The sequence below is a fragment of the Ranitomeya imitator genome, chromosome 2 (assembly GCF_032444005.1).
Source record: "Ranitomeya imitator isolate aRanImi1 chromosome 2, aRanImi1.pri, whole genome shotgun sequence".
Taxonomy (NCBI): Eukaryota; Metazoa; Chordata; class Amphibia; order Anura; family Dendrobatidae; genus Ranitomeya; species Ranitomeya imitator.
This window is the reverse complement of record NC_091283.1, coordinates 442,607,752-442,751,930: the sequence shown is the minus strand read 5'-3', so window position 1 is coordinate 442,751,930 and position 144,179 is coordinate 442,607,752. Positions and strand designations below refer to the sequence as shown.

General features: G+C 44.4%; 1 long non-coding RNA gene across 1 annotated transcript; it reads left to right on the top strand.

Annotated features, from left to right (window-relative positions):
- Positions 1–55,511: 55,511 nt before the first annotated feature.
- LOC138667470 (uncharacterized) lies at positions 55,512–122,227 on the top strand. The gene is made up of 3 exons (XR_011318774.1): positions 55,512–55,616; positions 111,236–111,343; positions 122,169–122,227. It is a non-coding gene; the product is annotated as an uncharacterized lncRNA (long non-coding RNA).
- Positions 122,228–144,179: the final 21,952 nt, after the last annotated feature.

Here is a 144,179-nt window from a genome sequence, read left to right as displayed (position 1 = left end):
CTCCTATAACAGTGGCAGCCACACAACTTCCATGACAGTGACAGCCAAAATACTCTCATAACAGTGATAGCCACAGTACTCTAATAACATTGACAACCGCAGTACTCCCATGGCAATGACAGCCACAATACCCCCATAGCAGTGACAGCAACAGAACATCCATAACAGTGACAGCCACAGTACTCTCATAACAGTGACAGTCACAGTATTCCGATAACAGGGACAGTCACAGTACTCTCATAACAGTGACAGTCAGAGTAATCCCATAACAGTGTAAGCCACAGAACTCCCATAACAGTGACAGCCACAGTACTCCCATAACAGTGTCAGCCACAGTACTCCCATAACAGTGACAGCCACAATTCCCCTATAACAGTGAGAGTCACAGTACTTCCATAACAGCGGCAGCCTCAGAACTCCCATAACAGTGTCAGCCAAAATACCCCCATGACAGTGACAGCCACAGTACTTCTATAACAGTGGCAGCCACAGCACCCCCATAACAGTGACAGGCACAGTAGTCCCATAGCAGTGACAGCCACTGTACTTCCATAGCAGTGGACACCATAGCAGCCCCATAACAGTGTCAGCCACACAACTCCCATAACAGTGTCAGCCACAGTACTTCCATAACAGTGCCAGCCACAGTACTTCCATAACAGTGTCAGCCACAGTACTTCCATAACAGTGACAGCCACAGTACTTCCATAACAGTGTCAGCCACAGTACTTCCATAACAGTGGCAGTTACAATACTTCCATAACAGTGGCAGCCAAAGCACCCCATAACACTGATAGCTACAGTACTTCCATAACAGTGAAACCTACAGTACATCCATAACAGTGACAGCCACAGTACCCCATAACAGTGACAGCCAGAGTACTTCCATAACAGTGAAAGCTACAGTACTTCCATAACAGTGACAGTCACCGTATTCCCATATTCCCATAGTAGTGACAGCCAGAGAACTTCCATAACAGTGACAGCCACAGCACCCCCTAACAGTGACAGCCAAAGTACTTCCATAAAAGTGATAGCCACAGCACACCCATAACAGTGATAGCCAAAGTACTTCCATAACCATGACAGCCACAGGATCCCTATAACAATGTCAGCCACAGCACCTCCATAACAATGACAGCCACAATGCTCTCTCCCATAACAGTGACAGCCACAGTACTTCCATAACCGTGAAAGCTACAGTACTTCTATAACAGTGACAGCCACAGCACCCCCATAGCAGTGACAACCAAAGTCCTTCCATAACCATGACAGCCACAGCCTGCCCATAACAATGACAGTCACAGTACTCCCATAACAGTGACAGCCACAGTACAGTCATGGACAAAAATTTTGAGAATGAGACAAATATTAATTTTTCCAAAGTCTACTGCTTCATTTTTTCTAATGGCAATTTGCATATACTCCTGAATGTCAGAGTGATCAGCTTAACAGCAATTACTGTACTTGCAAAGTCCATATTTGCCCAGAAAATGAACTTTAACCCCCAAAACACATTTCAACATCATTGCAGTCCTGCCTTAAAAGGAGCAGCTAACATCGTTTTAGTGATTGATCCATTAACACAGGTGTGGGTGTTGATGAGGACAGGGCTGGCAATCAATCAGTCATGATTAAGTAAGAATGGCATCACTGGACACTTTAAAAGGAGGCTGGTGCTTGGTATCATTGTTTCTCTTCAGTTAACCATGGTTATCTCTAAAGAAACACGTGCAGCCATCATTGCACTGCACAAAAATGGCCTAACAGGAAAGAGTATCGCAGCTACAAAGATTGCACCTCAGTCAACAATCTATCGCATCATCAAGAACTTCAATGAGAGAGCTTCCATTGTTGTCAAAAAGGCTCCAGGGCGCCCAAGAAAGACCAGCAAGCGCCAGGACCGTATCTTAAAACTGTTTCATCTGCGGGATTGGACTACCAGCAGTGCCGAGCTTGCTCAGGAATGGCAGCAGGCTGGTGTGATTGCTTCTGCACGCACTGTGAGGCGGAGACTCTTTGAGCAAGGCCTGGTTTCAAGGAGGGCAGCAAAGAAGCCACTTCTCTCCAGAAAAAACATCAGGGACCGACTGATATTCTGCAAAAGGTACAGGGAGTGGACTGCTGAGGACTGGGGCAAAGTCATTTTCTCTGATGAATCCCCTTTTCGATTGTTTGGGACATCTGGAAAACAGCTTATTCGGAGAAGAAGAGGTGAGCGCTCCCACCAGTCTTGTCTCATGCCAACTGTAAAGCATCCTGAAACCATTCATGTGTGGGGTTGCTTCTCAGCCAAGGGAATCGGCTCACTCACAGTCTTGCCTAAAAACACAGCCATGAATAAAGAATGGTACCAGAATGTCCTCCAAGAGCAACTTCTCCCAACCGTCCAAGAGCAGTTTGGCACCCAACAATGCCTTTTCCAGCATGATGGAGCACCTTGCCATAAAGCTAAGGTGATAACTAAATGGCTCATGGAACAAAACATAAGAGATTTTGGGTCCATGGCCTGGAAACTCCCCAGATCTTAATCCCATTGAGAACTTGTGGTCAATCTTCAAGAGACGGGTGGACAAACAAAAACCAACAAATTCTGGCAAAATGCAAGCATTGATTATACAAGAATGGACTGCTATCAGTCAGGATTTGGTCCAGAAGTTGATTGAGAGCATGCCAGGGAGAATTGCAGAGGTCTTGAAGAAGAAGGGTCAACACTGCAAATATTGACTTGCTGCATTAACTCATTCTAACTGTCAATATAACCTATTGGTACTCATAATATGATTGCAATTATATTTCTGTATGTGATATAAACATCAGACAAACACTAATAAAAACCAGAGGGCAGCAGATCATGTGAAAATATAATTTTGGTGTCATTCTCAAAACTTTTGGCCATGACTGTACTTCCATAACAGTAACAGCCACAATACTCCCATAACAGTGACAGCCAGAGCACCCCATAACAGTGACAGCCACAGTACGTTCATAACAGTGAAAGCAACAGTACTTCCATAACAGTGACAGCCACAGCACCCCATAACAGTGACAGCCAAAGTACTTGCATAACAGTGAAAGTTGCAGTACTTCCATAACACTGACAGCCAAAGCACCCCATAACAGTGACAGCCAGAGTACTTCCATAACAGTGAAAGCTACAGTACTTCCATAACAGTGACAGTCACCGTATTCCCATATTCCCATAGTTGTGACAGCCAGAAAACTTCCATAACAGTGACAGCCACAGCACCCCATAACAGTGACAGCCAAAGTACTTCCATAACAGTGATAGCCACAGTACATCCATAACAGTGACAGCCACAATACTTCCAAAACAGTGACAGCCACAGTACTCTCATAACAGTGTCAGCCACAGTACTCCCACAACAGTGACAGCCACAGTACTCCTATAACAGTGGCAGCCACACAACTTACATAACAGTGACAGCCACAGTACTCCAATAACATTGACAACCACAGTACTCCCATAACAGTGTCAGCCACAGTACTTCCATAACAGTGGCAGCCACAATACTCCCATAACAGTGACAGCCACAGTACTTCCATAACAGTGAAAGCTACAGTACTTCCATAACACAGACAGCCACAGCACCCCTTAACAGTGACAGCCAAACTACTTCCATAACAGTGATAGACACAGTTCTTCCATAACAGTGACAGCCACAGCACCCCCATAACAATGACAGCCACAGTACTCCCATAACAGTGACAGCGACAGCACCTCCATAACAATGACAGCCATAGTACTTCCATAACAGTGACAGCCACAATACTCCCATAACAGTGACAGCCACAGCACCCCATAACAGTGACAGCCACAGTACTTCCATAACAGTGATAGCCACAGTACTTCTATTGACAGCCACAGCACCCCCATAACAGTGAGAGCCAAAGTACTTCCATAACTGTGACAGCCACAGCACCCCATAACAATGACAGCCACAGTACTCCCATAACAGTGACAGCCACAGTATTTCCATAAAAATGACAGCCACAATACTCCCATAACAGAAACAGCCACAGCACCCCCATAACAGTGACAGCCAAAGTACTTCCATAACCGTGACAGTCACAGCACCCCCTAACAATGACAGCCACAGTATTCCTATAATAGTGACAGCCACAGCACCCCCATAACAGTGACAGCTACAGTACTTCAATAACAGTGGCAACAGTAGTAGTCCCATAACAGTGACAGCCACAGTACTCCCGTATTAACAGTGACAGCCACCATACTCCCATAACAGTGACAACCACAGCACTCTCATAGCAATGACAGCCACAATACCCCCATAGCAGTGACAGCAACAGCACTCCCATAACAGTGACAGCCACAGCACCTCCATAACAGTGACAGCCACAGTACTTCTATAACAGTGACAGCCACAATACTTCCAAAACAGTGACCGCCACAGTACTCTCATAACAGTGTCAGCCACAGTACTCCCATTACAGTGACAGCCACAGTACTCTCATAACAGTGCAAGCAGCAGCACCCCACAACAGTGACAGCCACAGTACTCCTATAATAGTGGCAGCCACACAACTTCCATAACATTGACAACCGCAGTACTCCCATAACAGTGACAGCCACTGTACTTCCATAGCAGTGGCCATCACAGCACCCCTGTAACAGTGTAAACCACACTACTCCCATAACAGTGTCAGCCACAGTACTTCCAAAACAGTGAAAGCTACAGTACTTCCATAACACTGACAGCCACAGCACCCCTTAACAGTGACAGCCAAAGCACTTCCATAACTGTGACAACCACAGCACCCCCATAACAATGACAGCCACAGTACTCCCATAACAGTGACAGCGACAGCACCTCCATAACAATGACAGCCATAGTACTTCCATAACAGTGACAGCCACAATACTCCCATAAAAGTGACAGCCACAGCACCCCATAACAGTGACAGCCACAGTACTTCCATAACAGTGATAGCCACAGTACTTCCATAACAGTGACAGCCAACCACACCCCATAACAGTAACAGCCAAAGTACTTCCATAACAGTGATAGCCACAGTACTTCTATAACAGTGACAGCCGAAGCACCCCCATAACAGTGAGAGCCAAAGTACTCCCATAACAGTGACAGCCACAGCACCTCCATAAAAGTGACAGCCACAGTACTTCCATAACAGTGACAGCCACAATACTCCCATAACAGAAACAGCCACAGCACCCCCATAACAGTGACAGCCAAAGTACTTCAATAACCGTGACAGTCACAGCACCCCCTAACAATGACAGCCACAATATTCCTATAATAGTGACAGCCACAGCACCCCCATAACAGTGACAGCTACAGTACTTCAATAACAGTGACAACAGCAGTAGTCCCATAAGAGTGACAGCCACAGTACTCCCATATTAACAGTGACAGCCACAGCACCCCCATAACAGTGAGAGCCACAGTACTCTCATAGCAGTGGCAGCAACAGTACTCCCATAACAATGACAGCCACAATACTCACATAACAGTGACAGCCACAATACTCCCATAACAGTGACAACCACAGCACTCTCATAGCAATGACAGCCACAATACCCCCATAGCAGTGACAGCAACAGCACTCCCATAACAGTGACAGCCACAGCACCTCGATAACAGTGACAGCCACAGTACTTCTATAACAGTGACAGCCACAATACTTCCAAAACAGTGACAGCCACAGTACTCTCATAACAGTGACAGCCACAGTACTCTCATAACAGTTCAAGCAGCAGCACCCCACAACAGTGACAGCCACAGTAATCCTATAACAGTGGCAGCCACACAACTTCCATAACAGTGATAGCCACAATACTCCCATAACAGTGACAGCCACACTACTCCAATAACATTGACAACCGCAGTACTCCCATAACAGTGACAGCCACTGTACTTCCATAGCAGTGTCTGTCACAGCACCCCTGTAACAGTGTAAACCACACTACTCCCATAACAGTGTCAGCCACAGTACTTCCAAAACAGTGAAAGCTACAGTACTTCCATAACGCTGACAGCCACAGCACCCCTTAACAGTGACAGCCAAAGTACTTCCATAACAGTGATAGACACAGTTCTTCCCTAACAGTGACAGCCACAGCACCCCCATAACAGTGACAGCCAAAGCACTTCCATAACTGTGACAACCACAGCACCCCATAACAATGACAGCCACAGTACTCCCATAACAGTGACAGCACCTCCATAACAATGACAGCCATAGTACTTCCATAACAGTGACGGCCACAATACTCCCATAAAAGTGACAGCCACAGCACCCCATAACAGTGATAGCCACAGTACTTCCATAACAGTGATAGCCACAGTACTTCCATAACAGTGATAGCCACAGTACTTCTATAACAGTGACAGCCATAGCACCCCCATAACAGTGAGAGCCAAAGTACTTACATAACTGTGACAGCCACAGCACCCCATAACAATGACAGCCACAGTACTCCCATAACAGTGACAGCCACAGCACCTCCATAAAAGTGACAGCCACAGTACTTCCATAACAGTGACAGCCACACTACTCCCATAAAAGAAACAGCCACAGCACCCCCATAACAGTGACAACCAAAGTACTTCCGTAACGTGACAGTCACAGCACCCCCTAACAATGACAGCCACAGTATTCCTATAATAGTGACAGCCACAGCACCCCCATAACAGTGACAGCTACAGTACTTCAATAACAGTAACAACAGCAGTAGTCCCATGAGTGACAGCCACAGTACTCCCATATTAACAGTGACAGCCACAGCACCCCCATAACAGTGAGAGCCACAGTACTCTCATAGCAGTGGCAGCAACAGTACTCCCATAACAATGACAGCCACAATACTCACATAACAGTGACAGCCACAATACTTCCATAACAGTGACAACCACAGCACTCTCATAGCAATGACAGCCACAACACCCCCATAGCAGTGACAGCAACAGCACTCCCATAACAGTGACAGCCACAGCACCTCGATAACAGTGACAGCCACAGTACTTCCATAACAGTGACAGCCACAATACTTCCAAAACAGTGACAGCCACAGTACTCCCATTACAGTGACAGCCACAGTACTCTCATAACTGTGCAAGCAGCAGCACCCCACAACAGTGACAGCCACAGTACTCCTATAACAGTGGCAGCCACACAACTTCCATAACAGTGACAGCCACAATACTCCCATAAGTGACAGCCACAGTACTCCAATAACATTGACAACCGCAGTACTCCCATAACAGTGACAGCCACTGTACTTCCATAGCAGTGGCCGCCACAGCACCCCCGTAACAGTGTAAACCACACTACTCCCATAACAGTGACAGTCACAAAACTCTCATAACAGTGACATTCGGAGTAAATAGAACAAGATTGATTAGGCACCATTAACAAACCTTGTTCTTTGGTAACTGGGACACACCCTGTGACTGATGGGATCTCGTGGTGCTCAACTCTAAAAATGCAAATATAATTGTCTTCATTGAGATGAGAAAAAAGTGGCATTCAGCATCCCAGAAAATTAGATCTTTTATTTCTGAAACATTAAAAAACTGGTTGTAAAAGGGCGCAGGTAGAGCTATGGACAATGGCCGTTTCGCGTTATACTAATTTTTCAGTGGGTTCTAATCAATGATTAACTGGAGTCTGTACATCTGAAAGCTAAAATGATTCTGTGCCCCCCCATAATCATAAATTACAAACTCTACAGGGGAGGGTGTAATCTCTTTGCACTGCGGGGTCTGGTGCTAGTTATTAAGATGTAGGTGAGAATATTCCCGTTTCTCATCAGTTCCATGATTCAAACGTTTCCTCCATTCTCAGTAATGATATATACAATAAACAACCCAAAATTACACAAAAAGTCTCCCAGGAAGGTATTCTTCTCAGATAGGAGGGCGAGTATACAAAATACATTATATGGTGTAATTGAAAATCTGTCATGGGTAATCTATCAGCAGGCAGATGATCTAATATACATTTCTTTCAGGAATTCAATGCTCTGAACACCTTCAAAAATAGTCCTGTATGAGCAGGAAATCACCTGATGCAATATAATAATATAATAATATACCATGAAGAGTTATGATGGAATTCTGTCTGCCTGCTGCCACCACTAGGGGGAGCTCACCTAGTAGATTATACTGCTGTCACTGAGTTCAGTTAAAAAAGATCTTTAAGGAGAGAGCTCCTCCTAGTTGTGGATGAAGGAAGACTATATATACTGTGAATATTGGGGATTTGATGATTTTGTTAATCAGGGTGTACAGAGCATTATTGGATGTGGTTATATCATTGTCTGTATCACTTGTCTCATGACACTGATGGTAACATTTTTGTTTGTTAGTAAATGATCTGTATTGTGTAGCAGTTCACAAGCAATACTGTGACTTTTTTTCAAGAGCTGGTCTGTTTTCTCTGAAAATGATGAGTAAGAAAATAAAACACTCTAAATATAGGTATGTCTCGGTCTCCTTGACCTAATTAGTATGATGTTTTAACTTTTTCCTTTACAGATTGCTCAAATCAGAGGAAACACTATTGGAGACCACTGTCCTAAGTTTTGGAAAGGAAAGCATGTTGCCATCACTTTACTGTATCTCACAACACATGAGTTAACATAGGAAAATGGCATTTTTTTGTAATTATTAACATTCACCACTAGATGTCGCCAGAGACTTTCTACTTTCACCTTAGGCAGGACTGTATTGTGGTTTTATATGTTTATTACTGTGTTATTGCAACAGTTATTTCTGATTATGAGTTTATTACGTGTTATTATATTTTATTATGATGCTTATATAATATATTGCATTTTGCTGTTGTATACCATATATTATAACACAGAAGTGAGCGACTATCTACCTTTTGGGAACAAATGTTACCTTTAATTACCCTTGATGCTGTATAAAATCCACTTTTATGTATGCTATTAGTGGTTTTACATAATGGACAAAAGTTTGGGACAATTCTAGCAACACTACACGTATGTACAAGTGTACGGCTTGCGTAGTAATGGTCTCATGGGAACCGCATTTGTTAAATGTTCTGTCTTCTTAAAGGGAATGTGTCATCATCAGAAAATGACCTATTATTTAAAGAGAACCCTTAAAGGAGATGCAGGGTACCCATGCTTGGGGCAGCAGGAGTCTGTCAGGTTCACTTTAAGGGGCCGAGACATCTCCTATCTTCAGTAACGCACCTCTCCTCGGCCTCTTCTATTTGCTGGTGGGCAGCGCACTCTTGATGACTGATATTTTGGGGTGTTGGTATAAATTGTGCTCTGTACCATATTGCAAGAACTGTAGAAACAGCCGTATCTCTGCAGCACACGGGCACTAAAGCGAACCGGGCCAGAATCAGAGCAGTGACTTCAAGTTCAATATCAAAAGAGCTTGTAAGCGCTGTACTCCTAGCCACCACTGATTAGTAGCCTATGCAATAAACAATGCAATTAAAAGTCCTCTGTCCTAGGGAAAGGAGAGGATTTTGTTTAATAAAATGTAAATTACAAAATTGCTACGTCTCCCAAGCACTATGTAATTTTATCCATTTAATAAGACGAGAAACCGCCCCTTTTATGGAGCAATAGGTAACGTAGTTTAGTAAGTAGATAAATACTGACACCTGGAGGCAGAAAGGAGGTATTGCAATTGATTAATATAATTTGCTGGCTCTTGTGATTATTGTACACCTTTAGGGTAAGGTCAAAGACGTATTTCTCCACATCCGTCCGATTATTCTGATCAGAGTATGATCAGAGTGGCATCAGAGGAGAGAAAAAAAAAGTTTCTCCATCTTCTTCATCCTGTCAGTCCGTGAATATCGGACCACATGTGGATGTCATACGAGTGCGGTCTGATTTTTTTTTCAACAAAAAAACGTACTTTTTTTTAACTGTTGACGTATAAAAACTGATGTAAGACGGATGTCAAATGGGTGAAATAAACGGACATACTGATGATACAGAGATGGATATGGATGAAAATTGTCCTTTTTGTGTTGGATGGAAGTCAGATGATTTTTGAAACACTGGTCTGAACGTGGTCTTGCGCCACATTCACACATCCATGAGCGAGTGCTGTCCGATTATTTCTCAGACCCATGAAATGGATGTGCTCATAAAGACATCAAATTCATGGATCCAATGGGGATTTCCGTGAGACGCAGAACAGGTCCTAGTGTGAGCCGGATGTGGATCAGACGTTGCCATTCGGGTTTATGGTGACCTGTGAGACCCTGATGCAGGGAGGCTGATAATTTGCTTCTGTGTCTCACTGATCTTTTGCTTAGCAATAAACTTGAATAAAAACGTCTGACTTTCTAAAGGATTTTTTTTCAATTTTCGGAAGCAAGTATCTCTACAGTAAGAAAAAAAAAAGGTTCCTAACTGAATCTCTCTAAAAATGGGGAACTTGGATTGTGTCATGAGGTTTTCTTATGAATTCCATTTTAGGGGAACTTGGGTGGAAACCTTTGAACACACGGCAGAAGCGCAGTGTGAACAGAGCTTAGCGCTTTTATCTGCTTTTTACTAACTTCTCTCAGCTGATTTGTGATCATAGTGAAGTTCATCTCTTATTTAGGGCTCAACCACACAACCGTATTTTCGGTCCAAGTGCTGCCTTGGTAAAAAAAACGGACAGCAATCAGACCAATATTATCCAATGGTGCAGTGCAGATGAGCGATTTTATTTTGCAACCAGCAATGTAATGGCTGTGTCTGACCGTGCAGGGACATGGTCTGTACATACCACAGCTCCTGGGCAAGGGAGGGAGCAAAAGAGAGGATACAGAGAGGGGTGCAGGGGATCACAGCTGATTCTTTGTGTGAGATAAAGTATTTAACTGCCAGTTTTTAAAAAACGTTTTACCTCAGGCCGGAGTCACACTACCGTAGAATAAGGACGAGTACTATGAGAGAAAAAAAATCGCATAGCACTCAGACCAATGTTAAGCTTCCATCATCCGTTTTTTTCTCGGCCATATTATACATAGTAACATAGAAACATAGTTCGTAAGGCCGAAAAAAGACATTTGTCCATCCAGTTCAGCCTATATTCCATCATAATAAATCCCCAGATCTACGTCCTTCTACAGAACCTAATAATTGTATGATACAATATTGTTCTGCTCCAGGAAGACATCCAGGCCTCTCTTGAACCCCTCGACTGAGTTCGCCATCACCACCTCCTCAGGCAAGCAATTCCAGATTCTCACTACCCTAACAGTAAAGAATCCTCTTCTATGTTGGTGGAAAAACCTTTTCTCCTCCAGACGCAAAGAATGCCCCCTTGTGCCCGTCACCTTCCTTGGTATAAACAAATCCTCAGCGAGATATTTGTATTGCCCCCTTATATACTTATACATGGTTATTAGATCGCCCCTCAGTCGTCTTTTTTCTAGACTAAATAATCCTAATTTCGCTAATCTATCTAGGTATTGTAGTTCTCTCATCCCCTTTATTAATTTTGTTGCCCTCCTTTGTACTCTCTCTAGTTCCATTATATCCTTCCTGAGCACCGGTGCCCAAAACTGGACACAGTACTCCATGAGCGGTCTAACTAGGGATTTGTACAGAGGCAGTATAATGCTCTCATCATGTGTATCCAGACCTCTTTTAATGCACCCCATGATCCTGTTTGCCTTGGCAGCTGCTGCCTGGCACTGGCTGCTCCAGGTAAGTTTATCATTAACTAGGATCCCCAAGTCCTTCTCCCTGTCAGATTTACCCAGTGGTTTCCCGTTCAGTGTGTAATGGTGATATTGATTCCTTCTTCCCATGTGTATAACCTTACATTTATCATTGTTAAACCTCATCTGCCACCTTTCAGCCCAAGTTTCCAACTTATCCAGATCCATCTGTAGCAGAATACTATCTTCTCTTGTATTAACTGCTTTACATAGTTTTGTATCATCTGCAAATATCGATATTTTACTGTGTAAACCTTCTACCAGATCATTAATGAATATGTTGAAGAGAACAGGTCCCAATACTGACCCCTGCGGTACCCCACTGGTCACAGCGACCCAGTTAGAGACTATACCATTTATAACCACCCTCTGCTTTCTATCACTAAGCCAGTTACTAACCCATTTACACACATTTTCCCCCAGGCCAAGCATTCCCATTTTGTGTACCAACCTCTTGTGCGGCACGGTATCAAACGCTTTGGAAAAATCGAGATATACCACGTCCAATGACTCACCGTGGTCCAGCCTATAGCTTACCTCTTCATAAAAACTGATTAGATTGGTTTGACAGGAGCGATTTCTCATAAACCCATGCTGATATGGAGTTAAACAGTTATTCTCATTGAGATAATCCAGAATAACATCCCTCAGAAACCCTTCAAATATTTTACCAACAATAGAGGTTAGACTTACTGGCCTATAATTTCCAGGTTCACTTTTAGAGCCCTTTTTGAATATTGGCACCACATTTGCTATGCGCCAGTCCTGCGGAACAGACCCCGTCGCTATAGAGTCCCTAAAAATAAGAAATAATGGTTTATCTATTACATTACTTAGTTCTCTCAGTACTCGTGGGTGCATGCCATCCGGACCCGGAGATTTATCTATTTTAATCTTATTTAGCCGGTTTCGCACCTCTTCTTGGGTTAGATTGGTGACCCTTAATATAGGGTTTTCATTGTTTCTTGGGATTTCACCTAGCATTTCATTTTCCACCGTGAATACCGTGGAGAAGAAGGTGTTTAATATGTTAGCTTTTTCCTCGTCATCTACAACCATTCTTTCCTCACTATTTTTTAAGGGGCCTACATTTTCAGTTTTTATTCTTTTACTATTGATATAGTTGAAGAACAGTTTGGGATTAGTTTTACTCTCCTTAGCAATGTGCTTCTCTGTTTCCTTTTTGGCAGCTTTAATTAGTTTTTCAGATAAAGTATTTTTCTCCCTATAGTTTTTTAGAGCTTCAATGGTGCCATCCTGCTTTAGTAGTGCAAATGCTTTCTTTTTACTGTTAATTGCCTGTCTTACTTCTTTGTTTAGCCACATTGGGTTTTTCCTATTTCTAGTCCTTTTATTCCCACAAGGTATAAACCGCTTACACTGCCTATTTAGGATGTTCTTAAACATTTCCCATTTATTATCTGTATTCTTATTTCTGAGGGTATTGTCCCAGTCTACCAGATTAAGGGTATCTCTAAGCTGGTCAAACTTTGCCTTCCTAAAGTTCAGTGTTTTTGTGACTCCCTGACAAGTCCCCCTAGTGAAAGACAGGTGAAACTGTACAATATTGTGGTCGCTATTTCCTAGATGCCCGACCACCTGCAGATTTGTTATTCTGTCAGGTCTATTAGATAGTATTAGGTCTAGTGAAATCATGGAAATGCTGCAATTTGCACCATATATCGGCCGAGACTCGCCAATAAAAGTCTATGGGGGCGAGAAAAACTCGCACACCACACGGACCATGCGTGAGACTTGCGGGAAATACGCACCGGTGTCCTATAGAAAAGGAACGGTAATTCAGTGCAGTGTACAGTAAAATCACACTGACAGGTAAAAATAGAATAGCTATAATAAATGTCTACAAATAGTATATATATACATATTTATATATATATATATATACACACATATATATATATATATATATATATATATATATATATATATATACACATATATATATATACTAGATGATGGCCCGATTCTAATGCATCGGGTATTCTAGAATATGTATGTAGTTTATATATGAAGATTTAAGAATAATGCAATGAATACACAGGATTTTCCAGGTAAAATATATACATTATCAGTGTAGCGGTGTTTAAATCCCGTGCCAATTCACGGCCGGACTGCGACAATAGCGCTGATTGGCCGCGGCTGGCCGGGCGCGACCAATAAGCAAAGCGTGGTTCAAATCCCGTACCAATTCGTGGCCGGACTACGCCTGTCGCTGATTGGTCGCGGCCAGCAGGCGAGACCAATCAGCGACGTGGGATACCCGATGCATTAGAATCGGGCCACCATCTAGTATTCATATAAACATTGGTGCTTACATTTATGTTTTAACCCATTGGACACACTGCCATTGTTTTCCTCCTGTCTTTATTTTAAGAGTCAAAACTTTAGTAGTCATCTATCGCTGTATGACATCTTTTTTCTACAGGATGACTTTTTTTTTGTTTTCAAAGACATCATTTATTTTACCATATGATAAACTTAAAAACGGGGAAAATTTTGATTCTCTCCCTCACAGACTGTCCTCCTTGTTATTCTCTCCCTCACAGACTGTCCTCCATGTTGTTCTCTCCCTCACAAACTGTCCTCCATGTTTTTCTCTCCCTCACAGACTGTCCTCCATGTTATTCTCTCCCTCACAGACTGTCCTCCATGTTATTCTTTCCCTCACAGACTGTCCTCCATGTTTTTCTCTCCCTCACAGACTGTCCTCCATGTTATTCTCTCCCTCACAGACAGTCCTCCATGTTATTCTCTCCCTCACAGACTGTCCTTCATGTTGTTCTCTCCCTCACAAACTGTCCTCCACGTTATTTTCTCCCTCACAGACTGTCCTCCATGTTATTCTCTCCCTCGCAGACTGTCCCATGTTATTCTTTCCCTCACAGACTGTCCTCTATGTTTTTCTCTCCCTCACAGACTGTCCTCCATGTTATTCTCTCCCTCACAGACTGTCCTCCATGTTATTCTTTCCCTCACAGACTGTCCTCCATGTTTTTCTCTCCCTCACAGACTGTCCTCCATGCTATTCTCTCCCTCACAGACTGTCCTCCATGTTATTCTCTCCCTCACAGACTGTCCTTCATGTTATTCTCTCCCTCACAGACTGTCCTCCATGTTATTCTCACCCTCACAGACTGACCTCCATGTTATTCTCTAACTCACAGACTGTCCTCCATGTTATTCTCTCCCTCACAGACTGTTCTCCATGTTATTCTCTCCATCACAGATTGTCCTCCAAGTTATTCTCTCCCTCACAGACTGTTCTCCATGTTATGCTCTCCCTTACAGACTGTCCTCCATGTTATTCTCTCCCTCACAAACTGTCCTTCATGTTATTCTCATTCTAGTATATGTATGTAGTTTATGAACGCTGAATGGTTGAGGCCTGCCTGGTGCGACCAATCAGCGACGCAGGATTTCGGTTACAAACAGACCCTTATATATATATATACACTGGTAAAAAAAATAAAGGGAAAACTTAAACAACAGAATATAACTCCAAGTAAGGCTACTTTCACCCTAGCGTCGTGTGGCGGACGTCGCAAGGCGTCGTTTTGGAGAAAAAAACGCATCCTGCAAAGTTGCCCGCAGGATGCGTTTTTTTTCCATAGATTTGTATTAGCCGACGCATTGCGACGTATGGCCACATGTTGCATCCGTCGTGCGACGGATGCGTCGTGTTTTGGCGGACCGTCGGCACAAAAAAAGTTGCATGTAACTTTTTTTGTGCATTGTGTCTGCCATTTCCGACCGCGCATGCGCGGCCAGAACTCCGCCCTTCTCCTCCCCGGACCTTACAATGGGGCAGCGGATGCGATGTAAAACTGCATCAACTGCCCCCGTTGTTCATTTTTTTCGCAGTTTGCGTTGGTAAGTCAGGCCAACGCTAGTGTGAAAGTAGCCTAAATCAAACTTCTGTGAAATCAAATTGTCCACTTCGGAAGCAACACCTATTAGAATACCCAGTAAAGGCTAAATATATAGCTGCGGGCTGATATTCATAGCCTGGGAAGATCTATGGGTATTAACCTCTTCCCAGGCTACAAATATCAGCCCCGGCCATTGGTTTTCCCACTCTGGTGAAGAAAATTGCGCTGGAGACCGCACAATTTTTTTCACTTCTAGGATGGAATTTGTGGATCCAATAAATAGGCTTCCATATTATTTATTCATGATTTTCTGGGCCGGGATCCATTATATGTCCATTTTGCAAGCTGGCCAGAAAATCTTGCCATACGGATGCCATACGGATGTCACAAGGATGTCACACGGATACTTAGATGTGAGAAAATCGCATCCTCGCATTGCAAACGGATTACATACGGATCACCATACGGAGAACGGCCTCAAAGAAAGAATAAGCTGTGCTCCCCCTCTGTAATGTCTGTATAATCTTTTGCTCCCTTCCCCTGCCCAGGAGATGTGATATGATCAGAGCATGTCCCTGTACAGTCAGACACGGCCATTACACAGTACTCAGCAGGGGCACATTTATAAGATTATCTCAGCACAGGAACATTTTATTTAAAAACATCCAATTGTGGAAATAATTATTATTCCAAGATCTATTGAATAAAATTAGCTTTGTACTTGGGAAAACTTCTTTAACCCCTTAACGACCGCCGATACGCCTTTTAATGGCGGCAGTTGAGGGTACTAAAACCACAGCGCCGTTAATTAACGGCGCTGTGGAAAAATTGAATAGCGCCCCCCCAGAGTCGGATTTTCTCTGGGGTCTCGGTTGCCGGGGGTAGCGGAGACCCCAGAGAACATGATTCGGGGTTTTTTTTACTGACCCCCGGGTTGCGATCGCCAGTAATTAACCGTTTACCGGCGGTCGCTAAAAAATAAAAAAACGTGATTTCCCATTTAATTTCTCTGTCCTCCGATGTGATCACACATCAGAGGACAGAGAAATGGGGTCCCCGATAGCCCCCCGATACTCACCTGTCTCCCCCGGTGCTCCTCGTGGCTCCCGATGGGCGCCGCCATCTTTTTTCCGGCAAAAAAATGGCGAGCGCACGCGCAGTGCACCCGCCGGCCAGTACCGGGAAGATCTTTGGGGTAGCCGAGACCCCAAAGAACATGATCAGGGTTGGTTTTTACCAACCCCTGTTTTGCGATCACCGGTAATTAACTGTTTACCGGCGGTCGCAAAAAAAAGAAAAAAAAAAGCGATCTGTCATTCTCTGTCCTCTGATGTGATCGCACATCAGAGGACAGAGAAATAGGGGGATTCGGGGACCCTGTTATACTTACCGGTGTCCCTGGATCCTCCTGCGTCCCCTCCTGCCCACCGGCTTCTTCATCGGGAAAGAAAATGGCGGGCGCATGCGCAGTGCGCCCGCCATGATCTGCTGGCAGGCAGCTAGAGGAGTTGGGGCTAAAATTAGGGTTAGGGTTGGGGGTAAATTTAGGGTTAGGGTTAGGGTTGGGGCTAAATTTAGGGTTAGGGCTAGGGTTAGGCTTCTTTCACACTTGCGTCAGTACGGGGCCGTCGCAATGCGTCGGCCCGACGTACCGACGCACGCTGTGAAAATTGTGCACAACGTGGGCAGCGGATGCAGTTTTTCAATGCATCCGCTGCCCAGTCTATGTCCTGGGGAGGAGGGGCAGAGTTACGGCCACGTATGCGCGGTCAGAAATGGCGGACGCGACGTACAAAAAAAAGGTTACATTGAACTTTTTTTGGTGACGACGGTCCGCTAAAACACAACGGATCCAGTGCACGACGGACGCGACGTATGGCCATCCGTCGGCAATACAAGTCTATGGGCAAAAAAGGCATCCTGCGGGCACATTTGCAGGATCCGTTTTTTGTCCAAAACGATAGATTGCGACGGATGCCACACGACGCAAGTGTGAAAGTAGCCTTAGGGCTAGGGTTAGGGTTGGGGCTAAAGTTAGGGCTAGGGTTAGGGTTGAGGCTAAATTTAGGGTTAGGGTTAGGGTTGGGGCTAAATTTAGGGTTAGGGCTAAAGTTAGGGTTAGGGCTAGGGTTAGGGTTGGGGCTAAAGTTAGGGTTAGGGTTAGGGTTGGGGCTAAAGTTAGAGTTAGGATTGGGGATAAAGTTAGGGTTAGGGTTGGGGCTAAAGTTTGGGCTAGTGTTGCAGCTAAAGTTAGGGTTAGAGTTGGGATTAGGGTTAAGGTTTTTGATTAGGGTTGATATTAGGGTTAGGGTTGGCATTAGGGTTACGTTTGGGATTAGGGTTAGGTTTGGGATTAAGGTTAGGGGTTTATTGGGATTAGGGTTAGGTTTGAGGTTAGGGTTGAGATTAGGATTAGGGGTGTGTTGGATTAAGGGTTTTTGATTAGGGTTATGGTTAGGGTTGAGATTAGGGTTGTTTTGGGGTTAGGGTTGTGATTATCGTTAGGGTTGTGATTAAGATTATGGATCGGGTTGGGATTAGGGTTAGGGGTGTGTTGGGGTTAGGGTTGGAGTTAGAATTGGGGGGTTTCCACTGTTATCCTTGTGAAAATAAAAACTTGGGGGCTAAAAAATCTTTTTTGTGGAAAAAAAATATTTTTTATTTTCACGACTCTGCATTATAAACTTCTGTGAAGCACTTGGGCATTCAAAGTTCTCACCACACATCTAGATAAGTTTCTTGGGGGGTCTAGTTTTCAAAATGGGGTCACTTGTGGGGGGTTTCTACTGTTTAGGTACATCAGGGGGCTCTGCAAATGCAACATAACCCCCGAAGACCATTCTTTCAAAGTCTGCATTCCAAAACGGTGCTCCTTCCCTTCCGAGCTCTGCCGTACGCCCAAACAGTGGTTTACCCCCACATATGGGGTACCAGCATACTCAGGACAAATTGGACAACAACTTTTGGGGTCCAAATTCTCTTGTTACCCTTGTGAAAATAAAAACTTGGAGGCTAAAAAATCTTTTTTGTGGGAAAAAAAAATATTTTTTATTTTCACGACTCTGCAATATAAACTTCTGTGAAGCACTTTGGCATTCAAAGTTCTCACCACACATCTAGGTAAGTTCCATGGGGGGTCTAGTTTCCAAAATGGTGTCACTTGTGGGGGGTTTCTACTGTTTAGGCACATCAGGGGCTCTCCAAACGCGACATGGCGTCCGATCTCAATTCCAGCCACTTCTACATTGAAAAAGTAAAACGGCACTCCTTCTCTTCCAAGCTCTGCGGTGCGCCCAAACAGAGGTTTACCCCAACATAAGAGGTATCGACGTACTCAGGAGAAATTGCACAACCAAATTTTTTGGTTAAATTTCTGTTTTTACACTTGTGAAAATAAAAAAAATAGTTCTGAATTAAAATGTTTGCAAAAAAAAGTTAAATGTTCATTCTTTCCTTCCACATTGTTTCAGTTCCTGTGAAGCACATAAAGGGTTAATAAACTTATTGAATGTGGTTTTGAGCACCTTGAGGGGTGCAGTTTTTAGAATGTTGTCACACTTTGTTATTTTCTATCATATAGACCCCTCAAAATGACTTCAAATGTGATGTGGTCCCTAAAAAAAAAATGGTGCTGTAAAAATGAGAAATTGCTGGTCAACTTTTAACCCCTATAACTCCCTAATAAAAAAAGTTTGTTTCCAAAATTGTGCTGATGTAAAGTAGACATGTGGGAAATGTTATTCATTAACTATTTTGTGTGACATATCTCTGACTTAAGGGCATAAAAATACAAAGTTTGAAAATTGCAAAATTTTAAATTTTTTTGCCATATTTCCGTTTTTTTCATAAGTAATATCGAAGAAATGTTACCACTAACATGAAGTACAATATGTCACGAAAATACAGTCTCTGAATCAGCGGGATCTGTTAAAGAGTTCCAGAGTTATAACCTCATAAAGTGACAGTGGTCTAAATTGTAAAAATTGGCTCGGTCATTAAGTACCAAATTGGCTCTGTCACTAAGGGGTTAAGTAAAAAAAACAGAATTACCCCCGAAAGTGTCCATATCCTTTAATGTTGCAGTGTAATTGCATGTCTACTCCAAACAGACAAGTTGCAGAAGGTAAACTTCGCAGATGACTACAAGCTCTGTAGCATGAGGAAAACTAACGAAAGTATCAGAGGTGTCTGTAATTTAATATATGACATGTTAAAAACAACCATGAGAGGTAAAGAAGATTCAACAATTATATTCTGTTACATGGAAATCTTGATAAAGAAATAAAAAGCCCTAAGGGATGGAGGATCTGTCATCACTGAGAAATAATGGAGCACGAGAAGCAACCAGCTGTAATCACACATACAAATAATGGACAGGAAATAAGATTTATTGAAAAGGAAAGTCATTATTAAAAATGTCCTGAAAAAAAGATACAAATCCAGGATCAAAATTAACAAAGAAAAAATAATCTATCTATCTATCTATCTATCTATCTATCTATCTATCTCATATCTAACTCTGCACTCTGTGTGCAAGAATATACGGTAATTAATATAATGCTGCACCTATGTACAAGAATATAACTACTATAATACTGCCTCTATGTGCAAGAATATAACTACTATAATACTACCCCTATGTACAAGAATATAACTACTTTAATACTGCTCCTATGTACAAGAATATAACTACTATAATACTGCCCAGATGTACAAGAATATAACTAATATAATACTGCCCCTATGAACAAGAATATAACTACTATATTACTGCTTCTATGTACAAGAATATAACTACTATAATACTGCTCCCTATGTACAAGAATATAACTACTATAATACTGCTTCTATGTACAAGAATATAACTACTATAATACTGCTCCCTATGTACAAGAATATAACTACTATAGTACTGCTTCTATGTACCAGAATATAACTACTATAATACTACCCCTATGTACAAGAATATAACTACTATAATACTGCCCCCTATGTACAAGAATATAACTACTATAATACTGTCCCTATGTACAAGAATATAACTAATATAATACTGCCCCTATGTACAAGAATATAACTACTATAATACTGCCCCTATGTACAAGAATATAACTACTATAATACTGCTCCTACAGTATGTACAAGAATATAACTACTATAATACTGCCCCTATGTACAAGAATACAACTACTATAATACTGCTCCTATGTACAAGAATATAACTACTATAATACTGCTCCTACAGTATGCACAAGAATATAACTACTATAATACTGCCCCTATGTACAAGAATACAACTACTATAATACTGCTCCTATGTACAAGAATATAACTACTATAATACTGCTCCTACAGTATATACAAGAATATAACTACTATAATACTGCCCCTATGTACAAGAATATAACTACTATAATACTGCCCGTATGTACAAGAATATAACTACTATAATACTGCTCCTACAGTATGTACAAGAATATAACTACTATAATACTGCCCCTATGTACAAGAATACAACTACTATAATACTGCTCCTATGTACATGCCAGCGCCAATACTCACCTCTCCTGGTTCCTGCGGCTGCGCGGTAGCTGCAGTGTCTTCAGCGCTCTCTGACTCTGCGACGTCTCAGGGCAGAGGGCGCGATGACGTCATCACTGCGCGCTCAGCCTCTGTCCTGAGCGTTGCAGAGCCGGAGAGACGTTGAGTGCACCGGACCTGCGCTGGGAACGGGAGAGGTGAGCATTTTACTTTTTTTTTTTTCTTTGTCTGACTCTGTCTGTCTGGGGGCAATGCTGGAGACCCTGGGGCAGATTTCTGGACAGACTGGGGCAGATTTCTGGACAGACTGGGGCAGATTTCTGGACAGACTGGGGCAGATTTCTGGACAGACTGGGGTAGATTTCTGGACAGACTGGGGCAATGCTGGACACTGGGGTAGATCGCTGGACACACTGGGGGCAATGCTGGACGCACTGGGGCAATGCTGGAGACCCTGGGGCAGATTTCTGGACACACTGGGGGCAATGCTGGACACACTGGGGGCAATGCAGGACACACTGGGGCAGATTGCTGGACATACTGGGGCAGATTGCTGGACACACTGGGGGTAATATGCTGGACACACTGGGGCAATGCTGGACACACTGGGGGTAATATGCTGGACACACTGGGGCAGATTGCTGGACACACTGGGGGCAATATGCTGGACACACTGGGGCAATGCTGGAGACCCTGGGGCAGATTTCTGGACACACTGGGGGCAATGCTGGACACACTGGGGGCAATGCTGGACACACTGGGGGCAATGCAGGACACACTGGGGCAATGCTGGACACACTGGGGCAGATTGCTGGACATACTGGGGCAGATTGCTGGACACACTGGGGATAATATGCTGGACACACTGGGGCAGATTGCTGGACAACCTAGGGGTAATATGCTGGACACACTGGGGGTAATATGCTGGACACACTGGGGCAGATTGCTGGACAACCTGGGGGTAATATGCTGGACACACTGGGGGTAATATGCTGGACACACTGGGGCAGATTGCTGGACACACTGGGGGCAATATGCTGGAAAACACTGGGGCAATGCTGGAGAACCTGGGGCAGATTTCTGGACACACTGGGGGCAATGCTGGACACACTGGGGGCAATGCAGGACACACTGGGGCAATGCTGGACACACTGGGGAAAATTGCTGGACATACTGGGGCAGATTGCTGGACACACTGGGGGTAATATGCTGGACACACTGGGGCAGATTTCTGGACAACCTGGGGGTAATATGCTGGACACACTGGGGGTAATATGCTGGACACACTGGGGCAGATTGCTGGAATACCTGGGGGTAATATGCTGGACACACTGGGAGTAATATGCTGGACACACTGGGGCAGATTGCTGGACAACCTGGGGGCAATATGCTGGACACACTGGGGCAGATTGCTGGACACACTGGGGGCAGGACTTGAGGCATGGGCAGAATGTAGATACGGGGCATGATTGGAGACACGGGGCAGAATGAAAGACATGGGGCAGGATTGGATCATGGGGCAGGATGGATACGATGGAGACTGATGGGGCAGGATGGGGAGATCATATGGTGTAGAATGGATACTCATGAGGGCAGGATGGGAGAACATATGGCTGGAGCCAGGAATGAGATAAACGGGGCCAGGGTGGGGAATAGTATTACCATAGGGGCTAATTAAGGGATGTTATTACTGCAGTGATGTATTTAATTTATTTTTTGAGTATACTGTTTTAAATGGGGGGGGGGCGGTCCTGTTACTGTGCAGAGTGACACTATATCACCTTTTTTTCTTCATGTGGTGTAATGTAGAAGTTGTTAAAAATTAAGTAATGTGTTCTGCAAGCGGAGCTCGAGATAACTGTTTTATTTCCTGCAGAAACGAGTGCTGGCTGGGAGAAATGATGGCGGTCTGTGCTGGATGAAAGATGAATGAAGGACTTCATCTAGAGACGTCACTGTTGAGTCAGTGTTACCTATACACTATATACTATATACAGCGGTCCTGTGTACAATGTCACCAGTGATCACTGTATTACCTATACATTATATACAGAGCTCCTGTGTATAATACCACCAGTGATATTACCTCTACACAGACACTGCATACTAAGTACAGATCTCCTGTGAATACTGGCACTTATGGTGATAGTATTGTGTGTTTTTTTTCTTTATTACTGATCAGTATTGTAGTATTCAGTCACTATGTGGTGGTAATATGTGGTCTGGAAATGGTGTTGTGGTATTTGTCGCTTGTATGTGCTATTTGGTCACCAAGTGGTGGTAATATGTGATCTGGTCATGGTGAGGCGGTATTTGTCCCTTGTATATAGTATTATTCGGTCACTATGTGGTCTGGTCATGGTGTGGTGGTGTTTCTTCCTGTATGTGGTATTATTGGTCTTGGTATAGTGGATTCTGTTGTGTATGGCGGTCATTTGTTCTCTCTGATATTAATTAATTAAAAGTCACAGGTTTGGCATGTGGGGGTGACACCATTAGGCCCAGTTTAAGTTCTACAAAACAGGAAAACTATTTTTGGTAAACTTTGTGTGCATTGAGCGGGGCGGGGGGGTGAAGCGCCAAACTCGGGAGCAGCCCCGGGCGGCAAAAGCTCTAGCTACGCCTCTGACAAGAATATAACTACTATACTATGTCTCATTGGTAGTAACATTTATGTGAATAAGAAGCAGATTCTTCATATGTGACCCAAGTTATTTTTATTTTGCAGATTTTTGGCTTTAGTTGAATCTGGAGTACAATGAGAATGTGATTTATTACTGTTACAGATCACTTTTGCCTTATGACAGTCTCTTCCTCGTTTTAATGTATTAGTTTTAGCTGTAACACAATCCAATGTATAATTTTACACAGCGTTCAGTAATGATCAGGGTTGGTTTCCCTCCGGCGTTCTTCATTTTTGTTCCTTAGGTTGGTTCATTTCTAAGGAGAAAGTTTCTCACTGCATTGCTGCCAGCATTGTAGGACTCTTTCATTGCTGATTACACTATAGAGTAGGGCCTATATGTTGCACTTTATACACTTGGGATTTTATTGCACCAATTCATGAAAAACTGTCATTTTGTACCCAAATCTGAACGAAGCGGTGCAGGACTAAGATATGCCAAATTCATTAAGAAGTGAAAGAGCCTGTAATGAATATGGCACGTCTTTCATCTGCTGTACTGGAATACATTTATTTTATCATTCATGCCACTTTTTTGCTTTTAAGCATCGCTCATTTTTCAGAAAGTTGATGAAGTTAATTGGGAAAATGTTGTGACATTTTAACAAGTTTATGCTAGAGTTCTTGTGAAAAACTGCTGAATCGGGGCACAAGTGTATTGAGGCCTCTACACCTCTTCAAGACTAATGTACATAGTAGGATTAGCTCATTGTAGAATTAGCATCTTTTAGCATTTTTCTTGTGCAGCCTTCACTCAGCAAACTGTATCACTGAACAGCTGTTTATGTGTGCACTGAGCCAACCAGACAATTCCCTCTGCAGTTCCTTCTCCCCTCTCACAGCCTGCAGTCTCAGAAACACTGAGGCAGAGAAACTGCAGTAGCTGTAGTTCACAGTTAATTATTTTTTTTCTGAGCTAATAAGGCTATGTGCACACGTTGCGGATTTTGCTGCAGATCTGCAGCTGATCTGCAGCTGCAGATCCACAGCAGCTTTCCATGCGTTTACAGTACAATGTAAACCTATGGAAACCGCAATCCGCAGTGCCCATACTGCGGAAAAAAACGCGTGGAAACGATGAGGGTTACATTCCGCAGCATGTCAATTCTCTGTGCGGATTCAGCAGCAGTTTACACCTGCTCCACAATAGGAATCCGCAGGTATAAATCCGCAGTGGAATCTGCATAAAAACTGCAGTAAATCCGCAGGTAAAACGCAGTGCCTTTTACCTGCGGATTTCTAAAATCCGCTGCGGAAAAATCCGCAGAGTTTATTCTACGTGTGCACATTCCCTATTACTTAAAGAAGCACTCCTCCTCCTCCCATGAAAATGTATATCTTTTTAATATATTGCAGTCATCATATTATATGGCACTGTGTACTTACAATTGCTCATTTTTCTTTTCTACCAAGCTAATTGTTCTCTTTTCCATAAGTTCTATGACATCACGTGATTAAAAAATGACGCTGAATCCTTCTAAGCTCTATGTAGAAACAAGAGGTTAATTTTCCCTGTATGAGTCATGAGTCACTGCAAAAGTCCCTGGTGGGAGAGGAGCGAGAAGCTGAGACATGAGTTGAAGGGGGGACTGATAAATGCAGGGACAAGAGACTTCCTGTTTCCTGGGAAGAAAGGCAAAATGAGCAATTGTAAGTACACAGTACTATATAATATGGTGACCTCAATATATTAGGAGGATAACAAATTTGATGGGAGGAGGAGTGCTTCTGTAAACGGAATTGTCAGCCCCCAAAAAAGCAAATGAAACTAATTAAACAGTAAAATAGGGAACTTAGTTCATATAGAAACAAACTCAGCAGTTTATTTTTCATTAGTGTAATTACTTTTAAAACTTGTTTTACTCTGTATGCAAATTAGGAAGTTTTGGTGCACCCTTGTCATGACAAACAGCTTGGTGCATTGTTCAGCCCCTTTAACTTACATACTGAGCAGTTCCCTGATTCTAATTAATAGTGCTTGATTGGCTATATCCTGCCGGCCGGCGTCACACTAGGCGTACGAAAATACGGTCCGTTTTTTACGGCCGTAATACGCAGAAATGTTCCCAAAATAGTGATCCGTATGTCATCTGTAGGCAGGGTGTTTCAGCGTATTTTGCGCATGTCATCCTCCATATGTAATCCGTATGGCATCCGTACTGCGAGATTTTCTCGCCAGCTTGCAAAACGGACATACAATGGATCCATGGGCTCAAATATTCGTTAAAACATATATACAGTCTATATATATATATATATATATATATATATATATATGTCAGTGAGACACATATATATATATTTATATTTCATACAGCGCTAGATAGCAGAAAAGCCGGTAATTCAATTGCCGGCTTTTACTATCTCGTTCACAAACCCGACATGATTTGAGACATGGTTTACATACAGTAAACCATTTCATATCCCTTTTTTTTGCATATTCCTCACTACTAATGTTAGTAGTGTGTATGTGCAAAATTTGGGCACTATAGCTGCTAAAATAAAGGGTTAAATCGCGGAAAAACTGGTGTGGGCTCCCGCGCAATTTTCTCTGCCATTGTGGAAAAGTCAGTGACTGAGGGCAGATATTAATAGCCTGGAGAGGGACCATGGTTATTGCCCCCCCCCTGGCTAAAAACATCTGCCCCCAGCCATCCCAGAAAAGGCACATCTGTAAGATGCACCTATTCTGGCACTTGGCCACTCTCTTCCCACTCCCATGTAGCGGTGGGATATGGGGTAATGAAGGGTTAATGTCACCTTGCTATTGTAAGGTGACATTAAGCCAGGTTAATAATGGAGAGGCGTCAATAAGACACTCATCCATTATTAATCCAATAGTACGAAATGGTTACACACACACACATTATTAAAAAGTATTTTAATGAAATAAAGACACATGGTGTTTTAATATTTTATTATACTCTTTAATCCACCTGAAGACCCTTGTCACCTGAAACAAAGTTAAAAAACCAAACAACAATATTCCTTACATTCCGTCGTTACAGTCTTGTCCCACGCTGTAAATCCATCTGAAGGGGTTAAATCATTTTACACCCAGGAGCTCTGCTAATGCAGCTGTGCTCCTGACTGTAAAACTTGGTGAATGAATGGAATGCAGGGGAATGTACTGTAGTTACCTCAAGTCACGGTGATGCGCCCTCTGCTGGATGAACTCATATGAACTCGAGCTGTGGAAAATATTCTGAAAAGTTCCCAGGCTTAATGTCACCTTACAATAGCAAGGTGACATTAACCCTTCATTACCCCATATCTCACCGCTACACGGGAGTGGGAAGAGATTGGCCAAGTGCCAGAATAGGCGCATCTTCCAGATGTGACTTTTCTGGGGTGGCTGGGGGCAGATGTTTTTAGCCGGGGGGGTGGGGAGGGCAATATCCATGGTCCCTCTCTAGGCTATTAATATCTGCCCTCAGTCACTGGCTTAACCACTCTGGCCGAGAAAATTGCGCGGGAGCCCACACCAATTTTTTCCGCGATTTAACCCTTTAATTTAATAGCTAGAGCCCCCAAATTTGACACAAAGACACTTCTTACATTACTAAAGAGGAATATGTAATAAAAGAAGGGATATGAGATGGTTTACTGTATGTAAACCATGTCTCATATCCTGTCGGGTTTGTGAAGGAGATAGGAAAAGCCGGCAATTGAATTACCGGCTTTTCTGATATCTAGCGCTATATGAAATATAAATATATGTATACATATATGTGTCTCACTGACATATATATATATATATATATATATATATATATATATATATATATATATATACCCCTATACTATGTGTACATATTTATTCTACCTATTCTATTCTATTCTGTCAGTGTGATTTTACTGTACACCGTGCTGAATTGCCGGCTTTTCTATAGAACACCGCTGCGTACTCTTTGTCACATGGGTTTTTTTTGCCTTCCTCTGGATCAACATGTTAGGGCATGTTAGGTTAGGCTATGGGTTGAACTAGATGGACATATAGTCTTCCTTCAACCTTAATAACTATGTAACTATGTATTTCTCGCAAGTCACACGCATGGTCCGTGTGTAATCCGTATTTTTTGCGCTCCCATAGACTTTCAATGGCTTTTTTTGCGCAATACGGTGACAAACGCAGCATGCTGTGTTTTTCTACAGCTGTACAAGACCGTATGATACGGATCCATAAAATACGGTAGATATGAGCAGGGCCATAGAGAATCATTGTACCGTGTGCAATCCGTATTTTCTGCGCTTCTCTTACGTTCGTAAAACTCGCTAGTGTGGCGCCGGCCTAAGGGCTCGCTCACACTAGCGTATAACACGGCTGAGTGCTATCTGATGTTTTATCAGCTAGCACTTGGCTAATGTTATACTGTGGGGCAGTGCATATCTGCTGTTCGTTTCTTATGCTGATTCGGCATGAGAAAAAAAATCTCAGCATGCTCCGAGTGCATTCGATAATCGGACTATGCATATCCATACAAGTCTATGCATGCGTGTGAAACATTCGACTGCACTTAGAGGTCATCCAAGTGCAGTCTGTTTTACACGGACACAAACAATGAAGAAGATGGAGAAATTAAGTTCTCCGTCTTCTCTGCAGTTGTGCAAGAGAATCAGATCACTGTAAACTGACACTTGGCTCTATCTATCATCTTTCCAGATCTTCCCAGAAATACTGATATTTAAAATAAAAAGAACTAAATACTTCTCACCCAGCCACATTCCGCTGATGTACTGCTTTGGTCAGTGCAGTATGAGGCTCCACGCAGCAGGCGTGACCTAATGATGTTCTCACGCTTGACTTAGGCTATGTGCACACGTCCAGTATTTTTTGCGTTTTTTTTCGCTATAAAAATGCAATAAAAACGTAAAAAAATCGCTTACATATGGTTCCCAATCGTTTCTATGTAATCCGCAAAACTTGTGCAAATGTTGCGATTTTTTCCGCGAAAAAAACGAATTGTGGAAAAAAAAGCAACATGTTCATTAATTTTGCGGAATCGCTGATTTCCCGCACACATAGGCTTGCATTGGAACGCTAGAAATCTGCAAACATATAAAAATTTGCGGATTTCTAGCGTTATTTTGCTGTTCGGGGGAACTCGTTTTGTTCTCACGGCGACTGTACTGACCTGTAGTTACCTTGCATGCGCCCTCTGCTGGATGTCCTCATGAACTCGAGCCTGGGAACTTTTCAGAATATTTTCCCACGCTCGAGTTCATATGAGGACATCCAGCAGAGGGCGCATCACCGCGACTCAAGGTAACTACAGGTCATTGACCTACATTCCATTCATTCCCCGGGGTTTTACAGGCAGGAGCACAGCTGCATTAGCAGAGCTCCTGGGTGTAAAATGATTTAACCCCTTAGATGGATTTACATCGTGTGACGTGACGGAACGACGGAAGGTATGGGATATTGTTGATTTTTTATTTTACCTTTTTTACAGAACGAGGGTCTCCAGGTTGATTAAGAGTCTAATAAAATATTTAAACACCCTGTGTCTTTATTTCATTAAAATACTTTGTAATAATGTGTGTGTGTTTTATTAACCATTTCATACTATTGGATTAATAATGGATAGGTGTCATAATTGACGCCTCTCCATTATTAATCTGGCTTAATGTCACTTTACAGTAGCAAGGTGACATTAACCCTTCATTACCCCATATCCCACTGCTACATGGGAATGGGAAGAGAGAGGCCAAGTGCCAGAATAGGCGCATCTTCCAGATGTGCCTTTTCTGGGGTGGCTGGGGGCAGATGTTTTTAGCCAGGGGGGGCCAATACCCATGGACCCTCTCCAGGCTATTAATATCTGCCCTCAGTCACTGGCTTTACCACTCTGGCTGAGAAAATTGTGCGGGAGCCCATGCCATTTTTTTCCGCGATTTAACCCTTTAATTTAAAGGGACACTGTCACCTGAATTTGGAGGGAACAATCTTCAGCCATGGAGGCGGGGTTTTTGGGTGTTTGATTTACCCTTTCCTTACCCGCTGGCTGCATGCTGGCTGCAATATTGGATTGAAGTTCATTCTCTGTCCTCCGTAGTACACGCCCGCGCAGGGCAAGATTGCCTTGTGCAGGCGTGTACTATGGAGGACAGAGAATGAACTTCAATCCAATATTGCAGCCAGCATGCAGCCAGCGGGTAAGGAAAGGGTGAATCAAAAACACAAAAACCCCGCCTCCATGGCTGAAGATTGTTCCCTCCAAATTCAGGTGACAGTGTCCCTTTAATAGCTAGAGCGCCCAAATTTTGCACATACACACTACTAACATTAGTAGTGAGGAATATGCAAAAAAAAAAGGATATGAGATGGTTTACTGTATGTAAACCATGTCTCATATCATGTTGGGTTTGTGAAGGAGATAGGAAAAGCTACTATGTGTAGACATTTATCTTAGCTATTCTTTTCCAACCTGTCAGTGTGATTTTACTGTACACCGCACTGAATTTCCGGCTTTTCTATAGAACACCGCTGCGTATTTCTCGCAAGTCACACTGCAGGTCCGTGTGTAATCCGTATATTTCTCGCCCCCATAGACTTTCATTGACGTATTTTTTGCGCAATACAGTGACAAATGCAGCATGCTGCGATTTTCTACGGCCATATAAGACCCGATAAATATGGATCAGTAAAATACGGCAGATAGGAGCTGGGCCATAGAGAATCATTGTACCATGTGCAATCCGTATTTTGTGCACCTCTCATACGTCCGTAAAACTCGCTAGTATGACGCCGGCCTTAGGGTTATATCAATGGTTAGGGTTATGTCAATGGTTAGGGTTATGGCTAGGTTTAGGGTTATGGCTAGGTTTAGGGTTATGGCTAGGGTTAGGGTTATGGCTAGGGTTAGAGTTATGTCTAGGGTTAGGGTTATGTCTAGGGTTAGGGTTATGTCTAGGGTTAGGGTCGCTGTGGTGGTGCAGCAAAAGCAGTGCCGTATGCAACAGTAGCCGATTCTGTTGCGGGGTAAGACGATGGTGCAGCATGTTGAATCCAACAAGAAAGCAAAATGGAGAAGAGGGGTTGGACCAGGAAATGACCTCATGGGAGCCTTTTTTTTCAACCAACTTTGTGTTTGAAAAAACGCACCAAAAACGCTAAAGAAACGCACAAAAAAGGCATCAAAAATGCACAAAAAAAGCGTACGGATTTCCTGGGAGTGGTGCCAGATTTTTCTCAGGAAAATTTCTGCAAGAAATCCTGACGTGTGCACATACCCTTATTCATAGAGTGAATGGTATCTGCACCATTCTATTCAACAGCAAGTGTACCCTCAAGATGCAGATACCACTGAAATTATGATAACGGGAGTGGGCCATTATATGCGGGCCCCACAACTTAGGGGCCCCATAACAGCTGTGAGCCCTGCCGCAATGGACGAGATCTATCTAACTACACACTTCAAAGTTGAAATTAAGAAGGAAATGTCAGGGCGTTATGGATATCACAGGATGGGTAGACATGTTCATTTCGTATGCCAGCTCCCTGCACAATCGCCAACCAATGACGTCCCAGATGTGCTCAATGGGAGACAAGTCCGGAGACCCTGCAGGCCATGAGTGGTGTTGTCGTGTGTTGAAAAGCTGACAGGAGAAATGTCCATACCAAGGAGCGTAAGGACAGGGATATCTGCACGTGACGGTCATACTAGAGACTGAATAAATCGAGATGTTTTGAAAACATGGTTTCCACTTCTATAGTATTTGCATACAAATGATAGTCATGTGCCCTGTTGTAGTATTTGCTCATTGTATAGTGGTAATATTATATTTGTATGTTGTGTTATAAATTCTATCATGTTTTATATTCTTTTTTTTTTTTTGAGGCTTGGAGCTAAAGAACCCACCACTGGACTTGTTCCCCTTTAGGCTAAGTTCACACAATGAATTTTTGGTGAGTTTTCAACACCGCGTATTTTAGATGTGCCAAAAGCATCATTTATAGAAATCTTGTGCTTCTTTTTTACTCAGCATAAATGGACCTTTCAAATCCACAACATGTCAATTTCTCATGCGTGATTTTCCCTGTATCAATAAAGTTTTGTCAAAGCCAAATACCAGGAAGTATGAAAAACAAAAGCAGCTTTATTTAAAACATGACATACCAAAAAAGAGACAAAAAACGCTGCCTCAAAAATGTGATAAAAACATGTATAATATAATTTACACAATAAAAAATCTGCAGCATAAAAAACTCACCAAATACTCATCATGGGAACAAAGCCTTAACAATGGAAATGTCTGCAGTACATCCTACTGGCAAAATAATTGCTCCCACTGGCAAAATAAGTTTTCTCTGGCCCCATCATGTGTCCGTATCCGCATATAATATTCTTTTTTTATGCTTCCATTACTCTTTTATTGATATCTACCCCCTTTTATCCCTTCATATTGATTTACAGCCACATTGGGTCAAGATGTCTTCTGCCCCTTTGAAGCACGCTTTAAGTGTCCATTGTCCCTTATTACATTAGTTAAATCTATTTACGTATTTTTAGGAAGCTTGCGGTAATTCAACAGCAGCCTTGAGCACTTGAGCCTGTTTTTTAGACAGTTTTTCAAGGAATGCATTAAATATGATGGAAAAAGAAAAAAAAAAGGCAATAAGGCAATATGGTGGCCACATGTGACCTTAAAATAGGAGGATGTGAGGCAGGCAAACTATATTCTGTTTCTAAATGCCGGGTATAGTGATGGTGTGCAGAATCCTGTATGGTAAACATTAGTAAAGTCCAATCTTGGATCCAATCAATCGTCACACATGAGCTGTGGAGCCATTTTGTGTACCAGCCTTAAAGGGAAACTGTCATCAGAAAAAGTCCTATTGTTTAAATCATGTTTTATGTTTTTTTTTCTTCCAAGTCATGATTTATATATAAAAAATCTATATGTATAATAAATGCGTCCTTACAATTCTATGGGTGCATGTAAAACATCGGACTGCACTTGGATGTCATCCCAGTGCAGTCCGATTTACATGGATACAGACAATGGAGAAGATGGAAAATTTAACCTCTCCGTCTTCTCACCTGTGCTGTGGTTCTCTCATTTGAGAGAATCAGGTCACAGTAAACTGACACTCGGCTCAAATTATGACAGTTTGAGCCAAGTGTAATTTACATAATCGAGCTGATTCTCTCGCATGAGAGAATCAATGCTCATGTGACCCTATTATAGAACCTTTAGATAAGATGTTATTCTGATAAAGGAAGTTCTGGGTAACGTTTTCCATAGTTACTCCCTTAAGAAAATGTCATGGAAGCAATTATGGGAAAAATTAGCACAAAATCTTCCAATGAGCCCATCAGAGGATTGGAAAATAGTTAATCAGAGGTAAATGAGGTCAAACTTCTATGTATATGTGTCAAAGTTTTGCTAAAGTGAAAGGTTTCTCATGTAGCATTCTTATTTATAAAGAATTTAAGACTGACTGCTGCACAGTATACTACCTCTCTATCCTGCACTGACTTGCTTTAGGCCCCTCCCACTCACCTAACACATAACAGTCCTTTAGCTTCTGGGTGAAAAACTGATAATGGGTACAGTATCTATAGCTTACACTCGATATCTTAATGGAATGTCAATAAACACTTGCAACATTGTGACATATATTATCCAATACACCAGATATTTGCACTAATTAACTGACTAACACCTTTGCTCAGTCTCCCCTGCCCCCCAAGTCAATATTAGGCATTTATTAAATGTGGGAACTTTTTTGATTTTTTTTACATAGGCTGTCTTAATAAAACAGCATGATCCCCTTCTCCCACCATAGGGTTCAGAGGTTGTAATGATCCAGAAGTTTCAATGTCCCCTTTGTCACAAAGGTAGTCAGTAATATTATCAATGGTATGTATGTAACATAGTAACATAGTTATTAAGGTTGAAGGAGGACTTTAAGTCCATCTAGTTCAACCCATAGCCTAACCTAACATGCCCTAACATGTTGATCCAGAGGAAGACAAAAAAAACCCATGTGGCAAAGAGTAAGCTCCACATTGGGGAAAAAAATTCCTTCCCGACTCCACATACGGCAATCAGACTAGTTCCCTGGATCAACGCCCTATCAAGGAACCTAGTATATATACCCTGTAACATTATACTTTTCAAGAAAGGCATCTTGTCCCCTCTTAAATTTTAGTAATGAATCACTCATTACAATATCATACGGCAGAGAGTTCCATAGTCTCACTGCTCTTACAGTAAAGAATCCGCGTCTGTTATGCTTAAACCTTCTTTCCTCCAGACGTAGAGGATGCCCCCTTGTTCCTGTCTCAGGTCTATGATAAAAAGATCATCAGAAAGGTCTTTGTACTGTCCCCTCATATATTTATATGTGTGGGGGGCCTATTACAAATTTTGCATTGGGGCCCAGGAGCTTTGGTCCAAGAAACCACCACCATGTTTTTATTGATATGTGCATACTCTACTTAACCAGCACTTTTGATTGTGTGACGTATAGTGATGAGAGAATATACTCGTTACTCGAGATTTCTCGAGCATGCTCGGGGGTCCTCCAAGTCTATTTTAGTGCTTGGAGTTTTAGTTTTTCTTGCAGCAGCTGAATGATTTACATCTGATAGCCAGCATAAGTACATGTGGGGGTTGCCTGGCTGCTAGGGAATCCCCACATGTAATCAAGCTGGCTAACAGATGTAAATCATTCAGCTGCGGCAAGAAAAACTAAAATTCCGGGCACTAAAAAATACTCGGAAGACCCCTGAGCATGCTCGAGAAATCTCGAGTAACGAGTATATTCGCTCATCACTATACGTCACACAATCAAAAGTGCTGGTTAAGTAGAGTATGCACTAGTGACGTAGCGATCACTAAAATGGTTGGGGTACTCACTTGGTGGCAATTTGTAAACAAATAGCAACCGTTTCTCAGTTACATAAGTCCATGTCTGGTTTATTACACCTCCATAAACCACGGTAGGCCATGTGAATGACACGCCCACAGGGCAGTGGGGTACTCGGTACTGGGTGCGGTCGCAAAGGGGAATGTCACGGTGGCTGTGACCCGGTCTGTGGCCCTGGGCATCAACGTTAAAGGGGGTGATAATGTTAAAGGTTTGTCGTGATGCCACCTGTGGGGTTCGGTCAGTAGTGGGACCGACGCTGCAATAAAGGGGTCCTCTGGGGGATGTTGCGGCAGCCCAGATGTTAGGCTTCCCACAGGTGAAGGGGTCCCCGGTGGTCCTATGGTGTGTGGTATTGATGGTGTAGCCGGTAAATAAATGGAGGAGACAAGTGATAAGTCTTTACCTGGTTTACTTGTGGGTGACAGGCCACAGTCCAGGGTACCAGGCATGGATGATGGTGGTACGGGCGACTCAGGCAAATTAGAGTTCTCTTTTCCCTGTAGAGGTCCATGAGCCTTTCCTACTTGAGCCTTTCTAAGTGAGATCCCTGCTGCTTTAAGCTTCCTACAAGGTCCTCCAGTTTCCTCCTGTCCTGGGATGTCCTGGCATGATGGGAAGCTTGAGCCTTTTTACAGGGACTCTAAGATGCCCCGGGCTCCTCCAGTGCTGCAGCATCTCAGGCGTGATGCTGGCAGGTGTTATGCCCTCCGTGTTGTGAATTCCGCTCTTGGGCTCCCTCCAGTGGTTGTAAGTAGCATTTTTGTGAGTTCTGCTCTTTGGCTCCCTCCTGTGGTTTTGAGTGGTATGGCTGATTCTTGGATTTAGCTTCAGCAGCTGTTTTCACTGATCGTCTTTCTGGCTCGGCTATATTAGTCTGGCCTTATCCCTCATTCAATGCCAGTTGTCAATTGTTCCTGCCTGGAGCCATTGCTCTTAGGACTTTCCTGACACTCTGACCAGTTCATCAAAGCTAAGTCCTTGCTTGTCCTTTTGCGGTTCTCTTGTTGTGGACTTTGTTGTTCAGCACTTTCTTTGTTTTTGTTCATTTGTCCAGCTTTTCAGTATGGATCTATTCAGCTAAGCTGGAAGCTCTGGGCAGCAGAGTTTGCCCTCCACACCTTTAGTCAGGTGTGGAGATTTTTGCATTTCTCTGCGGTGGACTTTTTCTAGTTTTTATTACTGACCGCACAGCGTTCTGTCCTGTACTATTTCTATTTAGCTAGAAGTGGGCTCCTGTGCTAAATCTTGTTTCATACTACGTATGTCATTTCCTTCTCCTCTCACAGCCATTATTTGTGGGGGGCTAATCTATCCTTTGGGGATTTTCTCTGAGGCAAGATAGTTTTCCTGCTTCTATCTTTAGGGGTAGTTAGCTCTTAGGCTGTGACGAGATGCCTAGGCAGAGTTAGGAGCATTCCACGGCTACTTCTAGTGTTGTGTTGAGCTTAGGGACTGCGGTCAGTATAGTTGCCACCTGCTCAGAGCTAGATGCATGTCGCTTCTTAATCACCAGATCATAACAGTACAACTGGCCAAAAATGAGCTGAATGCCTCTCAAAAGAAGGAAGAGAAAAAGAGTTCTGAGCCATTTTTTTTTCTTTAGTTTGTTTTGTCTTTTTCCTTCCTCTTGATCTCTGGGTGATTCGGGATTTGGATGCAGGCATGGATGTTCAGGGTTTGTTTTCTCGTGTGGATCAGCTTGCTGCAAGAGTACAGAGTATTCAAGATTATGTGGTTCAGACTCCGGCCTTAGAGCCCAGAATTCCTACTCCGGATTTGTTTTACAGGGATAAACCTAAGTTTTTGAACTTTAAAAATAACTGCAAATTGTTTTTTGCTCTGAAACCCCGTTCCTCTGGTGACCCCATTCAGCAAGTAAAGATAGTTATTTCTCTGCTGTGTGGCGACCCTCAGGACTGGGCATTCTTACTTGAGTCAGGGAATCCGGCATTGCTTAATGTAGATGCATTTTTTCAATCGCTCGGATTATTGTATGACGAACCTAACTCTGTAGAGCATGCTGAGAAAACACTGTTGGCCCTGTGTCAGGGTCAGGAAGCGGCAGAATTCTACTGCCAGAAATTTAGAAAATGGTCTGTGCTCACTAAACTGAATGAGGGATAAGGCCAGACTAATATAGCCAAGCCAGAAAGACGATCAGTGAAAACAGCTGCTGAAGCTAAATCCAAGAAGCAGCCATACCACTCAAAACCACAGGAGGGAGCCAAAGAGCAGAACTCACAAAAATGCTACTTACAACCACCGGAGGGAGCCCAAGAGCGGAATTCACAACACCTCCGGTTCTGCTCCGTGTCATAGAGTCCATGAAAGCCTCGGGCTCCCGGTACCCGGATTCTGAGCTTCAGCTCCGAGGGTGCCCTGCCACAGTTCCCCTCTGAGCTCCGCCTCTCTCCTATGCTCCTTCCCTTCTGGCTGCTTCACATGCAACCCAACAGGTTACTCCTTCCCAGAGGCTGCAGCTCGAGACGTCCTTCTCCTTCTCTGTTTCCCTCCAACTGAACTAACTCCTCCTCCAGGTCAGGAAACAAAAAAGCCTAGGGAACCTCGCCTGAATCCGGGTCTTGAGCTGCCCCTCCTGGCCTGGATTCAGAATGTGTTGCATGTGTGTGCCTTACCTGGTGAAGAGAACTCCATTGCCTCTGAGCATGACATTACCTTCCCCGAAGGAAAAGCAATATCACTGCTGCAACCGGTCACGTGGGGTGCTGCATGAACATCAAAGAACCAATATATAGTCCATTTCAGTTGCGGTTACCTCCGCACAGTTCAATATCTGACGCCCGTCAGTTCACAATCCCCCAGGCTCTGGGTTACCTGCTTAACAGATTCTCAGGTTTCCCAGCCTGGCTTCAGATAGGTCCTGTCAGTAATCCAGACCCTCAGTGCTTCTTGGACTTCTAGGAGCTCCAGCCAGCTCCAGTCTCACAGATGGCCATCTTCTGTCCATGTGGTGCAACCAGGAAACATATAGGACCTTTCTGACATCACAGGAACACACCCCTGGGAGGTATGTTGTTAACCAGTCCTACCCATCACTTCTGGTTAACCCTTAAATCCAGCCCTTTACTAATATTCAGGTTTATGGGACAACAAGACCCAGCAACCTGTCCTGGATTCAGATCGCAGCAGACCTCTGTCTGTGCGATACATACCTGTCTCTTAGTATCCCACTAGTTGGTACTTCACATACCCCCCCTCTATTTAAACCAGTGGGGATGAAGACATGACTACAGTCCAGGGCTACGAGAAAAGACATAAATGTCATCTTGAGCTACCAGTTGAGGGGTCCCTCTCCATCTACTATAAGCCACAGTCCAGGGTACCAGGCATGGATGATGGTGGTACGGCCGACTCAGAGGCAAATTAGAGTTCTCTTTTGCCAGTAGAGGTCCATGAGCCTTTCCTACTTGAGCCTTTCTAAGTGAGGTCCCTGCTGCTTTAAGCTTCCTACAAGGTCCTCCAGTTTCCGCCTGTCCTGGGACAGGTACCTGCATGACGGGAAGCTTGAGCCTTTTTACAGGGGCTCTAAGATGCACCGGGCTCCTCCAGTGCTGCTGCATCTCAGGCGTGATGATGGCAGGTGTTATGCCCTCCGGTTCTGCTCCGTGTCGTAGAGTCCATGAAAGCCTCGGGCTCCCGGTACCCGGATTCTGAGCTTCAGCTCCGAGGGTGCCCTGCCTCAGTTCCCCTCTGAGCTCTGCCTCTCTCCTATGCTCCTTCCCTTCTGGCTGCTTCACATGCAACCCAACAGGTTACTCCTTCCCAGAGGCTGCAGCTCCCTCGTGGCTGCCAGGCCTCTCACGTCTGCTCGAGACGTCCTTCTCCTTCTCCGTTTCACTCCAACTGAACTAACTCCTCCTCCAGGTCAGGAAACATAAAGCCTAGGGAACCTCGCCTGAATCCGGATCTTGAGCTCCCCCTCCTGGCCTGGATTCAGAATGTGTTGCATGTGTGTGCCTTACCTGGTGAAGAGAACTCCATTGCCTCTGAGCATGACATTACCTTCCCCGAAGGAAAAGCAACATCACTGCTGAAACCGGTCACGTGGGGTGCTGCATGAACATCACAGAACCAATATATAGTCCATTTCAGTTGCGGTTACCTTCGCACAGTTCAATATCTGACGCCCGTCAGTTCACAATCCCCCAGGCTCTGGGTTACCTGCTTAACAGATTCTCAGGTTTCCCAGCCTGGCTTCAGATAGGTCCTGTCAGTAATCCAGACCCTCAGTGCTTCTTGGACTTCTAGGAGCTCCAGCCAGCTCCAGTCTCACAGATGGCCATCTTCTGTCCATGTGGTGCAACCAGGAAACATATAGGACCTTTCTGACATCACAGGAACACACCCCTGGGAGGTATGTTGTTAACCAGTCCTACCCATCACTTCTGGTTAACCCTTAAATCCAGCCCTTTACTAATATTCAGGTTTGTGGGACAACAAGACCCAGCAACCTGTCCTGGATTCAGATCGCAGCAGACCTCTGTCTGTGTGATACATACCTGTCTCTCAGTATCCCGCTAGTTGGTACTTCACATACCTCCCCCCCTCTGTTTAAACCAGTGGGGAATGAACACATGACCACAGTCCAGGGCTACAAGAAATGACATAAATGTCATCTTGAGCTACCAGTTGAGGGGTCGCCCTCTCTATCTACTATAAGCGTTGGCTCCTGGAACCTGATCCCTCATCGTCACCTGATTCTTTAGAGAGCTACCATCCGTCACTGTCACCAACTTTCTTTTTGTGACAAATGTGGCACCACATTTTGTCACCTCTCAATCCTGAGTCGTGAATTGGTTAGACCTCCCCTGCCCCGGCGGTCAATACAGCAGTGTGATTGACTTCCCTCTGTATCTAGAGTCAGGACCGACTCGGTATTATCGTATACACTATTAGGTCTCTTGTCTAGACCTCTTTCTGTGCAATACATACCTGTCTCTCAGTATACCACTAGTTGGTACATCACAATTGTCTAAAAGAATTACTACTTATTGCAAAAACTGGTTTTATAACTTTGGTGCTGATATCCTAATTAGTGGGTGACTTGCTGTGGGGCCGTTGTTTTCACCAGTCATCCCACTAATCGTGTTATCACCCTCTTGTGGGCTTGAGTAACCTGATTGGCAAGAGAGACTTCACCACTGAGTGTTTCCAAATCTCTAGCTTCCTGACAATGTGCGGTCTGCACCTGAACTTAATCAGCGCACTGCATATGCCCAGGGAGGCAGCAATGACGTAGAACTCAGTCACTTTTTTTGCAATATGTATAAAACCCTTTAGACCACGGTGGACAATTAATTTTCTCTAGGGTCCAGATGATAGACCTTAACTGTTGTGGAGGGCTGAACTAATATCTACCTTGGCACCCCAGAAGTCCGGTTGCCACAGTGGCATTGCCTCCCTCACAGGGGTGATGCCATGCCTGGAAGCAAGGAGTGATCCCCTTAGCAGGTAACACAGCATGCAACAAATTTCCTGACTCCAGACCAGAAGGGAGAACTCTAAACCCGGTTGCAGGGGAGCTTCCCCCATAAGTTCTGGCCTGGGGATGGAGTTAGTGAGTGAGAGAGTGAGGGAGCAGACAGTGAAGGAGGAAGAGGCAAGTGAGGAGAACCTGGGGGATTGGAGCTGCGACTGAGCTCATCCCAGGACTAAGCGTCAAAGACCAGACTTTGGAGTTTGTGGTTGTGTGGGGACTGTAGGCCCAGCAACTAAATCTAGAGGGCAGGAGATTGCAGGTCTCCTGGCCCCATCTGACAACTGGAGGCACAGAAGCAGACCAGAGCCCGGAGTCACCACGAAGGAGTGACACCTGTAACAGGCTCAAGCTGCCTGCCAAGTGGGTAGTATTCCATTTAATGGACAGACTGAGAAATAGATGGATCGCCCCCAGACACAGGGCCACGAGTTCTCGGTACAGGGCCTCTCTGGTTCGGTTCTGATGCTGTCACGGTGGCTAGACCCGGTCCGCGACCCTGCTAAGGGGCGTCCAATAAAGGTGGTATAGTCTGTCAGGGGTTCGTGACGCCACCTGTGGTGTTCGGTCAGGGTGACCGACGCTGCTGTGGGGTCCGCTGGGGTGATGGAATTGCAGCTGGATGGTATACCTTCCCACAGGTGAAGTATGTCCCCAGGGCTTCCCAGTAAGGTGGATAGTGATGGTGTGAGGTGCAGGCAATAACGAGGACACAAGGTTGCAGTCTCTTTACCTCTTTACTGAAGACTTCAAGATCCTCAATCCAGAGCACGTTTAACAGGGCTACCAGAGACAGGCCGGTCTGATGGGCACTTCCAGAGTTTCCCTCGCAGATGGAAATCGTTGCCCACCACTAGTGCCTGTGTGTTGTAGTTCTACCCTGCTGAGCATTCGGAATAGTCCTCACAACTGTTGTTCCCGTTTCGTTCGTTCTCTACAGCTCTCTCTCTCATTAGTTCCAGATGTTGCTAGTTTCTTGTCCCCCAGTATGTTTTGGCTAGGACGCACCCGTATGACGGGAAGGCTTGGAGGTCTTCCGGGACCCTAGAGACGCCCCTCTCCCTATGTCTTCTTAGGAAATTTAAGGTAGACAGCCAACCTATAATTAACTGTCCTGCGGAGTTTGAAGTAAGGCCTTAAGTCAGTTACTCCCTCGGTGTTCCGGCCACAGGCTACGCGCCTCAGTAGGATGTTGCCTCGGTCTCACGGCACGACTCCTACTGGTATTCCTTTTTGCTAGATCTCATTTACACTGTTCAACAATATCCTTCCTTTCTTGTCTCTTTCTTAGGATACCGCCGCAAGGAGGTGCAGGCGCGGTTCCGTAACGTTTTGTTCTGTTCGCTAGGCACCTGCCAGGTTCCCACGCCTGACAGAGACACCCCTATGTCTTCTCCCTGCAACACCCCCTGCCACGGGATGTTGCCTGAATCCAACCCAGTCAGCTTCTGACTAACTTCCTCCCCAACCCCTAGTTTTACCAGTGTGAGGAGTGGCCCAATAAATAAAGCCTTTTTCTCCCCCTAGTGGCCGGAGTGTGAAGTGTAATGTGTGCTGGTGATACCTGGTCAGGAGAAATCCTTCAGTGCCATCAGACGTACCATCACTCCCCTTAGTGGCAGAGTGTCATACTGCAACGACCAGATCTCTGGGGCGCTGCATAGACGTGAGTAGAGCATAAAGCATCAAGAACTCACAGAACAGTGCAGTAGGAAGGCCTCAATCCCACCTGGCTAGGGGGACTCTGAATTGCTTCCAGGCTGCCCGGATCTCCATTGCCACCTGTTACCTGTGCCCCGGACTGCACCTTCAACCAGGGATTAAAGGTAAAGAAAACTGCAGCCCTTGTGTACTCTAGTCATTTCCTGCACCCTCAGTCCTGCACCCCAATGTCCAAATTCCCCTTACAAAACTGTACTGTTAGCCCTGGGGCTCCGCTCCACCTGTGGGGAGCAGATCCAGCCCCACTGCATTACCATTGACCCCAGCGATCTCCTTAAGCAGTGTTGGCCCTCTATAGCTGAACACCACAGGTGGCGTCTCGAACAACTCCTTTTCCTATATAAACTTTACTCTCATCAGTAATCCCTTTTTTTGCATGCCCAGGTCCAGAGACCGGGTCACCGCTGCCGTGACAACTCCTTTAAGAAACGTCTGACCCAGTTCCGAGTACCCCACGGCTCTAGCGGGCGTCACAGTACAAATGAATTCTGCTCAATATTATCATTAACACATTATTACAGTATATATTTATAGTATTGCTTATTATTGAGCAGATCAAAACCATATAACCAGAGGTGTATCTAGGTTTTCCAGCACCTGGGGCAAGAATTCAATTTGGCACCCCATTCAAACTGTTTGAGTAGTCATCATGTGACCAATCATTCATATGCGATTTGCAAACTTACAGTCACATAAAGTCACTATAGGTTCTGAAAGCTTATGAAGTCTCTCAGCGCATGCACTGCACACTTTTAGGCTATGTGCACACGTTGCGTTTTTTACCGCGGAACCGCGGCGATTTTGATGCTGCGGGTCCGCAGCAGTTTCCATTGCGTTTACATTAACATGTAAACCAATGGGAAACCGCAAACCGCTGTGCACATGCTGCGGGAAAAACCTCACAGAAACGCAGCGGTTTACAACCCGCAGCATGTCACTTGTTTGTGCAGAATCGCAGCGATTCTGCACCCATAGAAATGTATTGATCCGCTTACTTCCCGCATGGGGCTGAGCCCACCATGCGGGAAGTAAGCGGATAATGTGCGGTGGTACCCGGGGTGGAGGAGAGGAGACTCTCCTCCAGGCCCCGGGAACCATATTTGTGGTTAAAAAAAAGAATTAAAATAAAAAATAATGATATACTCACCTCCCAGTGCTGCACGCAGCCGTCCGGTCTCAGGTTGCTATGTGAGCAGGGCCTGCGGTGACGTCGCGGTCACATGACCGTGATGTCACGAAGGTCCTTCTCGCATAGCATCTTTGGAACCGGACCACCGCCTGCAGCACCGAGGAGATCGGAATGTCAGAGGGTGAGTATAACCATTTTTTTTTATTTTTAACATTACTATTGATGCTGCATATTGCTGCATATGCAGCATTAATAGTAGGAAATCCCGCAGCGGAAACCGCAGGACAAACGTGATAAATCTGCAGGGATAACAGCAGCGGCTTTGCCCTGCAGATTTATCAAGTCCGCTGCGGGAGAACCCGCAGGGACCCGACGCTACGTGTGAACATGGCCTAAGGATTCTCCCTTGCAGGTGGCATGAGTGTACAGTCATGTAAACACAAGCATGTAATTTACATTCCTGTCACGTCCTTCAGCGTCAGCTTCCCTGCGTCCCCCAGTGTCAGCGCCGGCCGGCCGTAAAGCAGAGCACAGCGGTGACGTCACCGCTCTGCTTTCCGGCCAGCGCTTACACAGTGCAGGGAAGCTGACGCGACAGGAATGTAAGTATGTAGTGTTTTTTTTTTCACTTTTACAATGGTAACCAGGGTAAACATCGGGTTACTAAGCGCGGCCCTGCGCTTAGTACTTCGATGTTTACCCTGGTTACCCGGGGACCTCGGCATCGTTGGTCGCTGGAGAGCTGTCTGTGTGACAGCTCCCCAGCGACCACACAACGACTTACCAACGATCACGGCCAGGTCGTATCGCTGGTCGTGATCGTTGGTAAATCGTTAAGTGTAACGGTACCTAAAGGCTGTAGTTTGCACAGATCTACTTTAAACAATCAAAAGGGATAAAGGGATTATTAGAGTGGATACTCACACAGCAATAAATACATGGTGGTGGTTTTGGGGGAGCTGGACATGTCAGTTTCCCTTTAATTTATGTCTCCATGGATGCTCACTACTGAGAGGCACAGAAGCAGCCATCTGCAGACCGGACATAACCGCAAGAGAAGTATGCTGCCTTCCAGGTGCGATGATCAAGGATGTGACCGATAGGATACCAAAGCTCTTCAGCTCCAAGGACGTCCACCCATTTCTTCTGATACATGTTGGCACCAATGACACGGCAAGGAAGGACCTACCGACAATCTGCAAAGACTTTGAAGAGTTGGGGAAGAAAGTAAAGGAACTGGATGCACAGGCAGTTTTTTCTTCTATCCTTCCAGTAGACGGGCATGGCACCAGGAGATGGAACAGGATCCTTGATGCAAACAACTGGCTAAGACGATGGTGCAGACAACAAGGATTCGGATTCCTGGACCACGGTGTGAATTACTTGTACGATGGACTCCTCGCCAGAGACGGACTACACCTCAACAAACCTGGGAAACACACATTCGCCAGAAGACTCGCTACACTCATCAGGAGGGCGTTAAACTAGAAGAAGAGGGGACAGGAAGAAAAAGATTAGACTTGAACAAAGAAGACCCAGGAAAACATACTCAGAAGGGAGGTAAGAACATTTCTAAAACAATCCACAGTGAGGAGATTGGAACAAAACAAAATCCTCTAAACTGCATGCTCGCAAACGCCAGAAGCCTGACAAACAAGATGGAAGAACTAGAAGCAGAAATATCTACAGGTAACTTTGACATAGTGGGAATAACCGAGACATGGTTAGATGAAAGCTATGACTGGGCAGTTAACTTACAGGGTTACAGTCTGTTTAGAAAGGATCGTAAAAATCAGAGAGGAGGAGGAGTTTGTCTCTATGTAAAGTCTTGTCTAAAGTCCACTTTAAGGGAGGATATTAGCGAAGGAAATGAGGATGTCGAGTCCATATGGGTCGAAATTCATGGAGGGAAAAATGGTAACAAAATTCTCATTGGGGTCTGTTACAAACCCCCAAATATAACAGAAACCATGGAAAGTCTACTTTTAAAGCAGATAGATGAAGCTGCAACTCATAATGAGGTCCTGGTTATGGGGGACTTTAACTACCCGGATATTAACTGCGAAACAGAAACCTGTGAAACCCATAAAGGCAACAGGTTTCTGCTAATAACCAAGAAAAATTATCTTTCACAATTGGTGCAGAATCCAACCAGAGGAGCAGCACTTTTAGACCTAATACTATCTAATAGACCTGACAGAATAACAAATCTGCAGGTGGTCGGGCATCTAGGAAATAGCGACCACAATATTGTACAGTTTCACCTGTCTTTCACTAGGGGGACTTGTCAGGGAGTCACAAAAACACTGAACTTTAGGAAGGCAAAGTTTGACCAGCTTAGAGATGCCCTTAATCTGGTAGACTGGGACAATATCCTCAGAAATAAGAATACAGATAATAAATGGGAAATGTTTAAGAACATCCTAAATAGGCAGTGTAAGCGGTTTATACCTTGTGGGAATAAAAGGACTAGAAATAGGAAAAACCCAATGTGGCTAAACAAAGAAATAAGACAGGCAATTAACAGTAAAAAGAAAGCATTTGCACTACTAAAGCAGGATGGCACCATTGAAGCTCTAAAAAACTATAGGGAGAAAAATACTTTATCTAAAAAACTAATTAAAGCTGCCAAAAAGGAAACAGAGAAGCACATTGCTAAGGAGAGTAAAACTAATCCCAAACTGTTCTTCAACTATATCAATAGTAAAAGAATAAAAACTGAAAATGTAAGCCCCTTAAAAAATTGTGAGGAAAGAATGGTTGTAGATGACGAGGAAAAAGCTAACATATTAAACACCTTTTCTCCACGGTATTCACGGTGGAAAATGAAATGCTAGGTGAAATCCCAAGAAACAATGAAAACCCTATGTTAAGGGTCACCAATCTAACCCAAGAAGAGGTGCGAAACCGGCTAAATAAGATTAAAATAGATAAATCTCCGGGTCCGGATGGCATACACCCACGAGTACTAAGAGAACTAAGTAATGTAATAGATAAACCATTATTTCTTATTTTTAGGGACTCTATAGCGACAGGGTCTGTTCTGCAGGACTGGCGCATAGCAAATGTGGTGCCAATATTCAAAAAGGGCTCTAAAAGTGAACCTGGAAATTATAGGCCAGTAAGTCTAACCTCTATTGTTGGTAAAATATTTGAAGGGTTTCTGAGGGATGTTATTCTGGATTATCTCAATGAGAATAACTGTTTAACTCCATATCAGCATGGGTTTATGAGAAATCGCTCCTGTCAAACCAATCTAATCAGTTTTTATGAAGAGGTAAGCTATAGGCTGGACCACGGTGAGTCATTGGACGTGGTATATCTCGATTTTTCCAAAGCGTTTGATACCGTGCCGCACAAGAGGTTGGTACACAAAATGAGAATGCTTGGTCTGGGGGAAAATGTGTGTAAATGGGTTAGTAACTGGCTTAGTGATAGAAAGCAGAGGGTGGTTATAAATGGTATAGTCTCTAACTGGGTCGCTGTGACCAGTGGGGTACCGCAGGGGTCGGTATTGGGACCTGTTCTCTTCAACATATTCATTAATGATCTGGTAGAAGGTTTACACAGTAAAATATCGATATTTGCAGATGATACAAAACTATGTAAAGCAGTTAATACAAGAGAAGATAGTATTCTGCTACAGATGGTTCTGGATAAGTTGGAAACTTGGGCTGAAAGGTGGCAGATGAGGTTTAACAATGATAAATGTAAGGTTATACACATGGGAAGAAGGAATCAATATCACCATTACACACTGAATGGGAAACCACTGGGTAAATCTGACAGGGAGAAGGACTTGGGGATCCTAGTTAATGATAAACTTACCTGGAGCAGCCAGTGCCAGGCAGCAGCTGCCAAGGCAAACAGGATCATGGGGTGCATTAAAAGAGGTCTGGATACACATGATGAGAGCATTATACTGCCTCTGTACAAATCCCTAGTTAGACCGCACATGGAGTACTGTGTCCAGTTTTGGGCACCGGTGCTCAGGAAGGATATAATGGAACTAGAGAGAGTACAAAGGAGGGCAACAAAATTAATAAAGGGGATGGGAGAACTACAATACCCAGATAGATTAGCGAAATTAGGATTATTTAGTCTAGAAAAAAGACGACTGGGGGGCGATCTAATAACCATGTATAAGTATATAAGGGGACAATACAAATATCTCGCTGAGGATCTGTTTATACCAAGGAAGGTGATGGGCACAAGGGGGCATTCTTTGCGTCTGGAGGAGAGAAGGTTTTTCCACCAACATAGAAGAGGATTCTTTACTGTTAGGGCAGTGAGAATCTGGAATTGCTTGCCTGAGGAGGTGGTGATGGCGAACTCAGTCGAGGGGTTCAAGAGAGGCCTGGATGTCTTCCTGGAGCAGAACAATATTGTATCATACAATTATTAGGTTCTGTAGAAGGACGTAGATCTGGGGATTTATTATGATGGAATATAGGCTGAACTGGATGGACAAATGTCTTTTTTCGGCCTTACTAACTATGTTACTATGTTACTATGTTACTAATGTGTTTCCCTTTATCTCCATATGAGTGGAAATCCTTTAGTGAAATCATTGCATTTACCATAATGAACAGGATGCTTCTGTATCAGACATAACAAACAAGGTGACTGCACTTCCCTCCGTGGGGCTTGGTTCCAGTTTATCACTCGCCTTCTTTTGAGGTTAGCTAGATTTTTATGAATTCAGCTTGCTATTCGCCAAAAATTGGTTAAAACATACCAGAAGCCTTATTGCCATTCTGTACTCCCTCATTAAGCAACGGCATTACAAGACACTTAAATTTAGAAAAAAATATCTGGCCTATTCCCTGGTGATCTAGAGCGTATGAGGGACTAATGTCAACTTATCTAATGATCTAAGATAGCGGTGGTTTATGGTAGAAGAAGTGTAAATGTTAGCTTCCTTGATGGTACTGGGAAGTGGAAGAATTAATACTTGCTTTTTTGATAGCGTACATTAGTGAAGGGGTAATGTCAGCATCCCTTGAGGTCTAGAGTAGTGTAGGGTTAATGTCAGAATCCCTGGTGGTCCAGGGTAGTGTACGTGTGATGTTGACACTCTGGGTGGTCTAGACTACTGTCATTATATCTGGTAGTCTAGAGCAGCAGAGGAGAAATGTCAGCATCCTTGGTAATCTAGGGTAGTAGGGGGCTAATGTCAGCATCCTTGGTAATCTAGGGTAGTAGAGGGCTAATGACAGTATCCCTTGTAGTCTAGGGTAGCAGAGGGCTAATGCCAGTATCCCTTGTAGTCTAGGGTAGTAGAGGGCTAATGACAGTATCCCTTGTAGTCTAGGGTAGTAGAGGGCTAATGACATTATCCCTTGTAGTCTAGGGTAGTAGAGGGCTAATGCCAACATCCCTTGTAGTCTAGGGTAGTAGAGGGCTAATGACAGTATCCCTTGTAGTCTAGGGTAATAGAGGGCTAATGTCAGCATCCTTTGTAGTTTAAGGTAGTAGAGGGCTAATGCCGGCACCCCTTGTAGTCTAGGGTAGTAGAGGGTTAATGCTAGCATCCCTTGTAGTTTAGGGTAGTAGAGGACTAGTGTCAGCATCCCTTGTAGTAGTAGAGGTCTAATGCCAGCATCCCTTATAGTATAGGGTAGTAGAGGGCTAGTGCCAGCATACCTTGTAGTATAAGGTAAAAAAGAGTATGACAGAGTCACTGATGAAGGGATGGAGGGGAGATACATGTCACTGCGCATAATGGTGTCAGTGATGTAAAACCAGAATAATTTCCTCCAGCACACTGCGTGTTGGGACGGTTTATATAAAGTTATATGATGGGCTGTTTTTAGTGGACCTCCATTGAGCGGGTGGGAGGAGGTCCACGTATCTCCACCTGCAGTGTCCTTACAGGACCTGTGTGATGTCAGGATTGTGTGATCAGTCACATGATGGAGGGATCACAAGGTCTGGCCTTAAATGGCTGACTGCCAAACCCTTCAGTGTTCAGTGGTTCCTAGAGAGATAGGACTCCAGGAAGTTGTGTGCTTAATCTGAACCATGGACATTGCTGCTTGTGAGCAGGCTGATCCCGCTAGGAAAATGACTGTTTCTTTGTTTAGCTGTTTTGCCCAGAGGGCTGTCTTTACTTTTCCAATTTGGTTTATGCTGCTACAATAAACCAAGCCTTTTTTTAAAGAGACAATGTTCCAGTTATACCTCTGTGTCCAGCCGAGTGAGCCGCTCTAATAGCATCCATGGTAGTCTGGGGTAGTGAAAGGGTGATGTTATCATTTCTGATGGTCTAGATTGATAAAGGTATAATGCTACTATTCCTGGTGGTCTAGTGTAGTAAAAGGATCATTTCAGCATCACTGGTGGTCTAGCATAGTGAAGGGGTAAGGTTAGCATCGCTGATGATCTAGATTAGTGAATAGGCAATGTGAATATTCTAGGTGGTTTAGTGTCGTGAAAGGGCAATTAAAGGCATCCCTGGTGGTCTAGCATTGTGATGGGGTAAAATTAGTATTGCTCATGGTCTATATTAGTGAAGAGGTAATATGAGTATTCCAGGTGGTCTAATGTAGTGGAAGGATAATTTCAGCATCCCTGGTGGTGTAGGGTAGGAAAAAGGTAATGCCACTATCCCTTGTGGTCTAGGGTAGGGAAAAGGTAATGCCACTATCCCTGGTGGTCTAGTGGAGATGTAATATCAGCTTCCCTTGTGGTCTAGAGTAGTCAGGGGTAATGTTAGCATCCCTGGTGGACCAGAGAATTGGAGATGTTCGTGTCAACCATCTTGCTGGTCCAGAGTTATTAATAAAATTGCGGCATACATAATACACACATGGAGCACACAAAGTATTGTGACAAATCAATGCTACCAATGGCACTTAGTGTACCATGTGCGTATGTAGGACCAAAATACTGGGGACAACTGTATAACAGAAATCCTAATACAACACAGAGAAACCACAGTCGATAAGTCCCATAAAAAATTTAACCTTTATTAAATATATATAAAATACCATAACAAAGGAAAAGGTACATAAGGAAAAATGGGGCTGGCGAGAACAACTGTATCACAATAACATAGTACACGTAGGGCTACAAGGTACCCCCCACTGCATCAACACATCATAGAATGGCAATCTATATCACACTATGTGAATGGGAGTATGAACATTATACTGTATATCTATATATTTATAGCGACTCAAAAGGGCCAGCAACAGAATTTACAAGGAATATACTGCCAATGCAAAAATACCACTAATTGTCCATAACCAGCCATATATCGCAACCACATATGCTCCCAAGGTATTTACCTGATGTGCGCCAACAGTGGGGGATCCTGAGCCCACCCCATGAGTCGCTATAAATATACAGATATATAATGTTCATACTCCCATTCCCAACTGTGCGATACAGTTGTTCTCACCAGCCCCATTTTTCCATATGTACCTTTTCCTTTGTTAGGGTATTTTATATATATATTTAACCCCTTAATCCCATATGACGTACTATCCCGTCGAGGTGGGGTGGGCCTTAATTCCCACCGACGGGATAGTACGTCATAGCGATTGGCCGCGCTCACGGGGGGAGCGCGGCCGATCGCGGCCGGGTGTCAGCTGCCTATCGCAGCTGACATCCGGCACTATGTGCCAGGAGCGGTCACGGACCGCTTCCAGCACATTAACCCCCGGCACACCGCGATCAAACATGATCGCGGTGTGCCGGCGGTACAGGGAAGCATCGCGCAGTCCCCGGATGCAAAATGGCCGCGGGGCTGCATCCGGGTCCTGCAGGGAGTACTTCCAGGTCGACTGCAGGTGCTGGTAAGCCTGCAGCGATGTGAGTGAGATCGCCGATCTTACAGAGTGCTATGCAAACTGTAAGATCGGCGATCTGTGATGTACCCCCCGGGACAAAGTAAAAAAGTAAAAAAAAAAATTCTACATGTGTAAAAAAAAAATATATATATTACTAAATAAATAAATAAATAAAAAAATATTATTCCCATAAATACATTTCTTTATCTAAAAAAAAACAAAACAATAAAAGTACACATATTTAGTATCGCCGCGTCGGTAACGACCCCTCCTATAAAACTGTCCCACTAGTTAACCCCTTCAGTGAACACCGTAAGAAAAAAAACGAGCCAAAAAACAACGCTTTATTATCATACTGCCGAACAAAAAGTGGAATAACACGCGATCAAAAAGACAGCTATAAATAACCATAATGCCGCTGAAAACGTAATCTTGTCCCGCAAAAAACTAGCCACCACAAAGCATCATAAGCAAAAAAATTATAAAGTTATAGTCCTCAGAATAAAGCAATGCCAAAATAATTATTTTTTTCTATAAAATAGTTTTTATCGTATAAAAGCGCCAAAACATAAAAAAATTATATAAATGAGGTATCGCTGTAATCGTACTGACCTGACGAATAAAACTGCTTTATCAATTTTACCAAAAGCGGAACGGTATAAACGCCTTCCCCAAAAGACTTTCAGGAATAGCTGGTTTTTGGTCATTCTGCCTCACAAAAATCGGAATAAAAAGTGATCAAAAAATGTCACTTGTCCAAAAATGTTACCAATAAAAGCGTCAACTCGTCCTGCAAAAAACAAGACCTCAGATGACTCTGTGGACCAAAATATGGAAAAATTATAGCTCTCAAAATGTGGAGACGCAAAAACTTTTTTGCTATAAAAAAGCGTCTTTTAGTGTGTGACGGCGGCCAATCATAAAAATCCGATATAAAAAATGCTATAAAAGTAAATCAACCCCCCCTTCATCACCCCCTTAGTTAGGGAAAAATAATAAAATTTAAAAAATGTATTTATTTCCATTTTCGCATTAGGGCTAGGGTTAGGGCTAGGGTTAGGGCTAGGGTTAGGGCTAGGGTTAGGGCTAGGGTTAGGGCTAGGGTTAGGGGTAGGGTTAGGGCTAGGGTTGGGGCTAGGGTTGGGGCTAGGGTTAGGGCTAGGGTTAGGGTTAGGGTTAGGGCTAGGGTTAGGGTTAGGGCTAGGGTTGGGGCTAGGGTTAGGGCTAGGGTTAGGATTGGGGCTAGGGTTAGGGCTAGGGTTGGAGCTAAAGTTAGGGTTATGGTTGGGGCTAAAGTTAGGGTTAGGGTTGGGGCTAAAATTAGGGTTAGGGTTTGGATTACATTTACGGTTGGGATTAGGGTTGGGATTAGAATTAGGGGTGTGTCAGGGTTAGGGGTGTGGTTAGGGTTACCGTTGGGATTAGGGTTAGGGGTGTGTTTGGATTAGGGTTTCAGTTATAATTGGGGGGTTTCCACTGTTCAGGCACATCAGGGGCTCTCCAAACGCAACATGGCGTCCGATTTCAATTCCAGCCAATTCTGCGTTGAAAAAGTAAAACAGTGATCCTTCCCTTCCGAGCTCTCCGGTGCGCCCAAACATATGGGATATCAGCGTATTCGGGACAAATTGGACAACAACTTTTGGGATCCAATTTATCCTGTGACCCTTGGGAAAATAAAAATTTGGGGGGCTAAAAATCATTTTTGTGGGAAAAATAAGATTTTTTTATTTTCACGGCTCTGCGTTGTAAACTGCAGTGAAACACTTGGGGGTTCAAAGTTCTCACAACACATCTAGATAAGTTCCTTGGGAGGTCTAGTTTCCAATATGGGGTCACTTGTGGGGGGTTTGTACTGTTTGGGTACATCAGGGGCTCTGCAAATGCAATGTGACGCCTGCAGACCAATCCATCTAAGTCCGTATTCCAAATGGCGCTCCTTCCCTTCCGAGCTCTGCCATGCGCCCAAACAGTGGTTCCCCCCACATATGGGGTATCAGCGTACTCAGAACAAATTGGACAACAACTTTTGGGGTCCAATTTATCCTGTTACCCTTGTGAAAATACAAAACTGGGGGCTAAAAAATCATTTTTGTGAAAAAAAAAAGAATTTTTATTTTCACGGCTCTGCGTTATAAACTGTAGTGAAACACTTGGGGGTTCAAAGTTCTCACAACACATCTAGATAAGTTCCTTGGGAGGTCTAGTTTCCAATATGGGGTCACTTGTGGGGGGTTTGTACTGTTTGGGTACATCAGGGGCTCTGCAAATGCAACGTGACGCCTGCAGATCAATCCATCTAAGTCTGTATTCCAAATGGCGCTCCTTCCCTTCCGAGCTCTGCCATGCGCCCAAACAGCGGTTCCCCCCCACATATGGGGTATCAGCGTACTCAGGACAAATTGGACAACAACTTTTGGGGTCCAATTTATCCTGTTACCCTTGTGAAGATACAAAACTGGGGACTAAAAAATCATTTTTGTGAAAAAAAAAAGAACATTTGGGGGTTCAAAGCTCTCAAAACACATCTAGATAAGTTCCTTAGGGGTCTGCTTTCCAAAATGGTGTCACTTGTGGGTGGTTTCAATGTTTAGGCACATCAGGGGCTCTCCAAACGCAACATGGCGTCCCATCTCAATTCCAGTCAATTTTGCAGTGAAAAGTCAAATGGCGCTCCTTCCCTTCCGAGCTCTGCCATGCGCCAAACAATGGTTTACACCCACATATGGGGTATCAGTGTACTCAGGACAAATTGCACAACAACTTTAGTGGTCTAATTTCTTCTCTTACCCTTGGGAAAATAAAAAATTGGGGGCAAAAAGATCATTTTTGTGAAAAAATATGATTTTTTATTTTTACGGCTCTGCATTATAAACTTCTATGAAGCACTTGTTGGGTCAAAGTGCTCACCACACATCTAGATAAGTTCCTCAAGGGGTCTACTTTCCAAAATGGTGTCACTTGTGGGGGGTTTCAATGTTTAGGCACATCAGGGGCTCTCCAAACGCGACATGGCGTCCCATCTCAATTCCAGTCAATTTTGCATTGAAAAGTCAAATGGCGCTCCTTCCCTTCCGAGCTCTGCCATGCGCCCAAACAATGGTTTACACCCACATATGGGGTATCAGTGTACTCAGGACAAATTGCACAACAACTTTAGTGGTCTAATTTCTTCTCTTACCCTTGGGAAAATAAAAAATTGGGGGCAAAAAGATCATTTTTGTGAAAAAATATGATTTTTTATTTTTACGGCTCTGCATTATAAACTTCTATGAAGCACTTGTTGGGTCAAAGTGCTCACCACACATCTAGATAAGTTCCTCAAGGCGTCTACATTCCAAAATGGTGTCACTTGTGGGGGGTTTCAATGTTTAGGCACATCAGGGGCTCTCCAAACACAACATGGCGTCCCATCTCAATTCCAGTCAATTTTGCATTGAAAAGTCAAATGGCGCTCCTTTCCTTCTGAGCTCTGCCATGCGCCCAAACAGTGGTTTACCCCCACATATGGGGTATCGGCATACTCAGGACAAATTGTACAACAACTTTCGGGGTCCATTTTCTCCTGTTACACTTGGTAAAATAAAACAAATTGGAGCGAAATAAATTTTGTGTGAAAAAAAGTTAAATGTTCATTTTTATTTAAACATTCCAAAAATTCCTGTAAAACACCTGAAGGGTTAATAAACTTCTTGAATGTGGTTTTGAGCACCTTGAGGGGTGCAGTTTTTAGAATGGTGTCACACTTGGGTATTTTCTATCATATAGACCCCTCAAAATGACTTCAAATGAGATGTGGTCCCTAAAAAAAAAAAATGGTGTTTTAAAAATGAGAATTTGCTGGTCAACTTTTAACGCTTATAACTCCCTAACAAAAAAAAATTTTGGTTCCAAAATTGTGCTGATGTAAAGTAGACATGTGGGAAATGTTGCTTATTAAGTATTTTGCATGACATATCTCTGTGATTTAAGGGCATAAAAATTAAAATTTGGAAAATTGCAAAATTTTCAAAGTTTTCGCTACATTTCCGTTTTTTTATTAAATAAACGCAAGTTATATCGAATAAATTTTACCACTAACATGAAGTACAATATCTCACGAGAAAACATTGTCAGAATCGCCAAGATCCGTTGAAGCGTTCCAGAGTTATAACCTCATAAAGGGACAGTGGTCAGAATTGTAAAAATTGGCCCGGTCATTAACGTGCAAACCACCCTCGGGGCTTAAGGGGTTAATAAAGGTTAAATTTTTAATGGGACTTATCGACTGTGGTTTCTCTGTGGTGTATTTGGTCCAGAGTAATGAAGAAGATGTTTGCTTCCCTGCTGGTTTAGGGTGTTATACCTTACACTTTTTTAGAAAGATTTTTTTATTTTCAGTTTGTAAAATACATCGTTTTACAAGATCAACACAGTAATATCTATTTTTTCTTTCTTTAAAACGATGCATTGAGCGGCGGTCGTTCTCACCCATTAAGACATTATGGTCATTGGCATACGATAATAGACTATTTCAATTATGGGATTTCTGTAGAGAACACAAAGACTCACATGTATGAGACACCCTTTAAAGTACTTAGCAGAAAGGCCTGGCTAATCCTATTATGGATCTGCTGGGATTGGTCCCTGTCCTGACGAGCACGCCACAATATAAAGGAAAACATGAAGTGGGACGATGCCATTCTCCCAGGTTAGGTATTTTCTGTACCTGATATGAATAATTGATCTTATATAAGCTGCGCCTGAGTGTAATATCAGGTAAGTGAAATCCGGGTAACCATAGTAATGTGACTTCCCTACTATATGTTTAATTGCACAAGCCTATTAATCTGACAGCTCCTGAGCGATGTGTGTTAGAAAAAGTATTTAGCTGATGCCTGCAGGGGACGAATGGGTGAGGTTCATTTTATTTTAAGCCAAAATGTTATGCTACCAGTTACACCTGTCAATCGAATCTTAATCATTTAGCAGTTTTAAATATCTCATTAAAGCACCAACCCATATTGTAAGTAGAAGGAAAAATGGAAAACATTAACCCTCTGCTGCCATGGGAGAAAATAATAAATTGTTGGTTTATATAATAATACCATTATTCAAAACCCACATAATAGCGCCAAGGTAACAAAAATAATATTCCTATATAGTGTCAACATACTTTAATTATAGATGATCCGCAAATACACAAAACAGTTGCAATATAAAGACACCATATAGGGTCAGCATAATAGGGTCAGAGTGCCTTCACAATACTACCAGCCAATGCCAATGTAATACCCATGTATAACTTCATAATTCCGTTATAAAGTGACCACATGATACCACCAAACAGTAGCAATATTTAAAAAACATATTGTCAATGCAATGCAATTATATATTGCCCACACAATACCATCAAACAATGCCAATGTAATACCATTGCATAACGTCAGCATCATACTGTTATAGTGTGCCAACATAATACCACAAAACGATAGCAAGATAAAAAAATATTGTCACTGTAATACCGTTATATAGTGCCCACACAATACCACCAAACAATGCCAATGTAATACGCCTGCATGTTACCATAGTACTGTTATAGTGTGCCCACATAATACCACAAAACGATAGCAAGATGAAAAAAATATTGTCAATGTAATACCGTTATATAGTGCCCAAACAATACCAGCAACCAATGCATGTTACCAAACAACAGCAATATATCAAAAAACATTTTGTCACCCAATACGGTTAGAGAATGCCCACACAATAACACCAAATAATGCAAATGAATAATATTACAATATGGTGTCAGTGAAATACTGTCTTAAAGTGATCACATACTACCACCAAATAGTACCTAAATCATACCATCATGCAATAGCAATACTGCTATACAGTGCTCAAATCATACAACACATCATGCTAATGTAATCACGTCATGGAGTGCCCATATACTACTATCATGCAGTGATCCCATCGATTATAGAGTACACACTTGCTCATACAGTATGTACAGTACAGTGTGCCTGCTATGTATTGCTCACAATAATAGTGCCAAATATTGCCCATATCAACCGTAATGAATGCCTGCAAACATCATATAGCGCCCACATAAAACAGCATCATATAATGCTAACATAAAACTGCCATCAGTGAGTGAGCCGTGAATATATCCTAATACTACCATAGAGTGCCAGGAATACTATCATACAGCGCACACATAAAAAAACATATGATTATATCATATATAAATAAAAACTAAATTTGAGAACTGCTTTATTTTCTTGGTCAAAAATATGATTTTTGCAGATACGAATTTATCCTGCTGTAAAGGAATAAACAAACCGTCCACACGCAGTCTGTTCTACAACCTTTAGGTGTCACTGTTGCCTCTACTGTACATTATGATCTATAGGGGGCAAACATAAGCCACAGTGCCCAAGTACAAGGCCTGGCATCCACCCCTGCTCCTGCGTAGCTGCATATGTAGACAGATTTGCCATGCTGGAGTCTGGAAACGCTTTTTGGGGAAACTGTAATATTAGCCATATCGGTTGTCACCCGGCATTCCCAGGAATAAAGCAATGAGCACAAGGGGCGACTCAAGGTCTTCTGTTTGATGGGATTTTTTTTTAATTTTATGAGGATTTTCCATGCGGTTAAGTTGTCTTAGTCACCAAAATCCTGCTCGCTCCGGCTCCAGATCCGCCCATTATCCGCCACTGCTGCAGCAGGAAAGTTGTAACATGTTCCAGAATTAGCCGACTTTGATTATTGGCCAAAAAGCTAATCCTCCCTGTCATGATATATAAAGTCAAGATTACTTTATCAACATCATAAAGCCGTCTCCTGCTCCTCCACAACCTTCTACTGCTTTGGCACTGCCAATCTGTGCTGCTGCTGCTGGCACGGGAAAACAGACAAGGCCCATGTGCATCACCTCACCCATCAGAGACGTAAAACCCGCAGTTACATAGTAAGTGGCAGAAGCTGTCATTCCAGGATTTTTCACCAGGCGCAACACAAAGCGTAAAAGGAAAAAAAGAAGAAGCTTAAAATATAGGCCTTGTACTCCAGTCACAACCAAAGCTGCATCCACAGTTCTGTTCAAAAATGATCAGACACATCCTAAAGAGTATCAGATACAAAAACCGTGTGCACTACTGGAGAAGAATGGTGCTAGGTTAGGTTCCCACACCTTCATAGACTATAAAGAAAAAGAACCCAGCACTCAACTGATGCTTTAGTGCAATTTTAATCGTAGTAGTACCCAATAAACGTTTCGGTCCTTGAATGGACCTTCGTCAGTAACGTACTGTTGAATAATAGAATAGACCGTATGGTCATAGGGTACAAAAAAGCAGCGTCTTATGTGTGAGTCAGATAGGAGCGGTACTGAGGAGACCGAGCTGGATGGTGGTGCTGTCAGACGCGGTGTCCACCGCGTCTGACAGCACCACCATCCAGCTCGGTCTCCTCAGTACCGCTCCTATCTGACTCACACATAAGACGCTGCTTTTTTGTACCCTATGACCATACGGTCTATTCTATTATTCAACAGTACGTTACTGACGAAGGTCCATTCAAGGACCGAAACGTTTATTGGGTACTACTACGATTAAAATTGCACTAAAGCATCAGTTGAGTGCTGGGTTCTTTTTCTTTACATCCTAAAGAGTATCGTAATCTGCAACTCTTCCAGTGTCATACACTTACAACCAGTGTCTTATTCTCCAGTCACGCTCAAAGCCTTGTCTGCAGCTGCAGTTCTGCTGAGTATTTTTTCTTTACATTCGAATTTGCCTGTTTACGCAGATTTTCCCGTGAATTCAATCTACAGAGATGTTATATTCCTCAAATTTAGACCCCAGAGCGTAATAAATGCAAGATGTAAAAAAAAACCTCTTATACTCACCTTCTCGGACCCTCAGCTCCCCACGGTCACCCGTCTGGTCCTCGTTGCATCTACTTATCGTGGATTTGGCAGGGCTCTCAAACTAAGCTTGGACTTCCGGTTCTGCAAAAGATCACAATTTCGTGACATCACAACATGAGCTGTGACCTTTCGCACGCATGCGCAGAACACGCATGCGCAGGCCCAGAGATACCAGCGCATGTGATGAACACCAGACGGTTGATGGTGAGAAGCAGAGGGGCCGGAGAGCTGATCATACAGATTTTTTACATTGTCTTTTAATCTTTTGATGCCCCTTTACAAAAAAAACTGCAATAAGGCGAATGCAGATTTTTGTAAAATTCGAGTTGAATTCAATTCCACTCAAATTTATTCATCTCTTTCAGATAAAAATACCTAACATTTCAAGATCACAAGCATAAAAAGTGCATATAGAGATCATAATGATACTCATGTGTATGAACTAATAGGATAGATGGCTCATTTTATTGTAGTCATACCGACAAGTTTGGCATCCTAAAAATCCCACTGCGCACTTCAATGTAGCTACAGTCACAGTTGTGCAAGGAATTCTGTGATCAATCTGCACATACGCTATAGAAGTGAGGCTCCAGGTGCCATGTTAGTAAAGAAAAACTGGATACTACACTGATGCGCATGTGCAGCGCCCCAGGGTCCTGGTCGTTGCAGTAATGTCATTCTTCCACCAGGGGGAGTGATGTTACATCTGAAGGCAATAAAAGAGATCTCTTTGCCAGGTATCACAAACCACACAACACACTTCACACTCTAGTCCACCAGGGGGAGCCATTAGGGCACTCTTCACAATTAGGTAAAACTGGTGATCTGGATAGGAAGTTAGTCAGAAGCTGACTGGGCTTCACCAAGGCAGCACCTGTCAGGTAGACAGAGGGGAAGGAGGGACATCTAGCACTTGCCCGCAGAGGGTCCCTGACAGGGGTGGGATCCTGTCAGAGGCCTAGATAGAAGGCCACAGATCTGCGACTGCCTACCGATGTGGCAGCATCCTAAGAAAGACAAGAACAGCGAATTGTATTGTAGAGGGTGAGAAACGAAGTCATAGCAAAAGGAGAGGCAACCAGAGGAGTTCTGCCCTACACAGGCTGCCTCCTTCTGAGGCGCAGGATCTGGTAGCCGGAACACCGAGGGAGCAACAGTCTCTATGGACAGCTAATTCCACATTATCTGCCCGACCTATACCCAGGAGGCACGGTGGCAACTTGTGGAGGCTGGGGCATGCTAGAGTCCCTGTAAAAAGCCTCAGGCCTCCAGTCATAAGGGTTTGTCCTATCCTTACCATCAGGGGGACAGAGAGAGAGAGAGAGAGAGACATAACATCTACAATAGTTGTGAGGACCTTACCGAGAAGCTTAGCAGAAAGGGACTACAACACCCAGGCACTAGAGGAAGGCTACTGCTTTCCACTTGGATAACTCTACTCTGGATTTGCCTTCGGACCGGCCGGACTCTGCCTGCCTTCAGTAAAAAGATAAAGAGACTGCAACCCTGTGTTCTCGTTCTTCACTGCACCTCTCACCATCCACACACTGGAAAGCCCTGGGGATACACTTGTAAGGGGGTGAGCAGGCAGCTGGTTTGAGCCCTGCATTCCTGTGCATGCCTACCTAATGAAACTGGGTACTTTTTGTGTTTGCTGTGTGCCCTGTGTATTATGATATTTGACACTGTTGAATATGATAATGGCTGACACTGTTCTGATATCTGTGTGTTACGGACAGGAATAGGGACGGTCAGTGGCAGTGGTAGGTCAGCATTAGTAAGGGTTTTGGCAGTGTTGTTACGGGTTAGTGTTAAGGGGGCACTGTAGAGTAAGGCTATGTTTACACGTGGGAAGGGGGCTGTGGGTACTCCCGCGGGTTTTCCCGCAGCGGATTTGATAAATCTGCAGGGCAAACCCGCTGCAGTTATCCCTGCAGATTTATCGCGGTTTGTGTTGCGGGTTCCGCTGCAGGTTTATCCTGCACTGGTTTTACTATTGATGCTGCATATGCAGCATCAATAGTAATGTTAAAAATAATGATATACTCACCCTCTGACGTCCCGATCGCCTCGGCGTTGCAGGCGGCGGTCCGGTTCCAGAGATGCTATGCGAGAAGGACCTTCGTGACGTCACGGTCATGTGACCATGACGTCACGGTCATGTGACCACGACGTCACCGCAGGTCCTGCTCGCATAGCAAACCTGAGACCGGACGGCCGCGTGCAGCGCTGGGAGGTGAGTATAGCATTATTTTTTATTTTAATTCTTTTTTTTTTTTTTTACACAAATATGGTTCCCGGAGCCTGGAGGAGAGTCTCCTCTCCTCCACCGCGGGTACCACCCGCACATTATCCGCTTACTTCCCGCATGGTGGGCACAGCCCCATGCGGGAAGTAAGCGGATCAATGCATTCCTATGGGTGCAGAACCGCCGCGATTCTGCACAAAGAAGTGACATGCTGCGGGTTGTAAACCGCTGCGTTCCCGCGCGGTTTTTCCCGCAGCATGTGCACAGCGGTTTGCGGTTTCCATAGGGTTTACATGTTACTGTAAACGCAATGGAAACTGCTGCGGACCCGCAGCTGCAAAATCGCGGTAAAATCCGCAACGTGTGAACATGGCCTAAGAGATTAGATTGTGTTGAGAACTGGTTTCAGTCAGAGTAGTGAAAGTTGAGAAAGGGGGCGGAGCCAGTGTAGTGGCAGGGAGAGTGCCTTCCTGAGGTAATTTCCAGTTAGTGGGAGGAGCTAAAGCTGTGTGAGGAGAATTGTTCTAGAAGGAGTTGTGAGAGAAAGCTGAACAGAGCAACAGTGTAGAGTTAAGAGAGCGAGGCAGCCTGGAAGAATCAGTGGCTAGTCTGTGGGTTACCTCCCGTGACGTCCGGGACTTACGGTCCGAACAGGAATTGCGGAGGCAACCTGAATTTTCACCCAAGATGGGGAAAATGGACGGGGAGCACTCAGTATCAGCTAGCTGGATGGTTCAGGAAGCTGCGGGCCTGGGAGCCATGGTGCAGGAAGAAAAGCTGAGGGAGCAGACCAGGGAAAACGCAGACAATGGATTACTCATGTATTGGGAAAATGGATGAACTGTAACAGTTATGAAGATGCACGAGTTAAGTAAAGTTTTATTGAAAATTATTCGGGACTTTGATAACATTTGTGTGTGTCTGCGACGGATTGGAGCCCTGTATGCTGTGAAGGATTCTGACTCACAGGTGGGCGAACTACTTGACACACACAGCACACCACAAAATGGACATGATATTTCTGTAGCAGAGCGTCAGGGTGTGATGAGGAAGCAGCAGCAATCCCTCGGTACGGCTACCACCCTGGCCCCGGTACACGCTTCACCTGTGGGAAGGTATAACATCTAGCTGCCATAACATCACCCCAGCGGACCCCTTAAAGCAGCGTCGGTCACCCTGACCGAATACCACAGGAGGCGTCACGAACATTTCCCCTTTAAAGACCATTCCCCCTTTTATACACGGACGTGCCGAGGGCCACAGACCGGGTCAGCCACCGTGACATCCCCCTTGAGAACCGGAGGACCCGGTACCGAGTACCCCACTGCCCTACGGGGGCGCTCCAATCTTTTGGCATCACGAACATGATCTACTTAAGCCTGAAAATCGGGTCATGTGTGCCTAAGAACTGTGCCAGAATTGTATTTGAACTGTGCTTTACTAAAGGACTGTGTATTGCAAAAGACCGCCAAAATTCTCGCCAAAACTGCCGCCATTACAGCGCCACGAGGAGCGCAGGAGAAGAAGGGCGTGCAACATGGGAGGAGACTACCAAAGCGGCGCCAAAAATAGCGACCGCACCCTTCGACTACTGCTATGAGATGACAACGTGCCCAACATCCAAGGAGCTCCGCCCCCAGAAAATGGAGGAGCAGCGTGCATGTGCGGCCGCAGATCCCGCTATGTGTCCATGATAAGGAGTAGCAGCTTTTTGGACCCAGTGTATTTTTGCTGCATCCAAAACGTTACATTGTAATCAAGCAGGTAAATCCGCAAAAACTATGCGGATTTAACGCATCTAATGACTGGCTATGGAGGAAACTATGCTGTGAACACTAGGGTCTCCGCTGCCGAAATTAACATGGTGCAGCTAGTAAACCCGCACCGCGGGTGAGTTTATACAGCGTTAAATAGAAGCCCAGTGGGCATAGGATTTAAATGAATCCCATCCACTGTGCTTGTAATGTAGAACGCAGCATTTAGAATTCAGCGCAAATGCATATACTGTATGATTTATCAAAGGTTCACCTCTACCTGTACCGAAATGTTGCTGAGATGGGCTAATAAAAGTAGCTTCTGCTTTTCCACTATGAATGGTGTGCTGCCTTCACTTTTTGGATTCCTATAATTGAGGTTTGGTCTATGCCTGGGGGCGTTGCACCCGATTTTTATCTATCTATCTATCTATCTATCTATCTATCTATCTATCTATCTATCTATCTATCTGTCTATCTGCTGTTAGGTATCTTGTGTATGTAAATGCAGTAAACGCACACTGAATAGTAAATTAAAGTGATAAGATTCAGTGGAGATTCCGTCGCAGAGTATTTGTCACATCTCTACACCCGAGGGTGAAAACTTATGCTTGCAAAACGCTGCAGTGAGATACAAATTGATGCAGCTTTATATGCGCTATTTAATTTTTAATTAAGACAGGGCCCCGGGCGATTACATTCTGACTTTGAAGTGCCTGCAGTTTTGACATAGCTGGGTGGTGAAAATGAACAGATTATCGTGTCAAGTTCTGCGTCTTCCAGAAGTCACTTTCCACATTCCCAGGTAGCATCAGCTGTCTGTTCACAGGATTGTAGAAAAAACACAAGAGGTGAGATCCCGGACCACTAAGCGCTCCTGAGCTTGAAGACTGCGGCGACCCCCCATAAACATCGCACCAGCAAAACCACTCTCCCTCCCCCTCCCAAGTAGTATTCCATCTCCCAATAAAGAGACAACACAAGTAAATTGCTGAGTGAGGGTCACAGCTTTAATTACTTTTTTCATATATAACATATATAACAATGGAAGGAAGCACTTTCAACTTCACAACAGACCAGTAGCCAAATGCCCTGTAACATCTACTGGCAAGTCAGCCTACTTAGCCTCAACTTTCCGGTGCTTCCTATTGTTGAAACAGCCGCTGTGACATTTATGCAGTAACAAATATTAAAACTACCCAAACATAGAGGAGGGAGGGCGGGACGATCACCTCCGGGACCCAAAGGGGAAGAGGAGGAACCACGCAGCTACTGCTGCTATATACCAGGTACAAGTGGGAGGGGGGGGGGCGGGGCTGAATCGCCCTAAGAGCTACCATTGGCCAACCAAAACGGGCCAGACCATTTTTCCCATAACCGAAAAGAAAGGGGGGGGGAGGAGGGAAAGTACCAAGTAATGGAATGGGTGGAGGAGGGGGGGCACCGCAGTCAGTGGCACACTCCTTAAACAGTGCTGTGCCATCCAACATTAACTGGGCAAACTGGGCATCCTGAAACTGTGCTTACCAGAATCCAGGCACCCCTACCAGAAGGGTCAGTTTTTGATCTGCGAATACGGAGACATATAGCATTTTCTACTACCACCACGTCTTCGCTCAATAAACCCTTATCTGGCATATTTTTTGATTTAGGGACTAACTCGCTAATGCATAAAGCTCCAAAATACAGGATGACATATGCAGCGGAAAAAAGAGCAGCTTCAAATTGCGAAGAGCAAATAACAGGGGTAGATGAAACCAATTGATGTAATAATGAAAAGGAAATGGGGCGTCTACTCTCTTTACAGGGTTGAGCTCTCTTCCATCCATTTAAGGCCTGCCTGATTATAAAGGCCTTTGTAACATCTGGCAAATCTAGCAACTGAAAATAAAAGGCCAAACCAGATAGCCGTTGTTGCGCCGAAGAACCCGAAATTCCAGAATTCCAGAGTAACAACAAAAATTCAACTGTTACCTCAAGTCTGGCCTGGCAGCAAGAATGAACTGGTCTCCCATTGATCAGCTGACACCATTCCACCCAAGACTTACCGTATGACTGCCAAGTAGAGGGAGCCACTGACGAACGGACCAACGGGATTAACTGTTGGCCACAATGTCCCATAGGAAAGAAGGGGACAGCAATCCTTCCTGTTGCGCACTGGGGAGAAGCTCCCTGAAGACCTGCCAATTAAAACGCGACAAAGCATCAGCAATATCATTTTCCACACCTGGAACATGGCGAGCCCGAAACCATATGTTCTTATTTAAACAGACCAGGACTAGGTGACGAAGTAGGCTAAGAACCGGAGGAGAAGATGAAGACAAGCGATTTATACAATGGACCACGCTGAGATTGTTGCACAAAAAGCATATTTTTTGTTGGCGAATTGTGTGCCCCATATCTCCACAGCTACCGGGACCCAAAGGGGAAGAGGAGGAACCACGCAGCTACTGCTACTATATACCAGGTACAAGTGGGAGGGGGGGGCTGAATCGCCCTAAGAGCTACCATTGGCCAACCAAAACGGGCCAGACCATTTTTCCCATAACCGAAAAGAAAGGGGGGGGGGGGGAGGGAAAGTACCAAGTAATGGAATGGGTGGGGGAGGGGGGCACCGCAGTCAGTGGCACACTCCTTAAACAGTGCTGTGCCATCCAACATTAAAAAAAATTATCTATCTATCTATCTATCTATCTATCTATCTATCTATCTATCGTGGGTACGGAAAGTATTCAGACCCCTCTACGTTTTTCACTTTTTGCTTCATTGCAGCCATTTGGTAAATTCAAAAAAGTTCATTTTTTCTCATTAACGTACACTCTGCACCCCATCTTGACTGAAAAAACAGAAATGTAGTAATTTTTGCAAATTTATTAAAAAAGAAAAACTGAAATATCACATGGTCATAAGTATTTATACCCTTTGCTCAGACACTCATATTTAAGTCACATGCTGTTCATTTCCTTGTGTTCCTCCTTGAGATGGTTCTACTCCTTCATTGGAGTACAGCTGTGTTTAATTTAACTGATAGGACTTGATTTGGAAAGGCATCATGGAGAACCCCATCAGGGCAAAGGGGTACTCGGTACCGGGTCCTGCGGTTCACAGGGGGATGTCACGGTGGCTGACTCGGTCCGTGGCCCTTGGACGTCCGTATAAAAGGGGAAAGGTCTTTGAAGGGATAAAGTTTATGTTCGTGACGCCATCAGTGGTATTCAGTCAGGGTGACCGACGCTGCTTTAAGGGGTTCGCTGGGATGATGTTATGGCAGCTAGATGGTATACCTTCCCACAGGTGAAGTACATCCCCAGGGCTTCCCGGTGTGTAAATGGTGATATGGTGAGAGGCGCAGAGAAGAACGAGGACACAAGGTTGCAGTCTCTTTACCTTTTACTGAAGACTTCAGCATCCACAGTCCAGAGCACCAGACCACAGGGCAGGCAGAGTCTGGCCCGTTTGGAGGCAAGTTCAGAGTGCCCTTGTCCAGGTGGAAATCAATAGCCTTCCCTTGCGCTGCAGTGGTGTAGTCCCTTACTGCCTATGGCTTCACATAAGGGTCTCACAGATGTGATGTTTCTCTGTCCCCCATATAGGATAGGACATAACCCGTATGACTTGTGACATGAGCCTGTTTATAGGGTCTCTTAGATAACCCGGCTCTATGGGGTGTCACCGTGCCTCCTGGGTGTAGGTGCGGACACAACCTGCAATTTGCTGTCCTGCCGGTCTCTGAAATAAGGCGTAGAGGTCCCTATTCCCTTGGTGTTCCGGCTACCGGGGTTCTGCACCTCAGAAGGAGGCAGCCTGTTCGGGGCTGGTCCCCTTCTGGTATCCTCTCCTTTGCTTCGACTTCCTTCACGCTCGCTGCAATACAATTCTGCCTTCCAATGTCTCTTTCCGGGAGCTGCAGCTCTGAGGGCATGCACAGCTCCGTCGACCCTCTGTCCCCTTCAGACTACTGTCTGGAACTGACTAACTTTCCCTACAGACTACCAGTTATATATATATATATATATATATATATATATATATATATATATATATATATATATATCTATATATGGGGAGGGACCTAATAAATAGGAGCAGAAACTCCCCCTGGTGGCCTGGAGTGTGAATGTGTTGCATGTTTGTGATACCTGAATGCCGTTATCCTTTCTTGCCTCCAAACATAGCATCACTCTCCCCGAGAGAAAAGCAATACCACTGCGACGACCAGGACCCTGGGGCGCTGCACACACACCTGTCAATATAAGACCTCACAGCTCACAGTCCATGTCAGACCAAATGAGAATCGTGAAGTCAAAGGAACTGGCCAAGGAGCTCAGAGACAGAATTGTGGCAAGACACAGATCTGGCCAAGGTTACAACAGAATTTCTGCAGTACTCAAGGTTCCTAAGAGCACAGTGGCCTCCATAATCCTTAAATGGAAGAAGTTTGGGACCACTAGAAGTCTTCCTAGACCTGATAGTTCAGTCAAACTGAGCAATCGTGGGAGAAGAGCCTTGGTGAGAGAGGTAAAGAAGAACCCCAAGATCACTGGGGCTGAGCTCCAGAAATGCAGTAAGGAGACGGGAGAAAGTTCCACAAAGTCAACTATCACTGCAATCCTCCGCCAGTCGGGCCTTTGTGGCAGAGTGGCCCTACGAGAGCCTCTCCTCAGTGCAAGACATATGAAAGCCCCATAGAGTTTGCTAAAAACACATGAAGGACTCCCAAACTATGAGAAATAAGATTTTCTGGTCTGATAAGAGGAAGACTTTTTTGGTGATAATTCTAAGCGGTAAATGTGGAGAAAACCAGGTACTGCTCATCACCTGCCCAATACAATCCCTACAGTGAAACATGGTGGTGGCAGCATCATGCTATGGGGGTGTTTTTCAGCTGCAGGGAAAGGATGACTCATTGTCATTGAAGGAAACATGAATGCGGCCAAGTACAGAGATATCCTGGATGAAAACCTCTTCCAGAGTGCTCTGGACCTCAGACTTGGCTGAAGGTTCACCTTCCAACAAGACAATGACCCTAAGCACACAGCTAAAGTAACAAAGGAGTGGCTTCACAACAACACTGTGACCATTCTTGACTGGCCCAGTGCCTGCAGTTTTGACATAGCTGGGTGGTGAAAATGAACAGATTATCGTGTCAAGTTCTGCGTCTTCCAGAAGTCACTTTCCACATTCCCAGGTAGCATCAGCTGTCTGTTCACAGGATTGTAGAAAAAACACAAGAGGTGAGATTCCGGACCACTAAGCGCTCCTGAGCTTGAAACATTAAAAAAACATTATCTATCTATCTATCTATCTATCTATCTATCTATCTATCTATCTATCTATCTATCTATCTATCATATAATTAGTAAAGATAAAAAAAATATTTTTACTTATATTTAATAGATTTTTTTTTACTCAGATTTTGCACTTGTGTCACTATTCATATTAGTTATTGGTATAAGAGCTGAATGACGGTACAATTCTAGACACAACTGATCTCACTTAGGCTACGTTCACATTAGCGTCTTGCGGTGGTGCGTCGGGCGCCACCGCGGCGACGCATGCATCCCGCGCCCCTATATTTAACATGGGGGCGCATGGACATGCGTTTGCATGCGTTTTGTGATGCATGCGTCTTTTTTGCCGCAAGCGTTAGGGCGCAGAGGACGCAGCAAGATGCATTTTTTTTGCGTCCAAAATCCGGCAAAAAAAGGACGCATGCGTCGCAAAACTATGCTTTTTGCATGCGTTCTTGTTTGCGTTGTGCATTGCGTCGCCGACGCAGCAGCGCAGAACGCAAATGTGAACGTAGCCTTATTTCACTTTCTTCTTTTATTATACTCCAGAGCTTCACTCACTATTTGGCCACATTCACACTTTCAGTTTTTGGTTAGTATCATCAGTATTTGTAAGCCAAAACTAGGAGAGGAACCGTCAGAGGAAAAGTATAATAGAAACACGTCACCACTTCTATATTTCTCACCCACTGCTGGTTTTGGCTGATATAAAATACTCACGAAATACTGATAGCGTGGACGTGGCCTTCTACTGGTTCAGTCACTGTGCACAAACATTACATTACTTATCCTGTACTGTTCCTGAGGTACATCCTGTATTATACTCCAGAGCTGCATTCCCTATTCTGCTGGTGGACTCACTGTGTACATACATTACATTACTGATTCTGTACTGATCCTGAGTTATTTCCTGTATTTTACTCCGGAGCTGTACTCACTATTCTGCCCATACAGTCATTGTGTCCATACTGTACATTACATTACTTATCCTGTACTGATCCTGAGTTACATCCTATATTATACTCTAGAGCTTCACTCACTATTCTGCTGGTGGAGTCACTGTCTACATACATTACATTACTTATTCTGTATTGATCCTGAGTTACATTCTGTATTATACTCCAGAGCTGCACTCACTATTCTGCTGGTGCAGTCACTGTGTACATACATTACATTACTTATCCTGTTCTGATCCTGAGTTACATTCTGTATTATACTCCAGAGCTGCACTCACTATTCTGCTGGTGCAGTCACTGTGTACATACATTACATTACTTATTCTGTACTGATCCTGAGTTACATTCTGTATTATACTCCAGAGCTGCACTCGCTATTCTGCTGGTGTAGTCACTGTGTACATACATTACATTACTTATCCTGTACTGATCCTGAGTTACATTCTGTATTATACCCCAGAGCTGCACTCACTATTCTGCTGGTTACACTCACTATTCTGCTTGTGGAGTGACTGAGTACATGCATTACATTACTTATCCTCAGTGATGTATAGCTAATAGCTGTAGAAAATGCGGCCACTATGGGGCTCATATGTAAGAGGGCCTGGTGCCAGCCCCCCGCCTGGCATCTCACTTTCAGCTGTGTCTGCATCCTGGATACCGATACAGTTGAAAACAATGACAGAAGAGCAAACCGTTCGCTCCCTCCTCCATCATTCTCCCTGCACTTTTGAGATATGTTGTCTGAGCACTGCCAAACAGTGCAGAGATTCAGAACACATGCTACGGAGACCAGGGAAGTGGGGTGAACAAGGAGAGGTTTGCAGGGTTATGTGGGGCCACTATATTATTTGGAGGGCTATTTGGTGGGACATTTTTCTGTTTGGAGTGCTATGTGGGTGGCCATTATACCCTTTGTAGAGCTAGGATCGGGCCCTTATACTATTTAGAAGACTATGTGGGGGAAAAATATACTGTATGGAGTGCTGTGTAGTGGTCATTATACTGTTTGGAGGGCTGTGTGGTGGTCATTATACTGTTTGGATGATTGTGTGGTGGTCATTATACTGTTTGGAGGGCTGTGTTGTGGTCATTATACTGTTTGGAGGGCTGTGTGGTGGTCATTATACTGTTTGGAGGGCTGTGTTGTGGTCGTTATACTGTTTGGAGGGCTGTGTGGTGGTCATTATACTGTTTGGAGGGCTGTGTGGTGGTCATTATACTGTTTGGATGATTGTGTGGTGGTCATTATACTGTTTGGAGGGCTGTGTTGTGGTCGTTATACTGTTTGGAGGGCTGTGTTGTGGTCGTTATACTTTTTGGAGTGCTGTGTGGTGGTCATTATACTGTTTGGAGGGCTGTGTGGTGGTCATTATACTGTTTGGAGGGCTGTGTGATGGTCATTATACTGTTTGGAGTGCTATGTGGTGGTCAATATACTGTTTGGAGGACTGCGTGAGAGCCATCATACTGTATCTTACTGTGTTTTTGGAGCACTTTTGTTGGCATCTCACTTCATGGGAGCCATGAGAGGGGTATCTTAGCGCATAGGAAAATGAAGGGGCTTAAATAGGGGCAAAATTACTTTGTAAAGGCTGCAAAGTTGTAAGATTTGCTTTTCTGTGACCCTGCAGAATATCATAAATTTTTTTGTGTAACTCAAGTTTATTAAGTAAATTCGCATAAACATAATGATACATTTCAAGTTGAAATAGTAGCAAATAGAGACAGCTTGAGATAACATTTGGTATTCTTAATATTATAACCAAGAAAAATACAATAAACTCTTCCATACAATCCTATGTAATGGCTCCTTCGTCACTTTTAATATAATGAAGCTATTCTGGTAATTATTCAAAGAGAATCAGGGATCAGAGGTAGATTTCTGAGCGTACACCCAAGAACGCTCCATCCGCTGACCTTATGATGGCGTATTACTATTAGCGATGGAATGTGTGGTCATTAAGAATCCAATTTATTCGGAACCCGTACTATTAACTAGTTTTGAATGTATTTTTAAAGTAGGGTATCCAAACAGTATCCTATTTAAAACTATAATGTAATTTTAACCAATTTAATGATTAATAAAAGAAAAGTAGAAAGTGAGGGAGAACAGAAAAAGGAGAGACAGGAGGGGGAGGGAGGGTACGGCTTCCGCTATCCCGTTCAACTTAGCTTTTAGTTAGTATTAATGCATATTTGTTTACTGCCCAAGAGATACATGCCCGAAGGTATCAATAATATATACCATAAATTAGCTAAGCCAAATAGTCAGCTCTGTGGTTTCTCTAAACATTATCCAAGGGGTCCATATGCTCAGCACCTTGTCCAGAGTTCCCGTGTCCTGACCAACCAGCTGTTCCATTCTGAAGAGATGGTTTAGTTCTGCTACAAGTTCAGATCTTGAGGGGAGATTCGATTGCTTCCAATAACGGGGTATCAAATTGCGTGCAGCTGTCAAAAAATGTCTGAGAAGGCCTCTCTTAAACTTGGCTATGGAGAAATCACAAATAGAAAGTAGAGCTACCTCCATTGTAGGTCGAACCTTGTAAAGAGATAATTTATTATGGAGATTAAAAACATATTCCCACAAACCCTTAATGGATGGGCAAGACCACCAGATATGTGTATATGATCCCTTCTCCTTCTAACATCTCTAACACGTATCTGGAGTATTGGGGAACATAAAATGAATGCTGTCTGGACATCTGTACCAACGAGACAAGAGTCTATAACTCCTCTCTTGGTAATTTGCACATAATGAGGATCTGAACGTGTGGAGAAGACTCTTATTCCTGTCTTCAAGCGGTAATGGTTTGTTCAGGTCGTTTTCCCATTTGGAAAAGAAAACTGGAGGATCAACTGTAGACAGCCGATGCCCCTGGAACATTTTATATAAGAATGAAACTGTGTGCGATGGAGGGTCCCCATCCAAGCAAGCTAACTCAAAAGGAGTAAGTGGTCGGAATAGTTCAACCTGTCTGGATATCTTGTAAACATAGCTTCTGATTTGTTCATAAAAAAACCATACCCCAGGGGGAATCTCTGCCCCTCCATAGAGGGACTGCAAGGGTTTTATGGAAGATTGGGTGATGTAATCATAGACTATTGCATGGTAATTCTTGTGTTTATGGAGGAATACAACTTTATCTAAACCCGTGGGGAAGTCTGGGTTGTCAGAGATCGGGTCAAGGGGCCTGGTGTAGATGAAATATTGAGCTTTAAATTGTTGCGTTTAACAAAAAGGATCAGATTTCTTGTAAGGAAGGGGAGGCTCCCACCCTGAACCCCAATATTTCCACTTTGCCAGATGTTTGTTTTGGGATTAGTCATTGAGATCTTTGACTCTAGGTCCACCCACCTTTTTTATGTTTATGATGGTATAGATCTAAAAGGCAGGTTCTGAGAGAGGCATGATTATAAAGCTGAAAATTAGGGAGGCTCAATCCCCCATCTTGTTTAGATCTGCTTAATAGTTGGCAGGACAGGCGAGGACGCCTACCCGACCAAATATATCTTGTAATTGCCGTCTTGAGTCTGGAGAAAAAAAAGGCAGGCTGGACCATAGGTATAGTCTGGAAAAAATACAGAAGACGTGGTAATAAATCCATTTTTATTGTATTGATCCTCCCAAGCCACGACAAGTGTAGTCTGTTCCATTTCTCCAGATCAAGCTCTGCTCTACGAAGGGCCATTTTATGATTAGTTTCGTATAATTGTGACGTCTTGGCAGTCAGGTCTATACCCAGGTATCTAAGGGAATCAGAGCGCCATTTAAACGGGAAGGAATGTAACTGAGGGACCAGTGCGGGTGGTAAAGAAATGTTTAGCATTTCAGATTTGTGTGAATTTTAAAACATTGGGTATAGTGGTTATAGGGGAGGTAATAAACATGAGCACATCATCAGCAAAAAGTGCCAGCTTGTGTTCCTCTGAAAGGATCTTCAGCCCTTTTATAGATTACGGATTGCATTGGCCAAATGTTCCATAGTTAATATATACAACAGGGGTGACAGAGGGCACCCCTGCCTCGTACCATTTCGTATGTGTAGGGGATCCGATAAAGAGCCATTAACTTTGGTCTGTGCAGAGGGAGAGTCATATAGAGCCATAATACTCCTCAGCATTTTCAATACCCTCTAACGTTTGGTACATAAAATCCCAACCCACCCTGTTGAACGCCTTCTCGGCGTCGATTGAGGATATACACATAGGGTCTCCTGTCCTATTTGCTCTGCCTATCAAAGAAATAGTTCTTATAGTGTTATCTCTAGCTTCTCTTCCCGGGACGAATCCTACCTGATCTTGGTTGATCAGGTGAGGCAGGAGACAACTTAATCTTTTAGAAATCATTTTGGCATAAATTTTAACATCTATGTTGATAAGTGAGATAGGACGATAACTACTATATAACGAGGGATCTTTCTCTGGTTTTGAGATGACTGTTATATGAGCAGCTAGGGCCTGTGGGGGAAAGGACCCCCCCTTCCGAGGCAACAAAATTACACGCGGCCAGGAATGGAGGGCCCAGCAAATCCGAGAACTGCTTGTAAAATCCTGCTGAGTAACCATCAGGGCCAGGACTTTTGCCCAACTTCAAGTCGCCAATCACTGAGGTGACCTCCTCTAATGAGAAGTCTTCTTCAAGGTTCGCCAGGCACTCCTCCGAGACCACGGGCAACCTGTTTGATTGTATATAAGATTTGATTTTGTTATGAAACAAGTGTGTCGGAAGGTCTTTAAAGTGACCATTTATATTATACAGGGAATTATAATAGTCATAAAAACTGGATAATATATCACGTGTACTATGTGCTACTTTACCCTTAGCATTTCTTATGAATGGGATAAATGTTTGTGGGCCTTGCGGGTGTAGAGCCCTCGCCAAAAGTTTGCCACTCTTGTTGCCTAAGTGATAGAAACAGCTCCTGACTCTCTCCCTGCAACAGCGGGACTTCTGATCTAGGATAGTTAGTAATTTTTGTCTGGCCGTGGATAAATCCGACAGGGTAAGCGGGGAGAGATCTTTTTTATGCTGTGTCTCAAGTTTAGAGATCTGAGTGGAAAGATCAGCTATTTCTGCTATGCGGATCTTCTTGAGGCGAGCTCCATGCGAGATAAGAACGCCCCTCAGTACACTCTTCAGGGCCTCCCATCTTATCGCAGGAGACGTGGGGTCCGAAGTATGGTCCACCACAAAACCATCTATAGATCGTTTCACCTCTGAGGCGCACATCGGATCCCGCAGTAAGTTCTCATTTAATCGCCAGAATTTAGGTTTCGCCGATGGGTCCAACTTTATTGAAAAATAAATGGGCGCATGATCAGACCTCAACACCGACCCCACCTCCCAAATCCAGCAGGGAGTGGGATGCAAAAAAATAATCAATTCTACTATAAGTTGAGTGCACCTGTGAGTAGAAGCTATAATCTCTCGTATCTGGATGGAGGGCCCTCCACACATCAACCAGTCGCAGATCACTCATCTGCTTTCTCACCTTTTTAATGGCAGACCAGAAATAAGAGGATCTACCCGTTGACACGTCAATTAGAGGATTCATTGGAAGGTTAAGATCGCCCCCAAGGATAATCGGCGAGACGCCTGCAAATTTCTCCAGGAGCTTTTTGCATGAGAGACCAAATTTCTGCTGATCCTGGTTAGGGAAATAAACATTCGCCAAGATGAGCTCATGAGATCTCCAAGCCAACTTCAAGAAAATAAACCTCCCTTCTGTATCAATCATCGAGTCAAGAACTTCTGGAAGAAAGGACTTATGGAAACCTATGGATACCACCTTAGATTTGGAATGGGCATTTGTACTCTGATACCATTTCGGGTAGTAAAAAGATGTACAGTCAGGGGTAACAGAATTGAGGCACGTTGCTTATGGTTGGAGTACAAGATCTGTTTTCTTTTTTCTGGTATGTTTAACCCTTTAGCGTTAAAAGAGCAAAATTTTACTTCAGCCATAGTCAAGGTGTTGTTTGAGGAATTGGTTGTGTGAGAGCGGAAACCGGGCCCCTTGAATGCTCATGTGTGATTCCAAGGTAGGGAATAGGTTAGGGGGTTGAGAATGGAACAACAGAGGGGGGGGGGGGGAATAAAAGGAAGCAAGCAGATTGAAAAAAAAGAGGAAAAATTCAGTGTGTGGTGAATGTACACCTAAAGGAAGAAGTCGTGATGCGGTGGTGCATCTAGAATCCACCAGGCGCATCTATTTAAGTGGGGAAAAGCCGAGGGTGGGGTCCAACTTCCACCCGCCGCCCCCATGACCAGGCAAAACAATAACAAGTAATAAGCAATATTTTAAATCTATCAAAATTAACCAACGTCCAACCCCTCTTGTGTTAAATTTAAGCTCTAAGGCTACGTTCACATTTGCGTTGTTGTGTGCTGCGTCGGCGACGCAACGCACAACGCACGCAAAAACGCAACAAAACGTTTTGCAACGCATGCGTCCTTTTTTGCCGAAATTTGGACGCAAAAAATGCAACTTGTTGCGTTTTCTGCGCCCGACGCTTGCGGCAAAAAACCACATGCGTCGCACAACGCAACACAACGCATGTCCATGAGCCCCCCATGTTAAATATAGGGGCGCCGCGGCTGCGCCCGACGCAAACACGCAAAACGCTAATGTGAACGTAGCCTAACTTCACCACATAAACTGTTGAGAGGAAAATTAGATCTTCTATACTTAACAAATAGTAAATTAAAGTGTCCACTTAGTTGAGAACTGACCGCACTACCAAGCTCGGGCAAACCGAACGCATAATAGACCAGAAGTCTAAACGACCTGTCGGAGCACATATGTGTCGGACAGCAACTTTGGAAACCGGAGGGAGAATGTGAGAGTCCCCTCAGGTTTGACAGGAGGCCGAACCATTCTTCTTATGTTGTTTGGTGTGGGGAGCTTTCAGCCATCTCGGTGGGATGTCTGGGAGCTGTGGGGATCTCGGCCAATCAGGGATTTCAGTCAGTGGTAATTCGAAAGTTCCCAGAAAAGTGGTTAGATCACCCAGGTTACGAAAAATTGCCGATTTCCCACCTTTGAAAGCTATCAGCCGGAACGGAAATACCCATTTATAAAAGATGTTTTTTTCTTTAAGGAGAGACAAGAGTGGTCGCAGGGCTCTTCTTAGCTGTAGAGTCCGCCTAGACAAATCCGAGAGAATTAAGATCTGAGCTCCACCGAAGGTGATGGTGCCTTTCTGTCTAGCGGCTAGCATAATGGTTTCTTTGACTTTATAGTAATGTGTTCTGCAGATTACATCTCTAGGTCTTGAATCTGATTGCGGTTTAGGTCCAAGGGATCTGTGGATCCGGTCAAGATCTATGGAACTTGCATCTTTGTCATTTAAGATCTCAAGGAACAGTTTTTGTACTGTAATATCCAGCTCAGATGGGCTTACGGACTCAGGGAGACCACGTATTCTAATGTTGTTACGTCTGTTGCGGTTCTCCAAGTCCTCTAACCCTGTTGCTATATCCTCCAATCTCATAGTGTGGTTTGTTATGACCTCTCTGTGGATTTGTAATTCTTGCAAGATAAGTTCCTGAGATTTCTCAACTTCTTCTACTCTGGAGGTGAATTCTGATTTTAGAACCTGCAGTTCCTTCTTGTAAGAGTTTTGAATTCTGCAAGCAAATGACTCTAAATCATTTTTAGTGGGAAGAGATCTGATAAATTTACAAAGATCTTGAATAGTCAGGTCATCTGGGAATTCAGAATTATCATCCCCTTCATATGTTGCTCTATCAGGAGAACTATGGGAAGCCAAAGAGTCCTGTGAAGAGGAATATTCCCCAGGATTCTTAGAAGAAGACTGGGATCTGGTATTTCTTTGCTGGTTTTTTGTAGTTATAAAGTGATCCATGTCGTCGGAATGGGCTTTCGGGTCCTGAAGCTGTCCAGTACGCTTTTTGGGTTTGCCCATAAATATAAGTGGTTTTTAGTAAATTATATATGGCCACGGGGGAAGCATGTGGAGCAGGAACAGCTACATTATGCAGCGTAATCCCCCATCGGCAAACTCCTCTCCCCTAGTGAGGCTTCCTCCCCATGAGTGGAGATGACCTTAGGTCTTTCATGTGCTGAGCAGCTCTTGTGCTGCAGTATTATTGTAGGAGGCGAGTAAGTCCTCTGGCAAGATGGCGGCGTTTGGCGCCAAAAAAAGGGGACAGGGAGAAGGAGGGTGCGTCGGGAGCCTCCAAAGTCCCGCCGGTGTCGGGCTCATCTACTCCGCCTCAGATAGGTAAGATGCCGCGGGTGGCTGCGAGGTGAGGAGTTGCAGTAGGAGGAGAGCGGGGCAGCGCTGCAGGTGACTGGAGCCGCCTGCTTCACCACGCATGGGACCAAGATGGCCGCCGCGTCTTCCTCGAGCGGCTTCCCCACGCTCCACCGTCCTCACGATGTGCTGCAGCCTCCGGTGCTTCCTCCGGCGCTCTCTCCCGGGCAGTAGTCCCGTCGTCACTCCGTCCCCGTGACCAGGCTGGCAATCCTCCTCCGGTCCCCGGCCAGCGAGCAGCAGCGGCGCCCTGCCACAGGAGCACTCCCGCACCAGCCGACACCGAGCCCCACAAGATGAGGGTCTCTCCTGATGGGAGATGATGAGGCCAAAATAATCCGGGGTCCACGGAGGTCTGTGAGGCGATTAAAGGGGTTAAATCCAGATAGGTCTGGAGAGCTCTCCTCACACACGTCAGCTCCGAGACCAGGCCACGCCCCAATTATAAATTTTTTTGATGGGGCAGCAATTAAGACTTCTTCTAAGAGGCCCCATGATTGCTAGGTATGTTCCTGCTTCTCCTGTACTGATCGTGAGTTACACCCTGTATTATACTCCAGAGCTGCATTGAATGATTGCAGTCTGTTTATACTGTCCTATGAACATTCCTATGGGGGTGTTATTTGGTCACTATGTGGTGGTTATATGTTTTCTAGTCATGGTATTGCGGTATTAATTGTCTCCTGTACGTGGTATTATTGGTCTTGGTCTTGGTATAGTGGGTTTTGCTTAGTAACAATAAGGTGGTTATTTTCAGACACTATGTACTGATAACACTGGTCAATGCAATTTTTCTGGCAAAAGGTTTTAAAACATATTTTAAGTAAATTTTGGCTGCTGATTACGAATATGAACTCCGTTTTTTCACATCATGATTTTGAGATATTTTCAATTTTTGATGAAAATTACTCCTAATGTTTCATGATAAAAACACATGATTTTCGGTACTACATTTTGTATATTTTTAATCAAGGAATAACAAAGATTACAAAGTCTATGTACAGCAAATCAAATATACTTACAGAATTAAACTACAAAATATAAACATATATATATGGCACACACATGAATGACAAATGGCAGTTATTTGAACTTTCTTTTCTTGGCTGATCTGTGATGTACAGCTTCTGGGTTGTCTCTCATCAAGCTCCAGCAATAGTCAGCCATCATATGTGAGTCCCACCGGCCTTGATACCGTTCTTCCATTGTTTTAATGTCCTGATGAAAACGCTCCCCTTGTTCCTCGCTCACATCCCCAATGTTCTCTGGAAAAAAAGTCCAAATGGCTGTGTAAATAGTGAATCTTGATACTCATTCTGCATCCAAGATTTCGCAGACTCATTAGTAGCTCTTCCACAATCTCTTCATAGTTGTCTGCTTTCTTATGCCCTAGAAAATTCTGCACCACATTACAAAATGCATTCCAAGCTCTTTCTTCTGCCTCATTCATTGATGTGATAAAATTTGGGTCTCTCATGAGTGTTCTTATTTGAGGTCCATCAAATATTCGAGCCTTTTTCTTCTCTTCACTAAGACCAGGAAAAGTTGAACATATATATTGTATTTTCCGGCGTAGAAGACTACTTTTTAACCCTTGAAAATCTTCTCAAAAGTCGGGTATCGTCTTATACGCCAGGTGTCGTCTTATAGGGCAGGTGCGGAGTAATCTGCGGTCGCCGCATAATGTGGGGGGGAGCGACCCCAATGACAAGGAGAGGGGGCACCTCACCGGGAAGGTGTAAAGGCCCCTTCACATTAAGCGACGCTGCAGCGATACCGACAACGATCCGGATCGCTGCAGCGTCGCTGTTTGGTCGCTGGAGAGCTGTCACACAGACCGCTCTCCAGCGACCAACGATGCCGGTAACCAGGGTAAACATCGGGTAACTAAGCGCAGGGCCTGGTTACCATCCTAAAAGTAAAAAAAACAAACAGTACCTACTTACCTAACGCTGTCTGTCCTCCAGCGCTGTGCTCTGCACTCCTCCTGTACTGCACAGCGGCCGGAAAGCAGAGCGGTGACGTCACCGCTCTGCTTTCCGGCTGACCGACGCTCACAGCCAGTACAGGAGGAGTGCAGAGCACAGCGCTGGAGGACAGACAGCGTTAGGTAAGTATGTACTGTTTGTTTTTTTTACTTTTAGGATGGTAACCAGGGTAAACATCGGGTTACTAAGCGCGGCCCTGCGCTTAGTTACCCGATGTTTACCCTGGTTACCAGTGAAGACATCGCTGGATCGGTGTCACACACGCCGATCCAGCGATGTCAGCAGGGAGTCCAGCGACGAAATAAAGTTCTGGACTTTCCCCAGCGACCAACGATCTCCCAGCAGGGGCCTGATCGTTGGTCGCTGTCACACATAACGATTTTATTAACGATATCGTTGCTACGTCACAAAAAGCAACGATATCATTAACAATATCGTTATGTGTGAAGGTACCTTTAGTGAAGCAGAGGCAGAGAAGGAGATAATAGGATACAAGGGTGAGCCAGATGAGTGTTTTTTTTAGGCACAGCACCGCTCTCTCTCTCTTATTTGCATAACCCTGGCATCCCAGACGCTGACAGTTTGCTTCACTTACACCTTCCTGGTGAGGCGCTCCCTCACCTTGTCATCGGGACCACTCCCCCCCACTATATACTTCGACCGCAGATTGCTCTGCACCCACCCTATAAGACGACACCCGGCATATAAGACAACCCCCGACTTTTGAGAAGATTTTATATTTTAACTGGAAAAGTTGGGGGTCGTCTTATACGCCCAGTCGTCTTAAACGCCTGAGAGCTTTGACGAACTGCTTTATCAAACTAAGTTTTATAGGGGAGGAAAGACAATGTCCTTCCTATCCACTAGAGGATCATGGATGACATTCTTATTGCCAGATGCCAAACTCTGTCGCTGAGGCCATTCAGTTTTCACCCAATGCTCTGCTGTAGCTCTACTGTCCCAGTAGCACAGAAAACAAGGGTGTTATCATAACAAATGGGAATTATGCCTGTTCAAAGAACACAAAGATATTCTGAAATTTATTGGGAGACTAAATGAAAACTAAATTTACCTTAGTGAACTGTATAAACCGGCACTTTTCATACACTACTTATATTTATCATGGAATTCATGAAAATGGGCTATATACCTATAGCACAAAAATGTGATGTGATAGAGAAATTATAAGATCAGATTTCAATTCAGCACCCTCAAATTAGTCTAAAACTGTTCTTAAAGTCCATGCCAGAAATTTTTTTTTTTATGGACCAGTGCAATATATGGTCATAGTGTGGCAGTATTTGTTTGTTTGTTAGCAGTAAAAGGCTAATACTGTGTTATATCTATTTATGTTTTTACTGAATTTTTAGCACAAATATTTAAAATATTTTTTATATTGATTATTTTTTGGACGAATTGAGTGGTTTCGTCCTTATATTTGCTGCAATTAATTTCAGGTGTCAGTGCAGCGCCTTCTAGTTTATTGTTTATCCAGTATTTGTTTTTGTATGTGGTATTTTTTGTTTTTTTGTAACTATATTTACTTAGAAAATTATCTTATTGCCGTGCTTTGTTTTGTTTTTGTCACATTTATATATTGCATTTATATTATACTAGATGGTGGCCCGATTCTAATGCATCGGGTATTCTAGAATATGTATGTATATAGCAGCCACATAGTATATAGCACAGGCCATGACATATTCTTGAATACCCGATGCGTTAATACAGGCCACGCAGTATATAACAGTGGCCACGCAGTGTATAACAGTGGCACTGGCCACGCAGTATATAACACAGGTTAAACAGTATATAACACAGCCCACGCAGTATATAACATTGCCCACATAGTATATAACACTGGCCACGTAGTATATAGCAGCCATGCAGTATATAACACAGCCCACACAGTATATAACACTGCCCACATAGTATATAATACTGCCCACGTAGTATATAGCAGCCATGAAGTATATAACGCAGCTCAGACAGTATATAACACTGCCCACGTAGTATATAGCAGCCATGATGAATAACACAATCCCAAATGTGTAATAAACACCTTCAACGAAACATATACAAACACAATTTCCCCTGAGTATATGGGAAAACAAAGGCATACCAAAAAATAAGAAAAATGCTTTATTCAATAATATATAAAATAAAAACCACAAAAATAACCAAACAGAAAAATTCTATTAAAAACAAGCAAACATAAGGCAACACAATATACCGGTCATAACAATAGAAATATGTATATGATATAAGTACACCAGGGAGTATATAGGCAAATATATTATATAGATATGAACTGCAACATTGCATAATCAACTGGGCTGTATATATAAAGCAATCAAAAATTATCAAAAAATGCCCCTATAGCAAGTCCAATGGGCAGCCAATTGCAGCATTATCAAGCCTACAATGATGAAAAATGCTAAAAAATGCTAAAAAATACACCCTGGAATGTGTATGTATAACAATGTAATTATATAGACAGACGTAGGCGCAGAAAAAACAAAATATTATGCACAATAACTGCCACAAAAAGCTATCTACACCGGCAGGGGATGTAATATAAAGTGCAATCAGTGCTATATAGTCTATGGTAGGGTTGAGTGACCTTGACCTTTTTAGAGTCGAGTCGGGTTTCGCGAAACCCGACTATCTTAAAAGTCGAGTCGAGTGGAATCGGCCGATTATCGCGAAAAGTCGGGGATCGACCGAAACACGAAACCCAATGCAAGTCAATGGGGGAGCATAGTCGGCAGTGAGTAGAGGCCAGGAAAACACGTACAGAGCCCATTTTAATGGCAAAAACATCCATTCTTGTTACTGAAGCTTGTCAATCTTAATTTAGCTTATAATAATTGTAAGGCATTTGAAATTGGGGGTCATTTGGCTAAAGTTGTGGGGGGTAGGGCTGGTTCAAGTAATTAGTGGGCCCATTAAATCTGGACCACATCACGGCAGTGGAGCAGGGAGAGGTAAGTATTTCAACTTTGCAAGTGCTGTGATCCTGAGCAAGCAGGGGGGGCCCACTCGTTGGCATTGGCACTGGCACAGGGCCCCTCAAAGTACAGCGGTGTGTTTGCACGGCGGGGGCGCCTCCCACCGGCATCAACACTTTTGCGTACTATGAGGGGCCCTGTGCCAGTGACGTCGCCAACGAGTATTCCTCCCCCCACCTGATGAAGGAACCTGCACCTTCATCTGCACCTTCCTCTTTGTCCCAGTGTAAGGTGGTATGGTATGCGGGAAGGGGGACCTGACTTTCAGCAGGGTCACAATCTTGCAGTGTAGCGTGCACGGGGAATGTATCATAATGGGTCAATGTACCAGCAGACTCATCTATCACTGGCTGGGCAATGGGCAGGATGAGGGGGAAACAGATATGGGCCCAAAGAATAAAGTGGGCTAAATGCAGTTCAAAATTGGTAACAGGACTAACCAGGGGGCATTGTTTTGTTCAGTGGAGGACAACTGGAATGAGAGGCTGACACAGAGAGTAGGCCCAAATCAGTAAGTATTCTAAATGCAGTTCAAAATTGGCAACAGTAGTAAACCAGCGGCACAGCTTTGTTCACTGTAGGAGAACAGCAAGGAGCGGCAGACACAGATAGAAGGCCCCAACCCAACTAGTAGGCCTAATGCAGTGTTGTTTTCAACAACTACTAAACGAGAGCCAGAAGATCGAAGCAATGGAGAGGAAGCCTGGGGAACACCTTGCAGTGGAAGACACCGTCTCTACACCCCAGACCCAACTTGTAGGCCGAATGCAGTGTTGTTTTCAACAACTACTAAACGAGAGCTTTAAGATTGAAGCAATGGAGAGGCAACCTGGGGAACACCTTGGAGCGGAAGACACCGTCTCTACACCCCAGACCCAACTTGTAGGCCGAATGCAGTGTTGTTTTCAACAACTACTAAACAAGAGCCAGAAGATCGAAGCAATGGAGAGGAAACCTGGAGAAAACCTTGGAGCGGAAGACACCATCTCTACACCCCAGACCCAACTTGTAGGCCGAATGCAGTGTTGTTTTCAACAACTACTAAACGAGAGCTTTAAGATTGAAGCAATGGAGAGTAAACCTGGGGAACACCTTGGAGTGGAACACACCGTCTCTACACCCCAGACCCAACTTGTAGGCTGAATGCAGTGTTGTTTTCAACAACTACTAAACGAGAGCTTTAAGATTGAAGCAATGGAGAGGCAACCTGGGGAACACCTTGGAGCGGAAGACACCGTCTCTACACCCCTGACCCAACTTGTAGGCCGAATGCAGTGTTGTTTTCAACAACTACTAAACGAGAGCTAGAAGCTCTAAGCTATGGAGAGGAAACCTGGGGAACACCTTGGAGCGGCAGACACCGTTAGTAGGCTCTACCGAAGTAGTAGTAGTAGCCCCAATGCAGTTTTCAAATTCCTATAGGCTGAAAACCAGACTATTGACGCTCAGCTTTTTTAAAAGGAGGACAGCTGTATTGAGTGGCGCAGACAGACACAGGTAGTAGGCCTTAAACACAACATTTGGCTCAATGCAGTTTAAAAAAGGTTACAGGGGTACACAGGCAGCATTGGTCTGTTCAGTGGAGGACAATTTCAATTATGGACCACAGACAGAGTTTGTATGCCTACTATTAAAAAAAGGATGCTCTATGCAATTTAAAATAGGTTCCAGGGGTACACGGGCAGCAGTGGTCTGGTCAGTGGAGGACTAGTGGAAGGAGGGACCGCAGACAGCCGTAGTAGGCCTAACATAACAAAATTTGGCTGTAGGCACTTTTAAATTGGTTCCAGGGGTACACGGGCAGCAGTAGACAGGTCACTGGAGGACTAGTGGAAGGAGGGACCGCAGACAGGCGTAGTAGGCCTAACATAACAAAATTTGGCTGTAGGCACTTTTAAATTGGTTCCAGGGGTACACGGGCAGCAGTGGTCTGGTCAGTGGAGGACTAGTGGAAGGAGGGACCGCAGACAGGCGTAGTAGGCCTAACATAACAAAATTTGGCTGTAGGCACTTTTAAATTGGTTCCAGGGGTACACGGGCAGCAGTGGTCTGGTCAGTGGAGGACTAGTGGAAGGAGGGACCGCAGACAGGCGTAGTAGGCCTAACATAACAAAATTTGGCTGTAGGCACTTTAAAATTGGTTCCAGGGGTACACAGGCAGCAGTGGTCTGGTCAGTGGAGGACTAGTGGAAGGAGGGACAGTAGACAGGCGTAGTAGGCCTAACATAACAAAATTTGGCTGTAGGCACTTTTACATTGGTTCCAGGGGTACACGGGCAGCAGTGGTCTGGTCAGTGGAGGACTAGTGGAAGGAGGGACCGCAGACAGACGTAGTAGGCTTAACATAACAAAATTTGGCTGTAGGCACTTTTAAATTGGTTCCAGGGGTACACGGGCAGCAGTAGACAGGTCACTGGAGGACTAGTGGAAGGAGGGACCGCAGACAGGCGTAGTAGGCCTAACATAACAAAATTTGGCTGTAGGCACTTTTAAATTGGTTCCAGGGGTACACGGGCAGCAGTGGTCTGGTCAGTGGAGGACTAGTGGAAGGAGGGACCGCAGACAGGCGTAGTAGGCCTAACATAACAAAATTTGGCTGTAGGCACTTGCAATTCTCTTGCAGGGGTACGCAGGCAGCATTGGTGTTGTCAGCGGAGGCCGATTGTAATGAGTGTCTGGAAGTTAGTACTCCAAAAAAATAAATAGATGTTAATTTCTCACATTACTACAAAACCAAAACACAAAAGGGTGGAATACTTAGGTACAGGGGTGGGCTCCTCTACTGAGTTTTAGACCTAGTAATTTGGCGCTAATTATTTACTGGTGTAAATATAGGACACTGCCCCTGACTATGTTAAGTACCATAATACATGTCAACACATTGGTATTGTCAGTGCCAGGCATTGAATGATGTCAGCGCATAGACTAAACATCGGTGGAACTGTAGAGAGATAATTGTGAAAGTGGTAGAGCAATGTTTGAGCTGAAGGGGGAACTCTCTTGTGGCCGGCGGTACAGGCCCAGGGCCCCTCATGTTACAACAGTGTGTCTGACGTTGGGTGAGCACCACCACCACCAGAGACACTTTATTGTACTATGAGGGACCCAGTGGCAGTGCTATCGACCAAAAGCGGGCACACCCACCTCTTCAGACAAATGGCACTCTCACGGATGCTTGCGCCAAGTGGCGAGACCACGGCCCCGTGGGGGGGAGTTTGGCCATTTAGGGAGGTGTAAACATGTCGTATGCTGGACAATCAGCTGCTGCAAATTACGCAATTGGAAGTCAGTCAGAGTAGTCCACAAGCAAGACCTTTTCATAGGAAAGCTAGGTGTCAGCCGGGCAAGGAGGGGCAAAAGAATTCGAAATCCAGTTGTGGTTCATTTTAATGAAGGTTAGATCATCAACATTTTGGGTAGCCAGATGAGTCCTTTTTTCGGTTAATATTGAACCTGCAGCACTGAATACTCTTTCTGATAGGACACTAGCTGCCCGGCAAGCAAGCTCCTGCAATGCATATTCTGCCAATTCTGGCCAGGTGTCTAATTTGGATGCCCAGTAATCAAATGGGAATGACGGTTGAGGGAGAACATCGATAAGGGATGAAAAATAGTTAGTAACCATACTGGACAAATGTTGTCTCCTGTCACTTTGAATTGATGCTGCAGTACCTGTCCTGTCTGCGGTCATAGCAAAATCACTCCACAACCTGGTCAGAAAACCCCTCTGTCCAACGCCACTTCTGATTTCTGCACCTCTAACACCTCTGGTCTGCTGCCCCCTGCAGCTCGTGTGAGAACGATCACGGGCGCTGTGTGCTGGGAATGCCTGAAGCAAACGGTAAACAAGAGTTGATTGTTTGGTTGCTAATATTAGTTCCAAGTTCTCATGTGGCATAATATTTTGCAATTTGCCTTTATAGCGAGGATCAAGGAGGCAGGCCAACCAGTAATCGTCATCGTTCATCATTTTAGTAATGCGTGTGTCCCTTTTGAGGATGCGTAAGGCATAATCCGCCATGTGGGCCAAAGTTCCAGTTGTCAAATCTGCGGTTGTGCTGGGTTGAGGGGCTGTTTCAGGCAAATCTACGTCACTTGTGTCCCTCAAAAAACCAGAACCCGGCCTTGCCACGCCACCAATTTCCCGTGGCCCCGGAAAAGCTTCCTCATTAAAAAAATACTCATCCCCATCATCCTCCTCGTCCTCCTCCTCCTGTTCGCCCGCTACCTCATCCTGTACACTGCCCTGACCAGACAATGGCTGACTGTCATCAAGGCTTTCCTCTTCCTCTGCTGCAGACGCCTGCTCCTTTATGTGCGTCAAACTTTGCATCAGCAGACGCATTAGGGGGATGCTCATTCTTATTATGGCGTTGTCTGCACTAACCAGCCGTGTGCATTCCTCAAAACACTGAAGGACTTGACACGTCTTGTATCTTCGACCACTGCACACCTGACAACTCCATGTCTGCCATCCTACTGCCTGCCCGTGTATGTGTATCCTCCCACAAATACATAACAGCACGCCTCTGTTCGCACAGTCTCTGAAGCATGTGCAGTGTTGAGTTCCACCTTGTTGCAACGTCTATGATTAGGCGATGCTGGGGAAGGTTCAAAGACCGCTGATAGGTCTGCATACGGCTGGAGTGTACGGGCGAACGGCGGATATGCGAGCAAAGTCCGCGCACTTTGAGGAGCAGGTCGGATAACCCCGGATAACTTTTCAGGAAGCACTGCACCACCAGGTATAAGGTGTGAGCCAGGCAAGGAATGTGTTTCAGTTGGGAAAGGGAGATGGCAGCCATGAAATTCCTTCCGTTATCACTCACTACCTTGCCTGCCTCAAGATCTGCAGTGCCCAGCCACTGCAAGAACTCGGACAGAACTTCCGCGGTGTGTCTGTTGTCGCCCAAACACTTCATAGCCAATACAGCCTGCTGACGCTTGCCAGTAGCTGCCCCATAATGGGACAACTGGTGTGCAACAGTGGCAGCTGCGGATGGAGTGGTTGGGCGACTGCGGTCTGTGGACGAGCTCTCGCTTCTGCAGGAGGACGAGGAGGAGGGGGTGCGAACGGCTACAGCCAACTGTTTCCTAGACCGTGGGCTAGGCAGAACTGTCCCAAAATTGCTGTCCCCTGTGGACCCTGCATCCACCACATTCACCCAGTGTGCCGTGATGGACACGTAACGTCCCTGGCCATGCCTACTGGTCCATGCATCTGTTGTCAGGTGCACCTTTGTACTCACAGATTCCCTGAGTGCATGGACGATGCGCTCTTTAACATGCTGGTGGAGGGCTGGGATGGCTTTTCTCGAAAAGAAGTGTCGACTGGGTAGCTCGTAGCGTGGTACAGCGTAGTCCATCAGGGCTTTGAAAGCTTTGCTTTCAACTAACCGGTAGGGCATCATCTCTAACGAGATTAGTCTAGCTATGTGGGCGTTCAAACCCTGTGTACGCGGATGCGAGGCTAAGTACTTCCTTTTTCTAACCAGAGTCTCATGTAGGGTGAGCTGGACTGGGGAGCTGGAGATCGTGGAACTAGCGGGGGTGCCGATGGACATGGCAGACTGAGAGACGGTTGGAGACGGTATTGTTGCCGCCAGTGCCCTAGATGCAGTGTTTCCTACTACGAAACTGGTGATTCCCTGACCCTGACTGCTTTGGCCTGGCAAAGAAACCTGCACAGATACTGCAGGTGGTGCGGAAAATGGTGGCCTTACTCTGACGGAAGGGATGTAGCGTTGCTGACTAGCTTCATTGGCCGAGGGTGCTACAACCTTAAGGGACGTTTGGTAGTTAGTCCAGGCTTGCAAATGCATGGTGGTTAAATGTCTATGCATGCAACTTGTATTTAGACTTTTCAGATTCTGACCTCTGCTTAAGGTAGTTGAACATTTTTGACAGATGACTTTGCGCTGATCAATTGGATGTTGTTTAAAAAAATGCCAGACTGCACTCTTTCTAGCATCGGATCCCTTTTCAGGCATTGCAGACTGAGCTTTAACCGGATGGCCACGCTGTCCTCCAACAGGTTTTGGCTTTGCCACGCGTTTTGGGCCATCTACGGGCCCGGCAGATGGAACCTGTTGCGATGTTGATGCCTGCTGCGGCCCCTCCTCCTCCGCTTCAGAACTACTGCCGCCTGCACCCTGTTCCCCCAATGGCTACCAATCGGGGTCAACAACTGGGTCATCTATAACCTCCTCTTCTAGCTCGTGTGCAACTTCATCTGTGTCACCGTGTAAGTCGGTGGTATAGCGTTCGTGACGGGGCAACATAGTCTCATCAGGGTCTGATTCTGGATCAGTACCCTGCTAGGGCAATGTTGTGGTCTGAGTCAAAGGACCAGCATAGTAGTTTGGCTGTGGCTGTGCATCAGTGCACTCCATGTCAGATTCAACTTGTAATGGGCATGGCCTGTTAACTGTTTCACTTTCTAAGCCAGGGACGGTATGTGTAAAGAGCTCCATTGTGGAACCCGATGTGTCGCCTGCTGCATCCTTCTCTGTTGCTGTTTTTGCTGAAGAGGACAAGGAAGCGACTTGTCCCTGACCGTGAACATCCACTAACGACGCGCTGCTTTTACATTTACCAGTTTCAGAAGAGGAGGCAAAAGAGCTAGAGGCTGAGTCAGCAAGGTAAGCCAAAACTTGCTCTTGCTGCTCCGGCTTTAAAAGCGGTTTTCCTACTCCCAGAAAAGGGAGCGTTCGAGGCCTTGTGTAGCCAGACGACGAACCTGGCTCCACAGCTCGAGACTTAGGTGCTATATTGTTTTTCCCACGACCACCCGATGCTCTACTACCACTACCATCATTACCAGCTGGCAATGAATGCCCACGGCCACGACCTCTTCCACCAGACTTCCTCATTGTTTTAAAAACGTCACCAAACTAACGGTATTTGTTACTGTCAAACAACTTACAAGGTGAACTCTAACTTCTGTATGATTTAGATATCCCTTTATAGGTGGGTGAGACCGCAAGGAAAATCAGGCACGATGTTACACACTCTGTTTTCTGTGGCACCAAATGAGAGAGATGCCACACAGGCAGAACTGTCACTCAAGCACAAAGGCCAATAATGATCTCCCACGGTTTTTTTTTTTTCAGGGAGAATTTAGATACCAAATTTTTTTAACAAAAAAACTAGGCTTTCTATGGCCCACTATTTAAGAGAGATGGCACACTCAGGACTGGCACACAAGCAGAAAGGCCAATATTAATTTCCCAAGTTTTTTTTTTAATTTTTCAGGGAGAATTTAGATACTAAATTTAAAAAAACAAAACACTAGGCTTTCTATGGCCCACTATTTAAGAGAGATGGCACACTCAGGACTGGCAGACAAGCAGAAAGGCCAATATTAATCTCCCACTGTTTTTTTTTCAGGGAGAATTTAGATACCAAATTAAAAAAAAAAAAAATTGGCTTTCTATGGCCCACTATGTAAGAGAGATGGCACACTCAGGACTGGCAGACAAGCAGAAAGGCAAATATTAATCTCGCACTGTTTTTTTTTTTCAGGGAGAATTTAGATACCAAATTAAAAAAACAACAACTAGGCTTTCTATGGCCCACTATTTAAGAGAGATGGCACACTCAGGACTGGCAGACAAGCAGAAAGGCCAATATTAATCTCCCACTGTTTTTTTTTCAGGGAGAATTTAGATACCAAATTAAAAAAAAAAAAAAAATTGGCTTTCTATGGCCCACTATGTAAGAGAGATGGCACACTCAGGACTGGCAGACAAGCAGAAAGGCAAATATTAATCTCTCACTGTTTTTTTTTTTTTTAGGGAGAATTTAGATACCAATTTAAAAAAAAAAACCACTAGGCTTTCTATGGCCCACTATTTAAGAGAGATGGCACACTCAGGACTGGCAGACAACCAGAAAGGCCAATATTAATCTCCCACATTTTTTTTATTTTTTCAGGGAGAATTTAGATACCAAATTTAAAAAAAAACAAAACACTAGGCTTTCTATGGCCCACTATTTAAGAGAGATGGCACACTCAGGACTGGCACACAAGCAGAAAGGCCAATATTATTCTCCCACTTTTTTTTATTTTTTCAGGGAGAATTTAGATACCAAATTTAAAAAACAAACAAACTAGGCTTTCTATGGCCCACTATTTAAGAGAGATGGCACACTCAGGACTGGCACACAAGCAGAAAGGCCAATATTAATCTCCCACGTTTTTTTTTATTTTTTCAGGGAGAATTTAGATACCAAATTAAAAAAAAAAAACTAGGCTTTCTATGGCCCACTATTTAAGAGAGATGGCACACTCAGGACTGGCAGACAAGCAGAAAGGCCAATATTAATCTCCCACTGTTTTTTTTTTCAGGGAGAATTTAGATACCAAATAAAAAAAAAAACAAAACTAGGCTTTCTATGGCCCACTATTTAAGAGAGATGGCACACTCAGGACTGGCAGACAAGCAGAAAGGCAAATATTAATCTCCCACGTTTTTTTTATTTTTTCAGGGAGAATTTAGATACCAAATTAAAAAAAAAAAAACACTAGGCTTTCTATGGCCCACTATTTAAGAGAGATGGCACACTCAGGACTGGCACACAAGCAGAAAGGCCAATATTAATCTCCCACGTTTTTTTTATTTTTTCAGGGAGAATTTAGATACCAAATTTAAAAAACAAACAAACTAGGCTTTCTATGGCCCACTATTTAAGAGAGATGGCACACTCAGGACTGGCAGACAAGCAGAAAGGCCAATATTAATTTACCACTGTTTTTTTTTTTTAGGGAGAATTTCGATACCAAATTTTTTTTTTTTTTTAAATTGGCTTTCTATGGCCCACTATTTAAGAGAGATGGCACACTCAGGACTGGCAGACAAGCAGAAAGGCCAATATTAATCTCCCACGGTTTTTTTTATTTTTTCAGGGAGAATTTAGATACCAAATTTAAAAAAAAAACACTAGGCTTTCTATGGCCCACTATTTAAGAGAGATGGTACACTCAGGACTGGCAGACAAGCAGAAAGGCCAATATTAATCTCCCACGTTTTTTTTTATTTTTTCAAGGAGAATTTAAATACCAAATTTAAAAAAAAAACACTAGGCTTTCTATGGCCCACTATTTAAGAGAGATGGCACACTCAGGACTGGCAGACAAGCAGAAAGGCCAATATTAATCTCCCACTGTTTTTTTTTCAGGGAGAATTTAGATACCAAATTTAAAAAAAAAAAAAATTTGGCTTTCTATGGCCCACTATGTAAGAGAGATGGCACACTCAGGACTGGCAGACAAGCAGAAAGGCAAATATTAATCTCGCACTGTTTTTTTTTTTTTTAGGGAGAATTTAGATACCAAATTTAAAAAAAAAAAACACTAGGCTTTCTATGGCCCACTATTTAAGAGAGATGGCACACTCAGGACTGGCAGACAACCAGAAAGGCCAATATTAATCTCCCACATTTTTTTTATTTTTTCAGGGAGAATTTAGATACCAAATTAAAAAAAAAAAAAACACTAGGCTTTCTATGGCCCACTATTTAAAAGAGATGGCACACTCAGGACTGGCACACAAGTAGAAAGGCCAATATTATTCTCCCACGTTTTTTTTTATTTTTTCAGGGAGAATTTAGATACCAAATTTAAAAAACAAACAAACTAGGCTTTCTATGGCCCACTATTTAAGAGAGATGGCACACTCAGGACTGGCACACAAGCAGAAAGGCCAATATTAATCTCCCACGTTTTTTTTTAATTTTTTCAGGGAGAATTTAGATACCAAATTAAAAAAAAAAAACTAGGCTTTCTATGGCCCACTATTTAAGAGAGATGGCACACTCAGGACTGGCAGACAAGCAGAAAGGCCAATATTAATCTCCCACTGTTTTTTTTTTCAGGGAGAATTTAGATACCAAATTAAAAAAAAAACAAAACTAGGCTTTCTATGGCCCACTATTTAAGAGAGATGGCACACTCAGGACTGGCAGACAAGCAGAAAGGCAAATATTAATCTCCCACGTTTTTTTTATTTTTTCAGGGAGAATTTAGATACCAAATTTAAAAAAAAAAACACTAGGCTTTCTATGGCCCACTATTTAAGAGAGATGGCACACTCAGGACTGGCACACAAGCAGAAAGGCCAATATTAATCTCCCACGTTTTTTTTTATTTTTTCAGGGAGAATTTAGATACCAAATTTAAAAAACGAACAAACTAGGCTTTCTATGGCCCACTATTTAAGAGAGATGGCACACTCAGGACTGGCAGACAAGCAGAAAGGCCAATATTAATTTACCACTGTTTTTTTTTTTTTCAGGGAGAATTTCGATACCAAATTTTTTTTTTTTTTAAATTGGCTTTCTATGGCCCACTATTTAAGAGAGATGGCACACTCAGGACTGGCAGACAAGCAGAAAGGCCAATATTAATCTCCCACGTTTTTTTTATTTTTTCAGGGAGAATTTAGATACCAAATTTAAAAAAAAAACACTAGGCTTTCTATGGCCCACTATTTAAGAGAGATGGCACACTCAGGGCTGGCAGACAAGCAGAAAGGCCAATATTAATCTCCCACGTTTTTTTTTATTTTTTCAAGGAGAATTTAAATACCAAATTTAAAAAAAAAACACTAGGCTTTCTATGGCCCACTATTTAAGAGAGATGGCACACTCAGGACTGGCACACAAGCAGAAAGGCCAATATTAATCTCCCACTGTTTTTTTTTTTCAGGGAAAATTTAGATACCAAAGTTAAAAAAAAAAAACTAGGCTTTCTATGGCCCACCATTTAAGAGAGATGGCACACTCAGGACTGGCAGACAACCAGAAAGGCCAATATTAATCTCCCACTTTTTTTTATTTTTTCAGGGAGAATTTAGATACCAAATTTAAAAAAAAAAACCACTAGGCTTTCTATGGCCCACTATTTAAGAGAGATGGCACACTCAGGACTGACACACAAGCAGAAAGGCCAATATTAATCTCCCACGTTTATTTTTATTTTTTCAGGGAGAATTTAGATACCAAATTTAAAAAAAAAAAACTAGGCTTTCTATGGCCCACTATGTAAGAGAGATGGCACACTCAGGACTGGCAGACAAGCAGAAAGGCCAATATTAATCTCCCACTGTTTTTTTTTTTCAGGGAGAATTTAGATACCAAATTTTTTTTTCTTTAAATTGGCTTTCTATGGCCCACTATTTAAGAGAGATGGCACACTCAGGACTGGCAGACAAGCAGAAAGGCCAATATTAATCTCCCACGTTTTTTTTTAATTTTTTCAGGGAGAATTTAGATACCAAATTAAAAAAAAACACTAGGCTTTCTATGGCCCACTATTTAAGAGAGATGGCACACTCAGGACTGGCACACAAGCAGAAAGGCCAATATTAATCTTCCACGTTTTTTTTATTTTTTTCAGGGAGAATTTAGATGCCAAATTTAAAAAAAAAAAAAAAAAGGCTTTCTATGGCCCACTATTTAAGAGAGATGGCACACTCAGGACTGGCAGACAAGCAGAAAGGCCAATATTAATCTCCCACTGTTTTTTTTTTCAGGGAGAATTTAGATACCAAATTTAAAAAATAAAAAAATTTGGCTTTCTATGGCCCACTATGTAAGAGAGATGGCACACTCAGGACTGGCAGACAAGCAGAAAGGCAAATATTAATCTCTCACTGTTTTTTTTTTTTAGGGAGAATTTAGATACCAAATTTAAAAAAAAAAACACTAGGCTTTCTATGGCCCACTATTTAAGAGAGATGGCACACTCAGGACTGGCAGACAACCAGAAAGGCCAATATTAATCTCCCACTTTTTTTTATTTTTTCAGGGAGAATTTAGATACCAAATTAAAAAAAAAAAAACCCTAGGCTTTCTATGGCCCACTATTTAAGAGAGATGGCACACTCAGGACTGGCACACAAGCAGAAAGGCCAATATTATTCTCCCACGTTTTTTTTTATTTTTTCAGGGAGAATTTAGATACCAAATTTAAAAAACAAACAAACTAGGCTTTCTATGGCCCACTATTTAAGAGAGATGGCACACTCAGGACTGGCACACAAGCAGAAAGGCCAATATTAATCTCCCACGTTTTTTTTTATTTTTTCAGGGAGAATTTAGATACCAAATTAAAAATAACAACTAGGCTTTCTATGGCCCACTATTTAAGAGAGATGGCACACTCAGGACTGGCAGACAAGCAGAAAGGCAAATATTAATCTTTCACTGTTTTTTTTTTTTCAGGGAGAATTTAGATACCAAATTTAAAAAAAAAAACACTAGGCTTTCTATGGCCCACTATTTAAGAGAGATGGCACACTCAGGACTGGCAGACAACCAGAAAGGCCAATATTAATCTCCCACGTTTTTTTTATTTTTTCAGGGAGAATTTAGATACCAAATTTAAAAAAAAAAACACTAGGCTTTCTATGGCCCACTATTTAAAGGGAACCTGTCACCCCGTTTTTTGAGATTGAGCTATAAATACTGTTAAATAGGGCCTGCGCTGTGTGTTCCTATAGTGTATGTAGTGTACCCCGATTCCCCACCTATGCTGAGATATAACTTACCAAAGTCGCCGTTTTCGCCTGTCAATCAGGCTGGTCAGGTCGGGAGGGCGTGGTGACATCGCTGGTTCTTCCTCAGCTTTACGTTGGTGGCGTAGTGGCGTAGTGGTGAAGACACAGCGCGCGATCTGCGCTGTAATCCCTTGCATCGGTGGGGGCGGCCATCTTCCTGGGGCCGCGCGTGCGCAGATCGAGTGCTCTGCTGCACGGGGCTTCAGGAAAATGGCCGCGGGATGCCGCGCGTGCGCATTAGAGATCGCGGCGGCCATTTTCCCAAAGCCGAGATGCAAACTCGGCTTTGGGAAAATGGCCGCTGCAATCTCTAATGCGCACGCGCGGCATCCCGCGGCCATTTTCCTGAAGCCCCGTGCAGCAGAGCACTCGATCTGCGCACGCGCGGCCCCAGGAAGATGGCCGCCCCCACCGATGCAAGGGATTACAGCGCAGATCGCGCGCTGTGTCTTCACCACTACGCCACTACGCCACCAACGTAAAGCTGAGGAAGAACCAGCGATGTCACCACGCCCTCCCGACCTGACCAGCCTGATTGACAGGCGAAAACGGCGACTTTGGTAAGTTATATCTCAGCATAGGTGGGGAATCGGGGTACACTACATACACTATAGGAACACACAGCGCAGGCCCTATTTAACAGTATTTATAGCTCAATCTCAAAAAACGGGGTGACAGGTTCCCTTTAAGAGAGATGGCACACTCCGGACTGGCAGACAACCAGAAAGGCCAATATTAATCTCCCACGTTTTTTTTATTTTTTCAGGGAGAATTTAGATACCAAATTTAAAAAAAAAAACACTAGGCTTTCTATGGCCCACTATTTAAGAGAGATGGCACACTCAGGACTGGCACACAAGCAGAAAGGCCAATATTAATCTCCCACGTTTTTATTTTTTCAGGGAGAATTTAGATACCAAATTAAAAAAAAAAAAACTAGGCTTTCTATGGCCCACTATTTAAGAGAGATGGCACACTCAGGACTGGCAGACAAGCAGAAAGGCCAATATTAATCTCCCACTGGTTTTTTTTTCAGGGAGAATTTAGATACCAAAGTTAAAAAAAAACAAAAAACTAGGCTTTCTATGGCCCACTATTTAAGAGAGATGGCACACTCAGGACTGGCACACAAGCAGAAAGGCCAATGTTAATCTCCCACGTTTTTTTTTTTTTTCAGGGAGAATTTAGATACCAAATTTAAAAAAAAAAAACTAGGCTTTCTATGGCCCACTATGTAAGAGAGATGGCACACTCAGGACTGGCAGACAAGCAGAAAGGACAATATTAATCTCCCACTGTTTTTTTTTTTCAGGGAGAATTTAGATACCAAATTTTTTTTTTTTTAAATTGGCTTTCTATGGCCCACTATTTAAGAGAGATGGCACACTCAGGACTGGCAGACAAGCAGAAAGGCCAATATTAATCTCCCACGTTTTTTTTCATTTTTTCAGGGAGAATTTAGATACCAAATAAAAAAAAAAAACACTAGGCTTTCTATGGCCCACTATTTAAGAGAGATGGCACACTCAGGACTGGCACACAAGCAGAAAGGCCAATATTAATCTTCCACGTTTTTTTTTATTTTTTCAGGGAGAATTTAGATGCCAAATTTAAAAAAAAAAAACTAGGCTTTCTATGGCCCACTATTTAAGAGAGATGGCACACTCAGGACTGGCAGACAAGCAGAAAGGCCAATATTAATCTCCCACTGTTTTTTTTTTCAGGGAGAATTTAGATACCAAATTTAAAAAAAAAAAAAATTTGGCTTTCTATGGCCCACTATGTAAGAGAGATGGCACACTCAGGACTGGCAGACAAGCAGAAAGGCAAATATTAATCTCTCACTGTTTTTTTTTTTTTTAGGGAGAATTTAGATACCAAATTTTTTAAAAAAAAACACTAGGCTTTCTATGACCCACTATTTAAGAGAGATGGCACACTCAGGACTGGCAGACAACCAGAAAGGCCAATATTAATCTCCCACTTTTTTTATTTTTTCAGGGAGAATTTAGATACCAAATTTAAAAAAAAACAAACCCTAGGCTTTCTATGGCCCACTATTTAAGAGAGATGGCACACTCAGGACTGGCACACAAGCAGAAAGGCCAATATTATTCTCCCACGTTTTTTTTTATTTTTTCAGGGAGAATTTAGATACCAAATTTAAAAAACAAACAAACTAGGCTTTCTATGGCCCACTATTTAAGAGAGATGGCACACTCAGGACTGGCACACAAGCAGAAAGGCCAATATTAATCTCCCACGTTTTTTTTTATTTTTTCAGGGAGAATTTAGATACCAAATTTAAAAAACAAACAAACTAGGCTTTCTATGGCCCACTATTTAAGAGAGATGGCACACACAGGACTGGCACACAAGCAGAAAGGCCAATATTAATCTCCCACTGTTTTTTTTTTTCAGGGAGAATTTCGATACCAAATTTTTTTTTTTTTTAAATTGGCTTTCTATGGCCCACTATTTAAGAGAGATGGCACACTCAGGACTGGCAGACAAGCAGAAAGGCCAATATTAATCTCCCACGTTTTTTTTTATTTTTTCAGGGAGAAATTAGATACCAAATTTAAAAAAAAACACTAGGCTTTCTATGGCCCACTATTTAAGAGAGATGGCACACTCAGGACTGGCAGACAAGCAGAAAGGCCAATATTAATCTCCCACTTTTTTTTTATTTTTTCAGGGAGAATTTAGATACCAAATTAAAAAAAAAAAACACTAGGCTTTCTATGGCCCACTATTTAAGAGAGATGGCACACTCAGGACTGGCAGACAAGCAGAAAGGCAAATATTAATCTCTCACTATTTTTTTTTTTAGGGAGAATTTAGATACCAAATTTAAAAAAAAAACTAGGCTTTCTATGGCCCACTATTTAAGAGAGATGGCACACTCAGGACTGGCAGACAAGCAGAAAGGCAAATATTAATCTTTCACTGTTTTTTTTTTTTCAGGGAGAATTTAGATACCAAATTAAAAAAAAAAACACTAGGCTTTCTATGGCCCACTATTTAAGAGAGATGGCACACTCAGGACTGGCAGACAACCAGAAAGGCCAATATTAATCTCCCACGTTTTTTTTATTTTTTCAGGGAGAATTTAGATACCAAATTTAAAAAAAAAAACACTATGCTTTCTATGGCCCACTATTTAAGAGAGATGGCACACTCAGGACTGGCACACAAGCAGAAAGGCCAATATTAATCTCCCACGTTTTTTTTTATTTTTTCAGGGAGAATTTAGATACCAAATTTAAAAAACAAACAAACTAGGCTTTCTATGGCCCACTATTTAAGAGAGATGGCACACTCAGGACTGGCAGACAAGCAGAAAGGCCAATATTAATCTCCCACGTTTTTTTTATTTTTTCAGGGAGAATTTAGATACCAAATTTAAAAAAAAAACTCTAGGCTTTCTATGGCCCACTATTTAAGAGAGATGGCACACTCAGGACTGGCAGACAAGCAGAAAGGCCAATATTAATCTCCCACTTTTTTTTTATTTTTTCAGGGAGAATTTAGATACCAAATTAAAAAAAAAACACTAGGCTTTCTATGGCCCACTATTTAAGAGAGATGGCACACTCAGGACTGGCAGACAAGCAGAAAGGCCAATATTAATCTCCCACGTTTTTTTTTATTTTTTCAAGGAGAATTTAAATACCAAATTTAAAAAAAAAAACACTAGGCTTTCTATGGCCCACTATTTAAGAGAGATGGCACACTCAGGACTGGCACACAAGCAGAAAGGCCAATATTAATCTCCCACGTTTTTATTTTTTCAGGGAGAATTTAGATACCAAATTAAAAAAAAAAAAACTAGGCTTTCTATGGCCCACTATTTAAGAGAGATGGCACACTCAGGACTGGCAGACAAGCAGAAAGGCCAATATTAATCTCCCACTGTTTTTTTTTTTCAGGGAGAATTTAGATACCAAAGTTAAAAAAAAAAAAACTAGGCTTTCTGTGGCCCACTATTTAAGAGAGATGGCACACTCAGGACTGGCAGACAACCAGAAAGGCCAATATTAATCTCCCACGTTTTTTTTATTTTTTCAGGGAGAATTTAGATGCCAAATTTAAAAAAAAAACCACTGGGCTTTCTATGGCCCACTATTTAAGAGAGATGGCACACTCAGGACTGGCACACAAGCAGAAAGGCCAATATTAATCTCCCACGTTTTTTTTTATTTTTTCAGGGAGAATTTAGATACCAAATTTAAAAAAAAAACATTAGGCTTTCTATGGCCCACTATGTAAGAGAGATGGCACACTCAGGACTGGCAGACAAGCAGAAAGGCCAATATTAATCTCCCACGTTTTTTTTTATTTTTTCAGGAAGAATTTAGATACCAAATAAAAAAAAAAACACTAGGCTTTCTATGGCCCACTATTTAAGAGAGATGGCACACTCAGGACTGGCACACAAGCAGAAAGGCCAATATTAATCTTCCACGTTTTTTTTTATTTTTTCAGGGAGAATTTAGATACTAAATTTAAAAAAAAAAAACTAGGCTTTCTATGGCCCACTATTTAAGAGAGATGGCACACTCAGGACTGGCAGACAAGGAGAAAGGCCAATATTAATCTCCCACTGTTTTTTTTTTTTCAGGGAGAATTTAGATACCAAATTTAAAAAAAAAACAACTAGGCTTTCTATGGCCCACTATTTAAGAGAGATGGCACACTCAGGACTGGCAGACAAGCAGAAATGCCAATCTTAATCTCCCACAACTTATTTTTTTAGGGAGAATTAAGAAAAAAAAAAAAAAACAGGGACTGTCCTACAATTACTATCTCCCTGCAGTAATCTCAGCCAGGTATGGCAGGCAGCAATAAGAAGGAGTGGACTGCTGCACAAATTAAATCAAAAGTGTGGACAAACAAAAAAGATAGCTGTGCAGAAAGGAAGGAACAACAGGATTTGTGCTTTGAAAAAAGCAGTTGGTTTGCACAGCGGTGTACACACAGCAATGCAGCTATCAGGGAGCCTTCTAGGGCAGCCCAATGAGCTACAGCGCTGAGGAAAAAAAATGTAGCTTCCACTGTCCCTGCAAACAAAAGGTGGTGTTGGACATTGGAAATCGCTACAGCACAAGCGGTTTGGTGGTTAATGGACCCTGCCTAACGCTATCCCTGCTTCTGACGAAGCCGCAGCAACCTCTCCCTATGCTCAGATCAGCAGCAGTAAGATGGCAGTCGGCGGGAACGCCTCTTTATAGCCCCTGTGACGCCGCAGACAGCAAGCCAATCACTGCAATGCCCTTCTCTAAGATGGTGGGGACCAGGACCTATGTCATCATGCTGCCCACACTCTGCGTCCACCTTCATTGGCTGAGAAATGGCGCTTTTAGCGTCATTGAAACGCGACTTTGGCGCGAAAGTCGCGTACCGCATGGCCGACCCCACACAGGGGTCGGGTCGGGTTTGGTGAAAACCGACTGTGCCAAAATTCGGCGACTTTTGAAAATGAGCGATCAGGAAGAAGCCTGAGCGGCGAAACGGCGCTGTCGGGGTCGCAGCAGAGACACACAAGTCCGGTCTTTGTACTGATGTAAGTTTTTCATCACACATATTTTGTTGTATAATGGTCAGATGGCGGCTTTCATCCTTGATGCACTTATACATCTACTAAAATTGTCTTGCATTACTTGCAGGGGGATAATGTGTCGCACTGAATAGGTTGATTTTCAACCATAGACTATATAGCACTGATTGCACTTTATATTACATCCCCTGCCGGTGTAGATAGCTTTTTGTGGCAGTTATTGTGTATAATATTTTGTTTTTTTCTGCGCCTACGTCTGTCCATATAATTACATTGTTATACATACACATTCCAGGGTGTATTTTTTAGCATTTTTCATCATTGTAGGCTTGATAATGCTGCAATTGGCTGCCCATTGGACTTGCTATAGGGGCATTTTTTGATAATTTTTGATTGCTTTATATATACAGCCCAGATGATTATGCAATGTTGCAGTTCATATACATATAATATATTTGCCTATATACTCCTTGGTGTACTTATATCATATACATATTTCTATTGTTATGACCGGTATATTGTCTTGCCTTATGTCTGCTTGTTTTTAATAGAATTTTTCTGTTTGGTTATTTTTGTGGTTTTTATTTTATATATTATTGAGTAAAGCATTTTTTCTTATTTTTTGGTATGCCTTTGTTTTCCCATATACTCAGGGGAAATTGTGTTTGTATATATAGCAGCCATGTAGTATATAACGCAGCCCACGCAGTATATAACATTGCCCACATAGTATATAACACTGCCCATGTAGTACATAGCAGCCATGTAGTATATAACGCAGCCCACGCAGTATGTAACACACCCCACGAAGTATATAGCAATGTGGGCACTATATGCGTGGTTAAAAAAGACTTAAAATAAAAAATAAACATATACTCACCTTCCGAAGGCCAATTGAAGTCCTGGCGCCTGTGTGCGGTGCACGCGGCAGCTTCCGGTCCCAGGGTTGGTATGAGCGCAGGACCTGTGATGATGTCAAGGTCACATGACCGTGACATCATGGAAGGTCCTTCTCGCATAGCATCCTTGGCACAGTAACCTGCCGCTTGCACTGCCGAGGACACCGCGCCACGTCGGAGGGTGAGAATAACCTTTTTATTATTATTATTATTATTATTATTATTTGTAACATTAGATCTTTTGTTGGTCACACAGGGTTAATAGCTGCGTAAATGAAGTGCGCTACACCGCGGCATAGCGCGGTCCATTAACGCTGCCATTAACCCTGTGTGAGGGCTGACTGGAGGGGAGTATGGAGCGGGCACTGACTGCGGGGAGGAAGGAGTGGCCATTTTGCTCCGGACTGTGCCCGTCGCTGATTGGTCGTGGCAATTGTCGTGGGCGTTTTGCCACAACCAATCAGCAACTTGGATTTCCATGACAGACAGAGGCCGCGACCAATGAATATCCGTGACAGACAGACAGAAGGACAGACGGAAGTGACCCTTAGACAATTATATAGATAGACTAGCTGTACTACCCGGCTTTGCCCGGGTTAATAACTGCTGTTAGCAAAATAGAATATTTTAACAAAAAATGTATTCTGCACACAAAAACCACAAAACAAATAGATAGAAATGTAATTATTAAAAGGCAAAAACTAAGCTAATAGAAGCATTTCACAACATATATTTCATCTTGTTTTAATGTCTGCAAGCCTCGCTTCGCTCTCCTCAGAAAGTTCATTGGCCCTTGAGGAAGCAGCTCTTGTTCTCTTGTCTGCAAGCCTCACTTCCCTCTCCTCAGAAAGTTCATTGGCCCTTGAGGAAGCAGCTCTTGTTCTCTTGTCTGCAAGCCTCGCTTCCCTCTGCTCAGAAAGTTCATTGGCTCTTGAGGAAGCAGCTGCTGTTCGCATGTGTGTCAGCCTTGTTTCTCGGTTTTCACATTTTTCATTGGCCCGTAATGCAGTTTTTCTTTTCGCATCAGCTGATATTTGTGCCATGGAATTCCTTTTCTTATGAGGCATTATTGTGGTAAAAATAGTCTGTAACTGGCAGTTTCTATATCCTCTCACATAGAGGTAATGTGACTGACATCAGCCTTTCCACCAACACACCCTAACTGACATGCTATTACCTCACACAAGCTTTGTTATACTGAGAATGTCCTTTGTTGCCTATATTAACCAATCAGAGCTCAGATTAATTAACTGTAGCAAAATAGAAGCTGAGCTGTGATTGGTTGCTATTGGCAGCCTGATAAATCCCCAGCCAACAGGAAGCTCTCCCCCCTGGCAGTATATATTAGCTCACACATACACATAATAGACAGGTCATGTGACTGACAGCTGCCGTGTTTCCTATATGGTACATTTGTTGCTCTTGTAGTTTGTCTGCTTATTAATCAGATTTTTAGTTTTGAAGGATAATACCAGACTTGTGTGTGTTTTAGGGCAAGTTTCATGTGTCAAGTTGTGTGTGTTGAGTTGCATGTGGCGACATGCATGTAGCGACTTTTGTGAGATGAGTTTTGTGTGGCGACATGCATGTAGCAACTTTTTGTGTGTCGAGTTGCATGTGACAGGTTAGTGTAGCAAGTTGTGTGCAGCACGTTTTGCGCATGGCGAGTTTTGCGCGTGGCGAGTTTTATATGTGGTGCGTTTTGAGTATGTGCAAGTTTTGTGTGAGGCAACTTTTGCATGTGTTACAACTTTTGTGCATGTGGCAATTTTTCCGTATGTGCAAGATTTGCGTGTGGCGAGTTTTCTATGAGGTGAGTTTTGCACGTGTGGCGAGTTTTTTTGTGAGCCTAGTTTTGCATGTGGCGAATTGTGCGCGTGGCGAGTTTTGAGTGGCAACTTTTGTGTTTCGACGTTTATGTTTGCTGAGGTGGTATATGTGTTCAAGCACGTGGTAGTGTGTGGCGCATTTTGTGTGCGTGTTCATATCCCCATGTGTGGTGAGTATCCCATGTCGGGGTCCCACCTTAGCAACTGTACGGTATATACTCTTTGTCGTCATCGCTCTCATTCTTTAAGTCCCCCTTGTTCACATCTGGCAGCTGTCAATTTGCCTCCAACACTTTTCCTTTCACTTTTTCCCCATCATGTAGATAGGTGCAAAATTGTTTCGTGAATTGGAACACGCGGGGTTAAAATTTCACCTCACAACATAGCCTATGACGCTCTCGGGGTCTAGATGTGTGACTGTGCAAAATTTTGTGGCTGTAGCTGCGACGGTGCAGGTGCCAATCCCGGACATACATACATACATACATACACATACATACACACACACACATTCAGCTTTATATATTAGATTTTTAGGGAGGTCTCCAGAGATCTAATTTTTTTTGTGGCGCCTCTAGAATTCTAGTTATGGCTCTGAGTCTAGATATACAGACTGCATTTTCAGCACCTAACACCTTGACAATTCCCTTTTTGCCATTCAGCTTTCTCCCAGCCTTAAATGGTTGAATGATGTCATCACTTTTGTTAAAGAGGGTAAAATTCCTTCTTCACCATTTCTTTACTGCGCTGCATATTTATGTGCCTGTGATCACTGCAGTTCTGGCATTTTATTCGTGGACCAGAACATTTAGGAGAACTCCATTTGTCCCAATGATCTAGAGACGTGCTGTTATGAATATGCTCATCTAACACCTAATTTGTGGGGCCCCTGGAGGAGCTCACATTATTGTGACCACAGGACTACTCCCTGGTTTGATGTATGATAACCGTTATTAATGTTTTGGGTTATTATGAGATTATAGACCCACTTGGAGATAATTCACTATTTGAATAGCAGCCCTCTGGGCCATGTGTTGCTGCCTCACACGGTACAATCTCTTATATAAACAACTGAAAACTTGTACACAGGCTGCCTGCAGCCATCCATGTATTTAGTGCTGCGCACCCACTTGCTGTGCCGCCTACAGTGCTCGTCTAGCATAACTGATCTGTTTTATTAATAAAGCTTTGCAGTGTAAATAATTAAAACAGAAGTGGTACTGTGCAGTGTACTGTATGTAGATAACAAACATACTTATTAAACATACTGAATAATGACAGATACTACCCAGCATATAGAACAAGTCAACTGGTACTGTGCAATGTCTATATATACAGAATAAGAGAAGTGGTACTGTGCAGTGTCCATATATATAGAATAAGAGAAGTGGTACCGTGCAGTGTCTATATATACATAATAAGAGAAGTGGTACTGTGCAGTGTCCATATATATAGAATAAGAGAAGTGGTAATGTGCAGTGTCCATATATACAGAATAAGAGAAGTGGTACTGTGCTGTGTCCATATATACAGAATAAGAGAAGTGGTACTGTGCAGTGTCCATATATATAGAATAAGAGAAGTGGTACTGTGCAGTGTCCATATATACAGAATAAGAGAAGTGGTACTGTGCTGTGTCCATATATACAGAATAAGAGAAGTGGTACTGTGCTGTGTCCATATATACAGAATAAGAGAAGTGGTACTGTACAGTGTCCATATATATAGAATAAGAGAAGTGGTACTGTGCAGTGTCCATATATACAGAATAAGAGAAGTGGTACTGTGCAGTGTCCATATATACAGAATAAGAGAAGTGGTACTGTGCTGTGTCCATATATACAGAATAAGAGAAGCAGTATTGTGCAGTGTCCATATATACAGAATAAGAGAAGCGATACTGTGCTGTGTCCATATATACAGAATAAGAGAAGTGGTACTGTGCTGTGTCCATATATACAGAATAAGAGAAGTGGTACTGTGCTGTGTCCATATATACAGAATAAGAGAAGTGGTACTGTGCTGTGTCCATATATACAGAATAAGAGAAGTGGTATTATGCAGTGTCCATATATAAAGAATAGAAGTGGTACTGTGCAGTGTCCATATATACAGAATAAGAGAAGTGGTATTATGCAGTGTCCATATATACAGAATAGGAGAAGTGGTACTGTGCAGTGTCCATATATACAGAATAGGAGAAGTGGTACTGTGCTGTGTCCATATATACAGAATAAGAGAAGTGGTATTATGCAGTGTCCATATATACAGAATAGGAGAAGTGGTACTGTGCAGTGTCCATATATACAGAATAAGAGAAGTGGTACTGTGCAGTGTCCATATATACATAATAGGAGAAGTGGTACTGTGCAGTGTCCATATATACAGAATAAGAGAAGTGGTACTGTGCTGTGTCCATATATACAGAATAAGAGAAGTGGCATTGTGCAATGTCCATATATACAGAATAAGAGAAGTGGTCCTGTGCAATGTCCATATATACAGGATAGGAGAAGTGGTACTGTGTGGTGTCCATATATACAGAATAAGAGAAGTGGTACTGTGCAGTGTCCATATATACAGAATAGGAGAAGTGGTACTGTGCAGTGTCCATATACACAGAATGAGAGAAATGGTACTGTGCAGTGTCCATATATACAGAATAGGAGAAGTGGTACTGTGCAGTGTCCATATATACAGAATAAGAAAAGTGGTACTGTGCAGTGTCCATATATACAGAATAAGAGAAGTGGTACTGTGCAGTGTCCATATATACAGAATAAGTCGTACTGTGCAGTGTCTATATATGCAGAATAAGAGAAGTGGTACTGTGCAGTGTCCATATATACAGAATAAGAGAAGTCGTACTGTGCAGTGTCTATATATACAGAATAAGAGAAGTGGTACTGTGCAGTGTCCATATACACAGAATAAGAGACGTGGTACTGTGCAGTGTCCATATACACAGAATGAGAGAAATGGTACTGTGCAGTGTCCATATATACAGAATAGGAGAAGTGGTACTGTGCAGTGTCCATATATACAGAATAAGAAAAGTGGTACTGTGCAGTGTCCATATATACAGAATAAGAGAAGTGGTACTGTGCAGTGTCCATATATACAGAATAAGTCGTACTGTGCAGTGTCTATATATGCAGAATAAGAGAAGTGGTACTGTGCAGTGTCCATATATACAGAATAAGAGAAGTCGTACTGTGCAGTGTCTATATATACAGAATAAGAGAAGTGGTACTGTGCAGTGTCCATATATACAGAATAAGAGAAGTGGTACTGTGCAGTGTCCATATACACAGAATGAGAGAAATGGTACTGTGCAGTGTCCATATATACAGAATAGGAGAAGTGGTACTGTGCAGTGTCCATATATACAGAATAAGAAAAGTGGTACTGTGCAGTGTCCATATATACAGAATAAGAGAAGTGGTACTGTGCAGTGTCCATATATACAGAATAAGTCGTACTGTGCAGTGTCTATATATGCAGAATAAGAGAAGTGGTACTGTGCAGTGTCCATATATATAGAATAAGAGAAGTCGTACTGTGCAGTGTCTATATATACAGAATAAGAGAAGTGGTACTGTGAAGTGTCCATATATACAGAATAAGAGAAGTGGTACTGTGCGGTGTCCAGGTATACAGAATAAGAGAAGTGGACTGCGCAGTGTCCATATATACAGAATAAGAGAAGTGGTACTGTGCTGTGTCCCTATATACAGAATAGTAGAAGTGATACTGTGTAGTGTCCTTATATACAGAATAGGAGAAGTGGTACTGTGCAGTGTCCATATATACAGATTAAGAGAAGTGGTACTGTGCAGTGTCCATATATACAGAATAAGAGAAGTGGTACTGTGCAGTGTCCATATATACAGAATAGGAGAAGTGGTACTGTGCAGTGTCCATACATGCAGAATAAGATGTGCTGTGTCTATATATACAGAAAAAGATAAGTGGTACTGTGCTGTGTGTATATATATATACAGAAAAAGATAAGTGGTACTGTGCTGTCTCTATATGTACAGAATAGAAGGAGTCGTACTGTGCGGTGTCCATATATACAGAATAAGAGAAGTGGTACTGTGCAGTGTCCATATATACAGAATAAGAGAAGTGGTACTGTGCTGTGTCTATACTGTATATACAGAAAAAGATAAATAGTACTGTGCAGTGTCCATATATGCAGAATTAGAGAAGTGGTACTGCGCAGTGTCCATACATACAGAATAAGATACATGGTACTGTGCTGTGTCTATATATACAGAAAAAGATAAGTGTAACTGTGATGTGTCTATATATACAGAATAAGAGAAGTGGAACTGTGCAGTGTCCATCCATACAGAATAGGAGAAATGGTACTGTGCTGTGTCTATATATCCAAAATAAGATAAGTGGTACTGTGCAGTGCCAGTGTCCATATATACAGAATAAGAGAAATGGTACTGTGCAGTGTCCATATATACAGAATAAGAGAAGTGGTACTGTGCGGTGTCCATATATACAGAATAGGAGAAGTGGTACTGTGCAGTGTCCATATATACAGAATAGGAGAAGTGGTATTGTGCAGTGCCTATATATATATATACAGTGGGGCAAAAAAGTATTTAGTCAGTCAGCAATAGTGCAAGTTCCACCATTTAAAAAGATGAGAGGCGTCTGTAATTTACATCATAGGTAGACCTCAACTATGGGAGACAAACTGAGAAAAAAAAATCCAGAAAATCACATTGTCTGTTTTTTTATCATTTTTTTTGCATATTATGGTGGAAAATAAGTATTTGGTCAGAAACAAACAATCAAGATTTCTGGCTCTCACAGACCTGTAACTTCTTCTTTAAGAGTCTCCTCGTTCCTCCACTCATTACCTGTAGTAATGGCACCTGTTTAAACTTGTTATCAGTATAAAAAGACACCTGTGCACACCCTCAAACAGTCTGACTCCAAACTCCACTATGGTGAAGACCAAAGAGCTGTCAAAGGACACCAGAAACAAAATTGTAGCCCTGCCCCAGGCTGGGAAGACTGAATCTGCAATAGCCAACCAGCTTGGAGTGAAGAAATCAACAGTGGGAGCAATAATTAGAAAATGGAAGACATACAAGACCACTGATAATCTCCCTCGATCTGGGGCTCCACGCAAAATCCCACCCCGTGGGGTCAAAATGATCACAAGAACGGTGAGCAAAAATCCCAGAACCACACGGGGGGACCTAGTGAATGAACTGCAGAGAGCTGGGACCATTGTAACAAGGCCTACCATAAGTAACACACTACGCCACCATGGACTCAGATCCTGCAGTGCCAGACGTGTCCCACTGCTTAAGCCAGTACATGTCCGGGCCCGTCTGAAGTTTGCTAGAGAGCATTTGGATGATCCAGAGGAGTTTTGGGAGAATGTCCTATGGTCTGATGAAACCAAACTGGAACTGTTTGGTAGAAACACAACTTGTCGTGTTTGGAGGAAAAAGAATACTGAGTTGCATCCATCAAACACCATACTTACTGTAAAGCATGGTGGTGGAAACATCATGCTCTGGGGCTGTTTCTCTGCAAAGGGGCCAGGACGACTGATCCGGGTACATGAAAGAATGAATGGGGCCATGTATCGTGAGATTTTGAGTGCAAACCTCTTTCCATCAGCAAGGGCATTGAAGATGAAACGTAGCTGGGTCTTTCAACATGACAATGATCCAAAGCACACCACCAGGGCAACGAAGGAGTGGCTTCGTAAGAAGCATTTCAAGGTCCTGGAGTGGCCTAGCCAGTCTCCAGATCTCAACCCTATAGAAAACCTTTGGAGGGAGTTGAAAGTCCGTGTTGCCAAGCGAAAAGCCAAAAACATCACTGCTCTAGAGGAGATCTGCATGGAGGAATGGGCCAACATACCAACAACAGTGTGTGGCAACCTTGTGAAGACTTACAGAAAATGTTTCACCTCTGTCATTGGCAACAAAGGATATATTACAAAGTATTGAGATGAAATTTTGTTTCTGACCAAATACTTATTTTCCACCATAATATGCAAATAAAATGTTAAAAAAACAGACAATGTGATTTTCTGGATTTTTTTTTCTCAGTTTGTCTCCCATAGTTGAGGTCTACCTATGATGTAAATTACAGACACCTCTCATCTTTTTAAGTGGTGGAACTTGCACTATTGCTGACTGACTAAATACTTTTTTGCCCCACTGTATATATATATATATATATACAGAGTAGGAGAAGTGGTACTGTGCAGTGTCCATATATACAGAACAGAAGAAGTGGTACTGTGCAGTGTCCATATACACAGAATAGTAGAAGTGGTACTGTGCAGTGTCCATATATACAGAATAGCAAAAGTGGTACTGTGCAGTGTCCATATATACAGAATAGAAGAAGTGGTGCTGTGCAGTGTCCATATATACAGAACAGAAGAAGTGGTACTGTGCAGTGTCCATATATACAGAATAGTAGAAGTGGTACTGTGCAGTGTCCATATATACAGAATAGAAGAAGTGGTGCTGTGCAGTGTCCATATATACAGAACAGAAGAAGTGGTACTGTGCAGTGTCCATATATACAGAATAGTAGAAGTGGTACTGTGCAGTGTCCATATATACAGAATAGAAGAAGTGGTGCTGTGCAGTGCCTATATATATATTTATATATACAGTATATACACAGAGTAGGAGAATTGGTACTGTTCAGTGCCTATGGAACGCCCACCAGGGCCGTGGGGTACTCGGTACCGGGTCAGATACTTAAAGGGATGTGTCACGGCGACGGGGTTTGAATAAAGTTTGTAAAATAAGAAATGTTCGTGACACCACCTGTGGTATTCAGTGAGAGGTGACCGACGCCGCTAAAAGGGGTCCTCTGGGAAGTTATGGCACTGCAGCAAAGATGGTGTGGCTTCCCACAGGTGAAGCTGGGGTCCCCAGGGCTCCCGATGTGTTTGGCAAAAATGGTGTGGTGCCAGAATTAAATAGAGGACTCAAAGTTGCAGTCTCTTTACCTGGTTTACTGATGGTAGACAGCCACAGTCCAGGGTACCAGCAACGAGTGTTGGTGAGGTCCGGTCGGCCGGGAAGCAATTACAGATCCCTTTCCCAGGTGAGGTTCGTAAGCCTTCCATCTTGCGCTGAATAAGCGATTTCCTTGCTGCCTGTGACTTCTGTCAAGATCAGTGGTCCCCAACTCCAGGCCTCGAGGGCCGCCAACAGTGCAGGTTTTCAGGATTTCCTTAGTATTGCACAGGGGTTGGAATCATCACCTGTGCAGATGATCACATTACCACCGATGCAATACTAAAGAAATCCTGAAAACCTGCACTGTTGGCGGCCCTCGAGGCCTGGAGTTGGGGACCCCTTGTCAAGATCCTCTCTCTCCTGTCCTGGGACAGTACCTGCATGGAAATGACTCGAGCCTTTTTACAGAGTCTCTATGATGACTCGGGCTCTGTGTGTTGCTGTAACTTCAGATTGGGGTGCGGACAGTTGACTTAAAATCTACTGTCCTCTGGTTCTGCTGTGGGACATGAAGTACTACACAGCCTCAGGCTCCCGATGCTCCCGATTCCTGCGCTGCAGCTTGGAAGGAGCACAGCCGCAGTTCCCTTCCAGCACCTGTGTTCTCCTGTGCTTCTCCCCTCAGGCACTTGCTTGAAACCTTACTTAACTTAAAATTTACATAAATGAAAACATCACATCAAAAGTGCAAACATTTTAACTTCAAGGTGTCCTTGTGCACCAATGACAGCAGTGATTTGGGGGACCCATTCTAAACCCCAAGCGGGCTGCAAGGCATAACATCCAGACCTTGTCTTCGGCCACGCCAAACGTGTTTTCTTCGGTCTTAGAAACAAACAGGGTTCCACACACGCTACCGTCGTGTGGTAAAACCAATAATGGGGCATCTTAAGAAGTACCAACTATTTACAGGGGAAAGTTTTCAGGTATGCACCGTTCATTACCTTTACTGTCCTTTTAATTTTAATGAACATTCTTAAACCAGATTACTAACTATGAACCTCAATTGTCATTATTTATTGGTTCCTCTTCTTTATTTTCTTTTCCAGGGCAGGTCCTGGTGTCCACTTCTTCCTGACTGGGGAAGTTCCTTTTTATATGTCACAACAGGCGACTCTTCTGTGAATAGTCCAGCAACAGGAGTTTGTGTAGCCTGGGTATGTATCCTACTCTCAGAGGCTACACCGGTATTAGCACGCTCTTCTATGCACCTTTTTACACTCGGGGCATAATGTCCCCTTTCACCATTGTGCCGGGTGATTGTGACTTTGTCTCCTTGGTATAGGTCAAGGTGTGGGTGTCCCTTTAAGAGGTGTGATTCAACGCCTCTACTGTTAACGAAGAGTACTGTATGTTCTCCATGTTCCTTAATAAACCCCCATCCTCTGTCCAGGTTAAATGAAACCACAGTTACTTTCCTTATTGGTCCTCTATCCGTGGGTCTAGCTTTGCGGGACGGGGCTTTAGCCAGCATATTACGTTCCTCCATTGCCTCCCACTTGACTCTGTGCTCTTTATCCTTTGCTACAAGTTTTAAGATCTGCCGCTGGCAGTACTTCTCCTTTTCTACCATCTCTACGCGACTCGCTGCTGCTTGGGCCTCTACTGGGAACCCCATCATGTCTGACTTAGGGTGCCTCCAGTGTATGGTTTCCTGCTGCCTGCATGCCCTGTGGGACAAGGTTTCAAGTATCAGCGGGTCTGTGAGTATACCCCCCAGGTCTGCCATGCGGTCCTAGGTTACAGTGGTAACTACCTGGCCAGGTGTTAAAGTTGGCGGGGGTTCTAAGGGTTCCACCAGGGTTTCCAGTTTTTATACCTGTCTCTACGGTGCCGGTCTCCCTCTCTGCCTCTGCTGGGGTCAGGTGCGCTGGCTGCAGGGCCTGTTGCTGCGGTGTCTTCAGCTGTACCTTCAGGTTGGGGTGTGCACAGTCGACTTAAAATCTACTGTCCTCCGGTTCAGCCGTGGGGCATGAAGTACTACATAGTCTCAGGCTCCCGGTGCCCGGTTCCTGCGCTGCAGCTTGGAAGAAGCACAACCGCAGCTCCCTTCCAGCTCCTGTGTTCTCCTGTGCTTCTCCCCTCAGGCACTTGCTATCAATGCAATGTTCCTGCTTTTCCTTTCTGGCCTGGAGCTGCAGCACCACACTTGGCTGCATGGCCCCGGCTCTCCTCACACTCCTCTCTCTCAATCTCCTCCAGACTAACTAACTCCTCCTCCAGACCAGAATATACATATATATATAGAGAGAGAAAAATGTATGTATGGACACTGCACACAGTACCACGTCTCCTATTCTACATATATGGGCACTGCAAGGTACCACTTATCCTACTCTGTATATATATATATATATAGTAGGAGATGTGGTACTGTGCAGTGCCCATATATACAGAATAAGAGAAGTGGTACTGTGCAGTGTCCATATATACAGAATAAGAGAAGTGGTACTGTGCTGTGTCCATATATACAGAATAGGAGAAGTGGTACTGTGCTGTGTCCATATATACAGAATAGGAGAACTGGTACTGTGCAGTGTCCATACATACAGAATAAGAGAAGTGGTACTGTGCAGTGTCCATATATACAGAATAAGACAAGTGGTACTGTGCAGTGTCCATACATACAGAATAAGAGAAGTGGTACTGTGCAGTGTCCATATATACAGAATAAGAGAAGTGGTACTGTGCAGTGTCCATATATACAGAATAAGACAAGTGGTACTGTGCAGTGTCCATACATACAGAATAAGAGAAGTGGTACTGTGCAGTGTCCATACATACAGAATAAGAGAAGTGGTACTGTGCTGTGTCCATACATACAGAATAAGAGAAGTGGAACTGTGCAGTGTCCATATATACAGAATAGGAGAAGTGGTACTGTGCTGTGTCCATATATACAGAATAGGAGAAGTGGTACTGTGCTGTGTCCATATATACAGAATAGGAGAAGTGGTACTGTGCTGTGTCCATACATACAGAATAAGAGAAGTGGTACTGTGCTGTGTCCATACATACAGAATAAGAGAAGTGGTACTGTGCAGTGTCCATATATACAGAATAGGAGAAGTGGTACTGTGATGTGTCCATACATACAGGATGAGAGAAGTGGTACTGTGCAGTGTCCATATATACAGAATAGGAGAACTGGTACTGTGCAGTGTCCATATACACAGAATAGGAGACGTGGTATTGTGCAGTGTCCATACATACAAAACTATCTATATCTGCAATCTAATTACTACATTTCTCACTTTGTCATACACCCCCCATATTACAGTGACAGCCCGTCCAGAAAGGCCGTACTGGGGGCCCACGGCACGTAAAGGGAGGCCGCCATGACGGGGTTACGTGGGACCTGGGGAGCTGGAGCAGTTAGAAGGGATACGGTGGTAAGGGGTTAACTGGGAACTTGAGGGGTGGCTTTAGGGGCATTTTTTGAAAATAAGGGGTGGAACTAGGGGACTGTGGGGAGGGGGCACATAAAAAGGGGCACGCTCCTCACGCAGGCATCCATTTTAGGTGCCTGCGTGACAAGTGAGGAATCTCTGTCACACTTACCAGAATGGACGTTGAAGCGATCCTCCAGCGTCTCCGGACGGCAGCCAGCTCCCAGGGGACAGATTGGCTGAATGCATCCGTTAACAGCCTTCTCCAGGGGACATCGGGAGCACCATCGCAGGCACCGCAGGACGGGCGCCGGCCGCGGAGGACTAGGCCTCCGGCGTGCCTAAGCCCGGACATCATCCCCAGGGCCCGGCGCCGAAATAGGAGCCCCTCTGCGGACCCTCCGGTAAGCAGCGCTGTTCCCTCCACCTCACAGCGCGGCGCCGGGAGGAATCCTCCAGTGCGGCGGGGCCTACAACGGGGGGTGGATCCTTCCTCCCCTCCTTCAGTGTCCGGGCGACGTGGGGCGGCAGGAGCAGGAGCCGGTACGGCGGCCGCCAGCATGCCCGCTGGCGCCGCTCAGCGTGGGAGGCAGCGACAGCCGAGGAGACGGGGGTCAGGTGCGGTGGCCCCTCAGCGCCGAGGATTATGCGGGCGGCAGTCGGCTGGCCCTGGCATCAGCGTGCGGCCTTCTGCAGTGCACAGCTCTGGAGTCTTCAACGCAGCAGCGCCCTCTGCTGGTGGTGGCCTGGATATTGCAAGTTCTGCGCCCTCTGCTGGTGTTGGCCGGGATTTTCCTGCAGCTGCGCCCTCTGCTGGTGATGGCCGGGATTTTCCTGGATCTGCGCCCTCTGCTGGTGATGGCCGGAACTTTCCTGGATCTGCGTCCTCTGCTGGTGGTGGCGGAAATTTTCCGGATTCCGGCAGGCGACATTCCGTCGCTTCGGTACGCAGTGCCGGGGACGTATCCGTGGCAAGGAGCCGCACATCTTCCATCGGGCGGCAGGATGCTGGCTCGGCCTTTTCCCTTTCCGCAGCACCAGGGCAGTCGACGGCATCACCGAGTCGCCAGGACACGGATACGGCCGCCAGGAGTTCGGCGGGCAACATCGCGGATCAAGCCGGTCGGGATGCAGGACACCTTCGGCTGGGAGCTGGATCTTCGGCTGCTGGGCTCACAGCACCCAGGCAGCTAGGTGAGAACATTTTCCCTATCTTTAATTTGCCAGGCATAGTTTCCCCTGAAGCTAGGAATAGTGACATTACTTCGGGAGTTGCTAGCGGGGGTATGGGTTTAATCCTTAGAGGTTTAGGGGAGCTAGCGGGCTTGTGGGGGTCCGGTCTTAGCAGGGGGTCTTTGCCGTCAGCTGCTTGGTTGGGAAATACGGGGTCGTTTGAGGGGTCTAGACAGTTGTCTGAAGTTACGGGTACATCCAGCAGTGCGGGTCCTGCGGCAGACACGGGGAGCTCATCAAGGGAGAAGGACGGAACAGCACCAGGGTCTGGGTCAGGAATTGATGCACCAGGTGAGGGAGCTTTGCAGGATAAGGAAAAGGAGGATGTACCGCAACTAGATGATGCGGCTAGGGGGGAGGTCTATGTCTGCTTCGAGGGCCCGTTAGGGGCACATTTAAAACAAGAGGTTAGGGAAAAAATCTGGAAAGGGGAGTACATAGAAATATTTTCTCTTTCACCCCTAGAGAGATTTAATTTGGATAGACCTAGAAGGGAGGACTCTAAAAAAGAAGATGAGGAGAAACGGAGATATAGGCTGATTCCCAGATCATTTTCAAATTGGCTGCAAGCTTTCGCTATTATGGCTAGCGTAATCGGGGAGAAGGCCCCGGAAAATTGCTCGGCATTATTTTGTTACTTAGATGCCATAGGGGAGGCTTACAGGACCTATGGGGGACAGGGTTGGTTACGCTATGACGAACAGTTTCGTCAGCGTAAGGCTTTTAGGCCAAGTATCAGGTGGGATCACAAGGACATAGCGTTGTGGATGAGAGTTATGGTCCCGTCCCGTTTAGGTCAGACTAGCCAGCCTTTTCACGGGGGCGCCGGGAGTTCAGGGCAGTCAGGACACTCGGCGGCTTTGCAGAAGGGACTGTGTTTCGCCTTCAATGATGGCATATGCAGATTCGGGAGCAAGTGTAAATATAGGCACGAGTGTTCAACCTGCGGGGGGGTGCATAGCGCTTCAAAATGTTTCAGGGGTAACAGGCAAAAAGTTGGAGATTCAGCTGACAAAAGGGGTGACTCCGGTGCAGTGGGTCGTGATGGAGGCCTTTCTAAGTAGATACCCTGATAGGTCAGCTGCAGTTTTATTGCGCGACGGTTTTAAGGAGGGTTTCAAAATCCCTTATGTTGAGCAGGATGTTAGTTTAAAAAGAAAAAATTTGAAATCGGCGTTACAATTCCCGGAGGTCGTGTCGGAGAAGTTGAATAAGGAAGTTGCTCTGGGAAGAATGGCAGGCCCGTTTGTCGCCCCTCCGATTGCAAATCTGAGGGTGTCACCTCTTGGCGTGGTCCCTAAGAAAGAACCTAATAAATTTAGGTTAATCCATCACCTGTCATTTCCGAAGGGATCTTCGGTTAATGATGGTATTGATCCCGAGTTGAGTTCGGTGTCGTACTTATCATTCGATTCAGCGATGGAGTGGGTTAGAGCATGTGGAAAGGGGGCTAAGCTGGCTAAGACCGACATCGAAGCGGCCTTTCGTTTGTTGCCAGTTCATCCTGACAGTTTGCATTTATTGGGTTGTTTTTGGGATGGCGGCTTCTTTGTTGATCGTTGTCTTCCCATGGGTTGCTCGATTTCATGTGCTTACTTTGAGGCCTTCAGCACGTTCCTAGAATGGGTGGTGAAAGATGTGTCTGGGATACGCTCATGTTCGCACTATCTGGATGACTTTCTGTTTATAGGGCCAGCGGAATCAGCAGATTGTTCGATTTTGTTGCATACAATGGAGAGTGTGACAAAAAACTTCGGGGTGCCTTTGGCGGAGGATAAAACAGTTGGTCCGGTGACAGTGTTGAGCTTCCTAGGCATTGAAATCGACACGGTAGCAATGGAATGTAGGCTACCTGCAGACAAGGTTACCGCGTTGCGCCAAGATGTGGTTAATACGATTGGTTTGAAGAAGATAAATTTGCGCAGTTTGCAATCGTTGTTAGGGAAACTGAACTTTGCATGTAGGATCATGCCGATGGGTCGAGCGTTCTGCCGCCGCCTATCCTTGGCAACAGTAGGGGTAAAGTCCCCTTTGCATTTCATCAGGATAAAGAAAGAGTTTCGGGACGATTTGAAGATGTGGGCGGATTTTCTGGACGAGTACAATGGCAGATCTCTGTGGATTCAGCCGGTGGCAGATGCTACCTCCTTGGGCATTTTGGTGCATGTCGTTGAAATGAGTGGCTTTGGTCTTTTCTTTCATGGTAGCTGGTCAGCAGCGGCTTGGCCGGAAGAATGGAAGGAGGAGGGGTTAACAAACAACCGGCTACTGTTGCATTTGTTCCCCAGGGTAGTTGCGTTGGCCCTGTGGGGTGACAAATTGAGGAATTTGAAGATTTCTTTTCATTGTGAGCATGTTGGAACGGTGACGGCGGTAAACTCGTTGTCAGCGGCTACGCCTGCAGTAGTGAAGGTCTTGCAGCACTTGGTTTTCCTGGGTCTTAAGTTTAACTTATGGATTGTATCTGAAGTTAGCTTGTCAGCGCCTGATCCAATAGTTGTTGCTCTTTCTCAATTTCAGTGGCAGCTTTTCCGGGATTTGGCACCACAGGCGGAGAGCGCGGGCCGGGATTGTCCAGTGGAGTTGTGGAACCTGCCGCGAGGGCCGTAACAGAGTTATTTACCAAATCGCTCGCGGATTCATCTTGGTCTCATTATAATCAGGCTTGGAGCTTGTGGGAATCCTGGATGTCAAGTATGGACCAGGATATGGAGGAGGAGTATGGTTTGTTGTTGTTCTTAGGTCATCATTGGGAGGCAGGTTGGTCTGTGACACGTTTGAATAAGTTTCTGGCGGGGCTAGCCTTCAACCTTAAATGGAGGGGGGGTAAGGATATAACGAAATCCTTCTTGGTTCGGCAAGTTGTTCGGGGTTGGAAGAAAGGCTGGAAGGCTTCGGACGGTCGCCGACCCGTATCTTATGAGGTGCTCTCAGCCATTGAGCGGAAGTTGCAAGAGGTGTGTTTTTCCGAATGGGAAGTGGTTCTGTTCCGTGCAGCCTTTTCTTTGGCCTTCTTTGGGGCATTTCGGTTAGGTGAGTTGGTTAGCCCGTCCGTTAGTAAAAAAGGTATTTTGTTAAGAGAAAACGTGGATGTCGAAGGGAATAAGGTGGTAGTGTTTATTAAGGCTTCCAAAACGGACGTGTATGGGAAAGGGTGCAAAGTGGTGTTGTTCAATGTTGAAGGATCCCCGGTGTGCCCGGTGGCATCCGTGAAGAAGTACATGGCAAAGGGCGGGGTGTTAGACGAGCCATTCTTGGTGCACGAAAATGGGTCTTTCTTGTCCCGTTTTCAGTTTATTTCTGTTTTTAGGAAATGTTTGGCGGCAGCGGGCTTACCTGCAACACAATATAGTGGTCACTCCTTCAGGATCGGGGCAGCGACTGAGGCCGCTAGGTGGGGCCTTGGTGAGGATGTGGTTCGGAGAATTGGGAGGTGGGAATCTTCAAGATTACTTTGAAACTCATCAAAGAGAATGAAGACTTTCTAGACAGAACAGAAGCATCTCTACTGGTCACAGAAGGTGAAAAAAGTGTCAGAGAACCTCCAAAAGCAGATGAGTGGAAGCATGTGACCAAAAGAAGCAAGAAGACCATGGAGAAATCACCAACCACACAACTGAAGAACCGATATCAAATCTTTGTAGAGGATGAAGATGGCACACCTAAGAATGAAGCAATACCAGCAAGCAAAAAAGAAAAGGGCACACAGCAACAAGTGACAGCAAAAAGTACAGCCAAGAAGCAACGAAGAGTGGTGGTGGTGGGAGACTCACTACTGAGAGGCACAGAAGCAGCCATCTGCAGACCGGACATAACTGCAAGAGAAGTATGCTGCCTTCCAGGTGCGATGATCAAGGATGTGACCGATAGGATACCAAAGCTCTTCAGCTCCAAGGACGTCCACCCATTTCTTCTGATACATGTTGGCACCAATGACACGGCAAGGAAGGACCTACCGACAATCTGCAAGGACTTTGAAGAGTTGGGGAAGAAAGTAAAGGAACTGGATGCACAGGTAGTTTTTTCTTCTATCCTTCCAGTAGATGGGCATGGCACCAGGAGATGGAACAGGATCCTTGATGCAAACAACTGGCTAAGACGATGGTGCAGACAACAAGGATTTGGATTCCTGGACCACGGTGTGAATTACTGGTATGATGGACTCCTCGCCAGAGACGGACTACACCTCAACAAACCTGGGAAACACACATTCGCCAGAAGACTCGCTACACTCATCAGGAGGGCGTTAAACTAGAAGAAGAGGGGACGGGAAGAAAAACATTAGACTCGAACAAAGACGACCCAGGAAAACATACTCAGAAGGGAGGTAAGAACATTTCTAAAACAATCCACAGTGAGGAGATTGGAACAAAACAAAATCCTCTAAACTGCATGCTCGCAAACGCCAGAAGCCTGACAAACAAGATGGAAGAACTAGAAGCAGAAATATCTACAGGTAACTTTGACATAGTGGGAATAACCGAGACATGGTTAGATGACTGGGCAGTTAACTTACAGGGTTACAGTCTGTTTAGAAAGGATCGTAAAAATCGGAGAGGAGGAGGGGTTTGTCTCTATGTAAAGTCTTGTCTAAAGTCCACTTTAAGGGAGGATATTAGCGAAGGGAATGAGGATGTCGAGTCCATATGGGTTGAAATTCATGGAGGGAAAAATGGTAACAAAATTCTCATTGGGGTCTGTTACAAACCCCCAAATATAAGAGAAAGCATGGAAAGTCTACTTCTAAAGCAGATAGATGAAGCTGCAACCCATAATGAGGTCCTGGTTATGGGGGACTTTAACTACCCGGATATTAACTGGGAAACAGAAACCTGTGAAACCCATAAAGGCAACAGGTTTCTGCTAATAACCAAGAAAAATTATCTTTCACAATTGGTGCAGAATCCAACCAGAGGAGCAGCACTTTTAGACCTAATACTATCTAATAGACCTGACAGAATAACAAATCTGCAGGTGGTTGGGCATTTAGGAAATAGCGACCACAATATTGTGCAGTTTCACCTGTCTTTCACTAGGGGGACTTGTCAGGGAGTCACAAAAACATTGAACTTTAGGAAGGCAAAGTTTGAACAGCTTAGAGATGCCCTTAATCTGGTAGACTGGGACAATATCCTCAGAAATGAGAATACAGATAATAAATGGGAAATGTTTAAGAACATCCTAAATAGGCAGTGTAAGCGGTTTATACCTTGTGGGAATAAAAGGACTAGAAATAGGAAAAACCCAATGTGGCTAAACAAAGAAGTAAGACAGGCAATTAACAGTAAAAAGAAAGCATTTGCACTACTAAAGCAGGATGGCACCATTGAAGCTCTAAAAAACTATAGGGAGAAAAATACTTTATCTAAAAAACTAATTAAAGCTGCCAAAAAGGAAACAGAGAAGCACATTGCTAAGGAGAGTAAAACTAATCCCAAACTGTTCTTCAACTATATCAATAGTAAAAGAATAAAAACTGAAAATGTAGGCCCCTTAAAAAATAGTGAGGAAAGAATGGTTGTAGATGACGAGGAAAAAGCTAACATATTAAACACCTTCTTCTCCACGGTATTCACGGTGGAAAATGAAATGCTAGGTGAAATCCCAAGAAACAATGAAAACCCTATATTAAGAGTCACCAATCTAACCCAAGAAGAGGTGCGAAACCGGCTAAATAAGATTAAAATAGATAAATCTCCGGGTCCGGATGGCATACACCCACGAGTACTAAGAGAACTAAGTAATGTAATAGATAAACCATTATTTCTTATTTTTAGTGACTCTATAGCGACAGGGTCTGTTCCACAGGACTGGCGCATAGCAAATGTGGTGCCAATATTCAAAAAGGGCTCTAAAAGTGAACCTGGAAATTATAGGCCAGTAAGTCTAACCTCTATTGTTGGTAAAATATTTGAAGGGTTTCTGAGGGATGTTATTCTGGATTATCTCAATGAGAATAACTGTTTAACTCCATATCAGCATGGGTTTATGAGAAATCGCTCCTGTCAAACCAATCTAATCAGTTTTTATGAAGAGGTAAGCTATAGACTGGACCACGGTGAGTCATTGGACGTGGTATATCTCGATTTTTCCAAAGCGTTTGATACCGTGCCGCACAAGAGGTTGGTACACAAAATGAGAATGCTTGGTCTGGGGGAAAATGTGTGTAAATGGGTTAGTAACTGGCTTAGTGATAGAAAGCAGAGGGTGGTTATAAATGGTATAGTCTCTAACTGGGTCGCTGTGACCAGTGGGGTACCGCAGGGGTCAGTATTGGGACCTGTTCTCTTCAACATATTCATTAATGATCTGGTAGAAGGTTTACACAGTAAAATATCGATATTTGCAGATGATACAAAACTATGTAAAGCAGTTAATACAAGAGAAGATAGTATTCTGCTACAGATGGATCTGGATAAGTTGGAAACTTGGGCTGAAAGGTGGCAGATGAGGTTTAACAATGATAAATGTAAGGTTATACACATGGGAAGAGGGAATCAATATCACCATTACACACTGAACGGGAAACCACTGGGTAAATCTGACAGGGAGAAGGACTTGGGGATCCTAGTTAATGATAAACTTACCTGGAGCAGCCAGTGCCAGGCAGCAGCTGCCAAGGCAAACAGGATCATGGGGTGCATTAAAAGAGGTCTGGATACACATGATGAGAGCATTATACTGCCTCTGTACAAATCCCTAGTTAGACCGCACATGGAGTACTGTGTCCAGTTTTGGGCACCGGTGCTCAGGAAGGATATAATGGAACTAGAGAGAGTACAAAGGAGGGCAACAAAATTAATAAAGGGGATGGGAGAACTACAATACCCAGATAGATTAGCGAAATTAGGATTATTTAGTCTAGAAAAAAGACGACTGAGGGGCGATCTAATAACCATGTATAAGTATATAAGGGGACAATACAAATATCTCGCTGAGGATCTGTTTATACCAAGGAAGGTGACGGGCACAAGGGGGCATTCTTTGCGTCTGGAGGAGAGAAGGTTTTTCCACCAACATAGAAGAGGATTCTTTACTGTTAGGGCAGTGAGAATCTGGAATTGCTTGCCTGAGGAGGTGGTGATGGCGAACTCAGTCGAGGGGTTCAAGAGAGGCCTGGATGTCTTCCTGGAGCAGAACAATATTGTATCATACAATTATTAGGTTCTGTAGAAGGACGTAGATCTGGGGATTTATTATGATGGAATATAGGCTGAACTGGATGGACAAATGTCTTTTTTCGGCCTTACTAACTATGTTACTATGTATGTTAGATTCCAGTCGTATGTTCGCCCAAACCTATTGTGAGTTAGAAGCTGTGTTAAGTTAATTGTTTGTTGCCTTTCTTTCTGTGTTGCAGGGCCTGATCCGATGCTCGTCTGGATCATGGGGCATTCGTATGTTGTATGGGCTGCGTTGCGTGCTGCGGTTCGTCCGGACGGTCGTCAGTTGGGTCTTTCTCGAGAGACAGTGACTTTACGATGGATCGGTAAAAGGGGGATGGTGTGGAAGGAATGGTTACCTGAATTTCATCGTTTTGTTAGACTGGATAGAGTGCCGGAGATCGTGGTGATACATTTAGGGGGGAATGATTTGGCTAAACGGTCTTGTAGGGAGCTGATTAAGGATATCAAATTCGATATCCTGAGGTTCTGGGTCATGTTTCCAAAAGTGTTGTTGGTGTGGTCCGACATCATTCCCCGTAAAAGATGGAGAGGTGCTAGATCACACGAGGGGGTGAACAGGGCCCGGATTAAAATAAACAGGGCCATATCTCGGTTTATGGTGAGGAATGGTGCGTTGGCCGTGAGACATGTGGACTTGGAATCGGGTCAAGGAGCTTACTGGAGAGCTGATGGCGTGCACCTGAACGCGGTGGGTAATGATATGTGGTGTTTGGCTATCCGTAGTGGCATTGAATTAAGCTTGAAGGTGTGGAGGGACATGAATGGCTAAGGTGTCAGGCCATTCGTGTTCGTGGCGGGGGTGGAGGTCCTCGAAGTCGGTGGAAATGGTAAATCGTGGTTCAATGGGGTGGGGATCTTGAGAGGTCCTGGACACCCCATGAGAGAATTTAACAAGGCGCGGTACGGTTATTCCGCGTGAGGTGGATTTATGGACCCCTGGCATGGGGGTGGGTTCGGTGGACCAGGATTGGTTGTTATCTATCCCTGAGCTGGTGCTTTACGGCTGGGGGTAAGACTCATCCTGGGCTGAACATTGTGGAGTTTTTGGGATACTGAGTTTTTTATAACTTTGGGGCTTCGAGGACCGCCCCTCCTATTCTGGGTTGTCATAAAAGTTCTGTTATCTTTTATTTAATAAAATGGCTGCTGTGGCCAATTAAATCCAACATATGTCTCCGTCTGCTGTTTTGAGTACGTTAGAAGTTTATTCTTTAGATTGTTAAGAGATCTGTTTAAGGGGGTTGGGGTAATTTTTTCCAGGTCACGGAACTCACGTATACCCTATGTCATGAACATTCCCCTTCGCAGGTAAGATTACAGCTTTGAACATAAAAGAGCACAGAGCATTAATGTGTGTCGAGCTGTCAGTCTCTGTAGTCAGGACATTTCATAATATCTACTTGAAAGCGATGGACGTGTCAGGTGGTTGTTATCGGCATCTCTCCCCTGACACTGCACCTCTCTGCCCTTAACCCCTTAATCTTCCCCAAACCCCTCATTAATCCCAGAAACAATGGCAGGACACGTAAAGCAGCTCCAGGTAGCAGGATAACAGAGGAGCTGCCGCACTAAACTCTGCTCCACCTGATTAATTCATACAGCAGGTACAGTACTGCGGTGCCCTGCACACATGATAATGTCACCCTGTACAATGTCAGCATGATATAATATTCAGGGAGCCACTGTATCTAAGCTTATCGTGTGTGACACAGTCTGCTCATCCTCTGTATCTAAGCTTATTGTGTGTGATACAGTCTGCTCATCCGCTGTATCGAAGCTTATCGTGTGTGATAGTCTGCTCATCCTCTGTATCTAAGCTTATTGTGTGTGATACAGTCTGCTCATCTGCTGTATCTAAGCTTATCGTGTGTGATACAGTCTGCTCATCCGCTGTATCTATGCTTAATTTGTGTGATACAGTCTGCTCATCCACTGTATTGTATTTAAGCTTATCGTGTGTAATACAGTCTGCTCATCCGCTGTATCTAAGCCTATCGGGATACTCTCTAAGGCTCTTTGCACACAGAATTTATTTTGAGGCATTCAGAAATTATGAGTTTTCCAGTGGAAACCCTGCAGGAAGTTCTCCTTTGGGGAGTTTTTTGCAGCTTTCTGATTGGATGTTGCCTAGTTTGGAGTCGATCCTATCAGGATCCCTTTCAAAGAAATCACCTGTACTTTCTTCTTTTCCCACCAGGGTTTTGTCAGAACCAGAAGCAGAAAAAAATCACTCAAGAGACTGAAAATGTGAACAGCAATGTGGTTTTACAATAGAAATGAACAGGAAGAGTTTTTCAAGTGTTTTTGAAAAGATTTTTCAGATTTTTTTTCAAAAGTGATTCCCACTCTAAAAAATTCTGTCTGCACGTACATCACTCTATGACACGATACTATCAGCCGAGCCCCTGTATCTAAGCCTGCCAATGGTGATACTATCTGCTGTTCTTATGTGCCTAAATAATATGATCTTTGGTATTTTTTGCAGAACTGTGTATCTAAGCCTCACATGGGTGATACTGTCTGCTGAGCTGATGTATCTAAGCCTGTCATGTCTAATACTATCTGATGCAGTTGTGGCACCCCAGGAGTTCGGGTACCACAGTGGTATTGCCTTCCTCTCGGGAAGGGTGATGCCATGCCTGGAAATGAGGAGGATCCCTTTGACAGGTAACCTGTACATGCAACATGCTCTGACTCCAGGTCAGAAGGGGGAGCTCTAGACCTGGTTTCAGGGGAGCTTCCCTAGATATATAGATTCTGGCTTGGAGGAGTTAGTTCAGTCAGGAGTTTGTGTGAGACAGTGAAGAAGGAAGGAGCACAGGAGAAGCGAGTAGCTGGAGGAGAGCTGCGATTGGGCTCCCTCCACGCTGAAGCGCAGGAACCGGACACCGGGAATCCGAGGCTGTTTGGGACTGTATGCCCCACAGCAGAAACCGGAGGGCAGGAGATTGAAAGTAACTTACCCACACCTACACCCTGAGGTACAGCAACATACAGAGCCCAGTGTCACTGTGGGTAGAGACCCCTATAAAATGTCTCGCGTTGCCTACATGCAGGTATTGTCTCAGGACAGAGAGTGTGAGAGGACCTTGAAAGAAGCCATAGGCAGCAAGGAACTATTAGACTATGTGCACATGATGCGGATTTGCTGCGAGTCCGCAGCGGATTTTTCCGCGCAGAAATGCTGCAGATCCGCACTGCGATGTACAGTACAATGTAAATCAATGAGATAAAAAAATAGCTGTGCAGATGGTGCGGAAAAATCAGTGCGGAATTGCTGCGGATTTCAAAGAAGTGCATGTCACTTCTTTTGTGCGGATCTGCAGCCCTCCATGTTAAAAATCCGCACAAAATCCGCATCAATTCTGCATAAAAACTGCAGAAAATCTGCATAAAAAGCACAACTTCTGCCAGGAGATGCGGATTTTGTGCAAAATATTCTGCACCTATTTTCTTACGTGTGCACATAGCCTTATATAGCGCGTAGTGGAAGGCTCCCAATCTGACCTGGTAAGAGGAATTCAACTCGTTTCCAGGCTGCCTGGACTCCACGGTCACCTGTTACCGGTACCCTGGACTGTGGCCGTAAACAACCAGTAAAACAGGTAAAGAGACTGCAACCTTGTGTCCTCTGATTATTTCCGGCACTACACCATCTTTGCCAAATACATCGGGAGGCCTGGGGACCCAGCTTAACCTGTGGGCAGCCATACCATCCTTGCTGCAGTGCCATCACTCCCCAGAGGACCCCTTTAAGTAGCGTTGGTCGCCCCTGACCGAATACCACAAGTGGCGTCGCGAATGTTCTTATTCCTAATAACCCCTTTAAAGACCATTCCTTTAATTTGGACGCCCAGGGCCACGGACCGGGTCACTGCCACTGTGACCACCCCTTTAATGATGACCGAACCCAGTACCGAGCAACGCCTAGGACTTGGCAAGCACTTCACAGTCATGTATCTAAGCCTATCAAGGGTGATACCATAAGTTTTGCTGATGAATACTACCTAAGGTTATGTTTCCACGGTCAGGAAACCTTCAGGATTTACTGTGGATTGGACGCTGTGTACAGCCGCAGTGTCCAGTCCGCAGCGGCCAGATGTTACAGCATAGTGGAGGGGAATTTATGAAATCACGTCTCCACAATGCGTGCAAACACGCATCCGGCAGCCCTGCGTAATCGGACATGCGGCGCGTCTTTCCAGACCGCAACACGTCTATCTTGCAGAGACGCTCCGTCTCTGCCAGATAAATGAAAAAAAAGTGATTTGGTACCGTGATAGCGAGTAGAAAAAAGATATAGAGATATAGAGTGCTCTCTCAGTGCGGAATCACCGCGCGTACAACAGGGGGCGGCGCAGAGGATGGTATCCGCTGCGTCCAAAGCGCAGGGAATCCTGAACAATGGAGACATAGCCTTAGGGTATCTGCAGCTGATATTTTGTGAACCTGCTGAGTTTTTCAAGCGTATTTTTTAGCAAAAACAATGGAGATTGCTCATTAACGCCCCCAGGTGTCTTCCTTCTTATCTAATATATTTTCATGCATTGCTTTTTTGCTGCGATTATCTCTGCAGCCTGTTGGCAATAAAAAGACTACAACCAAATTGCAGTTTTGTTTTTTTTTGCTGCTTTTCTTTCTGCTTTCGTATTTTTGCTGCATTCTAAAGTTTAAAATCATAAAACACTTTTGCAAAAAAAAATAAAAAAATTTGTTCAAATGTTTTTAGGATAAAAAGTCTTTTTATGTCTGAAAAAATTGTGACTAATGTGAACAACAAAAAAGTTGGATTCATGTATGAAGCGCAGTCGTAAACTAAGGTTATAAAGACGTGGAGGAAGGAGAATTAGTTGGCGACTGTCTTCCTTAGGCCGGGATCACACATGCGAGAAACACGTCCGTGTCTCGCATGTGAGATCCAAGCTCTGGCGCCGGCACTCCAGAGCGGAGCGTGCGGCTCCATGTATTGCTATGCGGCCGCACGCTCCGCTCTGGAGTGCCAGCGCCACAGTTTGGATTTCACATGCGAGACACGGACGTGTTTCTCGCATGTGTGATCCCGGCCTTAGGGGCTCGTTCAGATGGATGTATTTTGGGTGTGAGTGAGATCCGTAAAAACATTGGCTCACACCCGGACCAATGTTATTCTACGAGGCCGAGCATTTGTCCGACTTTTTCCTTGGACAGAGTGTGTCCGAGGAAACAATCGTTGCAGCCATGCAAGTCAATGGATGCAAGGAAACCATGGACTGCACTTGGATGACATCTGAGTGCAGTCTGATTTTCGCGGACTGACAGAATGGACTGACAGAATCTCATCCGAGAAAATGTACAGTCGTCTGCACCTGTCCTAATACGTTGCTTTAAAAAAAATAAAGTGCAAATAACATTACAATAAAAATATACTAACATCCATGCCCATGGATAATACCAAGATATTATGGTTTGGGACAAATCACAAAAAATAAATTGGTCTCACATCCTGCTGTACCTGCGTTTTTTTTTCACCCCCCCCCCCAAAAAAAAAAAAACTGATATCAGAGTTTTTGCTGCATTTTTACACTCACTTGTCACTTTCTATGGGTGAAGAAATGCTGCAAAAACACTGAAAAAATTAACATGCTGCAGATTTAAAAAAAAAAAAAAACGCAGCAATTTTCCGATTCACTCAGGAAAAAAAAATCAAGCGCGTCCATGAGATTTCTGAAATCTCACAGCTTTTGCTGGTACTGTAAAAAGCAGCTTTACATTTGGAAAACGCAACATGTGAACATAGGCTTAGACTGATGTGTGATCCCATTATTATTATTGTTATTATTTATTATTATAGCGTCATTTATTCCATGGCGCTTACACCATCTGATGCATCTAAGCATTACACATCCCCTCTTTGGATACTTTATCCCTCCTTTCATGTCCATGATTGCATGGGCCCGTCATTGTTTCCGAGCAGTGTGATACTCCGATCCTGAGAGCGGCTTCATTACATGAGAAATCTGTCTCCATCTCTGGATCTCGCACTCATTATATGGGATGAAATTGTCACTTGCTCAGAAATCTTTCCATCAAGATAAATGTAGAGCTAATGTTTCCCCACAGCTGTCAAAATGGTGGACTGGCCCTTTAAATCACCAGAAACAGCAGACAGGCGTCACACTGCTAATACCTGACATTTTAATTATCTCGGTACTTAGAGGGCCAGTACAGGCCTATGGAAAGAAGGGTTAGCAATTATACTAGGAAAAGTTCTGACGTTTTCTACTAGACGTTGGATGCCATCAACAATGTTCCGTATTCACTGACAGCAAGCAAAGATCTTGAAAATGGCAACAAACTGATCTAAAGACTGAACCCCCCTCCAGAAAGGCCGTACTGGGGGCCCACGGCACGTAAAGGGAGGCCGCCATGACGGGGTTACGTGGGACCTGGGGAGCTGGAGCAGTTAGAAGGGATACGGTGGTAAGGGGTTAACTGGGAACTTGAGGGGTGGCTTTAGGGGCATTTTTTGAAAATAAGGGGTGGAACTAGGGGACTGTGGGGAGGGGGCACGCTCCTCACGCAGGCATCCATTTTAGGTGCCTGCGTGACAAGTGAGGAATCTCTGTCACACTTATCAGAATGGACGTTGAAGCGATCCTCCAGCGTCTCCGGACGGCAGCCAGCTCCCAGGGGACAGATTGGCTGAATGCATCCGTTAACAGCCTTCTCCAGGGGACATCGGGAGCACCATCGCAGGCACCGCAGGACGGGCGCCGGCCGCGGAGGACTAGGCCTCCGGCGCGCCTAAGCCCGGACATCATCCCCAGGGCCTGGCGCCGAAATAGGAGCCCCTCTGCGGACCCTCCGGTAAGCAGCGCTGTTCCCTCCACCTCACAGCGCGGCGCCGGGAGGAATCCTCCAGTGCGGCGGGGCCTACAACGGGGGGTGGATCCTTCCTCCCCTCCTTCAGTGTCCGGGCGACGTGGGGCGGCAGGAGCAGGAGCCGGTACGGCGGCCGCCAGCATGCCCGCTGGCGCCGCTCAGCGTGGGAGGCAGCGACAGCCGAGGAGACGGGGGTCAGGTGTGGTGGCCCCTCAGCGCCGAGGATTATGCGGGCGGCAGTCGGCTGGCCCTGGCATCAGCGTGCGGCCTTCTGCAGTGCACAGCTCTGGAGTCTTCAACGCAGCAGCGCCCTCTGCTGGTGGTGGCCTGGATATTGCAAGTTCTGCGCCCTCTGCTGGTGTTGGTCGGGATTTTCCTGCAGCTGCGCCCTCTGCTGGTGATGGCCGGGATTTTCCTGGATCTGCGCCCTCTGCTGGTGATGGCCGGAACTTTCCTGGATCTGCGTCCTCTGCTGGTGGTGGCGGAAATTTTCCGGATTCCGGCAGGCGACATTCCGTCGCTTCGGTACGCAGTGCCGGGGACGTATCCGTGGCAAGGAGCCGCACATCTTCCATCGGGCGGCAGGATGCTGGCTCGGCCTTTTCCCTTTCCGCAGCACCAGGGCAGTCGACGGCATCACCGAGTCGCCAGGACACGGATACGGCCGCCAGGAGTTCGGCGGGCAACATCGCGGATCAAGCCGGTCGGGATGCAGGACACCTTCGGCTGGGAGCTGGATCTTCGGCTGCTGGGCTCACAGCACCCAGGCAGCTAGGTGAGAACATTTTCCCTATCTTTAATTTGCCAGGCATAGTTTCCCCTGAAGCTAGGAATAGTGACATTACTTCGGGAGTTGCTAGCGGGGGTATGGGTTTAATCCTTAGAGGTTTAGGGGAGCTAGCGGGCTTGTGGGGGTCCGGTCTTAGCAGGGGGTCTTTGCCGTCAGCTGCTTGGTTGGGAAATACGGGGTCGTTTGAGGGGTCTAGACAGTTGTCTGAAGTTACGGGTACATCCAGCAGTGCGGGTCCTGCGGCAGACACGGGGAGCTCATCAAGGGAGAAGGACGGAACAGCACCAGGGCCTGGGTCAGGAATTGATGCACCAGGTGAGGGAGCTTTGCAGGATAAGGAAAAGGAGGATGTACCGCAACTAGACGATGCGGCTAGGGGGGAGGTCTATGTCTGCTTCGAGGGCCCGTTAGGGGCACATTTAAAACAAGAGGTTAGGGAAAAAATCTGGAAAGGGGAGTACATAGAAATATTTTCTCTTTTACCCCTAGAGAGATTTAATTTGGATAGACCTAGAAGGGAGGACTCTAAAAAAGAAGATGAGGAGAAACGGAGATATAGGCTGATTCCCAGATCATTTTCAAATTGGCTGCAAGCTTTCGCTATTATGGCTAGCGTAATCGGGGAGAAGGCCCCGGAAAATTGCTCGGCATTATTTTGTTACTTAGATGCCATAGGGGAGGCTTACAGGACCTATAGGGGACAGGGTTGGTTACGCTATGACGAACAGTTTCGTCAGCGTAAGGCTTTTAGGCCAAGTATCAGGTGGGATCACAAGGACATAGCGTTGTGGATGAGAGTTATGGTCCCGTCCCGTTTAGGTCAGACTAGCCAGCCTTTTCACGGGGGCGCCGGGAGTTCAGGGCAGTCAGGACACTCGGCGGCTTTGCAGAAGGGACTGTGTTTCGCCTTCAATGATGGCATATGCAGATTCGGGAGCAAGTGTAAATATAGGCACGAGTGTTCAACCTGCGGGGGGGTGCATAGCGCTTCAAAATGTTTCAGGGGTAACAGGCAAAAAGTTGGAGATTCAGCTGACAAAAAGGGTGACTCCGGTGCAGTGGGTCGTGATGGAGGCCTTTCTAAGTAGATACCCTGATAGGTCAGCTGCAGTTTTATTGCGCGACGGTTTTAAGGAGGGTTTCAAAATCCCTTATGTTGAGCAGGATGTTAGTTTAAAAAGAAAAAATTTGAAATCGGCGTTACAATTCCCGGAGGTCGTGTCGGAGAAGTTGAATAAGGAAGTTGCTCTGGGAAGAATGGCAGGCCCGTTTGTCGCCCCTCCGATTGCAAATCTGAGGGTGTCACCTCTTGGCGTGGTCCCTAAGAAAGAACCTAATAAATTTAGGTTAATCCATCACCTGTCATTTCCGAAGGGATCTTCGGTTAATGATGGTATTGATCCCGAGTTGAGTTCGGTGTCGTACTTATCATTCGATTCAGCGATGGAGTGGGTTAGAGCATGTGGAAAGGGGGCTAAGCTGGCTAAGACCGACATCGAAGCGGCCTTTCGTTTGTTGCCAGTTCATCCTGACAGTTTGCATTTATTGGGTTGTTTTTGGGATGGCGGCTTCTTTGTTGATCGTTGTCTTCCCATGGGTTGCTCGATTTCATGTGCTTACTTTGAGGCCTTCAGCACGTTCCTAGAATGGGTGGTGAAAGATGTGTCTGGGATACGCTCATGTTCGCACTATCTGGATGACTTTCTGTTTATAGGGCCAGCGGAATCAGCAGATTGTTCGATTTTGTTGCATACAATGGAGAGTGTGACAAAAAACTTCGGGGTGCCTTTGGCGGAGGATAAAACAGTTGGTCCGGTGACAGTGTTGAGCTTCCTAGGCATTGAAATCGACACGGTAGCAATGGAATGTAGGCTACCTGCAGACAAGGTTACCGCGTTGCGCCAAGATGTGGTTAATACGATTGGTTTGAAGAAGATAAATTTGCGCAGTTTGCAATCGTTGTTAGGGAAACTGAACTTTGTATGTAGGATCATGCCGATGGGTCGAGCGTTCTGCCGCCGCCTATCCTTGGCAACAGTAGGGGTAAAGTCCCCTTTGCATTTCATCAGGATAAAGAAAGAGTTTCGGGACGATTTGAAGATGTGGGCGGATTTTCTGGACGAGTACAATGGCAGATCTCTGTGGATTCAGCCGGTGGCAGATGCTACCTCCTTGGGCATTTTGGTGCATGTCGTTGAAATGAGTGGCTTTGGTCTTTTCTTTCATGGTAGCTGGTCAGCAGCGGCTTGGCCGGAAGAATGGAAGGAGGAGGGGTTAACAAACAACCGGCTACTGTTGCATTTGTTCCCCAGGGTAGTTGCGTTGGCCCTGTGGGGTGACAAATTGAGGAATTTGAAGATTTCTTTTCATTGTGAGCATGTTGGAACGGTGACGGCGGTAAACTCGTTGTCAGCGGCTACGCCTGCAGTAGTGAAGGTCTTGCAGCACTTGGTTTTCCTGGGTCTTAAGTTTAACTTATGGATTGTATCTGAAGTTAGCTTGTCAGCGCCTGATCCAATAGTTGTTGCTCTTTCTCAATTTCAGTGGCAGCTTTTCCGGGATTTGGCACCACAGGCGGAGAGCGCGGGCCGGGATTGTCCAGTGGAGTTGTGGAACCTGCCGCGAGGGCCGTAACAGAGTTATTTACCAAATCGCTCGCGGATTCATCTTGGTCTCATTATAATCAGGCTTGGAGCTTGTGGGAATCCTGGATGTCAAGTATGGACCAGGATATGGAGGAGGAGTATGGTTTGTTGTTGTTCTTAGGTCATCATTGGGAGGCAGGTTGGTCTGTGACACGTTTGAATAAGTTTCTGGCGGGGCTAGCCTTCAACCTTAAATGGAGGGGGGGTAAGGATATAACGAAATCCTTCTTGGTTCGGCAAGTTGTTCGGGGTTGGAAGAAAGGCTGGAAGGCTTCGGACGGTCGCCGACCCGTATCTTATGAGGTGCTCTCAGCCATTGAGCGGAAGTTGCAAGAGGTGTGTTTTTCCGAATGGGAAGTGGTTCTGTTCTGTGCAGCCTTTTCTTTGGCCTTCTTTGGGGCATTTCGGTTAGGTGAGTTGGTTAGCCCGTCCGTTAGTAAAAAAGGTATTTTGTTAAGAGAAAACGTGGATGTCGAAGGGAATAAGGTGGTAGTGTTTATTAAGGCTTCCAAAACGGACGTGTATGGGAAAGGGTGCAAAGTGGTGTTGTTCAATGTTGAAGGATCCCCGGTGTGCCCGGTGGCATCCGTGAAGAAGTACATGGCAAAGGGCGGGGTGTTAGACGAGCCATTCTTGGTGCACGAAAATGGGTCTTTCTTGTCCCGTTTTCAGTTTATTTCTGTTTTTAGGAAATGTTTGGCGGCAGCGGGCTTACCTGCAACACAATATAGTGGTCACTCCTTCAGGATCGGGGCAGCGACTGAGGCCGCTAGGTGGGGCCTTGGTGAGGATGTGGTTCGGAGAATTGGGAGGTGGGAATCTTCAAGATTCCAGTCGTATGTTCGCCCAAACCTATTGTGAGTTAGAAGCTGTGTTAAGTTAATTGTTTGTTGCCTTTCTTTCTGTGTTGCAGGGCCTGATCCGATGCTCGTCTGGATCATGGGGCATTCGTATGTTGTATGGGCTGCGTTGCGTGCTGCGGTTCGTCCGGACGGTCGTCAGTTGGGTCTTTCTCGAGAGACAGTGACTTTACGATGGATCGGTAAAAGGGGGATGGTGTGGAAGGAATGGTTACCTGAATTTCATCGTTTTGTTAGACTGGATAGAGTGCCGGAGATCGTGGTGATACATTTAGGGGGGAATGATTTGGCTAAACGGTCTTGTAGGGAGCTGATTAAGGATATCAAATTCGATATCCTGAGGTTCTGGGTCATGTTTCCAAAAGTGTTGTTGGTGTGGTCCGACATCATTCCCCGTAAAAGATGGAGAGGTGCTAGATCACACGAGGGGGTGAACAGGGCCCGGATTAAAATAAACAGGGCCATATCTCGGTTTATGGTGAGGAATGGCGCGTTGGCCGTGAGACATGTGGACTTGGAATCGGGTCAAGGAGCTTACTGGAGAGCTGATGGCGTGCACCTGAACGCGGTGGGTAATGATATGTGGTGTTTGGCTATCCGTAGTGGCATTGAATTAAGCTTGAAGGTGTGGAGGGACATGAATGGCTAAGGTGTCAGGCCATTCGTGTTCGTGGCGGGGGTGGAGGTCCTCGAAGTCGGTGGAAATGGAAAATCGTGGTTCAATGGGGTGGGGATCTTGAGAGGTCCTGGACACCCCATGAGAGAATTTAACAAGGCGCGGTACGGTTATTCCGCGTGAGGTGGATTTATGGACCCCTGGCATGGGGGTGGGTTCGGTGGACCAGGATTGGTTGTTATCTATCCCTGAGCTGGTGCTTTACGGCTGGGGGTAAGACTCATCCTGGGCTGAACATTGTGGAGTTTTTGGGATACTGAGTTTTTTATAACTTTGGGGCTTCGAGGACCGCCCCTCCTATTCTGGGTTGTCATAAAAGTTCTGTTATCTTTTATTTAATAAAATGGCTGCTGTGGCCAATTAAATCCAACATATGTCTCCGTCTGCTGTTTTGAGTACGTTAGAAGTTTATTCTTTAGATTGGGGTAATTTTTTCCAGGTCACGGAACTCACGTATACCCTATGTCATGTTCTGTCCACACAACTGCAATATGTGTCAGTGTAATATTTCCCTATAGACTTCTATTGGAGTCATTCCAAGGAACAGATCCTAGGAAGAAACATCAAGAAGAGGATGATGCCTCCATGTATAGTATGCACTTAAAGGGGACACGCACATTTATTAACCACAAGCACTTGCGGGCACTCATTGTTTGCTCTGAACTATGTCCACCTCTGTGATAATTCCTGGGATATTTAGTAAGCACGAGAGAGTGTGAAGTGCTGGATCGGGATCACAGCCGTGTCGGGACACTTGGCAGATCGCTGCTTATTATGTTCTCCTAAGGGCAGAGATTTGTGTGTGTTGAAAGCGTTCAGGTCTTTGAAAATGAAGAGTGCATGATGACAGAAGCAGCAGATAACCTGCAGTGATACAACCTGATAGCAAGGCCACTCAAGATAAGACGTGTACCCAACAAGCCACACACAAGATGTTCCCACCAGTACCAAGATTCTCTCAATTCACACTCCCCATGCACACAATTGCTCCGATACCGGCCATTACTGCCAGCACTCACTGCAAAAACAAGGTGTTCACACTGGGGAACTCATTTTATATCACTTTATACATTATACATTACATTTCTTGGACTGATCCTGAGTTACATCCTGTAGATCTTTTATTATAAAAATGAAAAACATAACAATAATAATAGCAGAAACAATACAGAAATATCAGCCGGAAAATAATCAGTACAATGAACACTGGTCGAGCCACTGATTCTCTCCTTACACACATATTATATATACAGAATAATAACTCCTTACACCTTCTATATAAAATAGCCACAAACTATACAAATATACAGTGGGTATGGAAAGTATTCAGACCCCTTTAATTTTTTCACTCTTTGTTTCATTGCAGCCATTTGGTAAATTCAGAAAAGTTAATTTTTTCTCATTAACCCCTTCATGACCCAGCCTATTTTGACCTTAAAGACCTTGCCGTTTTTTGCAATTCTGACCAGTGTCCCTTTATGAGGTAATAACTCAGGAACGCTTCAACGGATCCTAGCGGTTCTGAGATTGTTTTTTCGTGACATATTGGGCTTCATGTTAGTGGTAAATTTAGGTCAATAAATTCTGCGTTTATTTGTGATAAAAACGGAAATTTGGCGAAAATTTTGAAAATTTCGCAATTTTCACATTTTGAATTTTTATTCTGTTAAACCAGAGAGATATGTGACACAAAACAAATAATAAATAACATTTCCCACATGTTTACTTTACATCAGCACAATTTTGGAAACAACATTTTTTTTTGTTAGGAAGTTATAAGGGTTAAAATTTGACCAGCGATTTGTCATTTTTACAACGAAATTTACAAAACCATTTTTTTTAGGGACCACCTCACATTTGAAGTCAGTTTGAGGGGTCTATATGGCTGAAAATACCCAAAAGTGACACCATTCTAAAAACTGCACCCCTCAAGGTACTCAAAACCACATTCAAGAAGTTTATTAACCCTTCAGGTGCTTCACAGCAGCAGAAGCAACATGGAAGGAAAAAATGAACATTTAACTTTTTAGTCACAAAAATTATCTTTTAGCAACAATTTTTTTATTTTCCCAATGGTAAAAGGAGAAACTGAACCACGAAAGTTGTTGTCCAATTTGTCCTGAGTACGCTGATACCTCATATGTGGGGGTAAACCACTGTTTGGGCGCACGGCAGGGCTTGGAAGGGAAGGAGCGCCATTTGACTTTTTGAATCAAAAATTGGCTCCACTCTTTAGCGTACACCATGTCACGTTTGGAGAGCCCCCGTGTGCCTAAAAATTGGAGCTCCCCCACAAGTGACCCCATTTTGGAAACTAGACGCCCCAAGGAACTTATCTAGATGCATAGTGAGCACTTTGAACCCCCAGGTGCTTCACAAATTGATCCGTAAAAATGAAAAAGTACTTTTTTTTCACAAAAAAATTCTTTTCGCCTCAATTTTTTCATTTTCACATGGGCAACAGGATAAAATGGATCCTAAAATGTGTTGGGCAATTTCTCCTGAGTACACAAATACCTCACATGTGGGGGTAAACCACTGTTTGGGCACATGGTAAGGCTCGGAAGGGAAGGAGCGCCATTTGACTTTCTGAATCAAAAATTGGCTCCACTCTTTAGCGTACACCATGTCACGTTTGGAGAGCCCCCGTGTGCCTAAAAATTGGAGCTCCCCCACAAGTGACCCCATTTTGGAAACTAGACGCCCCAAGGAACTTATCTAGATGCATAGTGAGCACTTTGAACCCCCAGGTGCTTCACAAATTGATCCGTAAAAATGAAAAAGTACTTTTTTTTCACAAAAAAATTCTTTTCGCCTCAATTTTTTCATTTTCACATGGGCAACAGGATAAAATAGATCCTAAAATGTGTTGGGCAATTTCTCCTGAGTACGCCGATACCTCATATGTGGGGGTAAACCACTGTTTGGGCACATGGTAAGGCTCGGAAGGGAAGGAGCGCCATTTGACTTTTTGAATGAAAAATTATTTCCATCGTTAGCGGACACCATGTCGCGTTTGGATAGCTCCTGTGTGCCTAAACATTGGCGCTCCCCCACAAGTGACCCCATTTTGGAAACTAGACCCCCCAAGGAACTGATTTAGATGCCTAGTGAGCACTTTAAACCCTCAGGTGCTTCACAAATTGATCTGTAAAAATGAAAAAGTACTTTTTTTTCACAAAAAAATTCTTTTCGCCTCAATTTTTTCATTTTCACATGGGCAGTAGGATAAAATGGATCATAAAATTTGTTGGGCAATTTCTCCCGAGTACGCTGATACCCCATATGTGGGGGTAAACCACTGTTTGCGCGCACGGCAGGGCTCGGAAGGGATGGCATGCCATTTGGCTTTTTAAATGGAAAATTAGCTCCAATCATTAGCGGACACCATGTCACGTTTGGAGAGCCCCTGTGTGCCTAAACATTGGAGATCCCCCAGAAATGACACCATTTTGGAAACTAGACCCCCAAAGGAACTAATATAGATGTGTGGTGAGGACTTTGAACCCCCAAGTGCTTCACAGAAGTTTATAACGCAGAGCCATGAAAATAAAAAAAAAAATTATTTTCTCAAAAATGATCTTTTAGCCTGCAATTTTTTATTTTCCCAAGGGTAACAGGAGAAATTTGACCCCAAAAGTTGTTGTCCAGTTTCTCCTGAGTACGCTCATACCCCATATGTGGGGGTAAATCACTGTTTGGGCACATGCCGGGGCTCGGAAGTGAAGTAGTGACGTTTTGAAATGCAGACTTTGATGGAATGCTCTGTGGGCGTCACGTTGCGTTTGCAGAGCCCCTGATGTGGCTTAACAGTAGAAACCCCCCACAAGTGACCCCATTTTGGAAACTAGACCCCGAAAGGAACTTATCTAGATGTGTGGTGAGCACTTTGAACCCCCAAGCGCTTCATAGAAGTTTATAATGCAGAGCCGTGAAAATAATAAATACGTTTTCTTTCCTCAAAAATAATTATTTAGCCCAGAATTTTTTATTTTCCCAAGGGTTACAGGAGAAATTGGACACCAAAAGTTGTTGTCCAGTTTCTCCTGAGTACGCTGATACCCCATGAGTGGGGGTAAACCACTGTTTGGGCACACGTCGGGGCTCAGAAGGGAAGTAGTGACTTTTGAAATGCAGACTTTGATGGAATGGTCTGCAGGTGTCACGTTGCGTTTGCAGAGCCCCTGGTGTGCCTAAACAGTAGAAACCCCCACAAGTGACCCCATTTTAGAAACTAGACCCCCCAAGGAACTTATCTAGATATGTGGTGAGCACTTTGAACCCCCAAGTGCTTCACAGACGTTTACAACGCAGAGCCGTGAAAATAAAAAATCATTTTTCTTTCCTCAAAAATTATGTTTTAGCAAGCATTTTTTTAGATTCACAAGGGTAACAGGAGAAATTGGACCCCAGTAATTGTTGCGCAGTTTGTCCTGAGTATGCTGGTACCCCATATGTGGGGGTAAACCACTGTTTGGGCACACGTCGGGGCTCGGAAGTGAGGGAGCACCATTTGACTTTTTGAATACGAGATTGGCTGGAATCAATGGTGGCGCCATGTTGCGTTTGGAGACCCCTGATGTGCCTAAACAGTGGTAACCCCTCAATTCTAACTCCAACACTAACCCCCCCACACCCCTAACCCTAATCCCAACTGTAGCCACAACCCTAATTCCAACCCTAACCCTAAGGCTATGTGCCCACGTTGCGGATTCGTGTGAGATATTTCCGCACCATTTTTGAAAAATCCGCGGGTAAAAGGCACTGCGTTTTACCTGCGGATTTTCCGCGGATTTCCAGTGTTTTTTGTGCGGATTTCACCTGCGGATTCCTATTGAGGAACAGGTGTAAAACGCTGCGGAATCCGCACAAAGAATTGACATGCTGCGGAAAATACAACGCAGCGTTTCCGCGCGGTATTTTCCGCACCATGGGCACAGCGGATTTGGTTTTTCATATGTTTACATGGTACTGTAAACCTGATGGAACACTGCTGCGAATCCACAGCGGCCAATCCGCAGCCAAATCCGCACCGTGTGCACATAGCCTAATTCTAAAGGTATGTGCACACGCTGCGGAAAACGCTGCGGATCCGCAGCAGTTTCCCATGAGTTTACAGTTTAATGTAAACCTACGGGAAACAAAAATCGCTGTACACATGCTGCGGAAAAACTGCACGGAAACGCAGCGGTTTACATTCCGCAGCATGTCACTTCTTTGTGCGGATTCCGCAGCGGTTTTACAACTGCTCCAATAGAAAATTGCAGTTGTAAAACCGCAGTGAAATGCGCAGAAAAAAACGCGGTAAATCCGCCATAAATCCGCAGCGGTTTAGCACTGCGGATTTATCAAATCCGCAGCGGAAAAATCCGCAGAGGACCAGAATACGTGTGCACATACCGAAACCCTAGCCCTAACCCTAACCCTACCCCTAACCCTACCCCTAGCCCTAACCCTAGCCCTAACCCTAGCCCTAACCCTAGCCCTAACCCTAACCCTACCCCTAACCCTAACCCTACCCCTACCCCTAATCCTACCCCTAACCCTAACCCTACCCCTAACCCTACCCCTAACCCTACCCCTAACCCTACCCCTAACCCTAACCCTAACCCTATTCTAACATTAGTGGAAAAAAAAATTTCTTTATTTTTTTATTGTCCCTACCTATGGGGGTGACAAAGGGGGGGGGGGGTCATTTATTATTTTTTTTATTTTGATCACTGAGATATAATCTATCTCAGTGATCAAAATGCACTTTGGAACGAATCTGCCGGCCGGCAGATTCGGCGGGCGCACTGCGCATGCGCCCGCCATTTTGGAAGATGGCGGCGCCCAGGGAGAAGACGGACGGGACCCCGGCTGGATCGGTAAGTATGATGGGGTGGGGGGGGGACCACGGGGGGGGGGGATCGGAGCACGGGGGGGGGAATCGGAGCGCGGGAGGGGTGGAACGGAGCACGGGGGGCGTGGAACGGAGCACGGGGGGGCTGGAATGGAGCACGGGGGGGTGGAACGGAGCACCGGGGGGGTGGATCGGAGTGCAGGGGGGGTGATTGGAGCACGGGGGGGGTGATTGGAGCACGGGGGGAGCGGACAAGAGCACGGGGGGGAGCGGAGCCCTGTACTGAGGGAAGCCGGAGCAGTGTACCGGCCAGATCGGGGGGCTGGGGGGGCGATCGGTGGGGTGGGGTGGGGGCACATTAGTATTTCCAGCCATGGCCGATGATATTTCAGCATCGGCCATGGCTGGATTGTAATATTTCACCAGTTATAATAGGTGAAATATTACAAATCGCTCTGATTGGCAGTTTCACTTTCAACAGCCAATCAGAGCGATCGTAGCCACGAGGGGGTGAAGCCACCCCCCCTGGGCTAAACTACCACTCCCCCTGTCCCTGCAGATCGGGTGAAATGGGAGTTAACCCTTTCACCCGATCTGCAGGGACGCGATCTTTCCATGACGCCACATAGGCGTCATTGGTCGGATTGGCACCGACTTTCATGACGCCTACGTGGCGTCATGGGTCGGGAAGGGGTTAATGTACACTGTGCACCCCATCTTGACTGAAAAAAACAGAAATGTAGACATTTTTGCACATTTATTAAAAAAGAAAAACTGAAACGTCACATGGTCATAAGTATTCAGACCCTTTGCTCAGTATTGAGTAGTGGCGCGCCCTACCAGGGCGGCGGGGTAATCTGTACCAGGTCTGGTCACTCTTAAAGGGCATGTCACGTGGCTGCGACCCGGTCCGTGGCCCTGGACGTCCAATTAAAGGGGAACGGTCTTTTAAGGGGAATTGTGGTAAAGTTTGTCATGATGCCACCTGTTGTGCTCGGTCAATAGGGGGACCGACGCTGCTTTTAAAGGGCTCCTCTGGGGGATGTTGTTGCAGCAATGATGGTGACGCTTCCCACAGGTCAAGCGGGGTCCCCAGGGCTCCCAAGGTGTGTGGGCCAGATGGTATAAGCCGACGAATAAGGAGAGGACACAAGTTGTACATTCTTTACCTGGTTTACTGTAGATGTAACAGGCCTCATTCCTGGGTACCAGGTACAGGTGTAGTTAGGGTCCGGCCGGCTTGGAGGCAATTGGGGAATCCCTCTCCCAGGTGAGGTCCGTAAGCCTTTCCAACTAGCGCTGTCCTATGAGGTCCCTGCTGCTTGAAGCTGTTTAGCAAAGTCCTCTTTTCCCCCTGTCCTAAGATAGGTACCTGCATGATGGGCAGCTTGAGCCGTTTTACAGGGACTCTATCATGCCCCTGGCTCTTCAGGTGCTGCTGTGTCTCTGGTGTGGTGTGGGCCAATCACATAAAGTTCTTAGTCCTCCGGTTCTGCCAAGTGTCATACAATTCCACTAAGGCCTCGGGCTCCCGCTACCCGGCTGCTGCGCTGTGGCTCTGAGGGTGTCCTGCCGCTGTTCCCCTGCTGAGCCCTGTTCCACTCCCGTGCCCCTTTCCTCTGTGCTCCACTGCACTTCACCCTTCAGGTTCCTGGAGCTGCAGCAATTCACTGGCTGCACGGCTCTGGCTGTCTACTCCACGTCTCTCCTAGACGTATGCTCTCTTTGGTCTCTCAGGACTAACTCTCTAACTCCTCCTCCAGGCCAGAGCAATAAAGTTGGGGGACGCTCCCCTGAATCTGGGTTCAAAGCTCCCCCTTCTGGCCTGGATTCAGAATGTGGTGCATGTGTGTGCTTACCTGGTAAACAGGACCCCATTGCCTTCAAGCATGATATTGCCCTCCCCGAAAGGAAGGCAACATCACTGTAACAACCGGTCCCCTGGGGTGTTACAGTAGAAGCCCCCTTTTGAGCTAATACAGCCATAAGTCTTCTTGGGAATAATGCAGCAAGATTTTATTACCTGGATTTTGGGATCCTCTGCTATTCTTCCTTGCAGATCCAATCCAGTTCCATCAGGTTGGATGGTGAACTTTGGTGGACAGCCATTTTCAGGTCTCTTCAGATATGCTCGATTGGGTTTAGGTCAGGGCTCTGGCTGACAAGTTAGGAATGGTCAGAGTTGTTCTGAATCCACTCTTTTTTTATTTTAGCTGTGTGCTTAGGGTCATTGTCTTGTGGGAAGGTGAACCTTCGGCCAAGTCTGGGGTCCAGAGTACTCTGGAAGAGGTTTTCATCCAGGATATCTGTACTTGGCCGCATTCATGTTTCAATCAATGACAACCAGTAGTCCTGTCCCTCCAGCTGAAAAACACCCCCACCCCCATGTCATGATGCTGCCACCACCAAGTTTCACAGTTGGGGTTGTATTGGGCAGGTGATGAGCAGTGCCTGGTTTTCTCCTCACATACCGCTTAGAATTATCACCAAAAAGGTCTATCTTAGTCTCATCAGAGCAGAGAATCTTATTTCTCAAAGTCTGGGAGTCCTTTATGTGTTTTTTAGCAAACTCTATGCAGGCTTTCATATGTCTTGCACTGAGGAGAGGCTTCCGTCGGGCCACTCTGCCATAAAGGCCCGACTGGTGGAGGGCTGGAGTGATAGTTGACTTTGTGGAACTTTCTCCCACCTCCCTACTGCATCTCTGGAGCTCAGCAACAGTGATCTTGGGGTTCTTCTTTACCTCTCTCACCATGGCTCTTCTCGAAAGATTGCTCAGTTTGGCTGGATGGCCAGGTCTAGGAAGACTTCTGGTGGTCCCAAACTTTTTCCATTTAAGGATTATGGAGACCACTGTGATCTAAGGAACCTTGAGCACTGCAGAAATTCTGTTGTAACCTTGGCCAGATCTGTGCCTTGCCACAATTCTGTCTCTGAGCTCCTTGGCCAGATCTTTTGACCTCATGATGTTACTATGTTACTATTTGCTTGCCTGAGGAGGTGGTGATGGTGAACTCAGTCGAGGGGTTCAAGAGAGGCCTAGATGTCTTCCTGGAGCAGAACAATATTGTGTCATACAATTATTAGGTTCTGTAGAAGGACGTAAATCTGGGGATTTATTATGATGGAATATAGGCTGAACTGGATGGACAAATGTCTTTTTTCGGTCTTACTAACTATGTTACTATGTTACTAACCACCCTACACTCAAGCAGACCATTCCCAACCCCTGCACTGACCTGAGAGCTGGTCCTTCATCTCATGCCTCATGCCCAACGTATATAGGCCAGATCAGGCAGTGCCAGTTTTTCATTTTTTCCCCTCCTGCCTGTTTATCATTTTTTCTGATACCTGCCAATATCTATACACACAGGATTACCTGATTTGGCATTTTGTGCACTTATGTGCTTGTGTTATTAACCAGAGGTATCTTGTATAGGTGGGACAGTATATTTTGTATTTACTATTACTGTTCTCACTTGTCTTCTATTTTTGGTATCACTCATAGTGATGTCTTACCCCATAGGCTACATCACTTAATACCATTATAGTTTTTTTGGGGGTTGCATTATATGTTTTTGTTATTGTCATATTAGTATTTTACCTGGTTTAGAATAAAGGTTAAGTTTTAATTCCTACTAGAGCTGTGTTCCAAGTATATTGGTAGGATCTTGTTGGATGTATCCAAGTGGATTTATAGATTATTGCTTTTTTTACATTCTACTATTCAAGGATATGGCAGGTTTTCTATCTGTTGGGCTAAATACTGACACCTGGCTATCAGAGGTGAAAGAAGTCTTCTCAGAGCAAACCTTCACACAGAAAAAATATCTTCCCTCCTTCAATACAGCCTTTAGAGAGCTCCAACAAGTATATAGAGACCAGATCACCTCCTGGTGGGAGGTACAGAGCTTGGAGAGCTATCTGAAGGCTAGAATTGTTCCAAGGGGTCTCAGGATTAATTTGTCGGCTGGCAGTAGACATAAAAACTCTGCATTCATTCATAAGTGGGAGAGAGAGGCGACGGAGAGCTCCTTACGTTTTATGCAACTATTACTAGAAGAGGAGAAGGTCACATTAGCCACTCTTAGTGACAAACTCAAAGAGCATATAGATATTACAAAAAGCTTTAGTAAGGAAACGGACTTTGTCATTAAAGAAAATAAACTCCAGACACATATTGAGCGCTTCCAATACCACCTTAAGGAGAGGAAGCACCGCCAATACTTGAGAGATATTCAGGATTTTAAAGACAACAAGGCATATCTAGTCTTGACTCCGAGAGTCACTCCACCTGATAGAGAGACAGAATTATCATCTACTGATACGGACTTCTCTGAATCCGATAATAGATCTAGACCTTATAAGGGTAAAAATCGGGGGAGGGGCAGAGGCCGTGGCGCCCGGGTGGCCACTGACAGAGGAGACAATACACAAAGTGGTGGTTTTTTAGATCAGGCTTACCCCCTACGAAATCGACAAGCTCAGGGGCGGAAACAATAAATATGTC